General features: G+C 48.3%; 5 protein-coding genes, 2 non-coding genes and 1 pseudogene across 7 annotated transcripts; all 8 read left to right on the top strand.

Moving 5' to 3' along the window:
* The first annotated feature begins 11004 nt into the window (after positions 1-11004).
* Positions 11005-15407, top strand: LOC119922688 (annotated as a pseudogene).
* Positions 15408-56125: 40718 nt separating this feature from the next.
* Positions 56126-57034, top strand: LOC119922672 (olfactory receptor 14A16-like; the record flags this gene model as incomplete). The annotated part of the gene is made up of 1 exon (XM_038742370.1): positions 56126-57034. A coding segment is annotated over exon 1 (909 nt), but the record flags the coding sequence as incomplete, so codon positions are not given.
* Positions 57035-65679: 8645 nt separating this feature from the next.
* On the top strand, positions 65680-66375 carry LOC119922677 (olfactory receptor 14A2-like; the record flags this gene model as incomplete). Its single annotated transcript, XM_038742375.1, has 1 exon — positions 65680-66375. A coding segment is annotated over one exon (696 nt), but the record flags the coding sequence as incomplete, so codon positions are not given.
* An 8729-nt stretch (positions 66376-75104) lies between these two features.
* On the top strand, positions 75105-82088 carry LOC119922682 (olfactory receptor 14A2-like; the record flags this gene model as incomplete). Its single annotated transcript, XM_038742378.1, has 2 exons — positions 75105-75800; positions 82062-82088. Coding segments are annotated over 2 exons (723 nt in total), but the record flags the coding sequence as incomplete, so codon positions are not given.
* A 161-nt stretch (positions 82089-82249) lies between these two features.
* Positions 82250-82954, top strand: LOC119922675 (olfactory receptor 14K1-like; the record flags this gene model as incomplete). The annotated part of the gene is made up of 1 exon (XM_038742373.1): positions 82250-82954. A coding segment is annotated over one exon (705 nt), but the record flags the coding sequence as incomplete, so codon positions are not given.
* A 7709-nt stretch (positions 82955-90663) lies between these two features.
* On the top strand, positions 90664-90801 carry LOC119922691. The gene has a single exon (XR_005448690.1). It is a non-coding gene; the product is annotated as a small nucleolar RNA SNORA7 (small nucleolar RNA).
* Positions 90802-93666: 2865 nt separating this feature from the next.
* LOC119922681 (olfactory receptor 14K1-like) lies at positions 93667-125577 on the top strand. Its single transcript, XM_038742377.1, has 5 exons — positions 93667-93682; positions 93782-93856; positions 94028-94101; positions 118648-119373; positions 125551-125577. Exons 1-5 carry the CDS (start codon positions 93667-93669, stop codon positions 125575-125577), a joined length of 918 nt encoding a protein of 305 aa, XP_038598305.1.
* Positions 107803-107940, top strand: LOC119922690. Its single transcript, XR_005448689.1, has one exon. It is a non-coding gene; the product is annotated as a small nucleolar RNA SNORA7 (small nucleolar RNA).
* Positions 125578-143750: the final 18173 nt, after the last annotated feature.

Below are 143750 nucleotides of genomic sequence, written 5' to 3'. Positions count from 1 at the left end.
TTACAGATGTGGGAACTAGGGCCCAGAGAAGTGAAATCATTTGGCCAAGGTCACTCAGCAGACAAATGGGAGAGCTGGCATCAGAACCCACATCCTCTGTGTCCCAGGCCCATGCTTTAAACATGAGGCCATGATGCTTCCCAAGGAAGAGATGGAGGCAAGGGATAAGCCTCTCTAATGTGGGAGAAATCACCATGCTAAATCACTCGGGGGTGGGGTCCCTTGCCATTATCTAGAAGGGTGATTCCTCCTCCTCTCCCAAAGAAACGCTGCCCAGTTCCCTCATTCATTCATTCAATCGCATTTATTGAGCACTTACTGTGTGCAGAGCACTGTACTAAGCACTTGAAAGATACAATTCTGCAACAGGTAGAGACAATCCCTACCCAACAGCAGGATCACAGTCTAGAATGGGGAGACAGACAAGAAAACAAAACAAGTAGACAGGCATCAATACCATCAAATTAGATAAATAGAATCTATTCTATTCTATTCTCGGTAGCCCCTGCTCCCCATTTCTCCCCACATAGAGAAGGGAGGGAAAGAACCCTTTCCTTCCTCTCCTTTTGCCATTTGGGCCCAAAATTCTAACCTCCAACCCTCCTTAAAACCCCACCCTCTCTTTTACCTCCCTGCCATGGACCAAGTGTCAGAACCTCAGAGTCCAGTGGATCCTAGAGATCCTAACAGTGATTTAGAGATCTGAGAGACAACGAGCCGAGAGGCAGGGAGCAGAAAGCTGGGGTGCAAAGATCAGAGAACTGGTGAACAAAAAGCAGAAATTTGGGGTAAGATAGAAAAGAGCTGGGTGTGGGCAGAGATCAGAGAGCCTAGAGTGGGCAGGGAGCTTGAGGAAGAGAGGAGAGAGCCCGACGAGAGGGCAGGGGGCAGACTGCTTGGGGGCATGGGGCAGAAAGGTTGGTGAGGCAGAGAGCATAGTGCTGGGGGGGCAAAGAATGCAGCGGCGGCAGAGAGTAGAAAGGTGGGGGAGCAGAGATCAGAGAGCTGGTGGGCAGAGACCTGAGGTATGGGGCCAGAGAGCTGGAGGGGAATAGGGCAGGGAGCTGGGGGGTAGAGAGCTGGTGGGGCAGTGAGCTTGAGGGCTGGGAGTGGCGGGGGGTGGTTAGAGATCTTAGTGTTAGAGATCTGAGGAGTAGAGTGCTAGGGATCCAGAGAGCTGAGTGTCAGAGAGGTTGGGGGCAGAGATCAGAGAGCTGGGTGCAGGGGGGACAGAGCAGAAATTTGGGGGAGCAGAGAGCTGGGGCAAGGGGCAGAAAGCCAAGAGCTGGGTAAGGCAGGGGGCAGAGAGCTAAAAGTCAGAGAGCAGTGGGGAAAGAGCTGACAGGCAGAGAACTGGGGGGAGAGAGAGCTGTGTGGGACAGAGAGCTGGGGGTGGGGAATAGAAAGCTCAGGGGAAAGAGAGATGGGGGACAAAGAGTCTGGGAATAGGGAGCAGGGAGTGGGGCGAAAGCACAGAGCTGGGGGAGGGGGATAAAAGCAGAACACTAGGGCCAAGAGCAGTAAGCACGGGGGCAGAGAGCCAGTTGGACAGGGAGCTGGGGGAGGAAATTGAGCTGATTTGCTGAGAGCATGGGGGAGCAGGGAGTGAGGGACAAAGAGCAGGGAGATGGGGGTAAAACGGCAGATAGCTGAACAACAGACTACAGAGAACTGGGGGACGCAGAGCAGAGAGCTTGGGGATGGTGAGCTGAGAACTGGGGGTCAGGGCAGAGAGCTTATGGAAGATAGCAGAGGCCTAGGGGGCAGAGAGCCTGTGGTAGAGAGACCTACGAGGCAGGGCTAGGGAGCAGAGAGCAGACGGGCAAAGAGCAGGCAAGAAGAGAGCAGATTGGAAGAAAGCCGAGAGCTCGGGGGCAGAGAATTGAGGGGCAGAGAGCTGAGGGACAGAGGATTGAGGGATAGAGAGCTGAAGGGCAGAGAGCCTAGAGCTGAGGGACAGAGAGATAGTGGCAGGAAGCAAAGAGCTGTGGGACAGAGAACTGGGGGGCGGGCTTAAGCAGGGGGAGCAGAAAGTCGGAGGGCAGAAACTGGTGGGCCAGAAAGTTGGGGGTGCCTAAAACTGGGACTGGGAGCAGAGGGGCAGGGAGATGAGTAGTAGAGAGCTAGGGATCCAAAGATCAGCGGGGCAGAGAGTGGGGGGCAGAGAGGAGGAGGCAGACAACAGGGGGAACAGAAAGGAGCGCAATGATTAGGGGGACAGAGGTCAGGAGGGAAGACAGCTGAGGGGCAGACAGTGGCGTAGCAGATAGCAGAGGGACAGAGAGTCGAGGAGTAGAGGAAAAAAGGGCCGAGAGGCAGAAAGATTGGTGGATAGACAGCTAGGGAGATAGAAAGTTGGAGGGATAGAAAGCTGGGCAAACAGAAAGCTGTGTGTCAGAGAGCAGAGAGATGGGAGAAGAAAGCAGAGACCTGGGGGGCAAGAGATGAGAGAGCTGGGGGGCAGAGAGCTGGGGGACGAAAAGCAGAGAATTGGGGATAGGGCAAAGAGCTGGGAGATTGCACACATTGCTGGGGGCAGAGAGCTGGTGTCAGAGAGTTGGGGTTAGAGAGCGGGTGGCAGAGAGTGGGTGGAAGAGAGCAGGCATCTGATGGGTAGAGAGCCCGGGTGCAAAGATCAGGGAGGGCAAAGAGAGCAGGGAGGCAGAGAAACAGGGCAGGGAATCTAGGGGCAGAAGGGAATAGGGCAGTGAGCAGAAGGCCAGAGAAGAAAAGGGAAGAGAACAAAAAGCAGAGAACCAAAGGGCAGAGAAATGAGGACCAGTGAAATGAAGCGATTGCAGGTGAGAGTTGAAAGGCAGAGGGAAGCGAGTTGAGTGGCAGTGAGCTGAAGCGAAGACACAGAGAGCTGAGGGTCAGAGGGAATAGAGTTAAGGGACTGAAAACTGAGGGGTGGAGCACAGGGAGGTGAGCTGAGGGGCAGAAAGCAGGGGGACAGAGATTCAGAGAGCAGGTGGATAGAGAACAGGGAGTCAGAGAACAAGGGCCAGAGATCAGAGGGAAAGAGATTCAAGGGGAAAAATTTGAGGGGCAGAGAACAGAACGATACAGACCTTAAGGGCAAGAGATCTGAGGGCTGAGGAGCTGAGAGTCAGGAGCTGTGTGGGGGGCGGGCGGTGGGAAGGGTGGGGGCGGAGGGATAGGAAGCAGAGACTAAAGGGGCATGGAGCAGAGAACTGAGAGGCTGGGCAGGAAAGTAGGGGACAGAGAGAAAGGGGTCAGGGAACTGAGGGGCAAGGACCAATGGGAGCTGATAGCCGGGGGCAGAAAGCTGAGAGGTGCAAATCTGGGGATCCAGAGAGCTCGGGGCAGAAAGCATAGAACCGGGGGGCAGAGAGCTGGGTTTTAGAGTCTAGGGGGGCAGAAACTCTGGGGACAGAGACAAGGGGGGAAGAGACCAGGAGGGAAAATACCAGCGGGTAGAGAGTAGTAGGGCAGAATGCAGAATGGAAGAGTGCAGATGGGCATAGGGGCAGGGAGCCGAGAGCAAAGGGGCAGGGAGCCGAGAGCAGGGAGCCGAGAGCAGAGGGGAAGAGAGCTGATCGCAGGGTGGAAGTGGAAGGAAGGTAGAGAGCAGAGGTGAGTGGAGCATTAATTCATTCATTCAAGCATATTTACTGAGCACTTACTGTGTGCAGAGCACTGTACTAAGCACTCGGAAAGTACAATTCATCTACAGAGAAAATCCGTACCCAACAACAGGCTCACAGTCAAGAAGGGGGGAGATAGACAGCAGAAAACAAAGGGGAAGACAAAGGAGAGCTGAAGGGTGGGGGAAGAGAGCTGAGGGTCAGCAGGGCCGAGGGGCAGAGGAGTAGAGGGTTCAGAAGCAAAGGAGCGGAAAGCAGCTGGGTAGAAAGCAGGGGGCATTCATTCATTCATTCAATAGTATTTATTGAGCACTTACTGTGTGCAGAGCAGTGTACTAAGAGCTTGGACAGTACAACATCATCAACAACCCGTACCCAACAATAGGCTCACAGTCAAGACAAGACAGCAGAAAGCAGAGGGGAAGAGAAAGGAGAGACGAAGGGTAGGGGGAAGAGAGCTGAGGGGCAGAGGGTCTGAGAAGCGAAGGAGCATAAAGCAGAGGGGTAGAAAATAGAGGGTATTCATTCATTCATTCAATAGTATTTATTGAGCGCTTACTGTGTGCAGAGCACTGTACTAAGCACTCAGAAAGTACAATTAATCTACAGAGAAAATCCGTACCCAACAACAAGCTCACAGTCTAGAAGGGGGGGAGATACTTTTCATTCATTCAATCGTATTTATTGAGCGCTTACTGTGTGCAGAGCACTGTACTAAGCGCTTAGGAAGTACAAGTTGGCAACATAGAGAGACGGTCCCTACCCAACAGCGGGCTCACAGTCTAGAAGGGGGAGACAGAGAACAAAACAAAACATATTAACAAAATAAAATAAATAGAATAAATATGTACAAATAAAATAAAGAGTAATAAATCCATACAAACATATATACATATATACAGGTGCTGTGGCGTGGGGAGCGTGGGAAAGACAGGGAGTATGTGCACACAAACTGTACCCAACGGCTCAAAGCCAAACAGACTCAACAACAGGAGATAAAGGGACCAGGGCAAGAAAAACAAGCTTGCACCTGCAAAGCTCGGAGGCAACCTCAAGGCCATATCCGCAGCCAGCAATGGTTGGCAACGGGTGGCTGGGGGCCAGCCAGAGCAAACGCTTCGTGATGGACAGAGCTGTTGCTAGGCTAGTGGCTGGAGGGTGGCGAGTGAGTGTGCTACATGGCCTGAGAAAATCCTGCCCCCGGGCAACGGGGGGTATAAGAGACGAACAAGACAAGGGGGGGTGCACGCGCACGCACACACACACACACAGGTGCTCTCTCTCCCTCCCTTTCTCTCTCTCTCTCGTTCTCTCTCTCTTTATTAACTATGTAATCGCTGATAGCAAATAAATGGCAACCAAGCTTTGGACCTCTGGCTGACTCTTCCTGGTGTGAATGCGCGGCCTGCGTCCGGAGACGTCCGAAGACCCGGAAAGGGTAAGAACCCGAGAGTTGCCCCCGAAACCCCGGGGAGCAACGCTGTGGGGAGGGGAAGGAGGTAAGCTGAGGGGGATGGGGAGGGGGAGGACGGGGAGAGGAAGGAGGGGGTTGTAGTCCCAGTAGTCTGGGGGACAACTGCTCACACACTAGGCTATGGGACCCAAGGGCCCGGGCTTGGGAGTCAGAGGACGTAGGTTCTGATCCCGGCTCTGCCACTTGTCTGCTTGTGTGTCTTTTGGCAAGCCACTTCACTTCTCTGGGCCTCAGTTACCTCATCTGGAAAATGGGGCTGAAGACTGGGAGCCCCATGTGGGATAACCTATTTTGTATCTACCCCAGCGGTTAGAACCTTCTTCTAGACAGTGAGCCCGCTGTTGGGTAGGGACCGTCTCTCTATGTTGCCAACTTGGACTTCCCAAGCGCTTAGTACCGTGCTCTGCACACAGTAAGCGCTCAATAAACGTGATTGAATGAATGAACAGTGCTTGGCACATTGTAAGTACTTAACAAATGCCATCATTATCATTATTAGTCCTGGCCTCCTCGGGGTCATGGGGCGGGGGGGGGGGGCATTTGTACATGTTTATTCTATTTATTTTACTTTGTTAATATGTTTTGTTTTGTTGTCTGCCTCCCCCTTCTAGCCTGTGAGCCCGTTGTTGGGTAGGGACCGTCTCTATATGCTGCCAACTTATACTTCCCAAGCGCTTAGTCCAGTGCCCTACACACAGTAAGCGCTCAGTAAGTACGATCGAATGAATGAATAGTAAGCGCTTAACAAATGCCATCATTATTATTATAATTGACATCAGTCTACTTGTTTTGTTGTTGTTGTCTGTCTCCCCCTTCTAGCTTGTGAGCCTGCTGTTGGTTAGGGACAGTCTCTAGATGTTGCCGACTTGTACTTCCCAAGCGCTTAGTACAGTGCTCTGCACACAGTAAGCACTCAATAAATACGATTGAATGAATGAATGAAATGACATGGGCATCGTTTCCCCCTTCCCTGGCCCCAGTTATTGGCCCATTGCTTTCCCCTGTTGTTAAACCATGAAGTGAGAAGGTGAGGCTGAGGAACTTGGAGTGGTTTGAACCCAGTTGATTCTTTCATTCATTCAGTCATATTTGTTGAGCATTTACTGTGTGTGGAGCATTGTACTAAGCACTTGGGAGAGTACAACAATATAAAATATACACATTCCCTGCCCATAACGAGTTGCTTGGGGTTGGCTCCATCCGCTACCCACCGGTCACGACCAGTTTACCCAGGGGCCTACAGAAAATGCCAAGTTCCTAGGCTGGGAACCAGTGCACACAATTCCTTTCCAGAAAGCCAATGGTCTCGGGAAAGGGTTTGGAACTGGGGGCTTTGCCACTGCCCGTTCCCTCGGGGAAGTCCAACAGAGAGAACGGGCAGTTGAGAATTTGCCCCGATGAGGTTTCTGAATAATAATGATAATAATAATAATAATAATAATAATAATGATAACGGCATTTCTATGCCGTTTCTATGTTTCTATAAAACACTGTTCTAAGCGCTGGGGAGGTTACAAGGTGATCAAGTTGTCCCTCGGGGGGCTCATAGTCTTTATCCCCATTTTCCAGATGAGGTCACTGAGGCCCAGAGAAGTGATGTGACTTGCCCAATGTCATACAGCTGACAGCTGGCGGAGCCGGGATTTGAATCCATGACCTCTGACTCCAAAGCCCGGGCTCTTTCCACTGAGCTACGCTGCTTCTCTGTGTCAAGTTCCCCTTCCTGGGTGGGTCGCTTGCCTTCTAACGGGTCTCTAGCTAATCCGGTTCCACCCGAGTTACCTCTGACGTACCTCTTCTTCTTTTGACACAGTTCCGAGTGCTGTTTGCCAACCTGGTGGCCTTATTTTGGTACGCCTACCTCGCCTCGCTCCGGAAGTGAGGAGGCCACGGTAAGCGCTCAATAAATACGATTGATTGATTGATCCGTCGGTGCCCTCCCTCTGGGCTCCCGTCTCAGGATCGCCCCAGGGAGGCTGAGAGCAGACTGCGGCTCCCCGGAGAAAACAGACACCTGGCCAGTGGAATCGATCCCTTCGGGAATCTCCCTGAATCTGATCCAACTCATTGAACTTCACCGATTGATAGATGGGAAACGATAGACTGTGAATGATCTGTACTGTGATGACCTTGCCGTCGGCTTTTGAACGCTGCTCTCGCTAAGCTTCCATTTTTCAAAAATGGGACTCAATCAGAATGGTAATAAACTACAGTGTAGCATCTTCAAAGGCAAGTTTTATTTCTCTGCTGGAAAATAGCCGTCACCTTAGTGCTGTCCAGATAATAACAATAGTAATAATGATGGCATTTATTAAGCGCTTACTATGTGCAAAGCACTGTTCTAAGCGCTGGGGAAGTTACAAGGTGATCAGGTTCTCCTATGCGGGGCTCACAGTCTTCATCCCCGTTTTACAGAGAGGGAACTGAGGCCCAGAGAAGTGAAGTGACTTCATTCATTCATTCAATAAATCGTATTTATTAAGCGCTTACTGTGTGCAGAGCAATGTACTAAGCGCTTGGGAAGTCCAAGTTGGCAACATATATAGACAGTCCCTACCCAACAGTGGGCTCACAGTCTAGAAGGGGGAGACAGAGAGCAAAACAAAACATATTAACAAAATAAAATAAATAGAATAAATATGTACAAATAAAATAAATAGAGTAATACATACAAACATATATACATGTGCTGTGGGGAGGGGAAGGAAGTAAGGCAGGAAGGAGAGGGAGAGGAAGGAAAGTCACACAGATGAAAACTGGTGGAGCTGAGATTTGAACCCATGACCTCTGACTCCAAAGCCCGGGCTCTTTCCACTGAGCCATGCTGCTTTTCTCAAAGGACCACCTTCTCAAATCCCAGCCACAACAAGAAATCAAGTTGCGGGTCGAGATACCAAGCAGTACCCTTCCCATCACCGAGAGGAGACTCGGGGACCCACTCTATTTAAGTCAGTTCCAGTTGTTACCGGGTCTGTGACTCGCCCACGCCTCTTCCGATGCTATAGGGGACAGATGCCTCGTGCAATCTTCCTAGCCCTGGCAGATTTATCGATTAGACAATTAGGTCTAAGGTGGCAAATGTTAGGAGGCTCCAGATACCTGCACTGGATTTCAACATCTGGGGGACTACCTCTGGACAGACTTCGGAACTGCTACCACGTTAATTCATTCATTTAATAGTATTTACCGAGTGCTTACTGCGTGCAGAGCACTGTTCCAAGCGCTCAGGAAGTACAAGTCGGCAACATATAGAGACGGTCCCTACCCAAGGATGTGCTCACCGTCTAGAAGTCTAATCCAACCACTGATCCTAGCCCATCCTGACTGCTCTATCAGCCGCCTTGCTGATCTCCCTGCCTCCTGTCTCTCCCACTCCAGTCCCTACTTCACTCATTTTTCACTCCCTCAGCCCAGATCATTTTTCTACAAAAAACCTTCGGTCCAGGTTTCTCCAGAACTTCCAGCAGTCACCCATCCACCTCCACATCAAACCGAAACGCCTTACCAGTAGCTTTAAGCCCACAGTCACCTTGCCCCCTCCTATCTAACCTCACTGATTCCTTAGTACAACTCACTCCGCTCCTCCAAAATCAACCTCTTCACCAGTCCGTGATGTCATCTATCTTACCACCGGCTCCTCGCCCGGGTCCTGCCTCGGATCTGGAACTCCCTTACAGTGTTCTGCACACAGTAAGTGTTCACTGACTATGATGGATTGGTTGCTTAAGCGCTTAGTACAGTGCTCTGCACATAGTAAGCGCTCAATAAATATGATTGATGATGATCTCCCCAATTTGTGTCTCTGGTGGCTAAAGACAACAGTGTATATGACTGGCCTTCAGCCAAGGTAGCAGAGAAACAGCGTGGCTCAGTGGAAAGAGCCCGGGTTTGGGAGTCAGAGGTCATGGGTTCAAATCCCGGCTCCACCGCTTGTCAGTTGTGTGACATTGTGCAAGTCACTTCACTTCTCTGGGCCTCAGTTACTTCACCTGTAAAATGGGGATTGAGACTGTGAGCCCCCCCGGGACAACCTGATCACCTTGTAACCTCCCCAGTGCTTAGAACAGTGCTTTGCACATAGTAGTGCTTAATAAATGCCATCATTATTTTTATTATTCCCAAAGAATGAATGAATAACTGCATCTCCTCTACTTCAGGAATGCGCTGTAATGCAGTAGCAAGGGTGGCACCCTTCCCTAGTCCCATTAGGTCATTTCATTCATTCAATCGTATTTACTGAGCACTTACTGTATGCAGAGCACTGTACTAAGCGCTTGGGAAGTCCAAGTCGGCAACATCTAGAGATGGTTCCTACCCAACGGAGGGCTCACAGTCTAGAAGGGGGAGATGGACAACAAAACAAAACATATTAACAAAATAAAATAAATAGAATATGTACAAGTAAAATAAATAAATAGATTAATAATGGTACTTTCCAAGCGCTTAGTCCAGCGCTCAGCACCCAGTCGGCGCTCAATAAACCCGACCGAATGAATGAATGAGAGGACGTTACGTCCCCTTTAAGGGCGGCGGGTCCGCCCGACACCACTTCCGGCTTGGGAAGCCCCGCCCCCTCGACTTCCGGCAGAACACGAGGAATTTGTCCCTGGACGCGCGCCGTCGGTGCTCCCGCCCGCGCGGGAACTTCCCCCCTAGGAAGGCCCGGCCTTCGGCGTCCGGAAGCGCATGAAGAAGTTTGTCCGTGCCGTTAGTGCTCCTGCCCTCGCGGGAGCGTCCAGTTGCTCCACTTCCGGCTTGGGAGGCAAGACAACAGAAAACAAAGGGGAAGAGAAAGGAGAGCTGAAGGGGAGGGGGAAGACGGCTGAGGGGCAGCAGGGCACAGGGGCAGAGCAGAGCAGCAGAGGGTTCAGAAGCAAAGGAGCAAAAAGCAGAGGGGTAGAAAGCAGGGGGCATTCATTCAGTCATTCATTCAATAGTATTTATTGAGTACTTACTGGGTGCAGAGCACTGTACTAAGAGCCTGGACAGTACAACGTCATCAACAACCCGTGCCCAACAATAGGCTCACAGTCAAGAAGGGTGGAGACGGACAGCAGAAAGCAGAGGGGAAGGGAAAGGAGAGACGAAGGGTAGGGGGAAGAGAGCTGAAGGGCAGAGGGTCTGAGAAGCGAAGGAGCAGAAAGCAGAGGGGTAGAAAGCAGGGGGCATTAATTCATTCATTCAGTAGTATTTTTGAGAGCTTACTGTGTGCAGAGTATTGTACTGAGATGGGGTTTTTTTAAGGAGTTGGGGGATGTGCCCAGAATAATTTTTTTAAGAAAATGATCTGGGTAGATGATTGAAGGTTGAAGGCAGGGAAGTCAGAGAGAAGGCTTCGGCAGCAGTCAGACAAATTTCATCTACGGGAAGAAGGCACTATATTGCAATTAATGCATCCATCCAGTAGTACACATTGAACGCCTGCCGTATTCAGAGTGCTATACTATATGCAGTTACTGTGGTTGTTCTCACTATGTGCTAGCCGCTGGGGCAGAGATAAAATAATCAGAATGGAAAGAGTACCTTTTTCCCATAGAACTCATAGTCAATGAAGGAGGCAGGACAAGAATTGAATTCCCCTTTTGCAGGCAACAGGCCCAGAGAAGTTAAGTGACTTGGTCAAGGTCACCCAACAGACAAGTGGCAGAACCAGGATCTGAACTCAAGTTTCCTGTTTCCCAGCCCTGTGCTTGTTCAAAATAGGCCATACAGTCTCCCTTGTCTCCAAGCTGTGATGTCCTGTGGAAGAAGGGGAAAAGCAAGCTGAACTGGTAGAGTGACACATCTGTTTTTTCATTTTCTGAAGCCAGAATCAGAGCCAGAGCTATGCTTTTCTAACCTGCCTGCCTGTTGGTGACCATGGCCTACAAGATCCACCCAGGATCTGCCTCAATAAAGAAGTCCCCATTTGGACTTTCACGATACCGGGCCTTACCTTATGACTAATTACCAAAGAACGACCGCCTCTCACCTCGTTATTTCCAAATTGAGAACCAGACTGATTTGGCCAAATTCCCAACCTCAGACTTGAAAGCTCAGCTCAACTCTTTCCGGATGCTTTGCACGGTAGACTCTGCTTATTTTCAACAAATATTTTCTAAAAAGCAAATGTGAGTCAATGAATGGTTGATTTGGTTAGAATAAGTAATTTGACTCTCATTTCAATTAGGACGTTGACAATTCTTCATTGGCACGCCTTGCTCTCAAGCAGAAAGTCAAATCCTTCCAAGAAGAGATAGTCTTCTTGAAGAAACTTCACGACGGGGTAATGGGCTTCCTCTTAATCGGAGAATGTAAATTAAGCCGATCTAATCAGGGAAGCCAGCAGGAACTGGATATTCTCTACTTATTCTTCACCAGGAAATCCAGGAGCAGCAGGCCTAGATTCAGGAACAGCACATCCAAATCTATGTGGTTGTGGCTATGCCCAATCACACTGCTGCCCTGCGTGATGTTTGCCAGTGGTACCGAAATTTGGCTGCAAAGAACGTCCATGAAGCTGAAGAATGGTACAAATCCGAGGAGGTGTGACTCTAGGGGAAGGTGTTCCCTGAGGGCGGTACCCTAAACCTAGTCCCTAAACCAGCTCTCTGGGGATTAAACAAAGCAGTTGGCACAGGTCATCTGCCTGGAGAGGGGGTGCAGGGATTGGGGGTACGGTGCATGCATGCAGACGCTCATTTCATCAAACCGGCAGGCAGGGCGTAGGGTCTCCCTCTGGAAGTAGCCGTGGCATGCACAGGACTCACCTATTTCCCTAGATGGGTTTCTCAGGACCACGCTGTATGCTACGGGAGGTGGCACTGGTGACTGGAGGAAAGTGGAATAGGGAATTCATTGGTGATCCAGCTTTCCAGTTGACAGCTGACTGGTCCTTTGTCCTCTTGGGACCAAGGGGCTGCGATCCACCCTGGGGTTGAGATGTCCACCGTCAATGTTTTCTCAACAGTTTGCTGACCTCTCTGAAGCTGCTAATAGGAATAATGATGCCCTGCGCCAGGCCAAGCAGGAATCAAATGAGTATCGCTGGTAGGTCCAGTCTCTCACTTGTGAAGTGGATGCACTGAAAGGGACCGTAAATACGCGCTGGAGGGTGTGGGTGTGGGGGATGAAATACCACAGGTCCACTGTGTTGGCTGAAGTTGGCATTGCAGGAAATTCTCCCCTTTGCTTGGTGATGGCTAACTTAACACCAACAATGGGCTTTGCTCTAATATCCTAGCCTCCTAAATTGGCATCCCGCCCCTTATATGAGGACACCCAACAGACATTTTAAACAGGACTATTTAAACCATTTGACCCATGAACATATATTCCCATAATCCCAAATGTGTTCTAACCAATGTAGAAGGAATCGGCAATCAAAACTAGTGATTAAAGTTAAGTTTGAAACAAAAGAAGTTTAGGTTTTTAACCAAGTATTAGGATAGCATGAAAGACCAGGTAATTCCTGAACCACACCTCTGGGCCCCGTGTCTTTGATTATTTCTGCTTGACTGACTGTCAACTTGGAACACAATTGTTCATTCTTCTGTCCACGATTACTTGGAATAGTCAATTGGCAGGTGGCTTAAGAATGCTTCTGCAAGCGTTTGGACATACACTTTAGAGAAGCAGCGTGTCTCAGTGGAAAGAGCGTGGGCTTTGGAGTCAAAGGTCATGAGTTCAAATCCCGGCTTCGCCAACTGTCAGCTGTGTAACTTTGACCAAATCACTTAACTTCTTGTGCCTCAGTTACCTCATCTGTAAAATGGGGGTTAAGACTGTGAATTCCCCGTGGGACAACCTGATCACCTCGTAACCTCCACAGCGCTTAGAACAGTGCTTTGCACATAGTAGGTGCTTAATAAATGCAGTTATTATTATTATCTGGCACCATGTTCATGCTGAGAAACCTCTGCCTCTCCATGGACCACAGAATGGGGCCACACTGGGTTGGGCAGCATCGCTCGGCGCACCAGGTCTTTGATGAGGTCATAGCCAAGCTCCTACTCTTCTCTTGCAGAACGAATCTCTGGAGCGCCAGAAGCATGAGATGGAGAACATTTCGGTTGAAGCTGCTAACTACCAAGACGCTATTGGCCGCCTTCAGGATGAAATCCAGAACATGAAGGAAGAGATGGCTTGCTACCTGCATGAATACCAGGACCTGCTGAATGTCAAGATGGTACTGGATATTGAGATAGCCACCTACCGCAAATTACTGGAGGGGGAGGAGAGCAGGTATGTAGGGGAGAGGAGTGGGAACCTGGGAGGTGGCCATCTATCCTTAGGATTGCCTGGTAACAACTTAATGCGATCTGTTTTTTTACAGGATTACCCTGCTGGTTCCAAGCTTTTCTTCTTTGAACCTGAGAGGTGAGCACTGCCATTTCATTTCCAGGGCTTGGTAGCTCCCTTATGGGAAGCACAGAAGTTTCCTTCTGATCAGAAAAAGCCCTAAGCACTCCTAAATGCCGAGACCTGTGTTTGGGGAAGCTGGAACTCCCTTGGAATAATGGGGGGGGGGGTTGTCTCTAGTTGAAGCTGCAGTGGATTTAGGGGAAGCCCCAGCAGTGGGGGTAGGGGTGGCAGAGAGAGGGTGAGCTCGTCTCTTTCATCCCAACTGCAACAATTAACCCTCCCTCAAATCTGGCAGGCAAGGTGATTATGCTTCTACTGGGTCAAACTAGAGAAATCTCATCACTCACCCAGTTCCTACTAAAGCAAGCATGTCTGTCACACCATGCATAGGGTGACTGTGGCCCACAGGGTGAAGTGCATAGCCCATGGGCCTGAGAGTAAGATGGCCATGGGTTCTAATCCCAGCTCTGCCACTTATCGGCTCAGTGACCTTGAGCAAGTCACTTTTCTTCCCTGTGCCTTTATTACCTCATCTGTAACATGGGGATAGAGACTGTGGGCCCCATATGGGACAACTCGACTTGCTTCTAACTTCCCAGTTCTTAATACAGTGCCTGACACATAGTAAGCACTTAACTAATACCATGATAATAATAGAATGTGTCCCTCCTAAAATTTAGACGTTTTATACCTAATTAGCCAGTCACATGATTTATTAGGACAAAAGGAACAAGTCTGAATCAAGATGTACCCTGACTAAATCTACCCCACACTTTCTGAAGAGTTTACTCTGCTAAATACCAATGTTCTCATTGACTTGATCACTGGCTACCCCTAGACTTGTAACTGTTCATTTTTGTGGGCAACAAAGTTCATTAAACTGGTTTTTTTTTTTACTTTTTTATTACTGCCAAAAAATCCCTATTTCATCAATAGCTATTCACTTTCGTAATCAATAGTTCACACGGCCTGTGTACATGGATTGCTGATCATGAAGCCTATATTGGCAACTCTTAAAACCTCCCAAGGCACTGAGATTTTGCCTGGTGAAAGAGAAAGATTCTCAACAGGAGTAAACACAAGACTCATAATCCTGTGTAGTGAACTCTTGGGTGATATGCAGGGACCATTAAACTCTCATTTTGACAAATTGCTATTCTCATCTTTCAGAAACCAACATTTACTCCCACTCTCTGGTGGACACCCATTCCAAGAGAACACTGCTATCAAGACTGTTGAAACTAGGGATGGACAAGTATGTGAATTTCTTAAATCAAGGGGCTGGAGTCGGGGGGAGGAGGAGGGGTCTGCAGAAAGAAATGAAAGGCCCGTGTGCCACCGTCAATATGCCCCACATCCAGCCAGGGATTACGGGAAAGGACTCTCACTAGTTCAGTTCGCAGGGCTAGCTGGGAAGGGCAGGCATGCTCAGAGGGACATCTTCCTCACCCTGGCGCATCTCTTATCCCTGTTCCAGTACCCATACACATACAAACATTTTGACTCTCTGTAAGTCCAGGCAGTTAACCCTGGCCTGACCCTGAGGACCATTCCCTTGGTAGCCTCTAGCTTCGGGCTGGATTCCAGATGCCTTTTGGCCTCTCCTGCACTGAATATGCTTCTGAAATGTGAATAAGTGTTTGTTAGACCCTACTGCCTGAAGGGCTTCTTGGAACCACTGGCATTTTCAATTTCTTGGGGGCAGCAGCTCATGCCTGCATGTGAGACTCTGGCTGTCCCTCAACCCTGCAACCTTTCTTCTGGGAAATAAAGCTGTCAGAATGGAGAAACCAAGCTTCTCTAAGGGAAAATGAGGTTCTGCAGGTAGCACCAAGGTAACATGCATGAGTTATCTGATTAGGTTTCTAAATCTCATACCTCTGCCATCAGGCAGTTGTTCACTCATTACCTGGTCCTTCTCCTCAACTTGCTGTTCACAGGTCATCAACGAAACATTCCAACACCACGATGATTTAGAGTGAAAACTTTCATTGATGCCCAGTGCAGCAACACCTTACCAGCAAGCAAAAGAATTTGACCAAATCCTAAAACACCTTTCAAGTGCCTTCTGCAGTTTTTCAAGAGTGCAAGACCATCCTGGATAGGTAGAAAGAATAGGTTTGAAGTCTTATGAACACGTACCTCTAGAGACGTTTACGGAAAAGCCTAGTTTACAGCGGAATTTTGTGCTGCAGTACTTTTGTAAAGTGTTTTTCAGAATCATGAAACTGCTTCTTTCCAGCCAGTGTCTGACCGAACTGTTACTGCTTCAATAAACTCTTTGAAAAAATATCCTGTGATCATTTTTTTTTCAAATTTTGGCCAGGCCTCGGGCAAGTCCTCCTTGTCCTGTTTTCCTCCTTGTATTGCATGCTAGCACAGTCCCCCTCCGCCACCCTACACAATAGAACAGAATGTTCTTTTCCCTTGGGCTTGTGGAATATGGTTCCTTCCAGACTACAGTCCCCGGCCCACGTCATCCCCCGGGCCTGGAATGCCCTCCCTCTGCCCATCCGCCAAGCTAGCTCTCTTCCTCCCTTCAAGGCCCTGCTGAGAGCTCACCTCCTCCAGGAGGCCTTCCCAGATTGAGCCCCTTCTTTCCTCTCCCCCTCGTCCCCCTCTCCATCCCCCCGCCTTACCGCCTTCCCCTCCCCACAGCACCTGTATATATGTATATATGGTTGTACATATTTATTACTCTGTTTATTTATTTATTTATTTATTTTACTTGTACATTTCTATCCTACTTACTTTATTTTGTTGGTATGTTTGGTTCTGTTCTCTGTCTCCCCCTTTTAGACTGTGAGCCCACTATCGGGTAGGGACTGTCTCTATGTGATGCCAATTTGTACTTCCCAAGCGCTTAGTACAGTGCTCTGCACATAGTAAGCGCTCAATAAATACGATTGATTGATTGATTGATTGATACTCCTGGGCTCTGGGCTCCTGATTTGCCGCCACAACTAGTCAGTTGTGTACTCTAGACCAGCTGAAGGCTAGTTAGTTCCTCATAAAGCAACAATGAGCCATTAATTTGGCTCTAAAAATATTTTTTAAACCTGAACCTGGCTGCTGCTTTAGCCCAACGATGAGAATTGAGCTGCTTTGCATTACTGAATTACAAATAATCATTCAGAGGATGCCTCTGGCTGGAGAGGGGGGAGTCGGGGAGGCTATGACTTGCTTATGAGGGAAATTATGAGCACACGTAGGTACTGCTGTGGAGAGTGGGCAGCTATTGATCTTGCACCCATCTCCTGTGATAAAGGGACAGCAGGCTTTCAGCATAAATGTTCCCAAATTTGGACCAAGTGTGGAAAGAAAATGAATGTGGCCACTTTGCCGATGTTGTGATGCAGAAGAGAGTAGGAGAGGAGAAAAAGAAGGTCAAGGAAGGCATCTTGTAGGAGATGTATCTTCAATAAGGCTTTGAAGGTGGAGAGAGTAGGTATCTGTCAGATATGAATAGGGAGGGCATTCCGGGCCAAAGACAGGATGTGGGTGCGAGGTTTGCAGCAAAGATAGAGGAAATCGAGGTACAGTGAGTAGGTTGAGGAGCAAAGTGTGCAGGCTGAATTGTAGTAGGAGAGTAGCAAGGTGAGGTAGGAGGGGGCAAGTAACTGAGTGCTCTAAAGCCAATGGGGAGGTGTTTCTGTTTGATGCGAAGATGGGTGGGCATTCACTGAAGGTTCTTGAGGAGTGGGAAAACATGGACTGAACGTTGTTGTAGAAAAGTAATCCGGGAAGCAGAGCGAACTATTATGGACTGTGGTGGGGAGGGACTGAAGGTAGGGAGGTCAACAGGGAGGCTAATACACAAATCAAGGTGACCTCATGGGTCGATGAGGACAGAGTTCAACACTTCAGGCTGGCCTGGAGGCTGAACCTGGCCCTTTCTCTAGATGGAGCCAGACACTCTCCTAGTCCCACTCCTAGGGCCTGGACCAACCTCATACCCTTCCAAAAGGGTCTCTTTCCCGTGGAGTTGTTCTTTGGTTTAAAGATGATGCTTCTGATGGTGAAAGGGGATCCATATGTGGGGAGTCATAATGAGAATCTTCCTTCCCCTTTTCTGGTCAGAACAATGGAAGAGCACCAAGAAATCCTGATGTCCCGTTGCCTGTATCCAGTTTGAGATGGTGATTACATCTCTCATCAAAAGCTGCACGGAAACATTTATGTAGTCATAAAGACTGGGATTAGAACAGGACAATCAGATGCAATGCTTTACATGTGTTAGGCTGTTTACCCAGTGTAATGTAATGACATTTTAGAGAGTAGTTTGCTGGAACCAGCTGGAAAGTAAAGTGTTTCTCTAGGGAGACCCTGATCACTCTGCTTTTCTTCAGAGCTGTCACATTTATCTTCCTGGTCCCTCTGAACATAGGCACAATTTCTGAGATGTGGGAGCAATCAAGGCAGAGCGAGTCAGATACTGAAAATTAAAGGAATTCTCCCTCCTTTCCCAACACTTTCTGCCAACAGTTACCAACTGAAGGGTCCCTAGCTGGGCAGATTAATGGAGGTACTTTGGGAGCTGCAGCCCTAGAATAAGTGGCATAAAGGAGTGAGAGGGAGAGAGCTCAAAATCACCTCCCAGGGACATGCAACTTGAGCCATTCCCACTACAGGTAGTAATCTTAATCATACCAACATGGCTACGGCTTAGGACACTACTAAGTTGGCATCCAAACAGGACCTTCTCAAGATGACTTTGACACATGCATAGTAGTAGAGGGGATGCGGAGGAGATGAACCTAACCAGGAGTTCTCATTGCCGTACATCACCTCCCCACCTTGGACACCTACATTCCCTCAGACACTACCTGCTGCAGCCATCTTTGGTTTCTTCTGCAATTCTCTGGTCTGCGAAGATTAGGTTGGCTGATGAGGGGGCATAGGGAGAGGCCATGCCTGAAGCCTAGGTACTACGTGGCAATCGATCTTGTCCTGGCATGATTCTGACTCTCCTGCCTCTGCCAGCCCACCTGTTAGGATGGGCATGCTGTGAGAGGAGTCTGGATGCCTTCCCCAGCCAACAGGTGAGATATGGTTGTTGTGAACCACTCTACCTCCCCTCCTAAAATGGTCCGGGTGAAATCCGCTGGAGGGCATCATGGAGAGTTTCAGGGAGCACATGTTTGTCTTCAGATTGTAGGAGCACAGGCATTGACTTGTGCTCCTGCAGGTCGCCTCCAGAGTTTCCTTATTTCATTCTTATATTCACATGCTCATTCGCTCTTTCTCTCTCTCTTTCTCTCTTTCTTTCTCTTTCTTTCTCTCTCTCTTCCTCTCCCTCACCCTCTCTCTTTCTGACTCACTCTCCCACTAATTCTTTCTCTTCTGTCTCTGCTCCATGGCCAACTTAGAGTTAGTCATTCAGCCAGTCGATCGTATTTGAGTGCTTAGTGTGTGCAGAGCACTGTACTACGTGCTTGATAGAGTACAACACAACAATATAACAGACACATTCCCTGCCCAGAAGGAGCTTAAACTATAGAGGAGGAAATAGACTTTAATATAAAAACTAAAATTACAGATACGTAAATAAATGCAGTGGGGCTTGAATGGGGGATGAATAAAGGGAGCAAGTCAAGGAGGCACAGAAAGGAGTGGGAAGAGGTAAGGAATGCTTCATCAGGGAAGGCCTCTTGGAGGATAAATGCTGTCGATAAGACCTTGAAGGTGGGGAGAGTCTTTGTCTGTCAGATATGAACAGGGAGGGCATTCCAAACCAGAGACAGGATGTGGGCAAGAGGCTGGTGGGGAGAGAGACAAGATAAAGGTACAGTGAGAAAGTTGGCATTGTAAGAGCAAAGTGTGTGGGTTGAATTGTAGTAGAAGAGTAGCAAGGTGAGGTAGGAGGAGACAAGGTGATTGAGTGCTTTAAGGCTGATGGTAAGGAGATGCCCTATCACAGGGAAAGCATGTTTAGTGAGAGAGTCAAAGATACAGAGCCGAGTTTAGGTCAAAGTGAAGTTCACCAGGGACAGATGGTGCTCAAGCCTTCCCCTTTACCCTCTGCTAAGCAGGGTCCTCCCGTCTCCTCTTTCCCTTGCAGACCTTCCAGCCAGACAGCAGTGACAAAATGATACTTGGCCCCAGTTTCCCCGTTACATATGAGGCCTAATCATATGTATAGAAGGAGCCAGCTTCATTTCACTCCATGGGCCAGCGGGGAAAGTCTCTCCATTTAGGGGTAAGAAAGTGACTCTCAGGTGACTGAGGAGAAAGGGGAAGCAAATTAGATTTGGCTGCTTTCTGATGCCCAACCTGCTCCATGGCTCTTAGGCCTGGACACCCCCACCCATTCTCTAGGCCTGATGTCTGGACAATCACCAACCATTTCCTGGGAAGGGCAGGAGCCTGACAGAGATAAAACGGAACAAGGGCAGAAGGAGGGAGGGGAGAACTCTGACTCTGGATTCATGATAGAGGAGGAGGAGAGGCTTGGTAAGTGCAGCGTTGTATAATGATGTCACAGGCACTGTGGGAGCCCCCAAATTGAATACCCCTGTGAGCATGGGGATCTTTATCTGGACCTGTCCCCCAGATAAATCTTTTAGTTGGAGTGAGCTCTATGTACTTGGGCAAAGTGCACATGTAGCACCATCTCAGCTTACTGCATGCCTAGTATATTCCATGTCTACTTGCCTTGTATTGGTGAAGGCCCACCAAAGGCCCTTCTGTCTGCTGCGCAGTGGTTGCAACAAGCCAGGAGTGAGGAAAAGGTGCCGCATCCTGTAAAGTGTCTGTGAGAATTTTTCATTCAAAACCCAATCTGGCCTTTACCCTGTTGTTAATTGAGGATCCCATAACTGATATACAAAGTATTGGTTATTAGAAGGGGAAGCCATTGACTTTGATTGGCAGGGTTATAGAGGCAGGGGAAATGGACTGGATAGCCCTAATTTGATGGCTCTTGCACAGCTCTCAAGTTACTCACCCAAGCCCATGTGGAGGATACGAGATGAAGGCTAAAAGTTTTGGAAATGGACAAATGGGGGACAAACAATGTGTGAAGTCCAGACCTAACTATGGCTTGCTTGGGCGCCTTCAGCTATAGGAGAATCATCATGCTGGTAGAGGGGTCTCGGCCCTTAGTGGCCTTCTCAACCTGTCATTGGCCAGAGGGACATTTGGGGGTAGGCTGTGTCCTATGAGCACTGGAAGCCATAGTGGTTGATGCTATTCTCTTGTGGCAAAACAGATGATGATGATGATGATGATGGTATTTGTTAAGCGTCTACTATGTGCCAAACCCTGTTCTAAGTGCTGGGGTAGACACAAAGTAATCAGGTTTTCCTCATGGGGATCATAATTGTCTGCTGTGTGACCTTGGGCAAGTCACTTCACTTCTCTGGGCCTTTAGTTACCTCATCTGTAAAATGGGGATTGAGACTGTGAGCACCACATGGGACAGTGACTATGTCCAGCCCGATTTGTTTACTTCCACTCCAGCACTTAGTACAGTCCCTGGCACATAGTTAAGCGCTTAACAAATGCAATAATAATAACAACAATAAAAACAATGATTATTATAATAATAATAATTATTAATAATAATAATTAATCCCCATTTTGCAGGTGAGATAGCTGAGGCACAGGGAAATGAAGTGACTTGCCCAGATTCAAACAGCTGAGGAGTGGTGGAGCCGGGATTAGAACTCACTACCTCTGACTCCCAAGCCCCTGCTCTTTCCACTAAGCCACGCAGGTCAAGGGAAACCCCCAGGTGAGCCTCAGGAATTCATTTTTGCCTGACATTGCCCACAGCACACACATAGAGAAGCAGCCTGGATCAGTGGAAAAGAGCACGGCCTTTGGAGTCAGAGGTCATGGGTTCAAATCCCTGCTCCACCAATTGTCAGCTGTGTGACTTTGGGCAAGTCACTTAACTTCTCTGTGCCTCAATTACCTCATCTGTAAAATGGGGGTTAAGACTGTGAGCCCTCCGTGGGACGACCCGATCACCTTGTAACCTCTCCAGCGGTTAGAACAGTGCTTTGCACATAGTAAGTGCTTAGTAAATGCCATTATTATCATTATTATTATTATTCATGATTATTATATGACTATCCCCTAAGGCTTGCAACATCCAACCTTTCCACCCTCCTATGATGTCAGGGACACTGGGGCCTCTGTTGGACATTCGACAGGCATCCCCACAAAGTTGTTGAAGGTAGAGCCATCTGAACACTCCACTGTCCACTAGTGGACAACCAAGCCAGGGCTGGTTTCTGCACGGGGCTCCAACCCAAAAGCCTTGTATAGCAAGGGGCTGGGGGATGTACCGGGCCATGGAAACTGGGATAGGGACAAGGTAAGTAAGTGAACATATTTGCCCTCAACTTCTCCCTGCCCCTTCCTCCTCAATCCTAATTCCCTTCTTGGATGTAACATCTCCTCCAAGAGGCCTTCCCCAATTAAGCCCTTTTTTCCCCTGGCTCCCTCTCCATTCTCCCTTGTCTAGGCACTTGAATCTATGACTTTTGGGCAATTTGATATTCACTCCACCTCCAACCCCCCCCCAATACCCTTGTACATTTCTTTAAATTATATATTATGAATTATCTATTTATACTATTATCTGTCTGCCCCTCTGGACTGTAAGTTTGCTATGAGTGGGGAACATTAGCCACTAATTCTGCTGTATTGGGCTCTCCCAAGGGCTTAATACAGTGCTCTGCACATAGTAAGTGCTTAATAAATACCACTGACCAGTTTACTGATCCCAGAGTTTGAACTTTCTCTTTCCTAGTGCGCTTCTCAAGAGTTCTGATCAAGGGACTACGTGTTTTCCTGGGCTTTGGGGAAGTGAATATATTAATCTGTTAGAGAAAGAGGTATGAGAAGTTGCAACCCATCCATTCCCACATCTTCTCTGCTACTATCACCAGTCCCCATAGGAGTGTTCGAAAGTTTCAGAGGGTGCAGACAAGGTGGGGTGAGAGCAGGGTCCGAAGGTGGAGAAGCAGCGTGGCTTTGTGGAAAGAGCACGGGTTTGGCAGTAAGAGGATGAGGATTCTAGTCTCTGCTCTGCCACTTATCTGCTGTGTGTCCTTGGGCGAGCCGATTAACTTCTCAGTGCCTCAGTTACCTCATCTGTAAAATGGGGATTGAGACTGTGAGCCCCACGTGGGACAGCCTGATTACCTTGCATCTAGTCCAGTGCTTAGAACAGTGCGTGGCACAGAGTAAGCGCTTTACAAATACCATAACAATGATAATAGTAGCAATGGTTCCTGGCTAGGAGATCTCCACCAAGGGGCAAAGAGTCCCACTAGGAATGAAGGATGGGTGGTCCGATTCAACCTGCCCAACCTGTTTGTGACCATGGTGCAGGAGCCCAGGATGCTGGGCATCTTAATTGCGTGTGAATCATTGGTTCAACGTGGTGAACGTAGTGAGGGCCAGGCCTACCTGTGATTACTGCTTCCCTGTTGCACCTCCATCTGTCCTAGGACGCATGTGGAAACCCCAGCAGTCGGCGTGGGTACTTGGTTTGAAGACAGTAGGTAGAGAAAATGAAATTGAATGAAGACCTTACTCTCCTGACAGTAGGGCTCCCTCTGCAGGACTGCAAAGGCAGCAGCCGAGAGGGCCGAGGCAGCCGTTTCGGGGAGTGGAAACTCGTCTGCATCCTGTCACTGACCACAATGGTAACAGTTTTGCAGCGTGGTTGCCAATCAGCACCCTGCAATATCCTGAAAGCCAGGAGTGGCCTGCTGACTATCTCTGTAGCTGGAAAATGCTGTTTGAATGGGGTGGAAAATCCACAGTCCCTGAAAGACTTAATGAACCATTGGAGTACTGGGAGAGGTTGAGGGTGGCAGTGCCAACAGGAACTATTGGGCTGGTTGAGGTATAAAGTTTAGCATGTGCTAGGCCAAAGTCTTTGGGGGAAACTAATTAAGGTTGAGCAGGAAGGATGAGGTAGGGAAGCTGATGGTAGCAGGAAGAGAGGATTATCTTCAGGGTGAAATAGATTGCAAAGCAAGAACAGGGAGGGTGATTAATCAGTAAAGTAAACAATCTGTGTACAGAGCATTGTACTAAGCTTTGGGGAAAGTAAAATTATAATACAGTTGGCAGATATGATCCCTGCCCATAAGGAGGAGGTTACAGTCTCCAAAAGTAGACAGATATTCAAATAAAATACAGATAGGGGACATAGTTAAGTATCAAGATATTTACATAAGTTCCATAGGGCTGGAATAAGTATCAAAGAGCTTAAAGGGTATACAGAAAAGTACATAGTTGATGGTGAGAAGAGGGGAGATAAGCAATATAAAGGCTTAGTCAGGGAAGGCGTCTAGGAAGAGATGGGATTATAGGAGGATTTTGAAGTTGGGGAGAGTTGTGGATAGCGGTATATGAATAATAACAATAATAATGATTGTATTTGTTAAGTACTTACTATGTGCCAGGTACTGTACTCAGTGCTGGGGTGGATACAAGTAAATCGGGTTGGACACAGTCCCTGTTCCATGAGGGGCTCAGTCTGAATTCCCGTTTTACAGATGAGGTAGACTGAGGTACACTGTGAGCCCACTGTTGGGTAGGGACCGTCTCTATATGTTCCCAACTTATACTTCTCAACCGCATAGTACAGTGCTCTGCACACAGTAAGAGCTCAATAAATACGATTCAATGAATGAATGAAAGGTAACTGAAGCACAGAGAAGTTAAGTGTCTTGCTCAGGTCATACAGCAGACAAGTGATGGAGCCAGGATTGGAACAATTGGAACCCATAACCTTCTGATTCCCAGACCCGTGCTCTATCCACTACACCATGCTGAGTTCCAGGCCCAAGGAAGGATGTGGGCAAGTGGTTGGCGACAAGATAGATGAGATCAAAGTACATAGAGTAGGCTGGCAATAGAGGAGCTGAGTGTGCATACTGGGTTGTAGTAGAAGATTAGAGGGGTGAAATACAATGGAGTGAGCTGATAGAGAAGCAGCGTGGCTTAGTGGAAAGAGCACGGGCTTGGGAGTCAGAGGTCGTGGGTTCTAATCTCGGCTCTGCCACTTGTCAGCTGTGTGACGTTGGGCAAGTCACTTAACTTCTCTGGGCCTCTGTTACCTCATCTGTAAAATGGGAATTAAGACTGTGAGGCCCACGCGGGACAACCCGATTATCTTGTATCTACCCCACTTCTTAGAACAGTGCTTGGCACAGAGTAAGTGCTTAACAAATACCAAGATCATTATTATTGAGTGCCTTCAAGCCTATTTTAGGGAATTTTTATTTGATGTAGAAGTAGGGAGGCAATCATTGGAGGTTTTTGAATAGTGAGGAGGTGTGGACTGACCATTTTTTTCAGAAAAATGATTCGGGCAGCAGAATGAAGTATGGACTGGAGAAGAAGAGATAGGAGGCACAGAGATCAGCGAGTTGGCTGATTCAGTAGTCAAGGCAGAGAAACAAAATGGTCTAGTCGATAGGGCATGGGTCTGGGAGTCAGAAGGATCTGAGTTATAACCCCAGCCCTGCCATTTGTCTGCTCTGTGACCTTGGCAAGTCATTTAACTTCTTTGGGCCTCAGTTACCTCTTCCATAAAATCGGAACAAAGACTGTAAACCTCATATGGGTCAGGACCTGTGTCCAATCCGATTTGCTTATATCCCCCCAGCAGTTAGTACAGTGCATAGCACATAATGAGTGCTTAAGAAATATTATTATTGTGAATAATAAATACTTTTTCTAAAAAAGTTCTCTCCCCCCCTTTAAAGCCCTACTGAGAGCTCAGCTCCTCCAGGAGGCCTTCCCAGATTGAGTCCCCGTTTTCCTCTGTTCCTCCTCCCCTCCCCATCGCCCCTATTCCCTCCCTGTACTCTGCCCCCATCCCTGCCCCACAGCACCTGTGTACGATTGTACATATTCGTTATTCTATTTATTTTATAAATGATGTGTTTATATCTGTAATTCTATTTATCTATTGTGATGCTATTAGTGCCGGTCTACCTGTTCTGTTTTGTTGTCTGTCTCCCCCTTCTGGAGTGTGAGCCCGTTGTTGGGTAGGGATTGTTCCCACCTGTTGCCGAATTGTACTTTCCAAGTGCTGAGTACAGAGCTTTGCACACAGTAAGTGCTCAATGAGTAAAATTGAATAAATGAATGAATGAATGACAAAAAAGGTGGTAAATGATAAGTGTTTGGATCAGAGTGGTAGTAGTTTCGATGGAAATGGGTGATCAATCAAGCCATCGATGGTATTCCTTGAGTTTTTACTGTGTGCAGAGCACTGTAGTAAGCACTTTCATGATTGGTTGATGCCATGCCCACAAGAAGCATACCAAAGAGACAGATATGAAAATAGAAATGAAATACTACATACTAAAATTGAGTATTTAAACAATTGCATATGATTAGATGTTCTAGTGAAATGATCAGGGGCCTGGAAGTCAGAAGATGTGGGTTCTAATCCTGGCTCTGCCACATGTCTGCTTTGTGACCTTGGGCAAGTCACTGCACTTTTCTATGCCTCAGTTACCTCATCTGTAAAATGGGGATTAAGACTGTGAGCTCCATATGGAACAGGGACTGTGTCCGACCCGATTATCTTTCATCTACGTCAGTGCTTAGAACAGTGCTTGGCACACAGTAAGCGCTTACCAAACAACACAGTTATAAAAGAATCTTTGTGTGCACTTCACAATATACTCGATTTGTGCCCATCTACTTGCTCATTTCACTTTTTGAGCCCTAGGGACCGTCTCTATATGTTGCCGACTTGTACTTCCCAAGCGCATAGTACAGTGCTCTGCACACAGTAAGTGCTCAATAAATACGATTGAATGAATGAATGAATGAATGACAGGAATGAGAGTATGAATTGTGCTTTGCAACCACTTGTCTTATGCTCAATTACTTCAGACAGGAATTTGTTCCTTAAGCCTCAGGACATATCTTTCTCAATGGCAGTCTCCACCATCGCAAAGCTATGTTCCTCTAGATGGTAAGCTCATTGTGGGCAGAGAATGTCCCTATCAACTCTGTTATATTGTACTCTCCAACGTTCTTGGTGCGGTGCTCTCTCCACTAAGTACTCAATAATGTGATTGATTTCTGAACATTCAATATTTGTTATTCCCATGGATAAGGATTAGTGAAGTACTGGTTAAATCATGAGGTGTCCCCCTTCCCCACACACCAGCCCACAACAGCTCACTCCCAACCGACCGATCCCTATCTCTTATGCCATCCCCTCCCACCTCAACCCTTCCCAACAGCCTCAGCCAAGTGCAGCCTGTGGAATCCCCATTTCATTAAGGAAAAGCTTCCCTTCATCCTTGACCTGTTTCTGACTCAATCACTGCTCCTCCTTGCCATTACTGAAACCTGGCTCTCCCCAGAGGACAGTGTCGTCTGACACTCTCTCTCGGGGGGGCTTCATCTTCTCCCACTCCTCTAGATTCACTAGGCTATGGAGAAGTGTTGGCTTCCTTCTTTCTCCCCCTTGCCGCTGTTGTACCATTCCACCTCCCCTGTCACTCTCATTTCCTTCCGTTGAAGCCCATATCATTTGCTTTCAGCACTCATTCTAATTATTAGTCACAATCATGTACCGCACCCAGGCCTCTCTTTCAACCTTTTGAACCATTTTGATCCCTTTCTCACATTCCTTCTCGACAACCCTTCCACTGCCCACTTCCTCTTTCTCGAGCATTCCACTGACCTCCTGCTCCCCCCCACCTCATCCTTTCACCAAATTGGACTCATGCCTGGACACGTCTCTAGTAACTGAATAGTCTCTACTCTCATCAACTCTGACATTCCTCTAACTGACCACAACCTCCTCAGTTGTCTTCTCAGTCTCTTTCACGGGCTCCTCCTCTACTCCCCCGCTGCAACGGTGGGAGTTTCTCAAGGCTCATTTGTGGGTCCCCTTCCATTCTCCATCTACATCTATTCCCTTGGAGAACTCATTTGCTCCCTTGGCTTCAGTTACCATCTCTACATGGATGATTCCCAAATCTATCACTCCTTCTCTGCAGTGTCACATTTTCTATAGCCTTCAGGGCATCTCTACCTGGATATATGGCTGACACCTCAAACCTAATATGTCCAAATAAGAACTCCTCATTTCCCCACACAAACTCTGTCCTCCCACAAGATTTTCCCAACACTGTAGAAAACATAACTACCCTCCCTGTCTCATAAACCAATAACCTTGGTATTGTCCTCAACTTTTCTTTTTCATTCAACCCACCTATTCAATCTGCGACCAAATCCTGACAGTTCAACCTTCACAGCATCGCTAGAATCTGCCCTTTCCCCTCCATCCAAACTCCTATTATGTTCATCCAAAAACTTACCCTATCCTATCTGATTACTGAATCAGCCTCCTTGCTGAGCTCCCTGCCTTCTACCTCTCCCCATCCCAATCCTTACTCCACTCTGCTGGCCAGATCCTTTTTCTGAAAAAAAATCAGCTCACATTTCCCTGCTCCTCTAGAACCTTCAGTGATTGTCCACCCACCTAAGAATAAGACGCAGAGCGGTTAAGGTGACTTGCCCAAGATTGCACATTAGGCAAGTGGCGAGCTGGGACTAGAACCCATGTCATCACCATGAGGTAGAATGTCACTGGGAAGAAATGCTCTGCTAGGGTAACGTGGTTCATTCATTCAATTGTATTTATTGAGTGCTTACGGTGTGCAGAGCACTGTACTAAGCGCTTGGGAAAGCACAATACAGTAATAAAGAGAGAGAATCTCTGCCCATAATGAGTTCACGGTCTAGAGGGTTTATGGTATTTGTTAAGCAGTTATTATGTGCCAGGAACTGAACTAAGTGCTGTTGTGGGTACAAGTAATTCGAGTTGGGTACATTCCCTGTCCTGCAAAGGGCTCACAGTATTCATCCCCATTTTACAGACGAGGTAACTGAAGCACAGAGAAATTAAGTGACTTGTCCAAGAACACATAGCAGACAAGTACTGGAGCGAGGTTAACATCTGTGGGCCGAGCCCTAATATCTGGGACAAACTTCAGGATACTGAGGATTCTTGCTAGCTGGACTATTCCAGGGACGTGGGTTGGTGGGCAGTTGCCTGGGAGGCTGATTGTGTCTGCCAGGGGAGGGAGTATGTAAATATTCCAAGAGATAAAAGCCCAAATCTATGGGCATCATTCCTCAGGGTTGAAGAGTAGAAATCAAGGAGTTTCAACCAGAATGAGGTGTGGTTGGAGCGTTTTCTATTTCTACCCTACACCTCTACAGGGAATGGTAATGAAAGAGCCCCAGAAGGAAAGGCCAGAGAGGTAAATGAAGAACCAGGAGCGGGCATTGTCAGAGAAACCAAGGATAGATAGTGTTTCCAGAAGAAGGGGATGATCCACAGAAGGAAAGGCTACTGACATGCCTAGGAGTACATTGGATTTGGCAAAGTGAAGGTCACTTGTGACCATGGAGGGAGCAGTTTGAGTGGTGTGGATGATGAAAAAATCAGATTACAGCAGCCTGAGGTGAGAGTTGGAGAAGAGGAAAAGAAGGAAACAGATGTAAAGAAACCAAGTCCTGGAGACCGGTCCAGCTCACTGGCATCAAGGAAGAGAGTGCTGGGACCTGGACGAGCACTACAGCTGTGGAAAGGGCTGAAGGTAACTGACCAGAACTCCAGCACTTATGGAGAAAGCCCTAGGACTTGGTTCAGAATTCTGACACCTGGCACAAGGTCTAGGAGACCGGAGCCAGCACCAGAGCACATATGGGGTCGGTCATGGAACCCAATTCAGCAGCACCCTAGCATTTGTGGGGAGAGTCCCTGAACCTGAGCCCACATCTGGCATCTGAGAAGAGTCCTGGGACCTGATTCAGTACCCGTGCATCTGCAAGAAGACTGTACTAAGCACTTAAGAGAATACACTATAACAACAAACAGACACATTACTGCTCACAACGAGTTCACAGTCTAGATGGGGAGGCAGACATTAATGTAAATCAATAAATGAATGATGTATACATATATATATATATCTGTATCTATATATATACTGTGGAGATGGGAGACTGAATGAAGGAGCAAGTAAGAACAGCACAGAAGGGAGTGTGAGAAGAGGAGAGGAGGGTTCAGTCAGGGAAGGCTTCTTGGAGGAGATATGCCTTCAATAAGGCTTTGAAGTGGCGGAAAATAATTATCTGTCTGATATGAGGAGGGAGGGCATTCCAGGCCAGAGGTAGGATGTGGGTGAGAGGTCGGTGGCGAGATAGACAAGATCGAGGTACAGTGAGAAGGTTAGCATTGGAGGAGAAAAGTGTGTGGGCTAGGTTGCAGTAGGAGAGTGGTAAGGTGAGGTGGGAGGGGTCAAGGTGATTAAGTGCTTTAAAGTCAATGGTGAGGAGTTTTTGTTTGATGCGGAAGTGGATGGGCAACCAAGGGAATTTCTTGAGGAGAGGGGAAATATGGTCTGAATGTTTTTGAAGAAAAATGATTCAGGCCAAAGAATAGAGTATGGACTGGAGTGGAGAGAGACAGGAGGCAGGGAGGTCAGGAATGAGGTTGATACAGTAATCAAGGTGGGATAGTATAAGTGCTTGCATTAATGTGGTAGGAGTCTGAAGGGAGAGGAATGGCCGGATCCTGGTGATGGTTTGAAGTTAGAACTGACAGAATTTACTGATGGCCTGAAAATGTGGGTTGTATGATAGAGGACTCAAGAAAAATGCCAAGCTTATGGACGTATGAGACAGGAAGTATGGTGGTGCCATCAAACCCAGCATTTGCCTGGGCCTGTCCAGGAACCTGGTTCAATACCTTGGCACCTGTGGCTAGGATCCTGGGACCTGTTACAGCACACTGGCACTTGGGAGGAAAAGCATAAGACCTGGAATAGCACATTGGCAATTGTGTGGCAGGCCTTGAGATCTGCGTCTGGTATGTCTAGGGACCTGAGTTAGCAAATAAGCACCTCTGGGGAATATCCGGAGACTTGGTTCAGTATACTGGCTTCTTGGACGAGGTGAGACATGGATCAGCACCTCAACACCAGTGAGGAGGCCCCTAGGAACTCTGTCAGCACCCAGAGATATTTGGGGTATGCCCAGGTACTTGGTTCTGTATCAGTGGGTCAGCACATAAGTAATTGTAGGGTGGCACTGGGACTTTAGTCCTTGAAGAGAATCTCGGGACCTGGGTGAGAACCTGGAACCTATAAAGAAGGACCTAGTTCTTAGCCCCAGCTCCTCTGGAGTTTTCCTTTGGTGAACTCCACTGGGTTCTGGGCCTGCACCACAGCATTTATGGTGTTGGTTTTGGAACCTGGTTCAACACCTCAGAGAGGTGTTGGAAGGGCTAAGGAACTTGGGAAAACTTGGTGGCTTGCAAGAGATGAGCCCCAGGACCTGAGTCAATACCTTTAACAACAATGGAGACATCTCTGGGATCTGGGTCTGCTCCCCAGCACATATGAAGAGAGTCCGAGGACATGTACCATCATGCAGAACTTGGAGGGAAGGCCCAGGAACCCAAAACAGCATATAAAATACAAATTGAGAAAGCCCTGCAAATGCTGGCTTGGAAGAGAGGGGAGAATGAGACAATGGGGCAGTGGCATGAGACAATGGGGCAGTGATGTAACACAATCTGTGCTGGTACTGGGACATGGGCCAGCAGTCCAGTAAGTGAGGGAGATCCTGGGAAATGGTTCAGGATCCTGACACCAGGGAGCAGAACGCTGGGAGCTGGGTCATTACATCCTAGTTCTTGAAGGCCTCGGGAAATGATAGAGCATTTTAGCATCTGGCTTTGAACTCCGGGACCTTGGTAATTACCCTAGTAGCCATAGGGAGGGTCAAAGATATTGGGTCAATTTCATAGAATGAAGGATCCCCAGGTCCTAATTCAGCAACCCATCACCTGTAGATCATCTCTGTGAAATGAATGGGGAGAGCTCCAGGACCAGGGTCAATATCCCAGCACCTGCAGAGAGGTCTGCAGGATTTGGGTCAGCATCACATCATCTCTGGGGAAATCTCTGGGACCTGACAGCATCTCAGTTTCCAGGTGGATGGTCTGGAGACCGGTTCAAGACCCTGAACTGATAGGGAGATCCCTGTCACCCAGCACCTGTAGTGAGAACTCTAGGGTTTTGGTCAGTTCTTCTGCACTAATGAGAAGAGTGCACGGACTTGGATATGTTGTTAACAACCATCTCCCTTCAACAACGTATCGGTGCTTCTGAAAGAGACCTACCTCCTCCACAGCCCCCCCCCCCCCACCCACCAACAACCTCCCTCCCCTCAGAAAAACGGTTAAGAACCTGCCCATCATCCTGGCATAATTACCAAGCCAATGACAAGATAACACAACAAGAGTTCTAAAGCAATGTAGTTAACTGGATCCCCCCACATGGGGGCACAGATCACTGTGCTTTGGTAGGTTGGTAGGGCAGATACCAGAATCAGTGCTATAGTAAAAAGAACATGAAGATCAGTCCATCCTTCCTTCCTTCCTTCCTTCCTTCCTTCCTTCCTTCCTTCCTTCCTTCCTTCCTTCCTTCCTTCCTTCCTTCCTTCCTTCCTTCCTTCCTTCCTTCCTTCCTTCCTCTTACTTATTGTACTTGGAAGAGTATAATACAACAGTGAAGAGACACATTCACTGTCCACAACGAGCTCACAGTCTAGTGATAAATAAATAAACAAATAAATAAATAAATAAATAAATAAACTACAGATGTGTGCATAGGTGCTGTGGGGCTGGGAGAGGGCAATGAGCAAAGGGAGGAAGTCGGGTGATTAAAAAGCGAGCGGGAGAAGAGGAAAGGGGAGCTTAGGAACGGCCTCTGCGAGGAGATGTGCCCTCAATAAGGATTTGAAGGCAGGGAGGGTAATTGCCTGTTGAGTTTGACAAGAACGGATATTCCAGGCCAGAGACAGGACATGGACGAGAGGTTGGTGCAGAGATAGGTGAGATCAAGGCATAGCAAGAAGCTTAGCATTAGAGGAGCTAAGTGTGCGGACTGGGTCGTAGCAGAAAAGTAGCCAGGTAAGGTAGGGGGAGGTAAAGTAATTAAGTGCTTTAAATAATAATAATTGTGGGATTTGTTAAGTGCTTACTATATGCCAGGCACTGTTCTAAGCATTTGGGGTAGATAAAAACATAATCGGGTTAGGAACAGTACTTGTCCCACATAGCGCTCACAGTCTTATTCCCCATTTTACAGATGAGGGAACTGAGGTACAGCAAAGTTGTGACTTGTCCAAGGTCACACAGCAGACAGGTGGCAGTGCTGGGATTAGTACCCTCCTGACTCCCATGTCCCTCTGAAATATGGTGATGCACCTCAAGAACGCTAGTCTGCCCAGACTGACCTCAGAAGTGAGAAAGCCCACCTTCTCTGCAGAACCGGGGTGGAGCAAAGGATATTGGAGCTGGTTAAAATGGGACTGGGGACAAAAGTCTTTGCTCGGTGGACCGGAGACCATGGGTCTGGGCATCATTGTGAGAGTGAGCCAGTAAACTGTATTGGTTTGAAATTTTTGCCCTATGGTCTCATCCTGGTTTTGACAGTTATACTGGGGTGATGCAGGGGTTCTTTCCCTTTTTTGTGGAGCCCAAAGACTTGGCTCAGCAGCCCACCACCTCTAGAGATGGTCCTGGGACATGGTCCAACCCGCTGGAAACTAGCAGGGGAGCCATGAATCAAAATCCTAGTGCCTATGGGGCAGGGGTCTCAGGACCTCACTCGGGCTCTTGGCATTTGTGAAAGTTCTGGCACATGATTCAGCATCTCAGTGAGGGCCCTGGGACCTGGGCGAGCAACCCCGATCCTGTAGGGTTTCTCCTAGGTTCTGATTCAGCACCATAGCACCAGAAACAAGGGCCCTGAGCCTCAGGTCACTTCCCTGGGACATGTGGGAGGAGTTCTGAGATTAGCACCGGAGAAATGTAAGTAGGAAGGGCCCTAGCACCTCGGAACTATGAGGCTCTGGAGTGGGGCTGTGGCCTGGTCTAGAGTGGGGCCACAGTCTGGTCTGTGAGTGGGGCCGTGGCCCGGTATAAGAGGGGCTGTGGCTTGGTCTGTGAGTGGGGATGTGGTTAGATTTGTGAGTGATGCCGAGGCCCAGTCAGTGAGTTACTACGAGGCCCAGTCTGGGAATAGGACCCCAATCTGGTCTGTGAGTGGGCCTGCTCTTTGATCTTTCTGAGTGGCTTTGGCCTGGTCTGTGAATAAGGATACGGCCCAATCTGTGAGTGGGGATCCGCACGAGTCGCCACTCACAGAACAGGTGTCTACCCCACGTACAAACTGGGCCGCGAACCCACTTACACACCAGGGCACAGCCCTGCTTGAACAAAGGGCCATGCCACCAGTCACAGACCATTCCATGTCTCTAATCACAGACTGGATGGAGGCCTTACTCACAGACTAGGCCATATCTCCATTCACAGAATGAAGAGCAGCCCAATTCACAGACTGAACTGTGGCCCCATTCACAGATTAGTCAGTCAGTCAGTTGTATTAATTGAACACTTACTGTGTGCAGAGAACTGTACTAACTACATGGAAGAATACAACAATATAACAAACACATTCCCTGCCCACAACGAGCTTAGAAGTGGAGAGAGACATTAATATAAATCTATACATTGCAGAACTGACATAGGTGCTGAGGGACTGGGAGGGAGAATGAATGAAGGGAGCAAGTCCTGGTGATGCAGAGGAGAGAGGGAGAAGAGGATAGAAAGGCTTGGTCAAGGGAGGCCTCTTGGAGAAGATGTGCCTTCAAGAAGGCTTTGAAGTGGGAGAGAGTAATTATCTGTTGGCTACAAAGACGGAGAGCAATCCAGGCCAGAAGCAGGATGTGGGTGAGAGGTTGGTGGTGAAATAGATAAGACAGAGGCACAGTGGGAAGGTTAGCACTAGAGAGAAGCACGTGGGCTGGGTTGTAGTAGGAGAGTAGCATGGTGAGGATGGAAGGGGCAAGGTGATGGAGTGCTTTAAAGCAATTGGTGAAAGGTTTCTGTTTGATGTTGAGCGGGATGGGCAACCACTGGAGGCTCTTGAGGAAAGGGGAAAAAGTGGCCAAAACATTTTTCTAGAAAAGGGATATGGGCAGCAGAGTGAAGAATGGACTAGAATGGGGAGAGTTAGGTGGCTGGGAGGTCAGTCAAGAAGCTAACACAATAATCGAGGTGGAATAGAATAAGTGATTGGATAAACATGGTAGCTGTTTGGATGGATAGGAAAGTGCAGAATGTAGGGCTGTTGGTTGGACCAACAGGACTTAGTGATGGATTGAATATGTGGGTTGAATGAGAGAGAGGAGTCAAGGCGTTATGGTGTTATGGGCTTGTGAGACAAGAAGCATGGCGATGCCAACTACAGTGATGGGAAACTCAAGGGAACGACAGGGGAGATCAGACAGTGGCCCCACTCCAAAGCCAGACCACGGCCTCACTCACAGACCAGACCACGGCCCCACTCACAGACCAGGCCATGGCCCCACTCTCGAACCAGGCCACGTTCATTTAAACAGGGAATGTGTGCAGAGCCAGAGTACCACTTCTATTATTGACGCAGGGGCCCGGCCCGGCACCTGGGTGCCTCATCTAGCATTTTTCAGGGGATGTCGGCAAAGCCAAGGGTGCATCGTCTGGCATCAATTCTGGGACTTTCTGCAGAACCTAGGGTTTCTTCTGTCATTGACAAAAGGACTGTAGGCCGAGTCTTAGTGCCTTTTCTGGCATTTAAAGCAGGTGAGAAGCAGCGTGGCCCATTGGAAAGTGCTCGGGCTTTGGGATAGAGGTCATGCGTTGAAATCCCGGCTCCACCAATTTTCAGCTGTGTCACTTTGGGCAAGTCACTTCACTTCTCTGGGCCTAAATTCCCTCATCTGTAAAATGGAGATTAAGACTGTGAGCCCCACGATGGGACAACCTGATCACCTTGTAACCTCCCCAGCGCTTAGTACAGTGCTTTGCAAATAGTAAGCGCTTAATAAATGCCATCGTTATTATTATTATTTAAACAGTGACGATGGTAGGGCCTTGGTGCCTCTTCTAATGTAGGCAGAGTTTGGGTGCCTTTTCTGGCATTGACACGGGCTGTGTGCATAGACTGGGTAACTCTACTGGTATTGACACAGGGGCTATTGGCGGAACAATGGTGCCTCTTCTTGAACATAAACAGGGATTATTTAAATAGTACCACGTTATTCCAGTCACTATCCTGCCTTGTATCAGCCTCCTTGCTGACCTCCCAGCCTCCTGTCTCTCCCCACTCTAATCCATACTTCACTCTGTGGCCCGGAATGTTTTCTACAAAAACACTCAGACCATGCTTCCCCACTCCCCAAGAATTTCCAGTGATTACCTATCCACCTCTGCATCAAACAGAAACTCCTCACGATTGGCTTTAAAGCATTCAATCCCCTTGTCTCCTCCTATCTCACCTTGATACTTTCCTACTATAATCCAGTCCACACACCTGGTTACTCTAATGCTAACTTTCTCACTGTATTTTGATCTCTTGCCCACGTCCTGCCCTTCAATACCTCATATCTGCCCTTCAATACCTCCTCATATCTGACAATCACTCTCACCTGCTTTAAAGCCTTGACAGCACATCTACTCCAAGAGATCTTCCCTGACTAAGCCTTCTAATCCTTTTCGTCAGTTCCATTCTGTATCATCTTGACTTGCTCCCCTTATTCATCCACCTACCCAGCCCCACAGCTAAGGAATTTGAGAAAACTTGGTGGCATGCTTGTTAGTCCCCGGCTCTTTCTGTTCGGTTGCTCGGATTTGCATACAAATGATGCAGGGCCAAAGGCGATTGTTCAAATTTCACAAATCCCAGGGTGTAGACAATACAGAAGGGAGAAGGAGCTGGTGTAGACAATACAGAAGGAAGAAGGAGCTGGAGGAAAGAGGATTTAATCAGAGAAGTCCCCTTGGCGGAGCTTTCGGCCCGAGGAGGTCTGCATTTAGGGGGACGAACATGTCTCCTGAGCGTGTTCCAGGATGTCACCATTGGTCCGGGCACCTCCCACTGTGCACAGTTCAAACCCAGAGCCCTCAAGGACATCCTCTGGGGAAGTACATCAAGTACATCCATGGGGAAGCAGCATGGCTCAGTGGAAAGAGCCCCGGCTTTGGAGTCAGAGGTCAGGGGTTCAAATCCCTGCTCCGCCAATTGTCAGCTGTGTGACTTTGGGCAAGTCACTTCACTTCTCTGTGCCTCAGAGACCTCATCTGTAAAATGGGGATCATCAATCAATCAATCAATCAATCGTATTTATTGAGCGCTTACTGTGTGTAGAGCACTGTACTAAGCGCTTGGGAAGTACAAGCTGGCAACATATCGAGACAGTCCCTACCCATCAGTGGGCTCACAGTCTAGAAGGGGGAGACAGAGAACAAAACCAAACATACTAACAAAATAAAATAAATAGAATAGATAGGTACAAGTAAAATAAATAAATAAATAGAGTAATAAATATGTACAATCATATATACATATACACATGTGCTGTGGGGAAGGGAAGGAGGTAAGATGCGGGGGATGGAGCGGGGGACGAGGGGGAGAGGAAGGAAGGGGCTCAGTCTGGGAAGGCCTCCTGGAGGAGATGAGCTCTTAGTATGGCCTTGAAGGGAGGAAGAGAGCTAGCTTGGCGGATGGCCAGAGGGACAGCATTCCAGGCCCGGGGGAGGACGTGGGCCGGGGGTCGATGGCGGGACAGGAAGGCTGAGTAGGTGCAAATGAGGTTGTCGTTAATGTAACTTGGTGATAACAAGGGCCTTTTTCCCGGGGTGGGGGGCGGGGAGGGAGTCAGTCAGGACCGGACCGGGACGGGGGTTGGGGGGCACTATAAGGAAGGTCGCTTAAGTGGGTGGGGGTGGAAGCAGAGGGCGTCTATGGCGGCTCTCGGAGGAGAGGAACCTTCCGGGAGCAGCGGGGGCCACGCCGTGTGATGGCGGGCGGGCGGGCGGGCCTCTCGGGAACGGAGTCCCGGGCGTCTATGGCGGGCATCTCTGGCGCTCTGAGGAGAGGATCCTTCCGGGAACAGCGGGGGCCACGCGGTGTGATGGCAGGCGGGCGGGCCTCTCGGGAACGGAGTCCCGGGCGTCTATGGCGGGCCTCTCTGGCGCTCATGAGGAGAGGATCCTTCCAGTAGCAGCGGGGGCTCCTTCTCTGCTAGATTCTGAGCCTCCTCTTTCTCTTGGTCTTGGCCTTCGTCCTCTTTCTTTTCCTGGCCCTCCAACTCTTCCAGGTAGTGGTAATCCTCCTCCACCAAACACTGGCCTTCCTTCTCCGGCTAGTCCTGGTCTTTGTTCTCGGCCAGATCCTGGCTCACATTTGACCTCCACCTGGTACTTGCCTTCCTCGTTCATCTAGGCCGCCTCCTCTTCCTCCTAGTTTTTGCCCTCCTCCTCCTTCGATTAGGTGTTCTTTAATCCAGGATTAAGACTGTGAACCCCCGTGGGACAACCTGATCACCTTGTAACCTCCCCAGCGCTCAGAACAGTGCTTTGCACATAGTAAGCACTTAATAAATGCCATCATTATTATTATACTCCCTTCGTTTCCTTCTGCTGGATCCTCAACCTTTCAGTATACATGAATTTACTAACCACCACAATAGTCATCAAAAATGCCACCATCACAGTTAGTAGTTTAAATATAAAATACTGCTCTAATATATTCTGGGTGAAATATTTGAATGATATGATGTTTCTCAGAATCATAACTCTCCAAGATGTCATCTTTGTATTCCTCATGTGCTGGTCCAGTGGCTACATGGTGATGGTGCTACACCAACACCGCAAGCAAGTCCAGCACATACACAGCACCAGTCCTTCCCCCAAATCCTCCTCCAGGGCCAGGGCCACCCTGACCCTCCTGCTCCTCCTCACCTCCTTCGCTTGCTTTTACTGGATCAATTGCAGTTTTAACCTAGCCTTCAATTTTGCAGAGGATAGAGACTACAAGCTGAATGACATTGCAACATTCCTTGGGGGCCTGTTATCCCTCTCTCTCCCCGCCCATTAGTGCTAATCAACAGTACCCCAAGTGTCCCCAAGCTTCGATGTGTCCTGGAGAAGGTGAAAGACTCCTCTCCTCTCCTTGACCTGTGCTTCTGACCCCATTCCCTCTCATCTCACGAAACCTCTCGCTCCATCCCTTCTCCCCTCTTCAACTTCCATCTTCAACCGCTCACTCTCCACTGGTTCCTTCCCCTCTGCCTTCAATCATGCCCATGTCTCTTCCATCCTAAAAAAAACCTCTCAACCCCACCTCACCTTCTAGCTATCGCCCCATCTCCCTCCTACCATTCCTTTCCAAACTCCTTGAACGAGTTGTCTACACGCACTGCCTAGAATTCCTCAACATCAACTCTCTCCTCGACCCCCTCCAGTCTGGCTTCCGTCCCCTACATTCCACAGAAACTGCCCTCTCAAAGGTCACCAATGACCTCCTGCTTGCCAAATCCAACGGCTCATACTCTGTCGTAATCCTCCTCGACCTCTAAGCTGCCTTCGACACTGTGGACCACCCCCTTCTCCTCAACACGCTATCCAACCTTGGCTTCACAGACTCCGTCCTCTCCTGGGTCTCCTCTTATCTCTCCGGTCGTTCATTCTCAGTCTCTTTTGCAGGCTCCTCCTCCCCCTCCCATCCCCTTACTGTGGGGGTTCCCCAAGGTTCAGTGCTTGGTCCCCTTCTGTTCTCGATCTACACTCACTCCCTTGGTGACCTCATTCGCTCCCACGGCTTCAACTATCATCTCTACGCTGATGACACCCAGATCTACATCTCTGCCCCTGATCTCTCCCCCTCCCTCCAGGCTCGCATCTTCTCCTGCCTTCAGGACATCTCCATCTGGATGTCTGCCCGCCACCTAAAGCTCAACATGTCCAAGACTGAACTCCTTGTCTTCCCTCCCAAAGCCTGCCCTCTCCCTGACTTTCCCATCACTGTTGATGGCACTACCAGCCTTCCCATCCCACAAGCCCACAACCTTGGTGTCATCCTCAACTCTGCTCTCTCATTCACTCCTCACATCCAAGCTGCCACCAAAACCTGCCGGTCTCAGCTCCACAACATTGCCAAGATCTGCCCTTTCCTCTCCATCCAAACCGCTACCCTGCTCATTCAAGCTCTCATCCTATCCAGTCTGGACTACTGCATCAGCCTTCTCTCTGATCTCCCATCCACGTGTCTCTCCCCACTTTAATCCATACTTCATGCTGCTGCCCGGATTGTCTTTGTCCAGAAACACTCTGGGCATGTTACTCCCCTCCTCAAAAATCTCCAGTGGCTACCAATCAACCTACGCATCTGGCAGAAACTCCTCAGTCTCGGTTTCAAGGCTCTCCATCACCTCGCCCCCTCCTACTCCACCTCCCTTCTCTCCTTCTACAGCCCAGCCTGCACCCTCCGCTCCTCTTCCGCTAATCTCCTCACCGTGCCTCGTTCTCACCTGTCCCACCGTCGACCCCTGGCCCATGTCATCCCCCTGGTCTGGAATGCCCTCCCTCTGCCCATCCGCCAAGTTAGCTCTCTTCCTCCCTTCAAGGCCCTACTGAGAGCTCACCTCCTCCAGGAGGCCTTCTCAAACTGAGCCCCCTCCTTTCTCTCCCTCTCGTCCTCTTCCGCCCCCTCGTCTTACCTCCTTCCCTTCCCCACAGCACCTGTATATATTTATATATGTACATATTTATTATTCTATTTATTTATTTATTTTACTTGTACATATCTATTCTATTTATTTTATTTTGTTAATATGTTTGTTTTTGTTCTCTGTCTCCCCCTTCTAGACTGTGAGCCCACTGTTGGGTAGGGACTGTCTCTATATGTTGCCAACTTGTAATTCCCAAGCGCTTAGTACAATGCTTTGCACACAGTAAGCGCTCAATAAATACGATTGATTGATTGATGGGGATCAGCGTGTAGAAGTGTACTGTATGGTCCAGCATTGAGGAGGAGTCTCAGGGGGGCTTATCTTAAGCAATGGCCATGGCATTGGTGGCCACAGGGAGGAAAACCGTGATGAAAGTGAGGTGGGACAGGCAGATGGACAAGGCTTTGGTCCAGCCCTCCCTGAATGGCATTTTCAGAGCAGCAGAGATGATGTGGATATAGGAGATGGTGATGGAAAGAAAAGACGTTAAAGTGAATCCAATCCCAAAGGCCATGCCAGCATCAAAAACAATATGTGTTTCAATACAGGAGATATTCAGCAGGGAGGGGTCATTGCAGAAGAACTGATGGATCTCATGGAATATACAGAAGGTTAGTGTGAACATCCTAGTTGTGTGTATCACTCCAAACAGTAAGCCCTCACTACATGTCATCAACTGATAGAATTGGTAGATATGCTCTCTGCCTTCCTGGAGAATAGGGGGAGCAGAGTGTAAGGATATGGACATAGATACTGAGTAAAGGGGATGGGTTGGGGGGTGGTAATATCTAAGTCCTTGTGCGTGGGAATAAGTGTGCAGGAGAGGCAGAAGGAAGGGAAAATAGTGTCAGGGGTTTTGAGATTTTAGTCCAGGAAGGCTTCTTGAAGGAGATATGATTTCAGCAAGTGTTTGAACATGGGGAGAGTAGTGATGTTTTGGATTTGGAGAAAGAGGGAGTTCCAAGCAGAAGGGAGGATGTGAACAATGGATCGATATCGGGTGAGGTGAGAGCTACTGAGTTTCTACCAATTCTGTTGTATTGAACTCTCCCAAGTGCTTAGTACAGTGCTCTGCGCACAGTAATCACTCAATTAAAAACTACTGATTGAGATTCATTCCAGGACAAGGGGATTATCTTGCTGAATGAAACTCTCTTGGAGTGTTGTCATCCTTGTCTGAAATCAGATCCTATCCCATGATGCCCAGAGGCAATTTGCAGGATGTGGCCAGCATTACCATGGTAATCAAATTTCTCCTCTTGCAGTTCTCAGACAGCCAGGAGCTGCAGCTGGCCCATACCACGCTATTCATCGTGGTCTACTCGGTGGCCCTGAGAGGGAATCTCCTCATTGTTGCTATCACCTCCCTCGACCAGAACTTCCACACCCCCAGGTACATCTTTCTCAAGAGGCTCAAGAATACGTCTGTCCTAGTTCTCTGCTACATCTCCGTCACCATCCCCAAATCCATTCTCATACCTCTGACAGTGCAGCTCCCTCTCCTTCCTGAGCTGTGCAGCACAGGTCTGGCTGGTGATTTTCTTCCTAGATGCAGAATGATTTGTCCTCAATGTGATGTCCTAAAACTGCTATGCCACCATCTGCTGCCCCCTGTGCTATGAGGTCACGGAGAGCAAAAAATCCTATGTGCAGATGGTGGCAGATTCTTGGTTCAGAAGGATTCTGTTTGTAATCTTGATTTCAGCTTCAGCATTTTCCTCATCCTTCTATGGGTCTAACGCTGTCCAGCAGTACTTCTGTGGTGCTCTCTCCCTCCTGAATATCCCCTGCTCTGAGGACCATGTTGCTATTGATGTTGGTGTGATTTCTGTGGTAGTCTTAGGTGTCTTCTGCTCCATTTCCATCATCACCTCCTATATCTGCATCTTCTCTGCTGTGCTGCGGATACCAGTTCAACAAAGAGAATTATAATATCATTATTGATACTACGATTATTATTCACAGAGGGTTAGACCCAGGTTTTCTGCACTTTCTTGCCCCACCTCGTGGTGGTCACTCTCTTTGTCATGATTTTTTTCTGCGCTTACGTGAAGCTGTCCTCTAATTCCCCCTCAATACTGGACCTGCTGGTATTCTATGCTGTGGTGCACTCTGCCCTGAATCCCCTCATCTACAACTTGAGGAAGAGGCATGAAAGCTTCCCTGGGGACGATTCTGGGTGGGAAATGTCTTCCATCTTGGGGATGTGATGTCAACATCCCTTCCCCGCTTGACTTACTGTGGACCAAGTGAATGACCCCAGCACTCGTCAGTGACCAGATCTTTGCACCTAAACGTCTGTCACTCATTGGTGACACTTGTTTAGAACAATCTCCTCATTTACGTAGACAGAACAGGTCAGACTAGGTATATCTTCTGCCTTATGAGCTGAACCCTTCTAGACTGTTGGGTAAGGACCGTCTATATAATAATAATAATGTTGGTATTTCTTAAGTGCTTGCTATGTGCCAAGCACTGTTTTAAGTGCTGGGGTCGATACAAGGTAATCAGGTTGTCCCACATGGGGCTCACAGTCTTCATTCCCATTTTACAGATGAGGGAACTGAGGCCCAGAAAAGTGAAGTGACTTGCCCAGAGTCACACAGCTGACAAGTGGCAGAGCCACGATTAGAACTCACGACCTCTGACTCCCAAGCCCGTGCTCTTTCCACTAAGCCACGCTCCTTCCCTATTGTCTATATGTTGCCAACTTGTACTTCCCAAGCGCTTAGTACAGTGCTCTGCACACAGTACGCGCTTAATGAATACAATTGAATGAATGAATGAATGAATAGCACCAGCCTTCTTGGAAAATGGCACTTAAGTCATAGCACTGTCATTTGGACTGGGAGAATAGTGTCATCAGTGGGGAGTTAGTTCCTGAGCTGCATCATGGCCTAGTGGACAGAGTCGGGTAAACGCTTAGTACAGTGCTCTGCACATAGTAAGCGCTCAATAAATACGATTGAATGAATTTGAAGGACCTGGGTTCTTACCCTAGATCTATCACTTGTCTGCTCTGTGACCTTAGCCAAGTCTCTTTGTCTTAATTATCTCATCTGTAAAATGGAGATTAAATCCTCTCCCTCCAACTTAAACTGTGATCCCCATGTGGTACAGGGACTATGTTCAAACTGATTATCTTGTATCTACCCCAGCATTTGGTACAGTGCCCTGGCACTTAACAATCTCACATTAGCATTATCATTCACTCACACATCCATACTTGAACTTCACTGTCAGTTGTGTCTACTTCAATTATAAAGGACACTAGCTATATCGAGGAAAACACAGTAGTTTGTTTTAACAGAATCTTAATTTAACTCTTTGAATTGTCACTAACCCTAACCCTGGTATTATCCCTGACTCTACCCCTATAACCCTACTGCTTGTCCTTACCTTAACTCTAACATCAACCTCATCCCTAACTCCAAGCCTAACACCAACTCTACAGTAACAAAGACTGTGAGCTCACTGTGGGCAGGCAATGTGTCTGTTATAGTGTACTTTCCCAAGTACACAGTAAGTGCTCAATAAATACGATCGACTGACTGACCGATCGACTGTTACGCATCTACTAAGTGTAGAGTTCTGTTTTGATCACAGGAGGAGAGCACAACATTGGCAAGCTTGACCTTAAGCCCAGAGGCCCAGCCCATGGATTATTTCTCCACTCTCCATGAGGGACAGTCAGCTGCTTTGAAAAGGATTAGATTGAATTCAGTGATTTCCATTCCCCAGGATGATACAGCTTCCCAGCAGAAAGAGCAGTTTCCAATCCCAAGATACAAGAAGACAAAGGGTAGGCTCTGTCCTATTCCTCCTCAAACCAGGGATTTCCCCCTCATGTGCACGTGGTCTCTATCAGTGGTTCCTTCCCAACTTGTACTTCTCAAGGGCTTAGTACAGTGCTCTGCACGCAGTAAGTGCTCAATAAATATGATTGAATGAATGAATGAACCCAATCTCAGAATCTCTCCGCCCCCTGTCCCGCCCACACTGGATCCTCCCCTCTCAGCCTGTGGGGGGGTCTTAAGATGGATTCAAAGACATCTCTCACTCTACTTTCAACGGTATTTATTGAATTCTGTGTGCAGCGCACTATACTAAATGTTTGTGAGAGTACATTATAACAGAGTCGGCGGACATGTCCTCTGCCTATAACAAGCTTAGAGTGTCACACTCTGTAGAGGTCAGCAAATGCAGTTGATTGATTGAATGATTAACTGCAAGGTCACGAAAGAGACAAAGCTAAATCTGTCCACAAGTAACCCAAATCATCCCTAGTGATGGGAATCTTTGGGACATTGGGAAGCAGATGCTGCTGTTGTCATGGAAATCCCACGAGCCAGAGCCATTGCTGCAGTTTCAGGGACCAGACCCTTGTCTTGAAGGGCCTCAGGGATGACACGGCCAGCAGATTCTCATGTCACCCAGGCCACGGGGTCCCTCGGCAGCACCCGAGCCAGTCCTCCAGAGACCTCCCACAGAGCAGCAGCTGCTTTATCTACAGGGAGAGGCTCTGGAGAGCATTTCAGCATCCGGGGAGAGCAGAGAGAGGCTGAAGATGCCACACTGTCCCTTCATGGCCGGCCGCACCCAGGAGTCTGAGGGAAGGAGGGACCATCGCAACCCAGCAGAGGTCAGTCCCCCCGCCCCACACTGCTCTGGTGAGTGTGACTGGGGCTGGGAAGGGCACAGAGGGGCCAGCAGGTCTATGTGAGAGATGGAGACATTCTGGGGAGATGCTCACTTCAGCCTCTGCTTGGGGTTCAGGGCAGGGCCGTGGGGCAGGCGGATTTGCAGGAGCAGAAACCAGGCCTTAGCAGGACTGGAAGGGACAAGAGGGTGTGAAATGCCGCAGCACAATCCACTACTACTGGAATCAATTCCTCTGCTCAGCTTCTCAGGCACAGGGTCTTTGTTCATGCACTGTTCAAGCTAGAACACTCTCTTCCCCATCTTGGGATTATGTCCATAAATCATACCCATAAACTATGTATTTATCTTAATGTCTGTCTCCCCCTCTAGACTGTAAGCTCATTATGGGCTTAATATACCAACTCTGTTGTATGATATTCTTCCAAGCGCTGAATACAGTGCTCTGCACACGGTAAGTGCTCTACAAACAACATTGATTCATCGACTGATCTCCCCCATCCCTCTGTCAGGCCAGAGGCCTCATACTGCTGGACTTCCCAAGCCAGACTATTTCCTGTTTAGCCATGGGAAATCTTGAAGACACTCCTCTTTGTCCACTCCTAAAATCAGGGGTAGGGATAAATGTGAATAAAAACCTCCTCCACTTCTCATTATTCTCCTGGACAACACACTCCATTCTCCATCACTCACAATTAGTGTCGCAGAGAAGGGGACTCTGACCACTGGGTGCTCAATAAATACCATTATTACTACCGCTACTACTATTTCCACAACTACTATTACTACTACTTGCTTGAACTACTGCTTTTGCTGCTATTACTGCTATTATTACTACAACTACTTTCCTGTCTTCCATCCTTGTCATTTTGTCCCCACTTGCAGCATTATTTCACTAACACTTCTTTGGGGGTCCCCTGTAATTATGTGGAAGCACTTTTCCCAATTTTCTAGGTCATTTTGTAATCAATAACTGTCAATGTGCCATCAGCTGCCCCTCTCATGGAATTACTGACAAACTTCCTATTGATTTCTTCACCCCACCAGTATCTTTAAATTTGATCCTTCCTTTGTCCTATGCAGAGATTCAACATCATTTCCCAGTGGCAAACTTCTCCATGGTGACTGAATTTCTCCTCCGGGGGTTTTCCGATGTCTGGGAGCTGCAGCTGGTCCATGCCGTGCTGTTCCTCTTGGTCTACTTGGCAACTCTGACAGGGAATCTCCTCATCATCACCGTCACCACCCTTGACCGGCACCTCCACACCCCCATGTACTTCGTCTTAAGAACCTGTCCATCCTCGACCTCTGCCTCATCTCCACCACCGTCCCCAAGTCCGTCCACAACTCCCTGACCGACAACAGCTCCATCTGCTTCCTTGGCTGTGCGGCACAGCTCTTGCTGTGGGTCCTGTTTGCCGGTTCAGAGATTTTTGTCCTCACGGCGAGGTCCTATGACTGCTATGCTGCTATCTGCTATCCCCTGCGCTACGAGATCATGATGAGCAGAGGAGTCTGTGTGAAAATGGTGGCATCTTCCTGGCTCATAGGGAGCGTGTTTGGCTTCATGCTTTCGGCTTCCACGTTCTCCCTGCCTTTCTATGGGTCCAATGCTGTCCCACAGTTCTTCTGCGACGTCCCCTCCCTGCTGCAGATTTCCTGCTCTGAGGACCACAGTGCCATCGATGTGAGTGTGACTGCTGGGGTAGCATTAGCTGTCATCTGCTTCATTTATATTACCCTCTCCTATGTGCGCATCTTCTCCGCCATGCTGAGGATGCCGTCCACAGAGGGCCGGGCCAAAACCTTCTCCACCTGTCTGCCGCACCTCATGGTGGTGACCTTGTTCGTAGGGAATGGTGCCTTTGCCTATCTCAAACCACCCTCAGACTCCCCCTCAGTGCTGGACCCGCTCGTGTCCGTGTTGTACACCATGGTGCCCCCAGCCCTGAACCCCCTCATCTACAGCCTGAGGAACAGGGACATGAAGGGTGCCCTGAGAAGGACTCTAAAGGGAAGACTCCTTCGCCCTCCCTTCTGGATTAAAATGTCTGCTTCCTTTCTCTCGTATTCCCCTCCTTAATCATAGGGAATCTCCAGTGGCATATGCATCTGTAGAGCTGTCCTTCTTGTCTGAAGACTCGACAGTGAGGGATTTCAATGTGTGCAAGAGTAAACGAACAGACTCTTCTTAAGGAGGGGTGGGTACGCAGCCTTACAGAACTTATTTGCATACCCATACTTTATTTATATTCATATCAATGTCTGACCAATCCCCAGATCCTAGACTGTGGCCCAATTGTGGGCAGGTGACATGTCTACAAACTCTGTTGTACTCTCCCAAGCACTCTGTACAGTGCTCTGCACATAGTAAGTGCACGATGAATATCACTAATTGATTAAGTGTTATGGCTCAGGCAAGCATAACTTTCACGGGGACAGATATTCAATAAATCAATCAATAGTATTGATTTACTACCTACTCTGTAAAAATAACTTGGGAGAGTGTGTGCCTCAGAGAAATCCAGACTTCACCTACCCCAACTCACTGACCGTGACTTTCCGGATCTTCCCCGACCCCTGGGTTCATCCTGTTCCTCTTTCACCTGCTAAGTGACCAGTCCCTTAAAGGGCGGACACAAATTTCCAAGCTCAGTCAAGGACTGAGAGTCATTCCCGGAACTACATATCTTACCAGCGGGAAGGCACAGCTCTTTGGGCCACTTCTGACAATTTGTGCAGATATAGGAAGTGCTGTGTATTGCCATATGACCTTGGCAGAATTTAGGTTCAACATAGATGTTATCTGGGCTAGTACAGGGTTCTGTTTCGGCATAATCCTTAATTAGCTCTTTGAATTAAGATATTAATCCTAACCTTAACTTTAAGCAGAACCCACGTCCTTATATTACCCCTTACCCTAATCCTAACTAAAAACTTAACCCAAACCTGAACCCTAACCTTAACCCTAGCCCTAACCCATTATATTTCCCTTGGAATCCCCTGCGTGGTTGCACCCCGCAATGGTCTTCCCTGGCTGTTCACCCTTATGGAACACTGCTTCTCTGGCAGAGAACAGCTCTCCACACTACAGCACTTCAGGTGGGGTTTGCCAACTCCAGATTCTGCAGGGCATTTCTGGGGGCCAACATGTCGTATAGCTGTCGGTCAACATTGGTGTTTATCTGGTATCAATCAATTAAATGGTGATGTGTATCGAGTCCCTGCTGAGAGTGGAAAACTAGTTGAAGAAATGGGAATAGTGCAACAGAACAAGACAAGTGGTCACTGCCTTCAAGGAGCTTTCAAACCAGTGAAGATCTGGGCACCCCAACGGCAGATCAATAACTTGCATTGGTTGCACTTCGACTGAGTGTGAAGGTGTGTGGTGAGCCTGTAAGGAGAGCACGATTTTAGCAAGCGTGAGTTGGAGTCCAAAGGCCCAGCCCCACAGATTATTTCTCCTTCCTCAGGAGGAAGAGACATATACTTGGAAAGGGGACAGGGTCATTGATTGGAAGGAAGCCAGTTGTTTCCACACTCCAGTTTGATAAAGTGTCCCGTCAGGAGGACCTGGTTAGAAAACCGAGTTACAAGACGACAAAGCAAAGGCTGCACCCTATTCCTCCTCAAGCCAAGGATTTCCGGTCCCTGTAGTTCCTTCTAGTCACCCCAATCTCAGAACCCCTCAAACTCCTGCCCTGCCCATATTTATCCACCCACACTGCTTGGGGAGGAGGGTTCTTAGGGGGAATACCCAGACATTCCTAACTCTCATTAGATTTGCACTGCATAGGCATCAGAAAATGCAATTGATTGATTCTTGGCTGAGTGGAAAGAGCATGGGCTTGGGAGTCAGAGGACATGGGTTCTAATCCCGGCTCTGCCACTTGTCTGCTGTGTGACTTTGGGCAAGCCACTTAACCTCTCTGTGCCTCAGTTACCTCTTCTATAAAATGTGGATTAAAACTGGAATCCCCACATGAGACAATCTAATCACTTTGTATCTACCACAGTGCTTGGTACATAGTAAGTGATTAACAAGTACCATTATTATTATTATTATTATCATTATTATTATTATCGCTATTATTTTATCAACAGATTGCCTGAGGTTGTGAATGAGATGAAGCTAAAATCACAGTTGCCCAGAATATCATTAACAAAGAGGGCCTCTGGGATGCTGGAACATAGATGCTATTGTTTCCATGGGAACCTTGCAGGTCAGCAGCCCAACAGCTACATGGACCTCATCTCCACAGGGACTCAGGGACCCTGTGAAGGGAGAGTTCTCACACCATCCAGGGCCATGAGGTCCCTCTGTGGAGCTCTGAGCCTGTCCTCTAGGGATTCCTCTCAGAGCAGCAATTGCTTTATCTATGGGCATGGGGAACCATCTAAAGAGCATCTCGGCATCAGCAGGAGATCAGAGAAGGGCTGAGAGCCACGCTTTCCCTTCATGGTCAGCACCACCAAGGAGCCCGAGGGGTACAGGGGCCATCCTGGACTGACATCCCCACACTGCCCAGGTGATTGTAACCAGGGTGGGAAGGGACCAGGAGTTCAATGTGAGAGAAGGCCCACTCCGGGGAGACAGAAGCACATGAGGTTTTAGTTTGGGCTGGGGCACTATCTCCCTTGGAATTGTGTTGCACTTCTGGCCAACATTTTGCTCAATGCACTCCTTACCCAGGGGGCACAAGGTGGCTAAGGATGAGAGCATGTGAGTCACATTGCAGATGCCACTCACACTATAACCGATTCCCACATACAAAATCTCAGGCTCGAAGTCTCCAGAGTGAGATCTGCCTGACATTCCCATGGAATACTTCTCCATCACCCTCATCATTATCAGCAGCAGCAGCAGCAGCAAATATCGTCCTTTTTGGGGTAAGGGAGTGTGTGGATTCTCAATCAGATTGTTTGGTAGGTGTGAAAAAAATCAGTCAATCATTGGTATTTATTGTGTGCTTAGTGTAGGCATAGCCCCGAACTAAGTTCTTGGGGGAATACAGTACAGTAGTGTAGATTGATTTGATCCTTATCCATAAAGAGCCTATGGACTAGAGGGGAAGCCTCTGTTGGAGCTAACGGTTTATGTGGGTGTGTTATAGGTGTTTTGGGTGGGGGTAGGGGTCCTAGTTCTGTATGTTTGGGGGAGTGGGTACACGTCGAGTTCCCATTGCATGAGTTTACTTTTCATTCATTCAATTGTATTTATTGAGCGCTTACTGTGTGCAGAGCACTGTACTATGCGCTTGGGAAGTACAAGTTGGCAACATATAGAGACGGTCCCTACCCAACAACGGGCTCACAGTCCAGAACTACTCACAACTTAAGTAGTTGTGATTCCCACTGGGCCTTCCACCACTCACTCTGCTTGTCAAAATATCCCAATCAGCATTGCAAGTCATCCCATTCTATCACAGACTTTGTGTCCTATGTCACCATGGAACAAATTGAAAAGGAGCCCCCACCCCGGCCCCCACCCCCCTTGGGGTACCATGGTGCCCCTAGGACTTGCTCCATTTATGACAGCTGGACCTGGGTTCTAATCCTGGCTCTGCCACATGTCTGCTGTACGACCTTGGACGAGTCACTTAACTTCTCTCCACCTCAGTTACCTAATCTGTAAAACGGGGATTAAGTCTTACTCCCTCCTACTTAAACTCTGAGCCCCATGTGGGATGGGGACTGTGTCCAAACTGATTACTTTATATATACCCCAGTGCTTAGAGCAGTGTTTGGCACATAGTAAGTGCTTAACAAGTACCATTATTTATTTTCTTTTTTTATTCAGTCCAAAACCGAGTTGTATGGAGGGCTTTGGGGTGAATCTAAGAGAGGAGTCTTCTTTAACTTGGAGGAGAATCCACTGACATTTATATTCCCCAGTGGGTGCAAGAATGAGGTATCCCTCAATCAGTAAGACTTGCACTTGAATTGTTTATGAAGTAGCGGTGATGGTTTGCAGTGAACTATTCTCACTCTCCAGTCTAGCCCTGCTGTAGCCAACCCTGCAAGACAGTTGATACAGATGATGGCAGAGTGGGGTGGCACAGAAAAGCAGGATCATCCTCTCAATAACAGGCCCTGTTGTATCCTCAACCAGTCTATAAGTGGTTGTTGGGACACACTCACATCTGCTTTATTTATTATTTATTTGTTGGGATTTTCAAAATGCAGAAAGAAAAGTTGGTGTCAGGGAAAGACATGGTCATATAGTTATGGTATTTTTAAATACTTCCTACATGCCAAGCACTGCGCTAAATGGTGGGGAACCTGCCTTTCAAGGGAGTGCTCTGATCAACTCTTCCTAATTTTGCCTTTCTCTTTGTCTTAACAGGCAAAGAATTCTGCAGAACTTGGCTAACTGAATTTCTCCTTCTTGTATCTTGGGAGGTAGTCTGGAGGGGAGGATAGATGAGAATCTTCTCCCATCAACTCCAAGGGAGGAAGTGCATCTCAGCATAAGGGGAGTTAAATAGTTGTGGTAGGAGTAATAACATTTACTACATGCCCATGTAGAACAGTGCACTCTACCAATCAATCAACAGTATTTATTGAGTGATAATTGTGTGCCAAGCACTGAACAAGGCACTTGGGAAGAGTATGATACAGCAGAATTTGTTGACATGTATCCTGCCCACAAGGAGATGAACCAACCAAATTCCAAATTGACATATTCTCTGCCCACAAGTATTTAAGCATTAAAGTATTTACATAACTATCTAAATAAGTACATATGTGTTATATGGGTGCTACGGAGGTTTTAATAAGCTCATTCATGGCGGAATTATCTGAAGTGATAGTATGGTTTCGAGTGCTGGGAAATTAATCTGGAGAAGCTCATAGGAATTTCAGCAGGGCTCTGAATGTGGGGAGAGCTGTGGTTTATCTGATTGGGAAGGGAGGTGCTTCAGGTTGGGGAAACAGCCCGAGCAAAGAGTGGAAACAAGAAAGTCAAGAGTGAGTTACAACTATAAGGTTGGCTTGGGAGTGCTGAAGATGGATTGAATAGAGGATGATGATGATGATAACTGTGGTATTTATTAAGCACTTACTATGTGCCGGGCACCGTACTAAACTCTGGAAAAGTGGGGTGAGGCTAGGAGGTAGAGAGTCTTGAAGCCAACTGTGGGGAGTTTTCGTTTCATCTGAAAAGACATGTAGAGTCAGTGGAGGGTTTTGAGTAGAGGAGAGATGTAGTCTGAGAGATGCTTTAGGAAATAGTTAAATAAGTGACTATATACATACATTTATATATATATATATATATATGTGTGTGTGTGTGCTTTTACGATTTTCAGTATGTGTAAGCAACGAGTCAGTTGGAAGCGTGTGTGTGTGTACTTGTGTGTATGTGTGTTTGCTAACCTTTGGGTCGCTGTATGAATGAGTATGCTTATATATAAGGACATTTTTGTCTGAATATTAAATCAAATTAAATATTAAATCAAGTACCCTACCAATCTCGACTATGGGAGAATTGCTGACTTGTACTTCCCAAGCACTTAGTATAGTGCTCTGCACACAGTAAGCGCTCAATAAATGTGGTTGAATGAATGAGAATCAAGCAGAGGCATATCCATTCCATTCCTAGCTTGGGCAGTGGCTAGCAGTGGAAGGCAATCTGCTACAACTCCAAATTCAGCTGTGTTGGGCAGCAGCAGCATGGGAGAGAGTCAAGGGCAGAGAATCAAGTTCACCGCGTGGAAGGAGACAGTGGTAAACTACTTCTGTATTTTTACCAAGAAAATTCTCTGGATCAACTACCAAAACAACTGCTAATGGAGGTGGGGCCTTCTGGGAGAGAAGTGTCCAAGGCGTCGCTATGGGTCAGATATGACTCGATGGCGTAAGACAAGACAAAATTAAATCATCAACATTTCATAGGCGTTATATGCATCTCTTTACACTCTCTAACCTTCTCCTAGCTTTAATCTATTTTAATTTTGTTCTCCTCCACTAATAATAATATTGTGGCTTTTTTTAAGATCTTGTTATGTGTCAAGTACTGAACTAAATGCTGGAGTACAACATGGAAGCTGGGGAGAACAGAGTCTCTGTCGAAGGGAGAACAGGTATTGAACCCTCAAATTATAAATAAGAAAACTGAGGCACAGAAAAGTAAAGTGAATTTCTGAAGGTCACAGAGCAGGCATATACTAGAGCTGAGGTTAGAAGCCAGATACTTTGAGTCCCAAGGCTGTGCTCTTTCCACTAGGCCATATTGTTTCTACAGGACTGGAAAGTTAGAGAGTCCAATAAAACAGAAACTCACTGAAAGCAGGGCTCATATGCACTAATATTACTGAACTCCTGAAGTACTCATATACAACTGATTGATTTACTCCTATTGAAATGAATGCCGATTCCTTCATCCATGCTATCTGTGTCTCTAAATTTAAGAATTCTCTTGTCCTGTGCAGGGAGACAACCTCATATCCCAGAAATGGCCAACATCTCCACGGTGACCAAATTCCTCCTCCTGGGGCTCTCCGATGCCTGAGAGCTGTAGCTGGTCCACGCCGTGCTGTTCCTCCTTGTCTATGTGGCGGCCTTGTTGGGGAATCTCCTCATTATCACTATCACAAACCTGGACCACCACCTTCACACGCCCATGTACTTCTTCCTTAAGAACTTGTCTTTCAATGAGTTGTGTCTTATCTCCATCACCGTCCCCAAATCCATTGCCGTCTCCCTGACTGATAACAATTCCATTTCTTTCCTGGGCTGTGCTTCTCAAGTCTTACTGGTCACCTGGTTTGCTGGTTCAGAGTTTTTTGTTCTCACGGCGATGTCGTACGACCACTATGCTGCCGTCTGCCTCCCCCTGCGCTATGAGCTCATCATGGATAGATGGGCCTGTGTGCAGATGGTGGCTGCCTCTTGGCTCAGCGGAAGTCTGTTTGGAGTCTTGTTTTCAGTTTCAACGTTCTCCTTGCCCTTCTCTGGGTCTAACACTGTCTAGCAGTTCTTCTGTGATGTCCCCTCACTGCTGAAGATCTCCTGCTCCGAGGACCGTGTTGCTATTGATGTGATCGTGGCTGTTGGAGTAGTTTTAGTTGTCGTCGGTTTCACTTCCATCATCATCTCCTATGTCCGCATCTTCCCAGCCGCGCTGAGAACTCCATCCTCTGAGGGACGGAACAAGGCCTTTTCCACCTGTCTGCCCCACCTCACCTCGGTTCTTGACCTGCTAGTATCTGTGTTCTATGCCGTGGTGCCTCCTACCCTGAACCCTCTTATCTACAGCCTGAGAAACAGGGACATGAAGGCCGCCCTGGGGAGGACCCTAAAAGGGGGAAATGCCCGGTGGCTCCTGTGGGATAAGCTGTGTGTTTCCTTGTGCTGATGATCCCATCCCTCAACACGGTACCCGCTCCAGGACTTATCCACATACAAAGGTGTCCTACAAGTCCAAAGAGATAGTCCTGAGAGTGAGGATTTGTCCAAGTCTCAGAGGGTGGTTGATGAATCCAGTGTGTGACTGACAATCCATTCATTCTTTGGGAGGCATCATGTACTAATGGAACGAACATGTGATTGGGAGTGATGAGACGAAAGTACCAATCCCGACTCTGACGCTGAACAGCTCTGTGACCTTGAATCAGGGACTTAGCATCTCTAGAATTCTCTGTAAAGTGGAAATTCGATACAGGCTCCGTGGGCTAGGGAATGTGTCTGATTTGATTATTTTGTTTTCACTCAAGCATTTGGAACAATTGCTTGGCACCTAAGCTCTTAATAAAAACGTTATTAGTAATTATTGTGCTAATACACACGTTAAGATCACTCGTGGTGGGTATGAAAGTTGGAAAATGGGGGGAAATATGGGAGAATGGAGACAATATGGTTACAGCCCCATCTGTCTTATCAAATTCATCCTCTTATCCCTCCATCCATCCTTCCATGAATCAATCAATCCATTATAATTGCCGATCACATTCTGGGTGCAAAGCACTGTAGTAAATTCTAAGGAGAGTAAAAAAAATGCATTGTCCCTGCTATCCAGGAGACTACAATATAATGGGGGAGATAGATACAGAATAATTGCCTAGAATAGGAGGAATTGGCTTTGAAGTCAGAGGCCATGAGTTCAAATCCCTGCTCCGCCTATTGTCAGCTGTGTGACTTTGGGCAAGTCACTCAACTTCTCTGGGCCTCAGTTCCCTCATCTGTAAAATGGGGATTAAGAATGTGAGCCTCCCGTGGGACAACCTGATCAACTTGTAACCTCCCCAGCGCTTAGAACTGTGCTTTGCACATAGTAAGTGCTTAGGAAATGCCATTATCATTATTATTATTATTATTATTATTATTGCATACCCCTTCCCCCTCTCAGGTTCTATCCTGGAGAGTTTCCAGTACTTTACCAGTCTCATCCAAGGTTGGGGGGAGAGTCAAGCAGAGGGATACCCTTTCCATTCCTAGCTTGGGCAGTGGCTAGTGAGTGGAAGGCAATCTGCTAGAAGTCAAAACACACCTGTTCTGGGCAGAAGAGGTAGGGGAGAGAGTCAAGGGTGGAGACTCAGTTTTACTGGGTGGAAGAAGGCATTGGTAAACCAATTCTCTATTTTTACCAAGAAAACTCTATGAATACAGTACCAGAATGCTTGCAGATGGAGGTGGGGCATTCTGGGAGAGATGCGTCCATGGAGTCGCCACGGGTCGGAGGCGAATCGACAGCATATGTCAAGACGTACCAAACCACTGCACCTATTAATACTATTGAACACTGCAGGTGACAAATAAATAAAACAGGTTGATTTAATAATAATGATGATGGTATCTGTTAAGCGCTCATTATGTGTGAAGCCCTCTTCTAAGCGCTTGCAAACTCCAAAATTAATTAGTGTTGGTTACTTCATCGATGCTATCAATCCACCGTATTTATTAAGCATTTATGGTATGCAGAGTCTACCCAGTAGACTGTTACCTCCTGGTGGGCAGGAAAATATCTGCCAACTCTGTTGGATTTGGATTGAACTCTCCCAAGCACTTAGCACTTAGTACAGTGCTCTGCACACAGTGAGCACTCAGTATTCATTCATTCAATCGTATTTATTGAGCGCTTACTATGTGAAGAGCACTGTACTAAGCGCCATTGTAAGTACCATTGAGCTACTGATTGATGTGTATCAGTACTATTGAACTCTATTGGTGATCAATGAATGCAAATGCTTTATTTATTAAAATGGGAACCAATCATATTTATTGATCACTTACAGTGTGTAGAGTACTGTATTAAGTGCTTGAGAGAGTACAGTACAAAGTACAAAGTAACACTTTATAGAAGTGTTACCTGCCCAAAAGGAACTTACAGTCTGTAGGGAATGCCAGTATTTCTAAATTGAAGTTCCCCTCTTCCTTTCCAGGGAGCCAGCATCATCTCCCAGAAATGATCAACATCTCCACCGTGACGGAGTTCCTCCTCCAGGGGTTCTCTGACATCCGGGAGCTGCAGCTGCTCCATGCCACGCTGTTCCTACTTGTTTACCTAGTTGCCCTTCTGGGGAATCTTCTCATTGTTGCTGTCACCACTCTCGACCAGCGTCTCCACACTCCCATGTACTTCTTTCTCAAGAACTTGTCCTTCATAGACCTCTGCTACATTTCTACAACGGTACCCAAATCCATTGTCAACTCCTTGACCAGTGACAACTCCATCTCCTTTCTGGGTTGTGTCTCGCAGCTCTTCCTACTGGTCTTGTTTGCCTCTTCAGAGTTTTTTCTCCTCACTGCAATGTCTTATGACCGCTATGCTGCCATCTGCTCCCCGCTGCGCTATGAGCTCATTGTGAACAAAACAGCCTGTGTTTGCATACTAGCAGCATCATGGCTCAGTGGGGGTCTGTTTGGAATCTTGTTTACAGCTTCTACCTTCTCCCTGACATTTTGTGGGTCCAATGCTGTTCAACAGTTCTTCTGTGACGTCCCCCCTCTGCTGAAGATCTCCTGCTCTGAAGTCCACATTGCCATTGATGTGAGTGTGGCTGCTGGGGTAGTCTTAAATGCCATCTGCTTCACTTACATCACCCTCTCCTACGTCTTCATCTTCTCAGCCGTGCTGAAGATGCCGTCCTCCGAGGGCCGAACCAAAGCCTTCTCCACCTGCCTGCCCCATCTCACTGTCATCGTCATTTTTCTCCTTACCGGAACATTTGTCTATCTCAAACCACGTGCAGACTCACCCTCAGCTCTGGATCTGCTGGTTTCCATGTTCTACACCGTGGTGCCTCCTACTGTGAACCCCCTTATCTACAGCCTGAGGAACAGGGAGCTGAAGGCTGCCCTGGGCAGGATCCTAAAGGGGACATTCCCCCAGCATCCATTTTGGGACAAAATGTCTGTGTCCATGTACCAATAATCCCCTACCACCTTTTAAAAGAGGAATTGCCCTTAGACGTATCCAGATATACCAGTGACCCAGAGTCCCAAAGAACAAGTTGGGATATTCAGGATTTGGCAAGGTCTATGAGGTTGGCTCATAAGACTAGGTCATAAGTGGCAATGCATTCCCTAGGAGGCCTCATGGCTCAACGGCACGTGAATTGGTGTCACATGACCTGGGTTCTAGTCCCAGCTCGGCCACTGGTCTGCTGTGTGACCTGGCGTTAGTGTTTGACCGTTCCTGGGCTCTTACTTCCCCTTACACTCTGAGTCCCTAGGGCACAGGAAACATGTCCGTTTGGATTGTAATTTCATCTTTGGACTGTAAGCTCATTGTGGGCATGGATTGTATCTACCAACTCCATTGTATTGTACTTTTCAAAGCGCTTAGTACAATGTAATGCACACAGTAAACACTCAACAAATGCTATCGATCGATTGAATTATTTATCATCACGTGGCACAGACTTTGACACAGAAATTGTTAACACCGAATAATAAAAAAATAATAATAATGGTGTTTGAAAAGAGACAGAGACATTCACTGATGGAATTCTATTCATTCATTCAATCATATTTATTGAGCGCTTACTGTGTGCAGAGCACTGGACTAAGCGCTTGGGGAGTACAAGTCGGCAACATATAGAGATGGTCACTACCCAACAATGGGCTCGAAGTCTAGAAGGGGGAGACAGACAACAAAACAAAACATGTAGACAGGTGTTAAAACTATCAGAATAAATAGAATAATAGCTATATATGCACATCATTAACAAGATAGTGTAGTAAATATGTAGAAGTAAAGTAAATAGAATGATAAATCTGTACAAACATATATACAGGTACTGTGGAGAGGGGAAGGAGGTAGGGCCGGGGGGATGGAGAGGAGGAGAGGGAAAAGGGGGCTCAGTCTGGGAAGTCCTCCTGGAGGAGGTGAGCTCTCAGTAGGGCTTTGAAGGGAGGAAGAGAGCTAGCTTGGCGGGTGTGTGGAGGGAGGGCATTCCAGGCCAGGGGGAGGACGTGGGCCGGGGGTCGACGGCGGGACAGGCGAGAACGAGGCACAGTGAGGAAGTTAGCGGCAGAGGAGTGGAGGGTGCAGGCTGGCCTGGAGAAGGAGAGAAGGGAAGTGAGATAGGAGGGGGCGAGGTGATGGAGAGCCTTGAAACCAAGAGGAGGAATGTTTGCGTGATTCGTAGGTTGACAGGCAACCACTGGAGATTTTTGAGGTGGGGAGTAACCTGCCAAGAACGTTTCTGTACAAAGATAATCCAGGCAGCAGAGTGAAGTGTGGACTTAACCGGGGAAGAGACAGGAGCATGGGAGATCAGAGAGGAGGCTGCTGCAGTAATCCAGTCGGGATAGGATGAGAGATTGAACCAGCAAGGTAGTGGTTTGGAACTTTGGTTTCCAGAGTGCAGCTTAGTAAATCATCACAACAGGAGGAGCCATTTCCATCCTATTCTTCCTCAAGCCAGGAATTTCTCCTTCCCATCATCCCATTCTCAAAACCTCAGTCTCCTTCCTCACCCCACTCACCCTGGGAGAGAATCATAGGATGGATTCAGAGGAATGTCTTGCTCTGTCAAGCTTTACAATCAGAAATTGTTCAATTGACTGATTGAATATGAAGCTGATTGTCTAAGGTTGTATATGAGATGAAGCTGAAATCACCCACAATTGTTGTAGATTGTCAGTAACACTAGAAACCGTTGGGATGTTGGGATGCAGATGCTGTTGTTTCCACGGGAACCCTGGGGTGCACCTCCATTGCTGCAGCTTTAATTACTGGGCATTTATCTCCGCAGGACCTCAGGGACCTCACAATCAATCAATCAATCAATCAATCGTATTTATTGAGCGCTTACTATGTGCAGAGCACTGTACTAAGCGCTTGGGAAGTACAAATTGGCAACACATAGAGACAGTCCCTACCCAACAGTGGGCTCACAGTCTAAAAGGGGGAGACAGAGAACAGAACCAAACATACCAACAAAATAAAATAAATAGGATAGAAATGTACAAGTAAGATAAATAAATAAATAAATAGAGTAATAAATATGTACAACCATATATACGTATATACAGGTGCTGTGGGGAAGGGAAGGAGGTAAGATGGGGGGATGGAGAGGGGGACGAGGGGGAGAGGAAGGAAGGGGCTCAGTCTGGGAAGGCCTCCTGGAGGAGGTGAGCTCTCAGCAGGGCCTTGAAGGGAGGAAGAGAGCTAGCTTGGCGGATGGGCAGAGGGAGGGCATTCCAGGCCCGGGGGATGACGTGGGCCGGGGGTCGACGGCGGGAGAGGCGAGAACGAGGTACAGTGAGGAGATTAGCGGTGGAGGAGCGGAGGTTGCGGGCTGGGCAGTAGAAGGAGAGAAGGGAGGTGAGGTAGGAGGGGGCGAGGTGATGGAGAGCCTTGAAGCCCAGGGTGAGGAGTTTCTGCCTGATGCGCAGATTGATTGGTAGCCACTGGAGATTTTTGAGGAGGGGAGTAATATGTCCAGAGCGTTTCTGGACAAAGATAATCCGGGCAGCAGCATGAAGTATGGATTGAAGTGGAGAGAGACACGAGGATGGGAGATCAGAGAGAAGGCTGGTGCAGTAGTCCAGACGGGATAGGATGAGAGCTTGAATGAGCAGGGTAGCAGTTTGGATGGAGAGGAAAGGGCGGATCTTGGCAATGTTGCGGAGCTGAGACCGGCAGGTTTTGGTGACGGCTTGGATGTGAGGGGTGAATGAGAGAGCGGAGTCGAGGATGACACCAAGGTTGCGGGCTTGTGAGACGGGAAAGATGGTAGTGCCGTCAACAGAGATGGGAAAGTCAGGGAGAGGACAAGGTTTGGGAGGGAAGACAAGGAGCTCAGTCTTCGACATGTTGAGCTTTAGGTGGCGGGCGGACATCCAGATGGAGATGTCCTGAAGGCAGGAGGAGATGCGAGCCTGGAGGGAGGGGGAGAGAGCAGGGGCAGAGATGTAGATCTGGGTGTCATCAGCGTAGAGATGATAGTTGAAGCCGTGGGAGCGAATGAGGTCACCAAGGGAGTGAGTGTAGATTGAGAACAGAAGGGGACCAAGCACTGAACCTTGGGGAACCCCCACAGTAAGAGGATGGGAGGGGGAGGAGGAGCCTGCAAAAGAGACTGAGAAAGAACGACCGGAGAGATAAGAGGAGACCCAGGAGAGGACGGAGTCTGTGAAGCCAAGGCCAGATAGCGTGTTGAGGAGAAGGGGGTGGTCCACAGTGTCAAAGGCAGCTGAGAGGTCGAGGAGGATTAGGACAGAATATGAGCCGTTGGATTTGGCAAGCAGGAGGTCATTGGTGACCTTTGAGAGGGCAGTTTCCGTGGAATGAAGGGGACGGAAGCACACAGGCAGAGGCTTTTGGCATTGGCCAAGACACGAGGTCCCACCTGAGTTGATCCTCTGGGGATTGCCCGTGAAGCAGTGGCTGCTTTATCTTTGGGGATGGGGGACTCTCTGGAGAACTCCCTGCCCAGAACTCTGATCTCCCTGCCCAGAGTCGATCAGAGAGGGGCTGAAGGTGCCATGCTGTCCCTTCCTTCATAGCCAGCTGCACCCAAGAACTGGAGTGGAGAGAGGACCATCCCAAGCCAGCCGAGGTCAGAGCCCTCCAGCCCTACACTGTCTCAGTGAGTGTGACCAGGGGGTGGTGGAGTGGGAGGGAGAAATCATGAAAGGGATGCAAGAGATGGAGCCATTCTGGGGGAAGTGCTCACACACGGAACCAATTTCAGACTTTGGGGCAGGGCTACATCTCCAGAGGGGCAGGTGGGCTTTCAGGAGGGTATGTATTTGACAGTGCAGTGGCCCCAACCATCACTCATCTCCCTTTCCTCACCCACCTCCATCCAGCTAACATGGAAGTTGTTTCCTGGCCGGGGCCCTGCTGCAGAGCATCAGCATTATGCTCTGGTCACTTCAGACAGGAGTGGGTCCTGAAGGTCAGAACATGTTTCTGGTGAGAAATGACAGGGAGGGAATGAGAGAGTGTGATTGATTCTAGACCAGGAGGACTATCATCAACTCCTCCATGTAGTAATGTTGGGTGAACACAATGGAGGTAAGAGGTTCAATCCCTTCCCTACTGGACTTACTAGTCTGCTGGGCTAGACTGATCTAAAATCATTTAGAGCTAGGGGGAAATAAGAATGGAAAGGTGGCTGCACAGCTTAATAAGTGCTTAGTAATGTGAATCTATAGGTAGGGAAGTGCAATGAGCAGTTGTGAATGTGGAAATGCAGAGGTGGTATCTGGCCTGATTTGGCATGGGGAGGAAAAACATCAATCTGGGCAAATTTGAAGGGAGAGGGAGATTCGGGAAGAAAGAAGGATCTAAGCCATGTGTTAGAGAAGGGAATGTCCTTTTTCATTCATGCATTCATTCAATCGTATTTATTGAGCACTTACTGTGTGCAGAGCAGGGTACTAAGCGCTTGAGTAGTACAAATCGGCAACGTATAGAGAAGGTCCTTACCCAATAACGGGATCACAGTCTAGAAGGGGGAGAGAGATGACAAAACAAAACAAGTAGACAGGTGACAATACCATCAGAATAAATAGAATTATAGCTATGTACACATCATTTATAAAATGAATAGAATAATAAATATGTACAAACATACACAAGTGCTGTGGGGAGGCGAAGGGGATTGGGCAGGCAGTGGATGGGGAGATAGGGAGAGGAGGAGGAGGAGAGGAAAAGGGAGAAGATCCATTTCTAAGGGCTTGAGGGTAGTCGGTGAAGAGGGAAGGGAAATACGGAGGAGAACACCGGTCAAAAACCTTGAAGCTAGTGGCAAGGAGTTGATTGGAGTCAACCAGACTTCAGTCTGTTTCATTTTCCTCTGAGAACCACTATCAGATTTCTTTTGTTGGCAGCTGTGTGCATTCCCAAAATGGGGCAGGGGAGGCAGTGAACAAATCTTGGCTGGCGGAGGTCTTGAGGGGAGGAAGAGAAGGGAATCTTCTCCCATCACCTTCCAGGGAAAAAGTGTGTCTGGGCCCAGGGAGAGGCATACAGTAGTGGCAGTAGTAAGGGGACCCGGGTTCTAATCCTGACTCTACTATTCATTTTTTCATTCATTCATTCAATCGTATTGATTGAGCGCTTACTCTGTGCAGAACACTGTACTAAGCACTTGGAAAGTACAATTTGGCAACAGATAGGGACATTCCCTACCGAACAACTGGCTTGGGGACCTACCTTCCAATCCTGGCTCTTCCCCTTGTCTACTGTGTGACATCAGACAAGTCATTTTGCTTCTCTGTGCCTCAGATACCACATCTGTAAAATGGGAATTTAAAGTTAGTCTCACGGTAGAAAGCCTTGAAGATAATTGTGAGGTATTTTTGTTTCATGTGAAAAGATACATGGTGACAGTGAATGGTTTGGAAAAGTTTGAGTGCTTCTTCGTCTTTTCTTTTGCTATCATGTCATCTTTGACCCATAGTGAATGAATGGGCACATCTGTCCAGGAACAACCCATTCTCCAACTGCAAATGTTCTGGTTGTTTTCCCATAGAGTTTTCTTGGTAAAAATATGGAAGTGGTTTACCATTTCCTTCTTCCCTGCAGTAAACCTGAGTCTCCTCCTCAACTCTCTCCCATGACACTGCTGCCCGGTACAGGCGAGGTTTGACTTGTAGCAGATTGCCTTCCACCTTCTAGCCACTGTCCAAGCTGGGAATGGAACGGGTATGACTCTGCTTAACCGTCCGTCTGGTAGCCGAGACTGGTAGAGTACTGGAAACTCTCCAGGTATGATTCTGAGTTGGGGGAGTGATGCTTTAGCCAATAGTTAAATGAACAAATGAGTGGCTAGATAGGTGTGGGTTTGTGTGACTGTGTGTATTTATGTGTACGTAACCACAGTCAGTTTAAGCGAGTGTGTGTGTGTGTGTGTGTGTGTGTGTGTGTGTGTGTGTGTGTGTGTGTGTGTGTGTGTGTCTGAGCGGGCGTCAGAAAATGTTTCTGGTGGGAAGTGAGAGGGAGAGAATGAGAGAGTGTGATTGGTTTTAGGCCAACAGCACTATCATCAACTCCCCCATGCAGAAATGCCAGGTGAACACAGTGGAAGTAAGGGATACAATCCCTTTCCTCCTGGACCTGGCAGTCTGCTGAGCAAGACTGATCCAGCTAGGGGGAAATAAGCATGAAAATGTGAATGCACAGCTTAATAAGTTCTTACATTGTATTGTGAATCTCCATGTAGGGAAGAGCTATGAGCAGTTGTGAATGTGTAAATGCAGAGCTGGCATCTGGGCTGATTTGGCATGGGGAGAAGAAGCAGCAATCTGGGCAAGTTTGGAGGGAGAGGGAGAATCGGGCAGAAGGAAGGATCTGAGCCATGTGTTGGAGAAGGGGATGTCCTTAGAGACACAGGGAGCACATCTGTTTCCAAGGGCTGGAGGGGAGTTGGTGAAGAGGGAAGGGAAACACGAAGGAGAACACGGGTAAAAAGCCTTGAAGCTAATGGCAAGGAGTTAATTGGAGTCAACTAAACTTCATTCGGATTCATTTTCCTCGAAGAACCACAATCAGATTTGTGTGCCCAGGGTGGGGCAGGGGAGGAAGTGAACCAACCTTGGCCAACGGAGGTCTGGAGGGGAGGAGGAGAAGGGAATCTTCTCCCATTACCTCCCAGGGAAAATGGGTGTCTGGGCCCAGGGAGAGGCAAAGTGTAGTGGTAATAGTAAGGGGACCTGGGTTCTAGTCCTGACTCTGCTACTAATTTTCATTCAATCATTCAGTCGTATTTATTTAGCAATTACCATGTGCAGAGAACTGTACAAAGCACATGGAAAGTACAATTGGGCAAAAGATAGAGACAATCCCTACCCAACAATGAGCTCGGGGACCTGGGTTCTAATCCTGGCTCTGCCCCTTCTCTGCTGGGGGACGTTGGGCCAGGCACTTTGCTTCTTTGTGCCTCAAATACCGCAACTGTAAAATGGGAATTGAAACTGAACTCTAAGTGCTCAGTAAATACCATTGCTTGATTAATTGATGGGTACAATTAACAGCATGGCTCAGTGGAAAGGGCATGGGCTTTGAAATCAGAGGCCATGAGTTCAAATCCCTGCTCCGCCTATTGTCAGCTGTGTGACTTTGGGCAAGTCACTCAACTTCTCTGGGCCTCAGTTCCCTCATCTGTAAAATGGGGAATAAGAATGTGAGCCTCCCGTGGGACAACCTGATCAACTTGTAACCTCCCCAGCGCTTAGAACTGTGCTTTGCACATAGTAAGTGCTTAGGAAATGCCATTATTATTATTATTATTATTATTATTATTATTATTATTATTATTACATACCCCTTCCCCCTCTCAGGTTCTATCCTGGAGAGTTTCCAGTACTTTACCAGTCTCATCCAAGGTTGGGGGGAGAGTCAAGCAGAGGGATACCCTTTCCATTCCTAGCTTGGGCAGTGGCTAGTGAGTGGAAGGCAATCTGCTAGAAGTCAAAACACACCTGTTCTGGGCAGAAGAGGTAGGGGAGAGAGTCAAGGGTGGAGACTCAGTTTTACTGGGTGGAAGAAGGCATTGGTAAACCAATTCTCTATTTTTACCAAGAAAACTCTATGAATACAGTACCAGAATGCTTGCAGATGGAGGTGGGGCATTCTGGGAGAGATGCGTCCATGGAGTCGCCACGGGTCGGAGGCGAATCGACAGCATATGTCAAGACGTACCAAACCACTGCACCTATTAATACTATTGAACACTGCAGGTGACAAATAAATAAAACAGGTTGATTTAATAATAATGATGATGGTATCTGTTAAGCGCTCATTATGTGTGAAGCCCTCTTCTAAGCGCTTGCAAACTCCAAAATTAATTAGTGTTGGTTACTTCATCGATGCTATCAATCCACCGTATTTATTAAGCATTTATGGTATGCAGAGTCTACCCAGTAGACTGTTACCTCCTGGTGGGCAGGAAAATATCTGCCAACTCTGTTGGATTTGGATTGAACTCTCCCAAGCACTTAGCACTTAGTACAGTGCTCTGCACACAGTGAGCACTCAGTATTCATTCATTCAATCGTATTTATTGAGCGCTTACTATGTGAAGAGCACTGTACTAAGCGCCATTGTAAGTACCATTGAGCTACTGATTGATGTGTATCAGTACTATTGAACTCTATTGGTGATCAATGAATGCAAATGCTTTATTTATTAAAATGGGAACCAATCATATTTATTGATCACTTACAGTGTGTAGAGTACTGTATTAAGTGCTTGAGAGAGTACAGTACAAAGTACAAAGTAACACTTTATAGAAGTGTTACCTGCCCAAAAGGAACTTACAGTCTGTAGGGAATGCCAGTATTTCTAAATTGAAGTTCCCCTCTTCCTTTCCAGGGAGCCAGCATCATCTCCCAGAAATGACCAACATCTCCACCGTGACTGAGTTCCTCCTCCTGGGGTTCTCTGACATCCGGGAGCTGCAGCTGCTCCATGCCACGCTGTTCCTACTTGTCTACCTAGTTGCCCTCCTGGGGAATCTTCTCATTGTTGCTGTCACCACCCTCGACCAGCGTCTCCACACCCCCATGTACTTCTTTCTCAAGAACTTGTCCTTCATAGACCTCTGCTACATTTCTACAGTGGTTGCCAAATCCATTGTCAACTCCTTGACCAGTGACAACTCCATCTCCTTTCTGGGTTGTGTCTCGCAGCTCTTCCTACTGGTCATGTTTGCCGCTACAGAGTTTTTTCTCCTCACTGCAATGTCTTATGACCGCTATGCTGCCATCTGCTCCCCGCTGCGCTATGAGCTCATTGTGAACAAAACAGCCTGTGTTTGCATACTAGCAGCATCATGGCTCAGTGGGGGTCTGTTTGGAATCTTGTTTACAGCTTCTACCTTCTCCCTGACATTTTGTGGGTCCAATGCTGTTCAACAGTTCTTCTGTGACGTCCCCCCTCTGCTGAAGATCTCCTGCTCTGAAGTCCACATTGCCATTGATGTGAGTGTGGCTGCTGGGGTAGTCTTAAATGCCATCTGCTTCACTTACATCACCCTCTCCTACGTCTTCATCTTCTCAGCCGTGCTGAAGATGCCGTCCTCCGAGGGCCGAACCAAAGCCTTCTCCACCTGCCTGCCCCATCTCACTGTCATCGTCATTTTTCTCCTTACCGGAACATTTGTCTATCTCAAACCACGTGCAGACTCACCCTCAGCTCTGGATCTGCTGGTTTCCATGTTCTACACCGTGGTGCCTCCTACTGTGAACCCCCTTATCTACAGCCTGAGGAACAGGGAGCTGAAGGCTGCCCTGGGCAGAATCCTAAAGGGGACATTCCCCCAGCATCCATTTTGGGAAAAAATGTCTGTGTCCATGTACCAATAATCCCCTACCACCTTTTAAAAGAGGAATTGCCCTTAGACGTATCCAGATATACCAGTGACCCAGAGTCCCAAAGAACAAGTTGGGATATTCAGGATTTGGCAAGGTCTATGAGGTTGGCTCATAAGACTAGGTCATAAGTGGCAATGCATTCCCTAGGAGGCCTCATGGCTCAACGGCACGTGAATTGGTGTCACATGACCTGGGTTCTCGTCCCAGCTCGGCCACTGGCCAGCTGTGTGACCTGGCGTTAGTGTTTGACCGTTCCTGGGCTCTTACTTCCCCTTACACTCTGAGTCCCTAGGGTACGGGAAACATGTCCGTTTGGATTGTAATTTCATCTTTGGACTGTAAGCTCATTGTGGGCATGGATTGTATCTACCAATTCCATTGTATTGTACTTTTCAAAGCGCTTAGTACAATGTAATGCACACAGTAAACACTCAACAAATGCTATCGATCGATTGAATTATTTATCATCACGTGGCACAGACTTTGACACAGAAATTGTTAACACCGAATAATAAAAAAATAATAATAATGGTGTTTGAAAAGAGACAGAGACATTCACTGATGGAATTCTATTCATTCATTCAATCATATTTATTGAGCGCTTACTGTGTGCAGAGCACTGGACTAAGCACTTGGGGAGTACAAGTCGGCAACATATAGAGATGGTCCCTACCCAACAATGGGCTCGAAGTCTAGAAGGGGGAGACAGACAACAAAACAAAACATGTAGACAGGTGTTAAAACTATCAGAATAAATAGAATAATAGCTATATATGCACATCATTAACAAGATAGTGTAGTAAATATGTAGAAGTAAAGTAAATAGAATGATAAATCTGTACAAACATATATACAGGTACTGTGGAGAGGGGAAGGAGGTAGGGCCGGGGGGATGGAGAGGAGGAGAGGAAAAAGGGGGCTCAGTCTGGGAAGTCCTCCTGGAGGAGGTGAGCTCTCAGTAGGGCTTTGAAGGGAGGAAGAGAGCTAGCTTGGCGGGTGTGTGGAGGGAGGGCATTCCAGGCCAGGGGGAGGACGTGGGCCGGGAGTCGACGGCGGGACAGGCGAGAACGAGGCACAGTGAGGAAGTTAGCGGCAGAGGAGTGGAGGGTGCAGGCTGGCCTGGAGAAGGAGAGAAGGGAGGTGAGATAGGAGGGGGCGAGGTGATGGAGAGCCTTGAAACCAAGAGGAGGAATGTTTGCGTGATTCGTAGGTTGACAGGCAACCACTGGAGATTTTTGAGGTGGGGAGTAACCTGCCAAGAACGTTTCTGTACAAAGATAATCCAGGCAGCAGAGTGAAGTGTGGACTTAACCGGGGAAGAGACAGGAGCATGGGAGATCAGAGAGGAGGCTGCTGCAGTAATCCAGTCGGGATAGGATGAGAGATTGAACCAGCAAGGTAGTGGTTTGGAACTTTGGTTTCCAGAGTGCAGCTTAGTAAATCATCACAACAGGAGGAGCCATTTCCATCCTATTCTTCCTCAAGCCAGGAATTTCTCCTTCCCATCATCCCATTCTCAAAACCTCAGTCTCCTTCCTCACCCCACTCACCCTGGGAGAGAATCATAGGATGGATTCAGAGGAATGTCTTGCTCTGTCAAGCTTTACAATCAGAAATTGTTCAATTGACTGATTGAATATGAAGCTGATTGTCTAAGGTTGTATATGAGATGAAGCTGAAATCACCCACAATTGTTGTAGATTGTCAGTAACACTAGAAACCGTTGGGATGTTGGGATGCAGATGCTGTTGTTTCCACGGGAACCCTGGGGTGCACCTCCATTGCTGCAGCTTTAATTACTGGGCATTTATCTCCGCAGGACCTCAGGGACCTCACAATCAATCAATCAATCAATCAATCGTATTTATTGAGCGCTTACTATGTGCAGAGCACTGTACTAAGCGCTTGGGAAGTACAAATTGGCAACACATAGAGACAGTCCCTACCCAACAGTGGGCTCACAGTCTAAAAGGGGGAGACAGAGAACAGAACCAAACATACCAACAAAATAAAATAAATAGGATAGAAATGTACAAGTAAGATAATAAATAAATAATAAATAAATAAATAAATAGAGTAATAAATATGTACAACCATATATACGTATATACAGGTGCTGTGGGGAAGGGAAGGAGGTAAGATGGGGGGATGGAGAGGGGGACGAGGGGGAGAGGAAGGAAGGGGCTCAGTCTGGGAAGGCCTCCTGGAGGAGGTGAGCTCTCAGCAGGGCCTTGAAGGGAGGAAGAGAGCTAGCTTGGCGGATGGGCAGAGGGAGGGCATTCCAGGCCCGGGGGATGACGTGGGCCGGGGGTCGACGGCGGGAGAGGCGAGAACGAGGTACAGTGAGGAGATTAGCGGTGGAGGAGCGGAGGTTGCGGGCTGGGCAGTAGAAGGAGAGAAGGGAGGTGAGGTAGGAGGGGGCGAGGTGATGGAGAGCCTTGAAGCCCAGGGTGAGGAGTTTCTGCCTGATGCGCAGATTGATTGGTAGCCACTGGAGATTTTTGAGGAGGGGAGTAATATGTCCAGAGCGTTTCTGGACAAAGATAATCCGGGCAGCAGCATGAAGTATGGATTGAAGTGGAGAGAGACACGAGGATGGGAGATCAGAGAGAAGGCTGGTGCAGTAGTCCAGACGGGATAGGATGAGAGCTTGAATGAGCAGGGTAGCAGTTTGGATGGAGAGGAAAGGGCGGATCTTGGCAATGTTGCGGAGCTGAGACCGGCAGGTTTTGGTGACGGCTTGGATGTGAGGGGTGAATGAGAGAGCGGAGTCGAGGATGACACCAAGGTTGCGGGCTTGTGAGACGGGAAAGATGGTAGTGCCGTCAACAGAGATGGGAAAGTCAGGGAGAGGACAAGGTTTGGGAGGGAAGACAAGGAGCTCAGTCTTCGACATGTTGAGCTTTAGGTGGCGGGCGGACATCCAGATGGAGATGTCCTGAAGGCAGGAGGAGATGCGAGCCTGGAGGGAGGGGGAGAGAGCAGGGGCAGAGATGTAGATCTGGGTGTCATCAGCGTAGAGATGATAGTTGAAGCCGTGGGAGCGAATGAGGTCACCAAGGGAGTGAGTGTAGATTGAGAACAGAAGGGGACCAAGCACTGAACCTTGGGGAACCCCCACAGTAAGAGGATGGGAGGGGGAGGAGGAGCCTGCAAAAGAGACTGAGAAAGAACGACCGGAGAGATAAGAGGAGACCCAGGAGAGGACGGAGTCTGTGAAGCCAAGGCCAGATAGCGTGTTGAGGAGAAGGGGGTGGTCCACAGTGTCAAAGGCAGCTGAGAGGTCGAGGAGGATTAGGACAGAATATGAGCCGTTGGATTTGGCAAGCAGGAGGTCATTGGTGACCTTTGAGAGGGCAGTTTCCGTGGAATGAAGGGGACGGAAGCACACAGGCAGAGGCTTTTGGCATTGGCCAAGACACGAGGTCCCACCTGAGTTGATCCTCTGGGGATTGCCCGTGAAGCAGTGGCTGCTTTATCTTTGGGGATGGGGGACTCTCTGGAGAACTCCCTGCCCAGAACTCTGATCTCCCTGCCCAGAGTCGATCAGAGAGGGGCTGAAGGTGCCATGCTGTCCCTTCCTTCATAGCCAGCTGCACCCAAGAACTGGAGTGGAGAGAGGACCATCCCAAGCCAGCCGAGGTCAGAGCCCTCCAGCCCTACACTGTCTCAGTGAGTGTGACCAGGGGGTGGTGGAGTGGGAGGGAGAAATCATGAAAGGGATGCAAGAGATGGAGCCATTCTGGGGGAAGTGCTCACACACGGAACCAATTTCAGACTTTGGGGCAGGGCTACATCTCCAGAGGGGCAGGTGGGCTTTCAGGAGGGTATGTATTTGACAGTGCAGTGGCCCCAACCATCACTCATCTCCCTTTCCTCACCCACCTCCATCCAGCTAACATGGAAGTTGTTTCCTGGCCGGGGCCCTGCTGCAGAGCATCAGCATTATGCTCTGGTCACTTCAGACAGGAGTGGGTCCTGAAGGTCAGAACATGTTTCTGGTGAGAAATGACAGGGAGGGAATGAGAGAGTGTGATTGATTCTAGACCAGGAGGACTATCATCAACTCCTCCATGTAGTAATGTTGGGTGAACACAATGGAGGTAAGAGGTTCAATCCCTTCCCTACTGGACTTACTAGTCTGCTGGGCTAGAGCGATCTAAAATAATTTAGAGCTAGGGGGAAATAAGAATGGAACGGTGGCTGCACAGCTTAATAAGTGCTTAGTAATGTGAATCTATAGGTAGGGAAGTGCAATGAGCAGTTGTGAATGTGGAAATGCAGAGGTGGTATCTGGCCTGATTTGGCATGGGGAGGAAAAACATCAATCTGGGCAAATTTGAAGGGAGAGGGAGATTCGGGAAGAAAGAAGGATCTAAGCCATGTGTTAGAGAAGGGAATGTCCTTTTTCATTCATGCATTCATTCAATCGTATTTATTGAGCACTTACTGTGTGCAGAGCAGGGTACTAAGCGCTTGAGTAGTACAAATCGGCAACGTATAGAGAAGGTCCTTACCCAATAACGGGATCACAGTCTAGAAGGGGGAGAGAGATGACAAAACAAAACAAGTAGACAGGTGACAATACCATCAGAATAAATAGAATTATAGCTATGTACACATCATTTATAAAATGAATAGAATAATAAATATGTACAAACATACACAAGTGCTGTGGGGAGGCGAAGGGGATTGGGCAGGCAGTGGATGGGGAGATAGGGAGCAGAGGAGGAGGAGAGGAAAAGGGAGAAGATCTATTTCCAAGGGCTTGAGGGTAGTCGGTGAAGAGGGAAGGGAAATACGGAGGAGAACACCGGTCAAAAACCTTGAGGCTAGTGACAAGGAGTTGATTGGAGTCAACCAGACTTCAGTCTGTTTCATTGTCCTCTGAGAACCACTATCAGATTTCTTTTGTTGGCAGCTGTGTGTATTCCCAAAATGGGGCAGGGGAGGCAGTGAACAAACCTTGGCTGGCGGAGGTCTTGAGGGGAGGAGGAGAAGGGAATCTTCTCCCATCACCTTCCAGGGAAAAAGTGTGTCTGGGCCCAGGGAGAGGCAAACAGTAGTGGTAGTTGTAAGGGGACCTGGGTTCTAATCCTGACTCTACTATTCATTTTTTCATTCATTCATTCAATCGTATTGATTGAGCGCTTACTCTGTGCAGAACACTGTACTAAGCACTTGGAAAGTACAATTTGGCAACAGGTAGGGACAAACCCTACCGAACAACTGGCTTGGGGACCTACCTTCTAATCCTGGCTCTTCCCCTTGTCTACTGTGTGACATCAGACAAGTCATTTTGCTTCTCTGTGCCTCAGGTATCACATCTGTAAAATGGGAATCTAGAGTGAGTCTCACGGTAGAAAGCCTTGAAGATAATTGTGAGGTATTTTTGTTTCATGTGAAAAGATACATGGTGACAGTGAATGGTTTGGAAAAGTTTGAGTGCTTCTTCGTCTTTTCTTTTGCTATCATGTCATCTTTGACCCATAGTGAATGAATGGGCACATCTCTTCAGGAACAACCCATTCTCCAACTGCAAATGTTCTGGTAGTTTACCCATAGAGTTTTCTTGGTAAAAATATGGAAGTGGTTTACCATTTCCTTCTTCCCTGCAGTAAACCTGAGTCTCCTCCTCAACTCTCTCCCATGACACTGCTGCCCGGTACAGGCGAGGTTTGACTTGTAGCAGATTGCCTTCCACCTTCTAGCCACTGTCCAAGCTGGGAATGGAACGGGTATGACTCTGCTTAACCGTCCGTCTGGTAGCCGAGACTGGTAGAGTACTGGAAACTCTCCAGGTATGATTCTGAGTTGGGGGAGTGATGCTTTAGCCAATAGTTAAATGAACAAATGAGTGGCTAGATAGGTGTGGGTTTGTGTGACTGTGTGTATTTATGTGTACGTAACCACAGTCAGTTTAAGCGAGTGTGTGTGTGTGTGTGTGTGTGTGTGTGTGTGTGTCTGTGTGTGTGTGTGTGTGTGTGTGTGTGTGTGTGTGTCTGAGCGGGCGTCAGAAAATGTTTCTGGTGGGAAGTGAGAGGGAGAGAATGAGAGAGTGTGATTGGTTTTAGGCCAACAGCACTATCATCAACTCCCCCATGCAGAAATGCCAGGTGAACACAGTGGAAGTAAGGGATACAATCCCTTTCCTCCTGGACCTGGCAGTCTGCTGAGCAAGACTGATCCAGCTAGGGGGAAATAAGCATGAAAATGTGAATGCACAGCTTAATAAGTTCTTACATTGTATTGTGAATCTCCATGTAGGGAAGAGCTATGAGCAGTTGTGAATGTGTAAATGCAGAGCTGGCATCTGGGCTGATTTGGCATGGGGAGAAGAAGCAGCAATCTGGGCAAGTTTGGAGGGAGAGGGAGAATCGGGCAGAAGGAAGGATCTGAGCCATGTGTTGGAGAAGGGGATGTCCTTAGAGACACAGGGAGCACATCTGTTTCCAAGGGCTGGAGGGGAGTTGGTGAAGAGGGAAGGGAAACACGAAGGAGAACACGGGTAAAAAGCCTTGAAGCTAATGGCAAGGAGTTAATTGGAGTCAACTAAACTTCATTCGGATTCATTTTCCTCGAAGAACCACAATCAGATTTGTGTGCCCAGGGTGGGGCAGGGGAGGAAGTGAACCAACCTTGGCCAACGGAGGTCTGGAGGGGAGGAGGAGAAGGGAATCTTCTCCCATTACCTCCCAGGGAAAATGGGTGTCTGGGCCCAGGGAGAGGCAAAGTGTAGTGGTAATAGGTAAGGGGACCTGGGTTCTAGTCCTGACTCTGCTACTAATTTTCATTCAATCATTCAGTCGTATTTATTTAGCAATTACCATGTGCAGAGAACTGTACAAAGCACATGGAAAGTACAATTGGGCAAAAGATAGAGACAATCCCTACCCAACAATGAGCTCGGGGACCTGGGTTCTAATCCTGGCTCTGCCCCTTCTCTGCTGGGGGACGTTGGGCCAGGCACTTTGCTTCTTTGTGCCTCAAATACCGCAACTGTAAAATGGGAATTGAAACTGAACTCTAAGTGCTCAGTAAATACCATTGCTTGATTAATTGATGGGTACAATTAACAGCATGGCTCAGTGGAAAGGGCATGGGCTTTGAAATCAGAGGCCATGAGTTCAAATCCCTGCTCCGCCTATTGTCAGCTGTGTGACTTTGGGCAAGTCACTCAACTTCTCTGGGCCTCAGTTCCCTCATCTGTAAAATGGGGAATAAGAATGTGAGCCTCCCGTGGGACAACCTGATCAACTTGTAACCTCCCCAGCGCTTAGAACTGTGCTTTGCACATAGTAAGTGCTTAGGAAATGCCATTATTATTATTATTATTATTATTATTATTATTATTATTATTATTATTATTACATACCCCTTCCCCCTCTCAGGTTCTATCCTGGAGAGTTTCCAGTACTTTACCAGTCTCATCCAAGGTTGGGGGGAGAGTCAAGCAGAGGGATACCCTTTCCATTCCTAGCTTGGGCAGTGGCTAGTGAGTGGAAGGCAATCTGCTAGAAGTCAAAACACACCTGTTCTGGGCAGAAGAGGTAGGGGAGAGAGTCAAGGGTGGAGACTCAGTTTTACTGGGTGGAAGAAGGCATTGGTAAACCAATTCTCTATTTTTACCAAGAAAACTCTATGGATACAGTACCAGAATGCTTGCAGATGGAGGTGGGGCATTCTGGGAGAGATGCGTCCATGGAGTCGCCACGGGTCGGAGGCGAATCGACAGCATATGTCAAGACGTACCAAACCACTGCACCTATTAATACTATTGAACACTGCAGGTGACATATAAATAAAACAGGTTGATTTAATAATAATGATGATGGTATCTGTTAAGCGCTCATTATGTGTGAAGCCCTCTTCTAAGCGCTTGCAAACTCCAAAATTAATTAGTGTTGGTTACTTCATCGATGCTATCAATCCACTGTATTTATTAAGCATTTATGGTATGCAGAGTCTACCCAGTAGACTGTTACCTCCTGGTGGGCAGGAAAATATCTGCCAACTCTGTTGGATTTGGATTGAACTCTCCCAAGCACTTAGCACTTAGTACAGTGCTCTGCACACAGTGAGCACTCAGTATTCATTCATTCAATCGTATTTATTGAGCGCTTACTATGTGAAGAGCACTGTACTAAGCGCCATTGTAAGTACCATTGAGCTACTGATTGATGTGTATCAGTACTATTGAACTCTATTGGTGATCAATGAATGCAAATGCTTTATTTATTAAAATGGGAACCAATCATATTTATTGATCACTTACAGTGTGTAGAGTACTGTACTAAGTGCTTGAGAGAGTACAGTACAAAGTACAAAGTAACACTTTGTAGAAGTGTTACCTGCCCAAAAGGAACTTACAGTCTGGAGGGAATGCCAATATTTCTAAATTGAAGTTCCCCTCTTCCTTTCCAGGGAGCCAGCATCATCTCCCAGAAATGATCAACATCTCCACCGTGACTGAGTTCCTCCTCCAGGGGTTCTCTGACATCCGGGAGCTGCAGCTGCTCCATGCCACGCTGTTCCTACTTGTTTACCTAGTTGCCCTTCTGGGGAATCTTCTCATTGTTGCTGTCACCACCCTCGACCAGCGTCTCCACACCCCCATGTACTTCTTTCTCAAGAACTTGTCCTTCATAGACCTCTGCTACATTTCTACAACGGTACCCAAATCCATTGTCAACTCCTTGACCAGTGACAACTCCATCTCCTTTCTGGGTTGTGTCTCGCAGCTCTTCCTACTGGTCTTGTTTGCCGCTACAGAGTTTTTTCTCCTCACTGCAATGTCTTATGACCGCTATGCCTCCACCTGCTCCCCGCTGCGCTATGAGCTCATTGTGAACAAAACAGCCTGTGTTTGCATACTAGCAGCATCATGGCTCAGTGGGGGTCTGTTTGGAATCTTGTTTACAGCTTCTACCTTCTCCCTGACGTTTTGTGGGTCCAATGCTGTTCAACAGTTCTTCTGTGACGTCCCCCCTCTGCTGAAGATCTCCTGCTCTGAAGTCCACATTGCCATTGATGTGAGTGTGGCTGCTGGGGTAGTCTTAGATGCCATCTGCTTCACTTACATCACCCTCTCCTACGTCTTCATCTTCTCAGCCGTGCTGAAGATGCCGTCCTCCGAGGGCCGAACCAAAGCCTTCTCCACCTGCCTGCCCCATCTCACTGTCATCGTCATTTTTCTCCTTACCGGAACATTTGTCTATCTCAAACCACCTGCAGACTCACCCTCAGCTCTGGATCTGCTGGTTTCCATGTTCTACACCGTGGTGCCTCCTACTGTGAACCCCCTTATCTACAGCCTGAGGAACAGGGAGCTGAAGGCTGCCCTGGGCAGGATCCTAAAGGGGACATTCCCCCAGCATCCATTTTGGGAAAAAATGTCTGTGTCCATGTACCAATAATCCCCTACCACCTTTTAAAAGAGGAATTGCCCTTAGACGTATCCAGATATACCAGTGACCCAGAGTCCCAAAGAACAAGTTGGGATATTCAGGATTTGGCAAGGTCTATGAGGTTGGCTCATAAGACTAGGTCATAAGTGGCAATGCATTCCCTAGGAGGCCTCATGGCTCAACGGCACGTGAATTGGTGTCACATGACCTGGGTTCTAGTCCCAGCTCGGCCACTGGCCTGCTGTGTGACCTGGCGTTAGTGTTTGACCGTTCCTGGGCTCTTACTTCCCCTTACACTCTGAGTCCCTAGGGTACGGGAAACATGTCCGTTTGGATTGTAATTTCATCTTTGGACTGTAAGCTCATTGTGGGCATGGATTGTATCTACCAAGTCCATTGTATTGTACTTTTCAAAGCGCTTAGTACAATGTAATGCACACAGTAAACACTCAACAAATGCTATCGATCGATTGAATTATCTATCATCACGTGGCACAGACTTTGACACAGAAATTGTTAACACCGAATAATAAAAAAATAATAATAATGGTGTTTGAAAAGAGACAGAGACATTCACTGATGGAATTCTATTCATTCATTCAATCATATTTATTGAGCGCTTACTGTGTGCAGAGCACTGGACTAAGCACTTGGGGAGTACAAGTCGGCAACATATAGAGATGGTCCCTACCCAACAATGGGCTCGAAGTCTAGAAGGGGGAGACAGACAACAAAACAAAACATGTAGACAGGTGTTAAAACTATCAGAATAAATAGAATAATAGCTATATATGCACATCATTAACAAGATAGTGTAGTAAATATGTAGAAGTAAAGTAAATAGAATGATAAATCTGTACAAACATATATACAGGTACTGTGGAGAGGGGAAGGAGGTAGGGCCGGGGGGATGGAGAGGAGGAGAGGAAAAAGGGGGCTCAGTCTGGGAAGTCCTCCTGGAGGAGGTGAGCTCTCAGTAGGGCTTTGAAGGGAGGAAGAGAGCTAGCTTGGCGGGTGTGTGGAGGGAGGGCATTCCAGGCCAGGGGGAGGACGTGGGCCGGGAGTCGACGGCGGGACAGGCGAGAACGAGGCACAGTGAGGAAGTTAGCGGCAGAGGAGTGGAGGGTGCAGGCTGGCCTGGAGAAGGAGAGAAGGGAGGTGAGATAGGAGGGGGCGAGGTGATGGAGAGCCTTGAAACCAAGAGGAGGAATGTTTGCGTGATTCGTAGGTTGACAGGCAACCACTGGAGATTTTTGAGGTGGGGAGTAACCTGCCAAGAACGTTTCTGTACAAAGATAATCCAGGCAGCAGAGTGAAGTGTGGACTTAACCGGGGAAGAGACAGGAGCATGGGAGATCAGAGAGGAGGCTGCTGCAGTAATCCAGTCGGGATAGGATGAGAGATTGAACCAGCAAGGTAGTGGTTTGGAACTTTGGTTTCCAGAGTGCAGCTTAGTAAATCATCACAACAGGAGGAGCCATTTCCATCCTATTCTTCCTCAAGCCAGGAATTTCTCCTTCCCATCATCCCCTTCTCAAAACCTCAGTCTCCTTCCCCACCCCACTCACCCTGGGAGAGAATCATAGGATGAATTTAGAGGAATGTCTTCTTCTGTCTAGCTTTGCAATCAGAAGGTGTCAGAAAATAAAATTGTTCAATTGACTGATTGAATGAGAAGCTGATTGATTAAGGTTGTATATGAGGTGAAGCTGAAAACACCCACAGTTGTTGTAGATTGTCAGAACATTAGAAACAGTTGGGATATTGGGATGCAGATGCTGTTGTTTCCATGAAAACTCTTGAGTGCAGCACCATGGCTGCAGCTTTAGGGACTGGGCCTTCATCTCTACAGGACCTCAGGGACCTCACAGTAAGATAAATAAATAAATAAATAGAGTAATAAATATGTACAACCATATATACGTATATACAGGTGCTGTGGGGAAGGGAAGGAGGTAAGATGGGGGGATGGAGAGGGGGACGAGGGGGAGAGGAAGGAAGGGGCTCAGTCTGGGAAGGCCTCCTGGAGGAGGTGAGCTCTCAGCAGGGCCTTGAAGGGAGGAAGAGAGCTAGCTTGGCGGATGGGCAGAGGGAGGGCATTCCAGGCCCGGGGGATGACGTGGGCCGGGGGTCGACGGCGGGAGAGGCGAGAACGAGGTACAGTGAGGAGATTAGCGGTGGAGGAGCGGAGGTTGCGGGCTGGGCAGTAGAAGGAGAGAAGGGAGGTGAGGTAGGAGGGGGCGAGGTGATGGAGAGCCTTGAAGCCCAGGGTGAGGAGTTTCTGCCTGATGCGCAGATTGATTGGTAGCCACTGGAGATTTTTGAGGAGGGGAGTAATATGTCCAGAGCGTTTCTGGACAAAGATAATCCGGGCAGCAGCATGAAGTATGGATTGAAGTGGAGAGAGACACGAGGATGGGAGATCAGAGAGAAGGCTGGTGCAGTAGTCCAGACGGGATAGGATGAGAGCTTGAATGAGCAGGGTAGCAGTTTGGATGGAGAGGAAAGGGCGGATCTTGGCAATGTTGCGGAGCTGAGACCGGCAGGTTTTGGTGACGGCTTGGATGTGAGGGGTGAATGAGAGAGCGGAGTCGAGGATGACACCAAGGTTGCGGGCTTGTGAGACGGGAAAGATGGTAGTGCCGTCAACAGAGATGGGAAAGTCAGGGAGAGGACAAGGTTTGGGAGGGAAGACAAGGAGCTCAGTCTTCGACATGTTGAGCTTTAGGTGGCGGGCGGACATCCAGATGGAGATGTCCTGAAGGCAGGAGGAGATGCGAGCCTGGAGGGAGGGGGAGAGAGCAGGGGCAGAGATGTAGATCTGGGTGTCATCAGCGTAGAGATGGTAGTTGAAGCCGTGGGAGCGAAGGCAGAGGACTTTGGCATCAGCCAGATCACGAGGTCCCACATGAGTTGACCCTCCAGGGGTTCCCCACAGAGCAGTGGCTGTTTTATCTTTGGGGAGGGGGGACTCTCTGAAGAACATCTCCTTGCCCACAGGGGATAGGAGAGGAGCTGAGATTGCCCGGTTGTCCCTTCCTTCATAGCCAGCTGCACCCAGGGACTGGAGTGGAGAGAGGTCCATCTCTACCCAGCAGAGGTCAGAGCCCTCCAGCCCTAACCTGCCTCAGTGAGTCTGACCGGGGGGTGTTGGAGGAGGAGGGAGAGACCATGATGGGGTTGCAAGAGAAAGGGCCATTCAGGGGAAATGCTCATAGATGGTGCCAGTGTCGGACTTTGGGGCCGGGCTAAACCCCAGCGGGGCAAGTGGGCTTTCAGGAGGGTACGTATTTGACAGTGCAGTGACCCGAACCATCACTCATCTCCATTTCCTCATCCACCTCCATCCAGCTAGCATGCCAAGCTGGGGCCCTGCAGCACAGCGTCAGCATTATGCTGTGGTCTCTTCGGACAGGATTGGGTCCTTGATGTCAGAAAATGTTTCTGATGAGAAGTGACAGGGAGGGAATGAGAGAGTGTGATTGGTTCTAGACCAAGAGCACTATCATCAACTCCTCCATGCAGGAATGTTGGGTGAACACAGTGGAGGTAAGAGATTAATTCCCTTCCCTACTGGACATACCGGTCTGCTGGGCTTGACTGATCCAAAAGAATTTACAGCTAGGGGGAAATAAGAATGGAAAGGTGGATGCACAGCTTAAAAAGTGCTTAGTAATGTGAATCTATATGTAGGGAAGTGCAATGAGCAGTTGTGAATGTGCAAATTTAGAGGCGGTATCTGGCTTGAATCGGCATGGGGAAAAGAAACTTCAATCTGGCCAAATGTGAAGGGAGAGGGAGATTCGGGAAGAAAGAAGGCTCGGAGCCATGTGTTGGAGAAGGGAATGTCCTTTTTCATTCATTCATTCATTCAATCATATTTATTGAGCGCTTACTGTATGCAGAGCACTGTACTAAGCACTTGGGAGTACAAATTGGCAACATATAGAGAAGGTTCCTACCCAATAACAGACTCACAGTCTAAAAAGGGGAGTAAGACAACAAAACAAAACAAGTAGAGATGTGACAATACCATCAGAATAAATAGAATTATAGCAATATACACAACATTAATAAAAGATACAGCGTAATAAACATGTACAAACATACACAAGTGCTGTGGGGAAGGGGCGGGGTTTGAGCGGCTTGGGATGGGGAGTTCGGGAGGGGAGGATGAGGAGAGGAAAAGGGAGAAGGTCTATTTCCAAGGGCTGGAGGGTAGTCGGTGAAGAAGGAAGGGAAACACGGAGAACACCGTTCAAAAGCCTTGAAGCTAGTGGCAAGGAGTTGATTGGAATCAACCAGACTTTAGTCTGTATCATTTTCCTCTGAGAACCACAATCAGATTTGTTGTGTCGGCGGCTGTTTGTGTATCCAAGGTGCGGCAGGGGAGGCAGTGAGCAAACCTTGGCTGGAAGAGGGCTGGAGGGGAGGAGGAGAAGGGACTCTTTTCCCATCACAGTCCAGGGAAAAAGTGTGTCCGGGCCAAGGAAGAGGCAAATAGTAGTGGTAGTAGTAATAGTACTAGTAGTAGTGGTAGTAGTAGTAGTAATAGTAGTAGTAGTAGTAGTAGTAGTAGTAGTAGTAGTAGTAGTAACGGGATTTTGGTTCTAATCCTGCCTGTGCTATTAATTCATTCAGTCATTCAATCATTTTTATATTTGAAGCAGCGTGGCTCAATGGAAAGAGCCCGGGCTTTGGAATCAGAAGTCATGGGTTCAAACCCCGGCTCTGCCAACTGTCAGCTGTGTGACTTTGGGCAAGTCACTTAACTTCTCTGTGCCTCAATTCCCTCATCTGTAAAATGGGGATTAAGACTGTGAGCCCCCGAGGGACAACCTGATCACCTTGTATCCTCCCCAGCACTTAGAACAGTACTCTGCACATAGTAAGCACTTAGTAAATGCCATCATTATTATTATTATTATTATTATTGAGCGCTTACCCTGTGCAGAGAACTGTACTAAGCACTTGGAAAATACAATTCAGCAACAGACAGAGAAAATCCCTACCTAACAGCGAGCTCGGGGACCTGGGTTCTAATCGTGGCTCTACCCCTTGTCGGCTGGGTGATGTTGGGCAAGGCACTTTGCTTCCCTGTGCCTTAAATACCACATCTGTAAAATGGGAATTAGGACTGAGCCCTAAGTGCTCAGTAAATACCATTGTTGATTAATTGATGGGTAAATACCTCTATCCCTTCTCAAGATCACAACTGAAGAGTTTGCAGTACCCTACCAGTCCCAGCCAAGGAAGGAGAGTCAACCAGAGGGATACCCATCCCATTCCTAGCTTGGGCAGTGGCTAGTGAGTGGAAGGCAATCCACTCCAAGTCAAAATGCACCTGTTCTGGGCAACAGTGTCAAGGGAGAGAGTCGAGGGTGGAGACTCAGTTTTACTGGGTGGAAGAAGGCAATGGTAAACCACTTCTCTATTTTTACTAAGACAACTCTATGGATACAGTACCATAATGCTTGCAGATTGAGGTGAGGCACTCTGGAAGAGATGCGTCCATGGAGTCGCTATGGGTCGGAGGTGAATCGACAGCATAAGTCAAGACGGGCCAGACCATTGCACATAATAATACTATGAACACTACAGGTGACAAATAAATGCAACAGATTGATTTAATAATAATGATGATGGTATTTGTTAAGTGCTCACTATGTGTGAAACACTTCTAAGAGCTGGCAAACTCTGAAAGGAATTAGTGTTGATTACTTCATTGATGCTATCAATCCATCGTATTTATTAAGTGTTTACGGTATGCAGAGTCTACCCACTAGACCGTTACCTCCTGGTGGGCAGGAAAGTATCTGCCAACTCCGTTGGATTGAACTCTCCCAAGCACTTAGTACAGTGCTCTGCACACAGTGAGTATTCAGTAAGTACCATTGAGCTATTGATTGATGTATCCATAACGCTACATGTATCAATATTATTGAACTCTATAGGTGATCAATGAATACAACTGCTTTATTTATTAAAATGGGAATCAAACATATTTACTGATCACTTACAGTGTGTAGAGCACTATACTAAGTGCTTGAGAGAGTACAATATGACATAATTTGTAGAGGTGTTACCTTCCCAAAAGGAACGTACAGTCTGGAGGGAATGCCAATGATTCTAAATTGAAGTTCCCCTCTTCCTTTCCAGGGAGTCACCATCAACTCCCCAAAATGACCAACATCTCCACGGTGACCGAATTCCTCCTCCAGGGGTTCTCTAACATCCGGGAGCTGCAGCTGCTCCATGCCACGCTGTTCATCCTTATCTACCTAGTGGCCTTTCTGGGGAATCTCCTCATTAATGCTGTCACCACCCTCGACCAGCATCTCCACACCCACATGTACTTCTTTCTTAAGAACTTGTCCTTCATTGATCTCTGCTACATTTCTACAGTGGTACCCAAATCCATTATCAACTCCTTGAGCAGTGACAGCTCCATCTCCTTCCTGGGTTGTGCCTCACAGCTCTTCCTAGTGGTCTTGTTTGCTGCTTCAGAGATATGTGTCCTTACTGCAATGTCTTATGATCGTTATGCTGCCATCTGCTCCCCCCTGCGCTATGTGCTCATCATGAACAAAACAGCCTGTATGCACATGGCAGCAGCATCATGGCTCAGTGGAGGTCTGCTTGGAGTATTGTTTTCAGCTTCTACTTTCTCCTTGACCTTTTGTGGATCCAATGCTGTCCAGCAGTTCTTCTGTGACGTCCCCCCTCTGCTGAAGATCTCCTGCTCTGAAGTCCACATTGTCATTGATGTGAGTGTGGCTGCTGCGTTAGTCTTGGATGCCGTCTGCTTCACTTATGTCACCCTCTCCTACGTCTTGATCTTCTCAGCGGTGCTGAGGATGCCGTCCTCCGAGGGCCGAACCAAAGCCTTCTCCACCTGCCTGCCCCATCTCACTGTCATCATTATTTTTCTCTTTACCGGAGCATTTGCCTATCTCAAACCACCTTCAGACTCGCCCTCAGCTCTGGATCCGCTGGTTTCCGTGTTCTACACTGTGATGCCCCCCACTATGAACCCCCTTATCTACAGCCTGAGGAACAGGGACTTGAAGGCTGCCCTGGGCAGGATCCTAAAGGGGACATTCCCCCAGCATCCATTCTGGGATAACATGTCTGTGTCTAGGTACCAGTAATCCCCTACCCCACTTAAAAGAGGAATTGCCCTTAGACATAACAATATATACCACTGACCCAGAGGCCCAAACAACAAGTTGGGATATTCAGGATTTGTCAAGGTCTGGGAGGTTGCCTGATAAGACTAGGTCATGAGTGGCGATGCATTACCTAGGAGGCCTCATGGCTCAGTGGCAAGTGAATGGGTGTCACATGACCTGAGTTCTAATCCTAGCTCGTCCATTGGCCTGCTGTGTGCCCTGGTATTAGTATCTTACCAGTCCTGGGCTCTTACTTCCCCTTACACTCTGAGCCCCTGTGGGACAGGAAAAATATCCGTTTGGATTGCAATTTCATCTTTGGACTATAAGCTCATTGTGGGCACGGATTGTATCTTCCAACTCCATTGTATTGTACTCTTCAATGCACTTGGTACAATGTAATGCATACAGTAAACACTCAACAAATACCATCGATCAATTGAATTATTTATGATCACGTGGCACAGACTTTGACACAGAAATTGTTAACACCGAATAATAAAAAAAATAATAATGGTGTTTGAAAAGAGATAGAGACATTCACTGATGGAACTCCATTCATTCAATCATATTTATTGAGCACTTACTGTATGCAGTACACTGTACTAAGTGCTTGGGGAGTACAAGTCCACAACATATAGAGACGGTCCCTACCCAACATCGAGCTCACAGTCTAGAAGGGGGAGAGAGACAACGAAATAAAACATGTAGACAGGTGTCACAACTATAAGAATAAATAGAATAATAGCTATATATGTGCATCATTAACAAAATAGAGTAGCAAATATGCACAAGTACAATAAATAGAGTAATACATCTGTACAAGTGTATACAAGTGCTGTGGGGAGGGGAAGGAGGTAGGGCAGAGTGGGGGTGATTGGGGAGGAGGAAAGGAAAAACGGGGCTCAGTCTGGGAAGGCCTCCTGGGGGAGGTGAGCTCTCAGTAGGGCTTTGAACGGAGGAGGAGAGCTAGTTTGGTAGACGTGTGGAGGGAGGATATTCCAGGCCAGGGGAAGGATGTGGGCCAGGGGTCGATAGCGGGACAGGTGAGAATGAAGCTCAGTGAGGAGGTTAGTGGAAGAGGAGCAGAGGGTGCGGGCTGGGCTGGAGAAGGAGAGAAGGGAGGTGAGGTAGGAGGGGGCAAGGGGATGGAGCGCATCGGAGCCGAGAGGGGTAGTTTTTGCATGATTCGTCAGTTGACAGACAACCACTGGAGATTTTTGAGGTGGGGAGTGACATGCCCCCAAACCGCTACCCTGCTAATTCAAGCTCTCATCCTATCCCGTCTGGACTACTGCACTAGCCTTCTCTCTGATCTCCCATCCTCGTGTCTCTCTCCACTTCAATCCATACTTCATGCTGCTGCCCGGATTATCTTTGTCCAGAAACGCTCTGGACATATCACTCCCCTCCTCAAAAACCTCCAATGGCTACCGATCAATCTGCGCATCAGGCAGAAACTCCTCACCCTGGGCTTCAAGGCTCTCCATCACCTCGCCCCCTCCTACCTCACCTCCCTTCTCTCCTTCTACTGCCCAGCCCGCACCCTCCGCTCCTCCACCACTAATCTCCTCACCGTACCTCGCTCTCGCCTGTCCCGCCATCGACCCCCGGCCCACGTCATCCCCCGGGCCTGGAATGCCCTCCCTCTGCCCATCCGCCAAGCTAGCTCTCTTCCTCCCTTCAAGGCCCTGCTGAGAGCTCACCTCCTCCAGGAGGCCTTCCCAGATTGAGCCCCTTCTTAGAGTGTTTCTGTACAGAGATTCATTCATTCATTCAATCGTATTTATTAAGCGCTTGCTATGTGCAAAGCACTGTTCTAAGCGCTGGGGGGATACAAGGTGATCAAGCTGTCCCACGTGGGGCTCACAGTCTTCATCCCCATTTTACAGATGAGGTCACTGAGGCTCAGAGAAGTGAAGTGACTTGCCCAAGGTCACACAGCAGACATGTGGCGGAGCCGGGATTCGAACCCATGACCTCTGACTCCAAAGTCCGTGCTCTTCCCACTGAGCCACGCCGCTTCTCGCCGCCACAGAGATAATGTGGGTAGCGCAGTGAAGTATAGACTGAAGTGGGGAGAGACAGGAGGATGGGAGATCAGAGAGGAGGCTGGTGCAGTAATCCAGTTGAGATAGGATGAAAGATTGAACCAGCAAGGTAGCGGTTCAGAACTCTAGTTTCCAGGACTCAGGTTAGTGAATCATCACATCAGGAGGGACCATTACTGTCCTATTTGTCCTCAACCCAGGACTTTCTCCTTGCCATCATCCCATTCTCAAAACCTCAGTCCCCTACCCCACCCTACTCAGCCTGGGGGAGGATCAGAGGATGGATTCAGAGGAATCTCTTGATCTCTCGAACTTTGAAATCAGAAGGTGTCAGAAAATGAAATCGAACAATTGACTGGCTGAATGAGAAGCTGATTGTCTATGGTAGTATGTGAGATGAAGCTTCAACCACCCACAGTTGATGTAGATTGTCAGTAACATTAGAAACATTTGGGATTTTGGGATGAAGATGCTGTTTCCACGGGAACCCTGGGGTGCAGCCTCATTGCTGCAGCTTTACGGACTGGGCCTTTATCTCTACAGGACCTCAGGGGCCTCACAGATACAGGATCTTGGCATCGGCCAGATCACGAGGTCCCACCTGAGTTGACCCTCCAGGGGTTCCCCACAGAGCAGTGGGCTGTTTTATCCTTGGGGAGGGGGGACTCTCTGAAGAACATCTCCTTGCCCAGAGGGGATAAAAGAGGAGATGAGATTGCCATGCTGTCCCTTCCTTCATAGCCAGCTGCATCCAAGAACTGGAGTGGAGAGAGGTCCATCTCTAACCAGCAGAGGTCAGAGCCCTCTAGCCCTACCCTGCCCCAGTGAGTCTGACCGGGGGGTGTTGGAGGGGGAGGGAGAGGCCATGATGGGGATGCAAGAGATGGAGACATTCAGGGGAAATGCTCATAGATGGGGCCGGTGTCAGACTTTGGGGCCGGGCTACATCCCCAGAGGGGCAGGTGGGCTTTCAGGAGGGTACGTATTTCACAGTGCAGTGGTCCGAACCATCACTCATCTCCCTTTCCTCATCCACCTCCATCCAGCTAGCATGCCAAGCTGGGGCCCTGCAGCACAGCGTCAGCATTATGCTGTGGTCACTTCAGGCAGGACTGGGTCCTCGATGTCAGAAAATGTTTCCGGTGAGAAATGACAGGGAGAGAATGAGAGAGTGTGATTGGTTCTAGACCAAGAGCACTATCATCAACTCCTCCATGCAGGAATGTTGGGTGAACACAGTGGAGGTAAGAGATTCAATCCCTTCCCTCCTGGACTTACCCGTCTGCTGGGCTAGATTGATCCAAAAGAATTTACAGCTGGGGGAAATAAGAATGGAAAGGTGCATGCACAGCTTAATAAGTGCTTAGTAATATAAATCTATTGGGAGGGAAGTGCAATGAGCAGTTGTGAATGTGTAAATGCAGAGGCGGTACCTGGCCTGAACCGGCATGGGGAAAAGAAACATCAATCTGGCCAAATCTGAAGGGAGAGGGAGATTCGGGAAGAAAGAAGGATCGGAGCCATGCGTTGGAGAAGGGAATGTCCTTTTTCATTCATTCATTCATTCAATCATATTTATTGAGCGCTTACTGTATGCAGAGCACTGTACTAAGCGCTTGGGTAGTACAAATTGGCAACATATATTCATTGATTCATTCAATCGCATTTATTGAGCGCTTACTGTGTACAGAGCACTGTACTAAGCGCTTGGGAAGTACAAGTTGGCAACCTATAGAGACGGTCCCTACCCAACAGTGGGCTCACAGTCTAGAAAACATATAGAGAAGGTCCCTACCCAATAACGGGCTCACAGTCTAGGACGGGGAGGAAGGCACCAAAAAACAAGTAGGTGACAATACCACCAGAATAAATAGAATTATAGCAATATACACAAAATTAATAAAAGAAACAGAGCAATAAATATATACAAACATACACAAGTGTTGTAGGGAGCAGACGGGGATTGGGCGGGCCGGGGGGGATGGGGAAATGGGGAGGGGAGGAGGAGGAGACAAAATGGGAGAAGATCTATTTCCAAGGGCTGGAACCGACCAAGGGCTGGTCGGTGAAGAGCGAAGAGAAACACGGAGGAGAACACCGGTTAAAAGCCTTGAGGCTAGTGGTAAGGAGTTGATTGGAGTCAACCAGGCTTCAGTTTGTTTCATTTTCCTCTGAGAACCACAATCAGATTTGTTGTGTCGGTGGCTGTGTGTGTATCCAAGGTGGGGCAGGGGAGGCACTGAACAAACATTGGCTGGAAGAGGGCTGGAGGGGAGGAGGAGGAGGGAATCTTTTCCCATCACAGTCCAGGGAAAAAGTGTGCCTGGGCCCAGGGAGAGGCAAATAGTAGTGGTAGTAGTTAGGGGACCTGGGTTCTTATTCTGACTCTGCCATTCATTCATGCATTCAATCGTATTGATTGAGCGCTTACTGTGTGCACAGCACTGTACTAAGCGCTTGGAAAGTACAATTTGGCAACAGATAGGGACAATCCCTACCTAAGAGCCAGCTTGGGGACCTACTTTATAATCCTGTCTCTGCCCCCTGTCTGCTGTGTGATGTCAGACAAGTCACTTTGCTTCTCTGTGCCTCAGATACCGCATCTGTAAGATGGGAATTAAGAGTGAGTGTCACATGGTAGAAAGCCTTGAAGATAATTGTGAGGTATTTTTGTTTCATATGGAAAGATACATGGTGCCAGTGAAGGGTTTGGAGGAGAGGCGTTTGAACACTTCTTTGTCTTTTCTTATGCTATCGTGTCGTCTCTGACCCGTAGCAAATGAATGGACATATCTCTCCAGGAATGCCCCATTCTCCAACTGCAAATGTTCTGGTAGTTTATCCATAGAGGGGTTTTTTTTGGTAAAAATACAGAAGTAGTGTACCATTGCCTTCTTCCCTGCAGTAAATGTGAGTCTCCTCCTTGACTGTCTCCCACGACACTGCTGCCCGGCGCAGGTGAGTTTTGAATCACAGCAGATTGCCTTCCACCTGCTATCCACTGCCCAAGCTGGGAATGGAACGGGTATGCCTCTGCTTAACCGGCCGTCTGGTAGCCAAGACTGGTAGAGTACTGGAAACTTTCCAGGTATCATATTGGTTTGGGGGGAGTGATGCTTTAGCAAATGGTTAAATGAATTAATGAGTGGCTAAATAGGTGTGAGTTTGTGTGCCTGTGTGTATTTATGTGTAAGTAACCACAGTCAGTTGAAGCGTGTGTGTGTGTGTGTGTGCGCGTGTGTGTGTGCACGTGTGTGTGTGTGTGTGTGTGTGTGTGTGTGTGTGTGTGTGTGTGTGTGACTGAGCGGCTGGCTAGGGCCCTGAAGCACAGCATCAGCATTATGCTGTGGTCACATTAGACAGAAGTGGGTCCTGGATGTCAGAAAATGTTTCTGTTGGGAAATGACAGGAAGGGAATGAAAGAGTGTGATTGGTTCTAGACCACCAGCACTATCATCAACTCCTCCATACAGAAATGTCAGGTGAACACAATGGAAGTCAGAGATTCAGTCCCTTCCCTCCTGGACTTACCGGTCTGCTGGGCAAGACTGATCCAAAATAATTTACAGCTAGGGGGAAATAAGCAGGAAGATGTGAATGCACACCCTAATACCTTCTTCCACAGTAATGTGTATCTATACGTAGGGAAGAGCTATGAGCAGTTGTGAATGTATAAATGCAGAGGTGGCATCTGGGCTGATTGGGCATGGGGAGAAGAAACATCAATCTGGGCAAGTTTGGAGGGAGAGGGAGATTCGGGCAGAAGGAAGGATCTAAGCCATGTGTTGGAGAAGGGAATGTCCTTGGAGAGGCCCAGGGAGAAGATCCGTTTCCAGGGGCTGCAGGGGAGTTGGTGAAGAGGGAAGGGAAACACGGAGTAGAACACCAGTCAAAAGCCTTAAAGCTAGTGGCAAGGATTTGATTGGAGTCAACCAGACTTCAGTCTGTTTCATTTTCCTCTGAGAACCACAGTCCGATTTGTTGTGTTGGTGGCTGTGCATGTGCCCAGGGGAAGCAGTGAGCAAACCTTGGCCGGCGGAGGTCTGGAGGGGAGGAGGAGAAGGGAATCCTCTCCCATCATCTTCCAGGGAAAAAGTGTGCCTGGGCCCAGGGAGAGGCAAAGAGTAGTGGTAGTAGTAAGGGGACCTGGGTTCTAATCCTGACTCTGCTACTCATTCATTCATTCATTCATTCATATTTATTGAGCACTTACTATGTGTACTATGTGCACTGTACTAAATGCTTGGAAAGTACAATTTGGCAACAGACAGACACAATCCCTACCCAACCAGGAGCTCGTGGACATAGGTTCTAATCCTGGCTCTGCCCCTTGACTGCTGGGTGATGTTGGGCAAGGCACTTTACTTCTCTGTGCCTGTATGTCTGCCTGCCATCTAAAACTCAACATGTCCAAGACTGAACACCTTATCTTCCCTCCCAAACCTTGCCCTCTCCCTGAATTTCCCATCACTGTTGATGGCATTACCATCCTTCCTGTCTCACAAGCCCACAACCTTGGTGTCATCCTCGACTCCGCTCTCTCGTTCACCCCTCACATCCACTCCGTCACCAAATCCTGCTGCTCTCACCTCCGCAACATCGCCAAGATCCACCTTTTCCTCTCCATCCAAACCGCTACCCTGTTCGTTCAATCTCTCATCCTATCCCGACTGGATTGCTGCATCAGCCTCCTCTCTGATCTCCCATCCTCCTGTCTCTCCCCACTTCAATCCGTACTTCACGCCACTGCCCAGATCAGCTCTGTGCAGAAACGTTCTGGGCATGTTACTCCCCTCCTCAAAAATCTCCAGTGGCTGCCAATCAACCTACCCATCAGGCAGAAACTCCTCACCCTGGGCTTCAAGGCTCTCCATCACCTCGGCCCCTCCTACCTCACCTCCCTTCTCTCCTTCTACAGCCCAGCCCTCACCCTCCACTCCTCTGCCTCTAACCTCCTCATCGTGCCTCGTTCTCGCCTGTCCCACCATCGACCTCCGGCCCACGTCCTCCCCCTGGCCTGGAATGCCCTCCCTCCGCACATCCGCCAAGCTAGCTCTCTTCCTCCCTTCAAAGACCTACTGAGAGCTCACCTCCTCCAGGAGGCCTTCCCAGACTGAGCCCCCTCCTTCTTCTCCCCCTACTCCCCCTCCCCAACCCCCCCACCTTGCCTCCTCCCCCTCCCCACACCACCTGTATGTATGTATATATGTTTGTACATATTTATTACTCTATTTATTTATTTATTTTACTTGTACATATTTATTCTATTTATTTTATTTGGTTTATATGTTTTGGTTTGTTGTCTGTCTTCCCCTTCTAGACTGTGAGCCCGCTTTTGGGTAGGGACCGTCTCTATATGTTGCCAGCTTGTACTTCCCAAGCGCTTAGTACAGTGCTCTGCACACAGTAAGTGCTCAATAAATATGATTGAATGAATGAATGAATGAAATACTGCATCTGTAAAATGGGAATTAAGCCTGAGCCCTAAGTGCTCAGTAAATACCATTGTTTGATTAATTGATGGGTACATATCCCTGCCCCCTCTCAGGATCACACCTGGAGAGTTTCCAGGACTCTACCATTCTCAGCTAAGGGAGGGAGAGTCAAGCAGAGGGATACCCATTCCATTCCTAGCTTGGGCAGTGGCTAGCAAGTGGAAAGCGATCTGCTACAAGTCAAAACGCACCTGTTCTGGGCATCGATGCTATCAGTCCATCGTATTTATTAAGCACTGATGGTAAGCAGGGTCTACCCACTGGACTGTTAACTCCTAGAGGGCAGAAAAATATCTGCCAGCTCCGTTGGATTGAACTCTCCCAAGCATTCCGAGTTTGGTGATGGCATCATACCTCTTGGCAGTCTCACCAGTTCATTGCTAAGAGGGCCTGGCAGACATGGTGGACACCCAGTTACCGTTTGACCCTCCCTGGCACGGAGACAATTAAGTGGCCAACTCCCTTGGTCACAGGGCTCTTGGCCCCCTCGTCCATTGTCCTTCTTCAATGGGGCACGCAATTGTATTAATAAGGCCCAGGCTCCACGGCCCCTGGGCAGTGTGTCCCGTGGCTCAGTGGAAAGAGCCCGGGCTTTGGAGTCAGAGGTCAGGGGTTCAAGTCCCGGCTCTGCCAATTGTCAGCTGTGTGACTTTGGACAAGTCACTTCACTTCTCTGGGCCTCAGTTCCCTCATCTGTAAAGTGGGGATTAAGACTGTGAGCCCCACGTGGGACAATCGGATCACCTTGTATCCCCTCAGCGCTTAGAACAGTGCTTTGCACATAGTAAGCACTTAAAAGATACCATCATTGTTATTATTATTATTCATTCAGTCAGTCATTCATTCAATCAGTCATGTTTATTGAGCGCTGATTGTTGCAGAGCACTATACTAAGCGCCTGGGAGGTACAAGTAGGCAACATATAGAGACAGTCCCTACCCAACAACGGGCTCACAGTCTAGAAGGGGGGGACAGACAACAAAACAAAACATGTAGACAGGTGTCAAAATCGTCAGGATGAATGGAATTAAAGCTATAGGCACATCATTAACAAAATAAATAATATAGTAAATACGTACAAGGTAAATGAATAGAGTAATAAATCTGTACAAATACATATATATATATATATATACAGGTGCTGTGGGGAGGGGAAGGAGGTAGGGCGGGGGGATGGGGAGAAGGAGAGGAAAAAGTGGGCTCAGTCTGGGAAGGCCTCATGGAGGAGGTGAGCTCTCAGTAGGGCTTTGAATGGAGGAAGAGACCTTGCTTGGCGGATGTGCGGAGGGAGGGCATTCCAGGCCAGGGGAAGGATTTGGGCCACGGGTCGACGGTGGGACAGGCAAGAACGAGGTACAGTGAGGACGTTAGTTGGAGAGGAGCGGAGGGTGCAGGCTGGGCTGTAGAAGGAGAAAAGGGAGGTGAGGTGGGAGGGGGCGATGTGATGGAGAGCCTTGAAGCCGAGAGTGAGGAGTTTTTGCTTGATGCGTAGGTTGACAGGCAGCCACGCTGGAGATGTTTGAGGAGGGGAGTAACACGCCCAGGGCGTTTCTGTACAGAGATAATCCGGATAGCAGAGTGGAGTGTGGACTTAACCAGGGAGAGACAGGAGGATGGGAGATCAGAGAGGAGGCTGGTGCAGTAATCCAGTCGGGATAGGATGAGAGAACGAACCAGTAAGGTAGTGGTTTGGATGGAGAGGAGAGGGCGGATCTTGGCGATGTTGCGGAGGTGAGACCAGCAGGTTTTGGTGACGGATTGGATTGCGTGGGGTGAATGAGAGAGCTGTGTCGACAATGACACCAAGGTTGTGGACTTGTGAGACAGGAAGGGTGGTAGTGCCATCTACAGTGACGGGAAATTCAGGGAGAGGGCAGGGTTTGGGAGGGAAGATAAAGAGTTCAGTCTTGGACATATTGTGTTTTAGATGGCGGGCCGACATCCAAATGGAGATAGCCTGAAAGCAGGAGAAGACACGAGCCTGAAAGGAGGGAGAGAGAGCGGGGGCAGAGATGTAGATTTGGGTGTCTTCAGCGTAGAGATGATGGTTGAAGCCGTGGGAGCGAATGAGTTCATCAAGGGAGTGAGTGTAGATAGAGAACAGAAGGGGACCAAGAACTGACCCTTGAGGAACCCCTACAGTAAGGGGATGGGAGGGGGAGGAGAAGCCCGCAAAGGAGACTGAGAATGAATGGCCGGAGAGATAAGAGGAGAACCAGGAGAGGACGGGGTCTGTGAAGCCACGGTTGGGTAGCATATGGAGGAGAAGGGGGTGGTCCAAGGTGTCAAAGGCAGGTGAGAGGTCGAGGAGGATTAGGATAGAGTAGGATCACTTAGTACAGTGCTCTGCACACAGTGAGTACTCAGTAACTACCCATTGAGCTATTGCTGATGTGTTCATACCCGTACATGTATCAACGCTATTGAATTCTATAGGTGATCAATTTATTAAAATGGGAATCAATCATATTTCCTGATCGCTTACAGTGTGTAGAGTGCTGTAGTAAGTGCTTGAGAGAGTTCAATATGACATCATTTGTAGAAGTGTTACCTGCCCAAAAGGAACTTACAGCCCGGAGGAAATGCCAATGATTCTAAATTGAATTTCCCCTTTCCCTTTCCAGGGAGTCAGTATCATCTCCCAGAAATGACCAACATCTCCACGGTGACTGAATTCCTCCTTCTGGGGTTCTCTGACATCCGGAAGCTGCAGCTGCTCCATGCCACGCTGTTCGTCCTTATCTACATTGTGGCCCTTCTGGGGAATCTCCTAATTATTGCCATCACCACCCTCGACCAGCGTCTCCACACCCCCATGTACTTCTTTCTTAAGAACTTGTCCTTCATTGATCTCTGCTACATTTCTACCACGGTACCCAAATCCATTGTCAACTCCTTGACCGGTGACAGCTCCATCTCCTTTCTGAGTTGTGTCTCTCAGCTCTTCCTAGTGGTCTTTTTTGCTGCTTCAGAGCTATGTGTCCTCACTGCAATGTCTTATGACCGCTATGCCGCCATCTGCTCCCCCCTGCGTTATGTGCTCATCATGAACAAGACGGCCTGTATGCACATGGCAGCAGCGTTTTGGCTCAGTGGGGGTCTTCTTGGAGTCTTGTTTTCAGCTTTTACTTTCTCCCTGACCTTCTGTGGATCCAATGCAGTCGAGCAGTTCTTCTGTGAGGTCCCCCCTCTGTTGAAGATCTCCTGTTCTGAAGCCCACATTGCCATTGACGTGAGTGTGGCTGCTGCATTCGTCTTGGATGCTGTCTGCTTCACTTGCGTCACCCTCTCCTACGTCTTCATCTTCTCAGCCGTGCTGAGGATGCCGTCTGCCGAGGGCCGAACCAAAGTCTTCTCCACCTCCCTGCCCCATCTCACTGTCTTTATCATTTTTGTTTCTACCGCAGCATTTGCCTATCTCAAACCAACTTCAGACTCGCCCTCAGCTCTGGATCTGCTGGTTTCCGTGTTATACTCCGTGGTGCCCCCCACTCTGAACCCCCTTAACTACAGCCTGAGGAACAGGGACCTGAAGGCTGCCCTGGGAAGGATCCTAAAGGGGACATTCCCCCAGCACCCATGCTGGGACAAAATGCCTGTGTCTCTGTACTGATAATCCCCTACCCGCCCTTAAAGGAGGAATTGCCGTTGGGCATATGCATATACGTCCCACTGAACCAGAGTCCCAAAGAAGAAGTCTGGGTTTTCAGGATTTGTCAAGGTCTGGGAGGTTGGTTGATAAGATTAGGTCGTGAGTGACAATGCATTCCCTAGGAAGCCTCATGGCTAAAGGACATATGAATAGGTGTCACATGATGACCTGAGTTAATAATAATAATGATGATGGCATTTATTAAGCACATACTATGTGCAAAGCACTGTTCTAAGCGCTGGGGAGTTTCCAAGGTGATCAGTTTGTCCAACTTGGGGCTCACAGGCTTAATCTCCATTTTACAGATGAGTTCTAATCCCATCTCGGCCACTGGCCTGCTGTGTGATCTGGCATCAGTGTCTTACCATTCCAGGGCTCTCACCTCCTCTTAAACCCTGAGCTCTTGTGGGACAGGAAACGTGTCTGATTGGATTGTAATTTCATTTTTGGCCTGTAAACCCATTGTGGGCATGGACTGAATCTACTAACTCCGTTGTATTGTACTCTTCAAAGTGCTTACTATGATGTTCTGCCCAAAGTAAGCACACAACAAATACATTAGCTCGATACAATTATTTTGTTTCTCCTTCATCATGTGACACAGACATGGACACAGAAATTGTTAACACCTGATAATAAAAATGATAAGAATCATAATAATGGTGTTTGAAAGGGGACAGAGACATTCACTGTTGGAACTCTAGTTTGCAGATCCCAGGTTATTAAATCATCACATCAGGAGGAGCCATTTCCATCCTATTCTTCCTCAAGCCAGGAATTTCTCCTTCCCATCATCCCATTCCCAAAACCCCAGTTCCCTGTCCCACCCCACTCAGCCTGGGGGAGAATCATCTGATGGATTCAGAGGAATGTCTTGCTCTGTCTATCTTTGCAATCAGAAGGTGTCAGAAAATGAAATTGTTCAATTGACTGATTGAATGAGAGCTGATTGACTAAGGTTGTATATGAGGTGAAGCTGAAACCACCCACAGTTGTTGTAGATTGTCAGTAACATTAGAAACAGTTGAGATGTTGCAATGCAGATGCTGTTGTTTCCATGGAAACCCTGGAGTGCAGCACCACTGTTGCAGGTTTAGGGACTGGGCCTTTATCTCCGCAGGACCTCAGGGACCTCTCAGGCAGAGGTTTTTGGCATCGGCCAGGACACGAGGTCCCACAAGCGTTGATCCCCCAGGGATTCTCCATGGCGCAGTGGCAGCTTTATCTTTGGGGAGGGGGACTCGCGGGATAGCATCTCCCTACCCAGAGGTGATCAGAGAGGGGCTGAGGGTACCATGGTGTCCCTTCATTCATAGCCAGCTGCACCCAAGAACTGGACTGGAGAGAGGACCATCCCAAGCCAGCCGAGGTCACAGCCCTCCAGCCCTATGCTGCCCCAGTGAGTGTGACTGGGGGGTGGTGGAGCAAGAGGGAGAAACCATGATGGGGTTTGCCAGAGATGGAGCCATTCTGTGGAAGTGCTCTCACATGGAGCCAGTTTCGGGATTTGGGGCAGGGCTACATCCCCGGGGGGGGCAGGTGGGCTCTCTGGAGAAGCAGCATGGCTCAGTGGAAAGAGCACGGGATTTGGAGTCAGAGGTCATGGGTTCAAATCCCAGCTCCACCGGTTGTCAGATGTGTGACTTTGGGCAAGTCACTTAACTTCTCTGTGCCTCAGTTACCTCATCTGTAAAATGGGGATTGAGAATGTGAGCCCCACGTGGGACTCCCTTCTCTCCTTCTACAGCCCAGCCCACACCCTCTGCTCCTCTGCCACTCATCATCTCACTGTGCCTCGTTCTCGCCCATCCCACCGTCGACCCCCGGCCCACGTCCTCCCCCTGGCCTGGAATGCCCTCCCTCCCCACATCCACCAAGCTGGCTCTCTTCCTCACTTCAAAGACCTACTGAGAGCTCACCTCCTCCAGGAGGCCTTCCCAGATTGAGCCCCCTCCTTCCTCTCCCCCTCCCCCACTCCCCATCCCCCCAACTTACCTCCTTCCCCTCTCCACAGTACCTGTACATATGTATATATGTTTGTACATATTTATTACTCTATTTATTTTACTTGTACATATTTATTCTATTTATTTTATTTTGTTAATATGTTTTGTTTTGTTGTCTGTATCCCCCTTCTATACTGTGAGCCCACTATTGGGTAGGGACCATCTCTATATGTTGCCAACTTGTACTTCCCAAGCACTTAGTACAGTGCTTTGCACACAATAAGCGCTCAATAAATACGATTGAATGAATGAATGAATGAATGGGACAACCTGATCACCTTGTAACCTCTCCAGTGCTTAGAACATTGGTTTGCACATAGTAAGCACTAAATAAGTACTATTATTATTATTATTATTATTATTATTATTATAACGTATTTGACATTTCAGTGGCCCCAACCACCACTTATCACCCCTTCCTCAACCATCTCCATCCAGCTAACATGGAAGTCGCTTCCTGGCTGGGGCCCTGCTGCGAAGCAGCAGCACTTCGGCCAGGAGTTTGTCCTGGACGTCAGAAAATGTTTCTGGAGAGAGGTAACAGGTAGGGAATGAGAGAATGTGATTGGTTCTAGACCAAGAGCACTATCATCAACTCCTCCAAGCAGGAATGTTGGGTGAACACAATGGAGGTAAGAGATTAATTCCCTTCCCTCCTGGACTTACCGGCCTGCTGGGCTAGACTGATCCAAAAGGATTTACAGCTAGGGGGAAATAAGTATGGAAAGGTGGATGCACAGCTTAATAAGTGCTTAGTAATGTGAATCTACAGGTACGGAAGTGCCATGAGCAGTTGTGAATGTATAAATGCAGAGGTTGTATCTGGCCTGATTCAGCATGGGGAGAAGAAACATCAATCTGGGCAAATTTGAAGGGAGAGGGAGATTCGGGAAGAAAGAAGGATCCTAGCCATGTGTTGGAGAAGGGAATGTCGTTAGTCTTAGATTAGTCTTAGATGCTGTCTGCTTCATTTACATCATCCTCTCCTATGTCTTCATCTTCTCAGCCGTGCTGAGGATACCATCCTCCGAGGGCCAAACCAAAGCCTTCTTCACCTGCCTGCCCCATCTCACTGTCATCATCATTTTTGTCTTTACAGCAGTATTTGCCTATCTCAAACCACCTTCAGACTCTCCCTGGGCTCTAGATCTGGTGGTTTCCATGATCTACAGTGTGTTGCCCCCCACTGTGAACCCCCTTATCTACAGCCTGAGGAACAGGGAGCTGAAGGCTGCCCTGGGCAGGATCCTAAAGGGGACATTCCCCCAGCATCCGTTCTGGGACAAAATGTCTGTGTCCATGTACCCATAATCCCCTACCCCCCTTAAAAGAGGACGTGCCCTTCAACATATCCAAATATATCACTGACCCAGAGTCCCAAAAATCAAGTCTGAATATTCAGGATTTGTCAAGGTCTGGGCAGTTGGCTGTTAAGATTAGGTCGTGAGTGACAATGCATTCCCTAGGAAGCCTCATGGCTAAATGGCACGTGAATGCGTGTCACATGACCTGAGTTAATAATAATAATAATATTGATGGCATTTATTAAGCACATACTATGCAGAAAGCACTGTTCTAAGTGCTGGGGAGGTTACAAGGTGACCAAGTTGTCCCACTTGGGGCTCACAGTCTTAATCCCAATTTTACAGACGAGTTCTAATCCCAGCTCGGCCACTGGCCTGCTGTGAGACCTGGCATTAGTGTTTTACCATTCCAGGGCTCTCACTTTCTCTTACACTCTGAGCCCTTTTGGGACAGGAAACGTGTCTGATTGGATAGTAATTTCATCTTTGGGCTGTAAACCCATTGTGGGCACCGTTGCTCCCCGTGGTTTCGGGGGCAACTCTCGGGTTCTTACCCTCTCCGGGTCTTCGGATGTCTCCGGACGCGGCCCGCACGTTCATACCAGGAAGAGTCAGCCAGAGGTTCAAAGCTTGGTTGCCGTTTATTTGCTATCAGCGGTTACATGGTTGAAAGAGAGAGAGAGAGCGAGAGAGAGAGAGAGCGAGAGAGAGAGAGCGAGATAGAGAGAGGGAGAGAGCGCGCGCCCCCCCTTGTCTTGTTCGTCTCTTACACCCTCCGTTGCCCGGGGGCAGGGTTTTCTCGGGGGATGGCGTACCGAGGCTTTGCCATGTAGCACACATCGCCCTCCAGCCACTAGCCTAACAACAGCTCTGTCCAGTCACAAAGCGTTTGCTCTGGCTCGCCCCCAGCCACCCGTTGCCACCCATCGCTGGCTGCGGATATGGCCTTGAGGTTGCCTCCGAGCCTTGCAGGTGCAAGCTTGTTTTTCCTGCCCTGGTCCCTTTATCTCCTGTTGTTGAGTCTGTTTGGCCTTGAGCCGTTGGGTACGGTTTGTGTGCACATACTGCCTGTCTCATCGCCTTCCCCCGCTCCCTACGTGTCCCCCTCCCGTTATGGCGGGGACCGCTAAGGGCGTCCACGCAATGGGAGCATCTCGACCTTAATCTCGCGGACCACCCGGGCAACAATGGAGCAAAAGAGACGAAGGAGGCACGGGAGGCACATGAGCAAAAGCAAAACCCCCTTTTGATCCTTCCGAGGCCCATGGCCACCGGGAGGATCACATACGACCCTCCTCGGGATAACAAAGGTCTTCCGCAAAGCCGGCGCCCAAAGTAAAAGATAAGGAAAAGACAAAAACATCCAGGCAAAAAGAAAAGATAGAAAAATCCTACAGAAAAATTCAAGCACAACTGAGCACACACAACAATCCAGGCACAACTGAGCACACACAACAATCCCCCTCCTCCTCGAAACACAGTGTCCAGACGGCGCTGCATGTCTGTGACTTCAGCTTTGGACAGGGGTGTGGTCGGGGTTTGTAGAAGCATCAGGGTAGATGAAGCGCGTCGGAGGCAGGCCTTCAGGAGCTGAAAAACACAGCACAGCAAAAAACCAAACCAGCGGCAAGACACACAAATAAGCAACCAGACAAGATCTCACAGGACCGAGGCCCATCCAGTAGAAGTTCGACGCAGCCGTAAAGCTGGGACAGTGGGTGGCTCGGAACCTTGAGAGTCAGCAGAAACCGATGGGGGAGTACAAGCAGGAGGCGAAGCATCAAAAACGGCTGGCTTCACCTGGGAGTGATGGATCCATGAGGGGCGCTCGGCAACACGAACTGCAGAAAAGGAAGACAAGAGAACCTGGTAGGGCCCCTCCCAGGATGGCTTAAGTGAACCGTTGCCGACCATGCGCTTAACCCAAACCCAATCTCCAGCGATGAACGGATGCAGATGATTGGTGAGAGGGGTGCGCTGACGGAGGATTCCAGCAGCCTGCAGCTCAGCTAGAATTCCCTGGAGAGACAAAACATAGGCTCGCAGGGCATCATCGCCCTGGTATGGTGCATGTAAAGAACATTCAATTCCAAGTGGTCGATTTATTCATTCATACATTCAATCGTATTTATTGAGTGCTTACTGTGTGCAGAGCACTGTACTAAGCGCTTGGGAAGTCCAAGTTGGCAACATATAAAGACAGGTCGATAAATTTCAGATAGAACAGACTCAGTAAAATGTGATCCTTGATCAGGATCAATAACAGCAGGTGGCCCAAACCTGGGAATCATTTCCCGCTAGAGACATTTCACCACCGTAAGAGCAGTTGCTCGGGAGGAAGGGAAAGCCTCCATCCACCTAGTCGGGTGATCAACAATGACTAGTAAATATCGGAAACGACCAGCCCTCGGAAGCGTCACAAAATCAACCTGCAAACACTCAAAAGGGGAATAGACCCAAGGTCGTCCCCCCCCAAGGGAACCCGATGACCAGGGTGAGCATTGAAGCTCTGGAAAGTAGAACAACTGGCTGTGACACGTTTGGCAACAGGATGGATACCTGGGGCAAACCAAACTCGGAGAACTGTGGCTGCCAAGGCATCTGCACCAAAGTGAGTCTCCTGGTGAAGACCCAGACAAACTGGTCGCAGTGCAGCAGCAGGCAAAATAGGGCGTCCATCAGGGACCCAAAAGAGTCCATCCCGTTCCAGTGCCTCATATTGCCGAGGCCACTCATCTCTTTCTTTATCAGTGATCAGGGAGGGCAACAGCGTGCCAGGCATTGACGTGGGGGCCAGGGTCATAACAGGAGCTATACATACAAGGGGGGCATGCCGAGCTGCCCAACGAGAGGCCTTGTCGGCTCGGCGATTGCCCAAACTCGGGGAATCACTTCCTCGGGTGTGGGCATGCACATGCACGACGGCCACCTCGGCTGGGAGCAAGAGGAGTAATAGGCACTCTATACAATCCCCATTAGCAACCTGACGACCCGCTGAGGTGAGGAACCCACGACTTTGCCACAGGGTACCTGCAGCATGACAGACCCCAAAGGCATACTTAGAGTCTGTATAGATGGTCAAACGCTTCCCTTTACCGAGTAATAATGCCTGTGTAAGGGCTTCAAGCTCAGCTGCCTGCGCACTGCAAGAAGCTGGGAGTGAGCCGGTCCACAGCACAGAGGTTAGGGTAACAACAGCAGCGCCGGTGAGGCGCACCCCTTGGTCCATAAAGGAAGAGCCATCTGTAAACAAAGTTAGATCAGAAGAGGACAAAGGCTCATCGCGAAGGTCAGATCGAGGAGCGACAGTTTCCTGAACTACTTTGTCACAATCGTGAATTTGGTCAGTCATGGGAGAGGACTCAAGCAGGGCAGCTGGATTCAAGGAGCCACAGCGCTCCACATGTACCTGCGGATTTTCCAATAAAGCAACTTCATATTTAGTCAGTCGTGCCACAGATAAGGCTTGGGTGGCTGCTCCACGAAGGAGAAGCACAACTTCATGCGGCGTCCAAACAACAACGGGATGTCCCAAGAGGATATCCTGAGACTTTTCAAGCAGCATTACCACCGCAGCTATGCAGCGGATACAAGGTATTTGACCTAGAATGACAGGATCAAGGACACCTGAATAATAGGCTACTGGTCGATAGTGAGGACTGAGAGTTTGGCACAAAACACCTGAGGCCACTCCGCCGCGTTCATGAATGTACAAATAGAACAGCTTACTGTAGTCAGGGAGTCCCAGGGCAGGGGCTGAACTCAGGCATGATTTTAGTGTCTGAAAGGCTTCCACAGCCTCGGGAGTCCAGTCCAGGGGCTCTGGGGAGGTCATTTTTAGGAGCTCAAAAAGGGGTCTGGTTAACAACCCAAATTCTAGAATCCAAGCTCGACAAAACCCAGCCGCACCTAGAAAACCTCTCAGGGCCCGCTCAGTAGTGGGGCGAGGCATGCATTGAATAAGGCTTGCTCGCTTGGGGGCGATTGCTCTTCCTCCCGCCCGCAACATGAACCCAAGATATTTTACCTGGGGCTGACACCACTGCAGTTCCTCGCGACTAACTTTAAGACCAAGCTGATGCAAACATGCTAGGACCTGGAGGGAACCTGACTGACACAGATCCTTCGTGTCCCCAGCAATAAGGATATCATCCATATACTGGAACATACTGATCCCTTCGGGTAATATGAGGGGAGATAAGGCTCTGCACAATTCTCTCGAAAAGATAGTTGGGGAGTGAACAAAACCCTGGGGAAGCCTCGTCCAGGTTAGTTGACGACCTTCCCAGGTAAAGGCAAAAAGGTACTGGCTCTCACAGGACACCGGGATAGTAAAGAAAGCACCAGTTAGATCAATCCAAGTAAAACAGGTTGCTTTGGGGCTCACGGAGCTAATTACTGCCATGGGACTTGGAACCACAGCATGCATAAGCAAAACGTAAGAGTTAATTGCACGCAAGTCCTGCACTAACCGATAAGACAGAGGGGAGCCTGGTTTTCGCACCGGCAACACAGGAGTATTACAGGAAGACTGACATTCGACTAAAATTCCCTCGTGTCTCTTCTCTTTCTCCTTCATACACACTTACTCTAACCTTCATACACATACAATTTCCTTCAGAGGCAATCTCTCCACCCATCAGGGTGTAGATGCCTGAGCAGAAAATTTCCTTCAACTGCAATTGCTTCACCTTCTCTTTCCTTTCTCCTTTTCCCTCCTTCTTCCTTTATACACATACAATTCTTTTAACCATCGTCTCTTCTCTCTCACTAAGATGAGTGAAAAAGTCATCAGAGGTTTCCCCTTCATTCTGGGCCATCCCATGAAAGGAGTCCCAATTAGGGGGTTTACGGCCCAATTCTTGGATGGCTGCCATGAGAGTCTGCTGCCCTTGAAAGGCTGCACGGAGGATACCGTGTATAAGGAAGTCCACGTCCTTTAGTTCCCCCGGGTGGGAGCCTTCATAGGCCGTCATCTGTTCCCCAATAACGTCCCACCGCTCCTCCGTGATCCCGGAATCAAATATCCACGGGGAGGTCATAGTCATCTTCCCTATAAATTCCCTTATTGTTTTCAGCTCAATCTTTACCCCCTTACTTCTCAATATCTTGTAACAGTGCCGGGTGTACAATTCCTTATCTTCTGGCTTATATATGGGCAACGATCGTGCCGTCCCCATCTTCCCGCCTGACCTTTAGCTACCTGGCCTACGGGGCACTCTCCCTAGTCTTCCCAAATGGGGGTATCCGAGACCACGTTGGGCGCCCCTCGTTGCTCCCCGTGGTTTCGGGGGCAACTTTCGGGTTCTTACCCTCTCCGGGTCTTCGGATGTCTCCGGACGCGGCCCGCACGTTCATACCAGGAAGAGTCAGCCAGAGGTTCAAAGCTTGGTTGCCGTTTATTTGCTATCAGCGGTTACATGGTTGAAAGAGAGAGAGAGAGCGAGAGAGAGAGAGAGCGAGAGAGAGAGAGCGAGATAGAGAGAGGGAGAGAGCGCGCGCCCCCCCTTGTCTTGTTCGTCTCTTATACCCTCCGTTGCCCGGGGGCAGGGTTTTCTCGGGGGATGGCGTATCGAGGCTTTGCCATGTAGCACACACCGCCCTCCAGCCACTAGCCTAACAACAGCTCTGTCCAGTCACAAAGCGTTTGCTCTGGCTCGCCCCCAGCCACCCGTTGCCACCCATCGCTGGCTGCGGATATGGCCTTGAGGTTGCCTCCGAGCCTTGCAGGTGCAAGCTTGTTTTTCTTGCCCTGGTCCCTTTATCTCCTGTTGTTGAGTCTGTTTGGCCTTGAGCCGTTGGGTACGGTTTGTGTGCACATACTGCCTGTCTCATCGCCTTCCCCCACTCCCTACGGGGCACGTATTGAATCTATCAACTCTATTGTATTGTACTCTTCAAAATGCTTACTATGATGTTCTGTGCACAGTGAACACACAACAAATACATTCGATGGATAGAATTAATTTGTTTCTGCTTCATCACGTGGCATGGACAAGGACACAGAAATTGTTAACACCAGATAATAAAAATGATAATAATCATAATAATGGTGCTTGAAAGGGGACAGAGACATTCACTGTTGGAATTCTAGTTTCCAGAACCCAGGTTATTAAATCATCACATCAGGAGGAGCCATTTCCATCCTATTCTTCCTCAAGCCAGGAATTTCTCCTTCCCATCATCCCATTCCCAAAACCCCAGTCCCCTGCCCCACCCCACTCAGCCTGGGGGAGAATCATAGGATGGATTCAGAGGAATGTCTTGCTCTATCTAGCTTTGCAATCAGAAGGTGTCAGAAAATGAATCTGTTCAACAGACTGATTGAATGAGAAGCTGATTGACTAAGGATGTATATGAGGTGAAGCTGAAACCACCCACAGTTGCTGTAGCTTGTCAATAACATTAGAAACACTTGGGATATTGGAATGCAGATGCTGTTGTTTCCATGGAAATCCTGGGGTACAGCACCATTGTTGCAGCTTTAGGGACTGGGCCTTTATCTCTGCAGGACCTCAGGGACCTCTCAGGCAGAGGATTTTGGCATCGGCCAGGACACAAAGTCCCACCTGAGTTGATCTTCCTGGTATTCCCCACGGTGCAGTGGCAGCTTTATCTCTGGGGAGGGGGACTCGCTGAATAACATCTCCCTGCCCAGAGGTGATCAGAGAGGGGCTGAGGGTGCCATGCTGTCCCTTCCTTCATAGCCAGCTGCACCCAAGAACTGGACTGGAGAGAGGACCATCCCTAGCCCGCTGAGGTCTGAGCCCCCCAGCCCTATGCTGCCCTAGTGCATGTGGCCGGGGGGTATTGGAGGGGGAGGGAGAAACCATGATGGAGATGCAAGAGATGGAGCCATTCTGGGGAAGTGCTCCCACACGGAGCCAGTTTCAGACTTTGGGGCAGGGCTTCATCCCCTGAGGGGCAGGTGGGCTTTCAGGAAGGTATGTATTTGATAGTGCAGTGACCCCAACCATCACTCATCTCCCCTTCTTCATCCACCCCCATTCAGCTAACATGGAAGCCACTTGCCTGGCTGGGGCCCTGCAGCACAATGTCATCACTTCAGCCGGGAGCTTGTCCTGGACGTCAGAATAAGTTTCTGGTGAGAAATGACAGGGAGGGAATGAGAGAATGTGATTGTTTCTAGACCACTAGCACTATCATCAACTACTCCATGCAGGGATGTTGGGTGAACACAATGGAGGTAAGAGATTCAATCCCTTCCCTCCTGGATTTCCAGTCTGCTGGGCTAGACTGATCCAAAAGAATTTACAGCTAGGGGGAAATAAGAATGGAAAGGTGAATGCACAGTTTAGTTAGTGCTTAGTAATGTGACTTTATAGCTAAGGAAGTGCAATGAGCAGTTGTGAATGTATAAATGCAGAGATGGTATCTGGCCTGATTCGCATGGGGAGTAGAAACATCAATCTGGGCAAATTTGAAGGGATAGGGAGGTTCGGGAAGAAAGAAGGATCTAAGCCATATGTTGGAGAAGGGACTGTCCTTTTTCATTCATTCAGTTGTATTTACTGAGCACTTACTGTGCGCAGAGCAGGGTACTAATCGCTTGGGAAGTTCAAATCGGCAACATATAGAGAAGGTCCTTACCCAATAACGGGCTCACAATCTAGAAGGGGGAGACAGACAACAAAACAAAACAAGTAGACAGGGGGCAATACCATCAGAATAAAGGGAATTATAGCTAAATACACATCATTAATAAAATGAATAGAGTAATAAATATGTCCAAAATACACAAGTGCTGAGGGGAGGGGAAGGGGATAGGGTGGAGGGGGGGATGGGGAGGGGAGGAGGAGGAGAGGAAAAGGGAGAAGATCTATTTCCAAGGGCTGGAGGGTAGTTGGTGAAGAGGGAAGGGAAACACGGAGGAGAACACCAGTCAAAAGCCTTGAAGCTAGTGGTTGTAGTAGTAGTCCAATCAAGCTAGTTGATTGGAGTCAACCAGACTTCAGTCTGTTTCATTTTCCTCTGAGAACCACAGTCAGATTTGTTGTGTCGGTGGCTGCGTGTGTATCCAAGGTGGGGCAGGGGAGGGAGTGAGCAAACCTTGGCTGGCGGAGGTCTGGAAGGGAGGAGGAGAAGGGAATCTTCTCCCATCACCTTCCTGGGAAAAAGTGTGTCTGGGCCCAGGGAGAGGCAAATAGTAGTGTTAGTAGTAAGGGGACCTGGGTTCTAATCCCGACTCTACCATTCATTCTTTCATTCATTCGATCGTATTGATTGAGCGCTTACTGTGTGCAGAACACTGTACTAAGCGCTTGGAAAGTACAATTTGGAAAGTACAACCGGCTGGGGGACCTAGCTTCTAATCCTGACTCTGCCCCTTGTCTACCGTGTGACATCGGGCAAATCATTTTGCTTCTCTGTGCCTCAGATACCGCATCTGTAAAATGGGAATTTAGAGTGAGTCTCACATGGAAGAAAGCCTTGAAGATAATTGTGAGGTGTTTTTGTTTCATGTGAAAAGATACATGGTGCCAGTGAAGGGTTTGGAGGAGAGATGTTTAAGCTCTTTGTCTTTTCTTTTGCTATCGTGTCGTGTCTGACCCATAGGGAATGAATGGACACATCTCTCTTGGAATGCCCCATTCTCCAACTGCAAATGTTGTGGTAGTTTACCCATACAGTTTTCTTGGTAAAAATACAAAAGTGGTTTACCATTTCCTTCTTCCCTGCAGTAAACCTAAGTCTCCCCCTCAACTCTGTCCCATGACACTGCTGCCCAGTACAGGGGAGCTTTGACTTGTAGCAGATTGCCTTCCACCTGCTAGCCACTGCCCAAGCTGGGAATGGAACAGGTATGCCTCTGCTTAACCGTCCGTCTGGTAGCCAAGACTTGCAGAGTACTGGAAACTCTCCAGGTACGATATTGATTTGGGGGAGTGATGCTTTAGCCAATATTTAAATGAACAAATCAGTGGCTAAATAGGTGTGGGTTAGTGTGACTATGTGTGTTTATGTGTATGTAACCACAGTCAGTTTAAGCAAGTGTGTGTGTGTGTGTGTGTGTGTGTGTGTGTGTGTGTGTGTGTGTGTGTGTCTGAGCGGCTGGCTGGGACCCCGCAGCACAGCGTCAGCATTATGCTGTGGTCACGTTGAACAAAAGTGGGTCCTGAATGTCAGAAAATGTTTCTTGTGGAAAGTAAGAGGGAGGGAATGAGAGAGTGTGATTGGTTCTAGACCACCAGCACTATCATTAATTCCTCCATGCAGAAATGTCAGGTGAACACAATGCAGGTAAGAGATTCAATCCCTTCCCTCCTGGATTTGCCAGTCTGCTGGGCAAGACTGATCCAAAATAATTACAGCTAGGGGGAAATAAGCATGAAAATGTGAATGCACAGCTTAATAGGTTCTTACATAGTAATGTGACTCTATATGTAGGGAAGAGCTATGAGCAGTTCTGAATGTGTAAATGCAGAGGTGGCATCTGGGCTGATTCAGCATGGGGAGAAGAAACATCAATCTGGGCAAGTGTAGAGGGAGAGGGATATTCGGGCAGAAGAAAGGATCTGAGCCATGTGTTGGAGAAGGGAATGTCCTTGGAGAGGCACAGGGAGCAGATCTGTTTCTAAGGGCCGGAGGGGAGTTGGTGAAGAGGGAAAGGAAACACGGAGGAGAACACGGGTAAAAAGCCTTGAAGCTAATGGCAAGGAGTTGATTGAAGTCAACTAAACTTAATTTGGATTCATTTTCCTATAAGAACCACAATCAGATTTGTGTGCCCAGGGTGGGGCAGGGGAGGCAGTGAACAAACCTTGGCTGGCAGAGGTCTGGAGGGGCGGAGCAGAAGGGAATCTTCTCCCATCACCTTCCAGGGAAAATGGGTGCCTGGGCCCAGGGAGAGGCAAAGTATAGTGGTAATAGTAAGGGGACCTCGGTTCTAGTCCTGACTCTGCTACTAATTTATTCATTCATTCAATTGTATTTATTTAGCACTTACCATGTGCAGAGAACCGTACTAAGCACATCGAAAGTACAATTTGGCAACAGGTAGAGAAAATCCCTACCCAACAATAAGCTCGGGGACCTGGGTTGTAATACTGGCTCCGCCCCTTGATTGCTGGGTGATCTTGGGCAAGGCACTTTGCTTCTCTGTGCCTCAAATACTGCATCTGTAAAATGGGAATGAAGACTGAGCCCTAAGTGATCAGTAAATACCATTGCTTGATTCACTGATGGGTACATACCCCTGCCCCCTCAAAGGATCACACCTGGAGAGTTTCCAGTACTCTACCAGTCTCAGTCAAGGGAGGGAGAGTGAAGCAGAGGGATACCCATTCCATTCCTTGCTTGGGCAGTGGCTAGCGAGTGGAAGACAATCTGCTACAAGTCAAAACGCACCTGTTCTGGGCAGCAGTGGCAGGGGAGAGAGTCGAGGGTGGAGACTCAGGTTTACTGGGTGGAAGAAGGCAATGGTAAACCACTTCTCTATTTTTACCAAGAAAACTCTACTGATACAATAACAGAATGCTTGCAGATGGAGGTGGGGTATTCTGGGAGAGAAGCTTCCACGGAGTCACTATGGGTCAGAGGCGAATCGACAGCATAAATCAAGACACGCCAGACCACTGCACATATTAATACTATTGACCACTACAAGTGACAAATAAATACAACAGATTGATTTAATAATAATGATGATGGTATTTGTTAAGCGCTTACTATGTGTGAAGCACTGTTCTAAGCGCTGGAAAACTCCAAAAGGAATTAGTGTTGATTATGTCATCGATGCTATCCTTCCATTGTATTTATTAAGCATTTATGGTATGCAGAGTCTACCCACCAGACTGTTACCTCCTGGTGGGCAGGAAAATAGCTGCCAACTCCGTTGGATTGAACTCTCCCAAGCACTTAGTACAGAGCTATTCAGTAAATACCATTGAGCTATTGATTGATGTCTTCATACCCCTGCATGTATCAATACTGTTGAACACTATCGGTGATCAATGAATACAAATGCTTTATTCATTAAAATGGGAATCAATCATATTTATTGATCACTTGCAGTGTGTAGAGTACTGTACTAATTGCTTGAGAGGGTACAATATGATATAATTTGTAGAAGTGTTACCTGTCCAAAAGGAACTTACAGTCTGGAGGGAATGCCAATGTTTCTAAATTGACGTTCCCCTCTTCCTTTCCAGGGAGTCAGCATCATCTCCCAGAAATGACCAACAACTCCACTGTGACTGATTTCCTCCTCCTGGGGTTCTCTGACATCCGGGATCTGCATCTGGTCTATGCCATGCTGTTCCTTCTTGTCTACCTGATGGCCCTTCTGGGGAATCTCCTCATTGTTGCTGTCACCACCCTCGACCAGCGTCTCCACACCCCCATGTACTTCTTTCTCAAGAATCTTCATAGACCTCTGCTACATTTCTACCACGGTCCCCAAATCCATTGTCAACTCCTTGACCAGTGACAGCTCCATCTCCTTTCTGGGTTGTGTCTCGCAGCTCTTCCTAGTGGTCTTGTTTGCTGCTTCAGAGTTTTATGTCCTCACTTCAATGTCTTATGACCGCTATGCCGCCACCTGCTCCCCCTTGCGTTATGAGCTCATCATGAACAAAACAGCCTGTGTGTGCTTAGTAACAGCATCATGGCTCCGTGGGGGTCTGTTTGGAGTCTGGCTTTCAGCTTCTACCTTCTCCCTGAACTTTTGTGGGTCCAATATTGTCCAGCAGTTCTTCTGTGATGTCTCCCCTCTGCTGAAGATCTCCTGCTCTGAGGACCACATTGCCATAGATGTGAGTGTGGCTACTGTGTTAGTCTTAGATGGCATCCGCTTTTTTTCGTCATCTTCTCCTATGTCCACATCTTCTCAGCCGTGCTGAGGTTGCCGTCCTCCGAGGGCCGAACCAAAGCCTTCTCCACCTGCCTGCCCCATCTCACTGTCATCATCATTTTTCTCTTTACCGCAGCATTTGCCTATCTCAAACCACCTTCAGACTTGCCCTCGGCTCTGGATCTGCTGGTTTCCATGTTCTACACTGTGGTGTCCCCCACTCTGAGCTCCTTGTCTTCCCTCCCAAACCTTGTCCTCTCCCTGACTTTCCCATCTCTGTTGACGGCACTACCATCCTTCCCGTCTCACAAGCCCGCAACCTTGGTGTCATCCTCGACTCTGCTCTCTCATTCACCCCTCACATCCAAGCCGTCACCAAAACCTGCCGGTCTCAGCTCCGCAACATTGCCAAGATCCGCCCTTTCCTCTCCATCCAAACTGCTACCCTGCTCATTCAAGCTCTCATCCTATCCCGTCTGGACTACTGCACTAGCCTTCTCTCTGATCTCCCATCCTCGTGTCTCTCTCCACTTCAATCCATACTTCATGCTGCTGCCCGGATTATCTTTGTCCAGAAACGCTCTGGACATATTACTCCCCTCCTCAAAAACCTCCAATGGCTACCGATCAATCTGCGCATCAGGCAGAAACTCCTCACCCTGGGCTTCAAGGCTCTCCATCACCTCGCCCCCTCCTACCTCACCTCCCTTCTCTCCTTCTACTGCCCAGCCCGCACCCTCCGCTCCTCCACCGCTAATCTCCTCACTGTACCTCGCTCTCGCCTGTCCCGCCATCGACCCCCGGCCCACGTCATCCCCCGGGCCTGGAATGCCCTCCCTCTGTCCATCCGCCAAGCTAGCTCTCTTCCTCCCTTCAAGGCCCTGCTGAGAGCTCACCTCCTCCAGGAGGCCTTCCCAGACTGAGCCCCTTCTTTCCTCTCCCCCCTCTCCATCCCCCCGTCTTACCTCCTTCCCTTCCCCACAGCACCTGTATATATGTATATATGGTTGTACATATTTATTACTCTATTTATTTATTTATTTATTTATTTTACTTGTACATTTCTATCCTACTCATTTTATTTTGTTGGTATGTTTGGTTCTGTTCTCTGTCTCCCCCTTTTAGACTGTGAGCCCACTGTTGGGTAGGGACTGTCTCTATGTGATGCCAATTTGTACTTCCCAAGCGCTTAGTACAGTGCTCTGCACATAGTAAGCGCTCAATAAATACGATTGATTGATTGATTGATTGATTGAACCCCCTTATCTACAGTCTGAGGAACAGGGACCTGAAGGCTGCCCTGGGCAGGATCCTCAAGGGGAAATTCCCCCAGCATCCATTCTGGGATAAACTGTCTGTGTCCATGTACTAATAATCCCCTATGACCTCTTTGAAAGAGGAATTGCCCTTAGACATATGCATAGATATCACTGACTCAGATATTAAGGATTTGTCAAGGTCTGGGAGGTTGGCTGATAAGACTACATCATGAGTGGCAATGCATTCATTCCGTAGGAGGCCTCATGGCTCAGTGGCATGTGAATGGATGTCACGTGACCTGAGTTCTCATCCCAGCTCGGCCACTGGCCAGCTGTGTGACCTGGCGTTAGTGTCTTACCATTCCTGTGCTCCTGGGCTCTCACTTCCTCTTAACCTGCTGAGCCCCTGTGGGATGGGAAAAATGCCTATTTGGATTGTAATTTCATCTTTGGACTGTAAGCTCACTGTGGGCACGAATTGTATCTACCAACTCCATTGTATTGTACTCTGCAGAGCTCTTAGTACAATGTAAGGCACACAGTAAACACTCAACAAGCAGCGTGGCTCAGTGGAAAGAGCAGGAGCTTTGGAGTCAGAGGTCATGGGTTCAAATCCCGGCTCCACCAACTGTCAGCTCTGTGACTTTGGGCAAGTCACTTCACTTCTCTGGGCCTCAGTTACCTTATCTGTAAAATTGGAAGTAAGACTGTGAGCCCCACGTGGGACAAACTGATCACCTTGTAACCTCCCCAGTGCTTAGAACAGTGCTTTGCACATAGTAAGCGCTTAACAAAAACCACCATTATTATCATTATTACTAAAAATACCATTGATCGATTGAATTATTTATCATCAGGTGGCACAGACTTCGACACAGAAATTGTTAATACCAAATAATAAAAATAATAGTGATAATGGTGTTTGAAAAGAGATAGAGACATTCACTGATGGAACTCCATTCATTTAATCGTATTTACTGAGCACTTACTGTGTGCAGAACACTGGACTAAGCACTTGGGGAGTACAAGTCAGCAACATATAGAGACGGTCCCTACCCAACAACGGGCTCACGGTCTAGAAGGGGGAGACAGACAACATGTAGACAGGTGTCAAAATCATCAGAACAAATAGAATTAAAGATATATGCACATCATTAACAAAATAAATAGAATAGTAAATATGTACAAGTAAAATAAATAGAGTAATAAATCTGTACAAATATATACAAGTGCTGTGGGAAGAGGAAGGAGGTAGGGCTCGGGGGGTGATGGGGAGGAGGAGAAGAAAAAGGGGGCTCAGTCTGGGAAGGCCTCCTGGAGGAGGTGAGCTTTCAGTAGGGCTTTGAAGGGGGGAAGAGAGCTACTTTGGTAGATATGTGGTGGGAGGGCATTCCAGTCCGGAGGAAGGACGTGGGCCGGGGGTCGATGGCGGGACAGGTGAGAACGATGCGCATCATCAATCGTATTACGAGGAGGTTAGCGGCAGAGGAGCAGAGGTTGCGGGCTGGGCCATAGAAGGAGAGAAGGGAGGTGAGGTAGAAGGGGGCGAGGTGAAGGAGAGCCTTGTAGCCGAGTGTTAGGATTTTTTGCATAATTCATAGTTTGACAGGCAACCACTATGAGATTTTTCAGGAGGGGAGTGACATGCCTAGAGTGTTTCTGTACAAAGAAAATCCGGGCAGCAGAGTGAAGTATAGACTGAACCAGGGAGAGACAGGAGGATGGGAGATCAGAGAGGAGGCTGGTGCAGTAATCCAGTCAGGATAGGATGAGAGATTGAACCAGCAAGGCAGTGGTTTGGAAGTCTAGTTTCCAGAACCCAGGTTAGTAAATCATCACAACAGGAGGAGCCATTTCCATCTGATTCTTCCTCAAGCAAGGAATCTCTCCTTCCCATCCTACCATTCACGAAGCCTCAGTCCCCTGCCCCACCCCACTCAGCCTGGGGGAGGATCAGAGAATGGATTCAGAGGAATCTCTTGCTCTGTCGAGCTTTGAAATCAGAAGATGTCAGAAAATTAAATCTATCAACTGACTGACTAAATGAGAAGCTGACCATCTAAGGTGGTATGTGAGATGAAGCTGAAACCACCCACAGTTGATGTAGATTGTCAGTAACATTAGAAACAGTTGGGATGTTGGGAAGCAGATGCTGTTGTTTCCATGGGAACCCTGGAGTGCGGCACCATTGCTGCAGGTTTAGAGCCTGGTCCTTTATCCCTAAAGAACCTCAGGGACCTCACAGGCAGAGGATTTTTGGCATTGGCCAGGACACGCGGTCCCACCTGAGTTGATCCTCCAGGGGTTCCCCAGGGAGCAGTGACTGTTTTATCTATGGGGATGGGGGACTCTCTGAAGAACATCTCCCTGCCCACAGGAGATAAGAGAGGGGCTGAGGGTGTCACGCTGTCCCTTCCTTCATAACCAGCTGCACCCACGAACTGGAGTGGAGGGAGGAGCATCCCAACACGGCGGAGGTCAGAGCCCTACAGCTTTACGCTGCTCCAATGAGTGTGACCGGAGGGTGTTGGAGGTGGAGGGAGAGATCATGATGGGGATGCGAGAGGTGGAGCCATTCAGGGGAAATGCTCACACATGGGGCCATTGTCGGACTTTGGGTCAGTGCTACATCCTCATAAGTGTGGGTGGGCTTTCAGGAGGGTAAGTATTTGACAGTGCAGTGGCCCCAACCATCACTCATCTCCCCTTCCTCATTCACCTCCATCCAGCTAACATGTCCGGCTGGGGCCCCGCTGCACGGTGTCAGCATTATGTTGTGGTCACTTCGGCCAAGACTGTGTCCTGGATGTCAGAAAATGTTTCTGGTGAGAAATGACAGGGAGGGAATGAGAGAGTGTGATTGGTTCTAGACCATCAGCACTCTCATCAACTCCTCCATGTAGGAACGTTGTGTGAACATGATGTAGGTAAGAGATTTAATCCCTTCCCTCCTGGACTTACCGGTCTGCTCGGCTAGACCGATCCAAAAGAATTTACAGCTATGGGGGAAATAAGAATGGAAAGCTGGATGCACAGCTTAATAAGTGCTGAGTAATGTGAATCTACGGGTAGGGAAGTGCAATGAGCAGTTGTGAATGTGTAAATGCAGAGGAGGTGTCAGGCTTGAATCGGCATAGGGAAAATAAACATCAATCTGGGCAAGTCTGAAGGGAGAGGGAGATTCAGGAAGAAAGAAGGATCTAAGCCATGTGTTGGAAAAGGGAAGGTCCTTTTTCATTCATTCATTCATTCATTCATTCAATCGTGTTTATTGAGTGCTTACTGTGTGCTGAACACTGTACTAAGTGCTTGGACAACAAAACAAAACAAGTAGGTGACAATACCATCAGAATGAATAGAATTGTAGCTAAATACACATCATTAATAAAATAGAGAAATAAATATGTACAAACGTGTACAAGTGCTGTGCGGAGGGGAAGGGGATGGAGCAGTGGGCAGATGGGGAGATGGGGAGGGGAGGAGGAGGAGAGGAAAAGGGATAAGATCTATTTCCAGTGGCTGGAGGGTAGTCGGTGTGGAGAGAAGGGAAACACGGAGGAGAACACCGGTCAAAAGCCTTGAAATTAGTGACAAGGAGGTGATTGGAGTCAACCAGACTTCAGTCTGTTTCATTTTCCTCTGAGAACCACAGTCAGATTTGTTGTGTCGGCGGCTTTGTGTGTATCCAAGGTCGGGCAGGGGAGGCAGTGAACAAACCTTGGCTGGCGGAGGGCTGGAGGGGAGGAGGAGAAGGGAATCTTCTCCCATCACCTTCCAGGGAAAAAGTGTGTCTGGGCCCAGGGAGAGGCAAATAATAGTGGTAGTAGTGAGGGAACCTGGGTTCTTATCCTGACTCTCCCATTCATTCATTCCTTCATTCATTCATTTACTCGATCGTATTGATTGAGCGCTTACTGTGTATAGAGCACTGTACTAAGTGCTTGGAAAGTACAATTTGGCAACAGATAGGGACAATCCCTACCCAACAACCGGCTCGTGGACCTAGGTTCTAATCCTGGCACTGCCCCTTGTCTGCTGTGTGATGTCAGACAATAATAGTAATAATAATGGCATTTATTAAGTGCTTACTATGTGCAAAGCACTGTTCTAAGCACTGCGGAGGCTACAAGGAGATCGGGTTTTCCCACGGGGGGCTCACAGTCTTAATCCCCATTTTACAGGTGAGGGAACTGAGGCCCAGAGAAGTTAAGTGACTTGCCCAAAGTCACACAGCTGACAATTGATAAAGCCGGGGTTTGAACCCATGACCCCTGACTCCAAAGCCCAGGCTCTTTCCACTGAGCCATGCTGCTGGACAAGTCACTTTTCTTCCCTGTGCCTCAGATACCGCATCTCTAAAATGGGAATTAAGAGTGAGTCTCACATGGTAGAAAGCCTTGAAGATAATTGTGAGGTATTTTTTCATGTGAAAAGATAAATGGGGCCAGTGAAGGGTTTGGAGGAGAGATGTTTGAACGCTTCTTTGCTTTTTCTTACGCTATCATGTCATGTCTGACCAATAGCGAATGAATGGACATATCTCTCCAGGAATGCCCCATTCTCCAACTGCAAATGTCTGGTAGTTCATCCATAGAGTTTACTTGGAAAAATACAGAAGTGGTTAACCATTGTCTTCTTCCCTGCAGTTAACTTGAGTCTCCTCCTCGACTCTCTTCCATGACACTGCTCCCCAGCACAGGGGAGTTTTGAATGCAGAGCACTGTACTAAGCGCTTGGGAAGTACAAGTCGGCAACATACAGAGACGGTCCCTAACCAACAACGTGCTCACAGTCTTGAAGGGGGAGACAGACAGCAAAACAAAACATGTAGACTGGTGTCAAAATCACCAGAATAAATAGAATTAATGCTATATGCACATCATTAATAAAATAAACAGAATAGTAAATATGTACACGTTAAATACAGTAATAAATCTGTACTATATATATATATATATATGCATATACATATATATACACACAAGTGTTGTGGGGATGGGAAGGAGGTAGGGCAGTGTGGGGGATGGGGAGGAGGAGAGAAAAAAGGGGGCCCAGTCTGGGAAAGCCTCCTGGAGGAGGTGAGCTCTCAGTAGGGCTTTGAATGGAGGAAGAAGGCTAGCTTGGTGGATGTGTGGAGGGAGAGCATTCCCAGCCAGGGGAAGGACATGGGCCGGGGGTCGACGGCGGGAGAGGCTAGAACGAGGTACCGTGAGGAGCTAGCGATGGAGGAGTGGAGGGTGTGGGATGGCCTGTAGAAGAATAGTAGGGAGGTGAGGTAGGAGGGGGCGAGGTGATGGAGAGCCTTGAAGCCAAGAGTGAGGAATGTTTGCTTGATTCGTACGTTGACAGGCAGCCACACTGGAGATTTCTGAGGAGGGGAGTAACATGCTCAGAGCGTTTCTGCACAAATATGATCCAGGCAGCAGAGTGAAGTATAGACTGAAGAAAAATCTCCAGTGGCTAGCAATCAATCTGCGCATCAGGCAGAAACTCCTCACCCTGGGATTCAAGGCTGTCCATCACCTCGCCCCCTCCTACCTCACCTCCCTTTTCTTCTTCTACAGCCCACCCCGCACCCTCCACTCCTCTGCCGCTAATCTCCTCACGGTACCTCGTTCTCGCCTGTCCCGCCATCGACCCCCGGCTCACGTCATCCCCCGGGCCTGGAATGCCCTCCCTCTGCCCATCCGCCAAGCTAGCGTTCTTCCTCCCTTCAAGGCCCTACTGAGAGCTCACCTCCTCCAGGAGGCCTTCCCAGACTAAGCCCTTCCTTCCTCTCCCCCTCGTTCCCCCTCCATCCCCCCATCTTACCTCCTTCCCTTCCCCACAGCACCTGTATATATGTATATATGTTTGTACATATTTATTACTCTATTTATTTATTTATTTATTTTACTTGTACATATCTATTCTATTTTATTTTGTTAGTATGTTTGGTTTTGTCTCCCCCTTTTAGACTGTGAGCCCACTGTTGGGTAGGGACTGTCTCTATATGTTGCCAACTTGCACTTCCCAAGCGCTTAGTACAGTGCTCTGCACACAGTAAGTGCTCAATAAATACGATTGATGATGATGATGGGGAGAGATAGGAGGATGGGAGATCAGAGAGGAGGCTGATGCGGTAATCCAGTCGGGATAGATTGAGAGATTGAACCAGTAAGGTAGCAGTTTGGATAGAGAGGAAAGGACAGATCTTGGCGATGTTGTAGACGTGAGACCGGCAGGTTTTGGTGATGGATTGGATGGGTGGGGTGAACGAGAGAGCTGAGTCGAAGATGACACCAAGGTTGCGGGCTTATGATACGGGAAGGTTGGTTGTGCGGTCTACAGTGATGGGAAATTCAGGGAGAGGGCAGGGTTTGGGAGGGAAGATAAGGAGTTCAGTCTTGGACATACTGAGTTTTAGATGGCGGGCAGACATCCAGATGGAGATGTCCTGAAGGCAGGAGGAGACACGAGCCTGGAGGAAGGGAGAGAGCAGGGGCAGAGATGTAGATTTGGGTGTCATCAGCATAGAGATGATAGTTGAAGCCATGGGAGTGAATGAGGTCACCAAGGGAATGAGTGTAGATCGAGAACAGAAGGGGACTAAGAACTGAACCTTGAGGAACCCCCACAGCAAGGGGATGGGAGGGGGAGGAGGAGGAGGAGGAGGAGCCTGCAAAAGAGACTGAGAATGAACGACCATGAGAGATAAGAGGAGAACCAGGAGAGGGCGGAGTCAGTGAACCCAAGGTTGATTAGCATGTTGAGGAGAAGGGGGTGGTCCACAGTGTCGAAGGCAGCTGAGAGGTCGAGGAGGATTAGGATAGAGTATGAGCCGTTAGATTTGGCAAGCAGGAGGTCATTGGCGACCTTTGAGAGGGCAGTTTTTGTGGAGGGACGGAAGCCAGACTGGAGGGGGTCGAAGAGAGAGTTGGTGTTGAGGAATTTGTGGTAGCGCGTGTAGACGACTCATTCAAGGAGTTTGGAAAGGAATGGTAGGAGCGAGATGGAAGGTTGGTAGTGCGGTCTACAGTGATGGGAAATTCAGGGAGAGGGCAGGGTTTGGGAGGGAAGATAAGGAGTTCAGTCTTGGACATACTGAGTTTTAGATGGCGGGCAGACATCCAGATGGAGATGTCCTGAAGGCAGGAGGAGACACGAGCCTGGAGGGAGGGAGAGAGGAGGGGCAGAGATGTAGACTTGGGTGTCATCAGCGTAGAGATAATAGTTGAAGCCGTGGGAGCGAATGAGTTCACCAAGGGAATGAGTGTAGATAGAGGAACGAAGGGGGCCAAGAACTGACCCTTGAGGAACCCCTACAGTAAGGGGTTGGGAGGGGGAGGAGGAGCTCACAGAGGAGACTGAGAATGAACGGCTGGAGAGATAAGAGGAGACCCAGGAGAGGACGGAGCCTGTGAAGCCAAGGTTGGATAGCGTGTTGAGGAGAAGGGGGTGGTCAACAGTGTTGAAGGCAACTGAGAGGTCGAGGAGCATTAGGGTAGAGTAGGATCACTTAGTACAGTCCTCTGCACACAGTGAGTATTCGGTGAACACCATTGAGCTATTACTTGATGTGTTCATATCCCTACAAGTATCAATATTATTGAACTCTATAGGTGATCAATGAATACAGCTGCTTCATTTATTAAAATGGGAGTCAATCATATTTATTGATCACTTACAGTGTGTAGAGCGCTGTACTAAGTGCTTGGGAGGGTGCGATATCATATAATTTGTAGGAGTGTTACCTGCCCAAAAGGAACTTACAGCCCGGAGGGAATGCCAATGATTCTAAATTGAAGTTCCCCTCTTCCTTTCCAGGGAGTCAGCATCATCTCCCAGAAATGACCAACATCTCCACAGTGACTGAATTCCTCCTCCTGCGGTTCTCTGATATCTGGGAGCTGCAGCTGCTCCATGCTACGCTGTTCCTCCTGGTCTACCTAGTAGCCCTTCTGGGGAATCTCCTCATTATTGTTGTCACCACCCTCGACCAGTGTCTCCACACCCCCATGTACTTCTTCCTCAAGATCTTGTCCTTCATAGACCTCTGCTACATTTCTACTACGGTACCCAAATCCATTGTCAACTCCTTGTCCAGTGACAGCTCCATCTCCTTTCTGGGTTGTGTCTCGCAGCTCTTCCTAGTGGTCCTGCTTGCCGCTTCAGAGTTATTTGTCCTCACTGCAATGTCTTATGACCGCTATGCCGCCATCTGCTCCCCCCTGCGCTATGTGCTCATCATGAACAAAACAGCTTGTATGTGCATGGCAGCAGTGTCATGGTTCAGTGGGGGTCTGTTGGCCATCTTGCTTTCAGCTTCTACATTCTCCCTGACATTTTGTGGGTCTAATTCTGTTCAGCAGTTCTTCTGTGACATCCCCCCTCTGCTGAAGATCACCTGCTCTGAAGTCCACATTGCCACTGACATGAGTGTGGCTGCTGGATTCTTCTTAGATGCTGTATGCTTCATTTGCATCACCCTCTCCTACATCTTCATCTTCTCAGCCGTGCTGAGGATGCCGTCCACCGAGGGCCGAACCAAAGCCTTCTCCATCTGCCTGCCCCATCTCTCTGTCATCATCATTTTTCTCTGTACTGCAGCATTTGCCTATCTCAAACCACCTTCAGACTCACCTTCAGCTCTGGATCTGCTAGTTTCCATGTTCTACACCGTGGTGCCCCCCACTGTTAACCCCCTTATCTACAGCCTGAGGAACAGGGAGCTGAAGGATGCCCTGGGAAGGATCCTAAAGGGGACATTCCCCCAGCATCCATTCTGGGACAAAATGTCTGTGTCCAGGTACCAATAATCCCCTACCACCCCTTAAAAGAGGAATTGCCCTTAGACATAACGATATGTATACCACTGACCCAGAGGCCCAAACAACAAGTTGGGATATTTAGGATTTGTCCAGGTCAGGGCGGTTGGCTGAGAAGACCAGGTCTTATCTTGAGAGGAGACAGGGACATTCACTGATGGAACTCTAGTTTCCAGAATCCAGGTGAATCATCACAACAGGAGGAGCCATTTCCATATAATTCTTCCTCAAGCCAGGACTTTCACCTTCCCATCATCCCATTCTCAAAACCTCAGTCCCCTGTCCCACCCCACTCAGCCTGGGGGAGGATCATAGGATGGAATCAGAGGAATCTCTTGCTCTCTCGAGCTTTGAAACCAGAACGTGTCAGAAAATGAAATTGATCAATTTACGGATTGTATGAGAAACTGATTGTCCAAGGTGTTATATGAGTTGAAGCTGAAACCACCCACAGTTGATGTAGATTGTCAGTAACTTTAGAAGCAGTTGGGATGTTGGGATGCAAATGCTGTTGTTTCCATGGGAACCCTGGGGTGCAGCGCCATTTTCTAGCTTCAGGGACTGGGCCTTTATCTCTACAGGACCTCAGGGACCTCACAGGCAGAGGTTTTTAGCATCGGCCAGATCACGAGGTCCCACCTGAGTTGACCCTCCAGGGGTTCCCCGTGGAACAGTGGCTGCTTCATCTTTGGGAATGGGGGACTCTCTGGAGATCATCTCCCTGCCCATAGGAGAGCAGAGAGGGGCTGAGGTTGCCATTCTGTCCCTTCCTTCCTAGCCAGCTGCACCCAAGAACTGGAGTGGAGAGAGGTCGATCCCAACCCAGCAGAGGTCAGAAACCTCCATTCATTCATTCAATCATATTTATTGAGCGCTTCCTGTGTGCAGAGCACTGTACTAAGTGCTTGGAAAGTACAAGTTGGCAACATATAGAGACGGTCCCTACCCAACAACGGGCTAACAGTCTAGAAGGGGGAGACAGACAACAAAACAAAACATGTGAACAAGTGTCAAGTCATCAGAATAGATAGAAGTAAAGCTAGATGCACATCATTAACAAAATAAAATAAGTAGAATAGTAAATATGTATAAGTAAAATAAAGTAATAAATCTGTACAAACATATATACAGGTGCTGTGGGGAGGGGAAATAGGTAGGGCGGGGGGGAGGAGTTGAAGAAGGAGGGGGCTCAGTCTGGGAAGGCATCCTTGAGGAGGTGAGCCCTCAGTAGGGCTTTGAAGAGAGGAAGAGAGCTAGCTTGGCGGATGTGTGGAGGGAGGGCATTCTAGGCCATGGGGAGGACGTGTGCCGGGGGTCGACGGTGGGACGGGCGAGAACAAGGCACAGTGAGGAGGTTAGCGGCAGAGGAGCGGAGGGTGCGGGCTGGGCTGTAGAAGGAAAGAAGGGAGGTGAGGTAGGAGGGGGCGAAGTGATGGAGATCCTTGAAGCCGAGATTGAGGAGTTTGACTCGTAGCCACTGGAGAGTTTGGAGGAGGGGAGTAACATGCCCAGAGCGTTTCTGCACAGAGATGATCCGGGCAGCAGCATGAAGTATAGACTGAAGTGGGGAGAGACAGGAGGATGGGAGATCAGAGAGGAGGCTCATGCAGTAATCCAGTCGGGATAGGATGAGAGATTGAACCAGCAGGGTAGCGTTTTGGATGGAGATGATGGGGCAGATCTTGGCGATGTTGCGGAGGTGAGACCGGCAGGTTTTGGTGACGGATTGGATGTGAGGGGTGAACGAGAGAGCAGAGTCGAGGATGACACCAAGGTTGCAGGCTTGTGAGATGGGAAGGATGGTAGTGCCGTCTACAGTGATGGGAAAGTCAGGGAGAGGGCGGGGTTTAGGAGGGAAGATAAGGAGTTCAGTCTTGGACATATTGAATTTTAGATGGCAGACAGACATCCAGATGGAGATGTCCTGAGAGCAGGAGGAGACATGAGCCTGAAGGGAGGGAGAGAGAGCAGGGGCTCTCTCTGCTATGTTACCCCATTGAATGTGACCCCGTGGAGGAGGAGGCAAAGACCATGATCGGTATGCAAGAGACGGAGCCATTCAGGTGAAAAGCTCACACACGAGGCCAGTTTCAGACTTTGGGGCAGGGCCACATCTCCAGAGGGGCAGATAGGTTTTCAGGAGGGTAAGTATTTGACAGTGCAGTGGCCCCAACCATCACTCGTCTCCCCTTCCTCATCCACCTCCATCCAGCTAAAATGGAGGCCGCTTGCCTGGCTGGGGCCCTTCAGCACAGGGTCAGCACTTCAGCCAGTAGTGGGTCCCGGACGTCAAAAAATGTTTCTGGTGGGAAATGACAGGGAGGAAATGAGAGAGTGTAATTGGTTCTAGACCGACAGCACTATCATCAACTTCTCAGTGCAGGAATGTCGGGTGGACGCAATGGAGGTAATCAATCAATCAATCAATCAATCGTATTTATTGAGCGCTTACTGTGTGCAGGTAAGAGATTCATTCCTTCCCTCCTGGATTTACCAGTCTGCTGGGAGAGACCGATCCAAAAGAATTTACAGCTAGGAGGAAATAAGAATGGAAAGGTGGATGCACAGCTTAATAAGTGCTTACATTGTAATGTGAATCTATAGGTATGGAAGAGCTGTGAGCAGTTGCAAATGTGTAAATGCAGAGGTGGTATCTGGGCTGATATGGCATGGGGAGGAGAAACATTAATCTGGGCAAGTTTGAAGGGAGAGGGAGATTCAGGAAGAAGGAGGGATCTAAGCCATGTGTTGGAGAAGGGAATGTCCTTAGAGAGGCACAGGGAGCAAATCTGTCTCCAAGGGCTGGAGGGGAGTTGGTAAAAAGGGAAGGGAAACACGGAAGAGAACACCGGTCAAAATCCTTAAAGCTAGTGACAAGAAGCTAATTGGAGTCAACCAGACTTCAGTCTGTTTCATTTTCCTCTGAGAACCACAGTCAGATTGGTTGTGTTGGCAGCTGTGTGTGTATACAAGCTGTGGCAGAGGAGGCAGTGAACAAACTTTGGCTGGTGGAGGTCTGGAGGGGAGGAGGAGAAGGGAATCTTCTCCCATCACCTCCCAGGGAAAAAGGGAGTCTGGGCCCAGGGAGAGGTAAACAGTAGTGGTAGCAGTAAGGGGACCTGGGTTCAAATCCTGACTCGGCTATTAATTCATTCATTTATTCAAACGTATTGATTGAGTGTTTACTATGTGCAGAGCTCTGTACTAAGCCCTTGGAAAGCGCAATTTGGCATCAGGTAGAGAGAATCCCTACCCAAAAATGGGCTCGGGGACCTGGGTTCTAATCTTGGCTCTGCCCCTTGTCTGCCGGGTGACGCTGGGCAAGGCACTGTGCTTCTCTGTGCCTCGGAATACCCCATCTGTAAAATAGGAATTAGGACTGAGCCCTAGATGAGATAGGGACTCTGTCTACCCAATTTTCTTGTATCTTCCCCAGTGCTTAGTATAGTGCCTGGGATCTAGAAAGCACTTAGCAAACGCCATTTTTTTTGAATAGTATTTATTGAGCACCCACTTGAAGCAGTGTATTGGACTAAGTATTGGCAAAGTTTGAAAGCAAGTGACCCATTGTTTGTCCACAAGGAGATGAAAATAAAAATACAGCACTGAGAATTCATTTGTTGATGAGTGTAAAGAGGATACAAGTCACCAATTCCAGCCAGAATATCCTGTAGGAATGATATGGGTTAAGGTGCTGGGAAATTAATTAGGGGAAGCTGGTTAGGGGATTTAGCAGGACACTGAATGTGGGGAAAGCTGTGGTCTGTCTGATATGGAAAGAAGGAGGGAAGTCACTTGGGTAAGTCACTTCAATTCTCTATGCCTCAGTTATCTTATCTGTAAAATGGGGATTAAGTCTGTGAGCCCCATATGGAACATGGACTGTGTCCAACGTGATTAGCTTGTCTCCACCCCAGTGACTAGTACAGTGCCTGGTAATAATAATAAGGTTGGCATTTATGAAGCGCTTACTATGTGCAAAGCCCTGTTCTAAGCACTGGGTAAATAGTAAGTTCTTACCATGTACCAAAAAAAAAAACACAAAAAGAATTCCTGGCCCAGGCCAGGGGAACAGTGAGTCAAGGGATGGAGATGGAAGAATCAAGAGTGAGTTACAGCTTGAAGGTTGGCTTGGGAACAATGAAGAGGAACTGAATAGAGGAGATGGACAGGGGCTGGGGGTGGAGGGTGGGGGGTCGAGAGGGGTCTCACATGGTAGAAAGCCTGGAAGCTGATTGTGAGGCGTTTTTGTTTCATGTGAAAAGATACATGGTGCATGTGAAGGGTTTGGAAGAGAGGAGAGATGCTGTCTTAGCGATGCTTTGTCTTGTTTAATGCTGTCGAGTCGTCCTCCGACCTATCAATGGGTACATCTCTCCCAGAACACCCCATTCTCCATCTTCAAGTTTATCCATAGAGTTTTCTTGGTAAAAGTACAGAAGTGGTATACCATTGCCTTCTTCCCTGCAGTAAACCTGAGTCTCCGCCCTTGACTCTCTCCCTTGCCGTTGCTGCCCAGCCCGGGTGAGTTTTGACTTGTAGCAGTTTGCCTTCCACTCACTAGCCACTGTGCAAACTAGGAATGGAATGGCTATGCCTCTGCTTGACACTCCCTCCCACAGCCCAAACTGGAAGAGTACTGGAAACTCTCCAGTTACGATTCTGAGTCAGGGGAGTGACGCTTTAGCAAATAGCTAAATGAGTAAATGAGTGGCTAAATAGGTGTGGGTTTGTGTGGTTGTGTGTGTTTATGTGTAAGTAACCGCAGTCAGTTGACGCTTGTGTGTATGTTTGTGTGTGTGTGTCTGTGTGTGTGTGTGTGAGTGTGTGTGTGTGTGTGTGTGCCTGAGTGGCCGTGTTTGTGTGGTTGCGTAAATCTCCATGATGTGTGTTTACATATGAGGGGTTTTTTTGTCGAAATATTAAAAAATCAAGAGCAATTCATCGCCATCATTTGCACCTCTTGATAATAATAATAATAATAATCATAATAATAATAAAAATAATAATAATTAATAATAATAGCATTTGTTAAGCGCTTACTATGTGCCAGGCACTGTTCTAAGCGCTGAGGGGGATACAAGATAATCAGGTTGCCCCACATGGGGCTCACAGTCTTAATTCCCTTTTACAGATGAGGGAACTGAGGCACAGAGTAGTGAAGTGACTTGCCTGAAGTCACTCAGCTGACAAGTGGCAGAGCTGGGATTAGAACCCATGACCTCTAACTCCCAAGCCCACGCTCTTTCCACTGAGCCACACTTGCTAGCCATGTGACTTTGGGCCAGTCACTTCACTTCTCTGGGCCACGGTTACCTCATCTGGGCAGTGATTTTGTCTACCAACTCTTTTGGATTGTTCTCTCCCAAGTGCTTAGTAAAGTGCTCTGCAAACGGTAAGTTCTCAGTACATACCATTGCTTGATTAATTGATGGGTACATACCCCTGCCCCTCTTAGGATCATACCTGGAGAGTTTCCAGTACCCTACCAGTCTCGGCCAAGGGAGGGAGAATCCAGCAGAGGCCTACCCATTCCATTCATAGCTGGGACAGTGGCTAGTGAGAGGAAGGCAATCAGCTGCAAGTCAAAAGTCACCTGTTCTGGGCAGCAGTGGCAGGGGAGCGAGTCGAGGGTGGAGACTCGGGTTTACTGGGTGGAAGAAGGCAGTGATAAACCACTTCTCCATTTGTACCAAGAAAACTCTATGGATCCACTACCAGAACGCTTGCAGATGGAAGTGGGGCATGCTGGGAGAGATGTGTCCATGGAGTAGCTACGGGTCGGAGACGACTCGGTGGCTTAAGACAAGACATGCCAGACCCCTGCACATATTAATACTATGGAATGCTATAGGTGATAAATAAATCCAACGGAGTGATTTACTCCAAAGGGAAGTTGTGTTGATTCCTTCATCGATGTTACCAATCCATTGTGTTTATTAAGAATTTATCATATGCAGCGCACTGTACTAACTGCTTGAGAGAGTACAATTTGATATGGTTGGTAGACATGTTCCCTGCCCTCAAGGAACTTACAGTTTATAGGGAAAGCCAATGTTTCTAAATTGAAGTGTCCCTCTTCCTTTGCAGGTAGTCAACGTCAACTCCCAGAAATGACCGACGTCTCCACTGTGACTGAGTTCCTCCTCCTGGGGTTCTCTGACATCCGGGAGCTGCAGCTGCTCCATGCCACGCTGTTCCTCCTTGTCTACCTAATGGCCCTTCTGGGGAATCTCCTCATTGTTGCCGTCACCACCCTCGACCAGCATCTCCACAACCTCATGTACTTCTTTCTCAAAAACCTGTCCTTCGTAGACCTCTGCTACATTTCTGCAATGGTACCCAAATCCATTGTCATCTCCCTGACCAGTGACAGCTCCATCTTTCTGGGTGGTGTCTCACAGCTCTTCCTACTGATCTTCTTTGGTGCTTCAGAGCTATTTGTCCTCACTGCAATGTCTCATGACTGCTATGCCGCCATCTGCTCCCCCTTGTGTTATGAGTTCATCATGAACAAAACAGCCTGTGTGCGCTTAGTAGCAGCATCATGGCTCAATGGAGATCTGTTTGGAGTCTGGCTTTCAATCAATCAGTCAATCAGTCGTATTTATTGACCGCTTACTGTGTGCAGAGCACTGTACTAAGCGCTTGGGAAGTACAAGTTGGCCTTCTCCCTGAACTTTTGTGGGTCCAATGCTATCCAGCAGTTCTTCTGTGACGTCCCCCCTATGCTGAAGATCTCCTGCTCTGAGGACAACATTGCCATAGATGTGAGTGTGGCTATTGTGATAGCCTTAGATGGCATTTGTTTGCTTTTCATCATCTTCTCCTATGTCCGCATCTTCTCAGCCGTGCTGAGAATGCCGTCCTCCGAAGGCCGAACCAAAGCCTTCTCCACCTGCCTGCCCCATCTCACTGTCATCATCATTTTTCTCTTTACCACAGCATTTGCCCATCTCAAACCACCTTCAGACTCTCCCTCGGCTCTGGATCTGCTCGTTTCTATGTCCTACACCGTGGTGCCCACCACTGTGAGCCCCCTTATCTACAGCCTGAGGAACAGGGAGCTGAAGGCTGCCCTGGGCAGGATCCTAATGGGGACATTCCCCCAGCATCCATTCTGGGACAAAATGTCTGTGTCCAGGTACCAATAATCCTCTACCACCCCTTTAAAAGGGGAATTGCCGTCAGACAAGTGCAAATATATCACTGACCCAGAGTCCCAAAGAACAAGTCTGGATATTCAGGATTTGTCGAGGTCTGGGAGGTTGGCTGATAAGACTAGGTCATGAGTGGCAATGCATTTCCTAGGAGGCCTCATGGCTCAATGGCATGTGAATGGGTGTCACGTGACCTGAGTTCTAATCCCAGCTCGGCCACTGGACTTCTGTGTGACCTGGCCTTAGTGTCTTACCGTCCCTGGGCTCTTACTTCCTCTTACATTCTGAGCCCTTGTGGGACAGGAAACATGTCTGTTTGGATTGTAATTTCATCTTTGGGCTGGAAGAACATTGTCGGCACGGATTGTATCTACCAACTCCATCGTATCGTACTCTTCAAAGCGCTTAGTACAATGTAATGCACACAGTAAATACTCAACAAATACCATCTATCGATTGAATTATTTATCATCACGTGGCCCAGACTATGACACAGAAATTGATAACACCGAATAATAAAAATTATTATAATAATGGTGTCTGAAAAGCGATAGAGGCTTTCACGGATGAAACTCCATTCATTCAATCGTATTTATTGAGCACTTACTGTGTGCAGAGCACAGTACTAAGTGCTTGGGGAGTACAGGTCGGCAACATATAGAGACGGTCCCTACCCAACAATGGGCTCACAGTCTAGAAGGGGGAGACAGACAACAAAACAAAACATGTAGACAGGTGTCAAAACTGTCAGAATAAATAGAATTATAGCTATATGCACATCATTAGGAAAATAGAGTAGCAAATATGTAATAGTAAAATAAATAGGGTAATAAATCTGTACAAATATATACAAGTGCTCTGCGGAGGGGAAGGAGGTAGGGCGGAGGGGATGGGGAGGAGGAGAGGAAAAAGGGGGCTCAGTCTGGGAAGGCCTCCTGGAGGAGGTGAGCTCTCATTAGGGCTTTGAAGGGAGGAAGAGAGCTAGTTTGGTCGATATGTGGAGGGACGGCATTCCAGGCCGGGAGGAAGGACGCGGGCCGGGGCTTTGCGGTGGGAAAGGCGAGAGTGAGGCACAATGAGGCGGTTAGCGGCAGAGGAGTAGAGGGTGCGTACTAGGCTGTAGAAGGAGAGAAGGGAGGTGAGGCAGGAGGGGACGAGGTGATGGAGAGCCTTGAAGCTGGGAGTGAGGGGGTTTTGCATGATGCATATTTTGAAAGGCAACCACTGGAGATTTTTGAGGAGGGGAGTGACATGCCCAGAGCGTTTCTGTACAGAGAAAATCCGACCAGCAGAGTGAAGTATAGACTGAACCAGGGAGAGACAGGAGGATGGGAGATCAGAGAGGAGGCTGGTGCAGTAATCCAGTCAGGATAGGATGAGCGACTGAACCACCAAGGTAGCGGATTGGAACTCTAGTTTCCAGATTCCAGGTTAGTAAGTCATCACAACAGGAGGAACCATTTGCTTCTTATTCTTTCTCAAACCAGGAATTTCTCCTACCCATCAACCCATTCTCAAATCTCAGTCCCCTGCCCCACCCCACTCAGCCTGGGGGAGGATCAGAGGATGGATTCAGAGGATACTCTTGCTCTCTCAAGCTTTGAAATCGGAAGGTGTCAGAAAATAAAGTCGATCAATTGACTGACTGAATGAGAAGCTGACTGTCAGGTAGTATATGAGATGAAGCTGAAACCACCTACTGTTGATGTAGATTGTCAGTAATATTAGAAACCATTGGGATGTTGGGATGCAGATGCTGTTGTTTCCATGGGAACCCTGGGGTGCAGCACCATTGCTGCAGCTTTAGGGACTGGGCATTTATCTCCACAGGACCTCAGGGACCTCACAGGCAGAGGATTTTGGCATCGGCCAGGACACGAGGTCCCACCTGAGTTGATCCTCCAGGGGTTCCCCACAGAGCAGGGGCTTCTTTATCTCTGGGGACGGGAGACTCTCTGAAAAACATCTCCCTGCCCAGAAGAGATCAGAGAGGGGCTGAGGGTGCCATGCTGTCCCTTCCTTCATAGTCAGCTGCACCCAAGAACTGGAGTGGAGAGAGGACCATCCCCAGGTAGCAGAGGTCAGAGCCCTACAGCCTTACGCTGCCCCAGTGAATGTGACCGGGGGGTGTTGGAGTGGGAGGGAGAGACCATGATGAGGTTCATCATCAATCGTATTTATTGAGCGCTCACTGTGTGCAGAGCACTGTACTGAGCGCTTGGGAAGTACAAGCTGGCAACCTATAGAGATAGTCCCTACCCAACAGTGGGCTCACAGTTTAAAAGGGGGAGACAGAGAACAAAACCAAACATACTAACGAAATAAAATAAATAGATTAGATATGAACAAGTAAAATAAATAGAGTAATAAATATGTACAAACATATATACCTATATACAGGTGCTGAGGGGAAGGGAAGGAGGTAAGATGGGGGGATGGAGAGGGGGACGAGGGGGAGAGGAAGGAAGGGGCTCAGTCTGGGAAGGCCTCCGGAAGGAGGTGAGATCTCAGTAGGGCCTTGAAGGGAGGAAGAGAGCTAGCTTGGCGGATGGGCAGAGGGAGGGCATTCCAGGCCCGGGGGATGACGTGGGTCGGGGGTCGATGGCGGGACAGGCGAGAACGAGGTACCGTGAAGAGATTAGCAGCAGAGGAGCGGAGGGTGCGGGCTGGGCTGGAGAAGGAGAGAAGGGAGGTGAGGTAGGAGGGGGCGAGGTGATGGAGAGCCTTGAAGCCCAGGGTGAAGAGTTTCTGCCTGATGCGCAGATTGATTGGTAGCCACTGGAAATTTTTGAGGAGGGGAGTAATATGCCCAGAGCGCTTCTGGATAAAGCTAATCCGGGCAGCAGCATGAAGTATGGGACTCTGTATATGAGGTTGCAACATATGGAGCCATTCAGGGGAAATGCTTACACATGGGGCCAGTGTCAGACTTTGGGGCAGGGCTACATCCTCAGAGGGGCAGGGGGGCTATTAGGAGGGTACGTATTTGACAGTGCAGTGGCCCCAACCATCACTCGTCTCCCCTTCCTCATCCACCTCCATCCAGCTAAAATGTCCGGCTGGTGCCCTGCTGCACAGCATCAGCATTATGCTGTGGTCACTTTGGCCTGGAGTGGGTCCTGGACGTCAGAAAATGTTTCTGGTGAGAAATGACAGGAAGGAAATGAGAGAGAGTCTGATTAGTTCTAGACCACCAGCACTATCATCAACTCCTCCTTGCAGGAATGTTGGGTGAACACACTGGATGTAAGAGATTCAATACCTACCCTCCTGGACTTACCAGTCTGCTGGGCTAGACTGATCCAAAGGAATTTACAGCTAGGGGGTAATAAGAATGGAAAGGTGGATTCACAGCTCAATAAAGACTTAGTAATGTGAATCTACAGGAGGGGAAGTGCAATGAGCAGTTGTGAATGTGTACATGCAGAGGTAGTATCTGCCCTTATTTGCCATGGGAGAAGGAACATCAATCTGAGCAAATCTGAAGGGAGAAGGAGATTCGGGAAGAAAGAAGGATCTAAGCCATGTGTTGGAGAAGGGAATGTCCTTTTTCATTCATTCATTCAATCGTATTTATTCAGCGCTTACTGTGTGCAGAGCAGTGTACTAAGTGCTTGGGAAGTACAAATCGGCAGCATATAGAGAAGGACCCTACCCAATAACGGGCTCACAGTCTAGAAGTGGGAGACAGACAACAAAACAAAGCAAGTAGACAGGTGACAATACCATCAGAATAAATGGAATTATAGCTATATACACATCATTAATAAAATAGAGTAATAAATATGTACAAACATGCACAGGTATTGTTGGGAAGAGAAGGGGATAGGGCAGGGGGAGGATGTGGGGATGGGGAGAGGAGGAGGAGGAGAGGAAATGGGAGAAGATCTATTTCCAAGGGCTGCAGGGTAGTTGGTAAAGAGGGAAAGGGAAACACGGAGGAGAACACTGGTCAAAAGCCTTGAAGACAGTGGCAAGAGTTGATTGGAGTCAACCAGACTTCAGTCTGTTTCATTTTCCTCTGAGAACCACAATCAGATTTGTCATGTTGGCGGCTGTGCGTGTATCCAAGGTGGGGCAGGGGAGGGAGTGAACAAACCTAGCCTAGCGGGGGTCTGGAGGGGAGGAGGAGAAGGGAATCTTGTCCCATCACAGTCCAGGGAAAAAGTGTGTCTGGGCCCAGGGAGAGGCAAACAGTAGTGGTAGTAGTACGGAGACCTGGGTTCTAATCCTGCCTCTGCCATTCATTCACTCATTCATTCAATCATATTGACTGAGCCCTTACTTTGTGCAGAGTACTGTACTAAGCACTTGAAAAGTACAATTTGGCAACAGATCGGGACAATCCCTACCCAAAAACTGGTTCAGGGAACTAGCTTCTAATCCTGGCTCTGCCCCTTGTCTGCTGTGTGACGTTGGGCTAGTCACTTTGCTTCTCTGTGTCTCGGATGCCACATCTGTAAAATGGGAATTATGAGTGAGTCTCACATGGTAGAAAGCCTTGAAGATAATTGTGAGGTGTTTTTGTTTCATGTAAAAAGATACATGGTGCCATTGAAGGGTTTGGAGGAGAGATGTTTGAGTGCTTCTTTGTCTTTTCTTATGCTAACATGTCGTCTCTGACCCATTGCGAATGAATGGACGCATCTCTCCAGGAACGCCCCATTCTCCAACTGCAAATGTTCTGGTAGTTTATCTGTAGAGCTTTCTTGGTGAAAATACAGAAGTGGTTTACCATTGCCTTCTTCCCTGCAGTAAACTTGAGTGTCCTCCTTGACTCTCTCCCATGACACTGCTGCCCAGCACAGGAGAGTTTTGACTTGCAGCAAATTGCCTTCCATCTGCTAGCCACTGCCCAAGCTGGGAATGGAACGGGTGTGCTTCTGCTTAACCGTCCTTCTGGTCGCCGAGACTGGTAGAGTACTAGAAACTCTCCTGGTAGGATTCTAAGTTGGGGGACTGATGATTTAGCAAATAGTTAAATAAATAAAGGAGTGGCTAAATAGGTGTGGGTTTGTGTGACCATGTGAATATATGTGTAAGTAACCACAGTCAGTTGAAGTGAGTGTGTGTGTGTGTGTGTGTGTGTGTGTGTGTGTGTGTGTGTGTCTGAGTCGCTGGCTGGGGCCCCGCAGCACAGCATCAGCATTATCCTGTGGTCACTGCGGCCAGAAGTGGGTCCTGGACGTCAGAAAATGTTTCTGGTGGGAAATGACTGGGAGGGAATGAGAGAGTGTGATTGGTTCTAGACCACCAGCACTATCATCAACTCCTCCATGCAGAAATGTCTGGTGAACACAATGGAAGTAAGAGATTCAATCCCTTCCCTCCTGAACTAGCCAGTCTGCTGGGTTAGACTGAGGCAAAATAATTTACAGCTAAGGGAAAATGAGCATGAAAATGTTAATGCACAGCTTAAGAAGTTCTTACATAGTGATGTGACTCTATAGGCGGGTTAGAGCTATGAGTAGTTGTGAATGTGTAAATGCAGAGGTGGCATCTGGTGGATTCAGCATGGAGAGAAGAAACATCAATCTGGGCAAATTTGGAGAGAGAGGGAGATTCGGGAAGAAGGGTGGATCTTAGCCATGTGTTGGAGAAGGGAATGTCCTTGGAGAGGCAGAGAGAGAAGATCTATCTCCAAGGGCTGGAGGGGAGTTGGTGAAGAGGGAAGGGAAACACTGAGGAGAACACCGGTAAAAAGCCTTGAAGCTAATGGCAAGGATTTGATTGGAGTCAACCAAACCTCAATCGGATTCATTTTCCTCATTTGTACAATAGCTTGTGCAGTGGCTAGCAAGTGGAAGGCAATCTGCTTCAAGTCACAATGTACCTGTTCTGGGCAGCAGTGGTAGGGGAGAGAGTCGAGGGTGGAGACTCAGGTTTACTGGGTGGAAGAACACAATGGTAAACCACTCCTCTGTTTTTACCAAGAAAACTCTATGGATACAGTATCAGAACGCTTGGAGATGGAGGTGGGGCATTCTGGGAGAGATCCGGAGTCACTATGGGTCGGAGGCGAATCGACAACATAAGTCAAGACGTGAAAGACCACTACACACATTAATACTATTAAACACTACAGGTGACAAATACATACAATAGGTAGATTGAATGATAATGATGATGAAAAATGGGGATTAAGACTGTGAGACACCCCCCCCCCCTCCCCCCGTGGGACAACCTGATCACCTTGTATCCTCCCAAGCGATTAGAACAGTGCTTTTCACATAGTAAGTGCTTAATAAATGCTGTTATTATGATGATGATGATGATGATATTTGTTAAGCGCTCACTGTGTGTGAAGCACTGTTCTAAATGCTGGCAAACTCCAAAAGGAGTTAGTGTTGATTACTTCATTGATGCCATCAATCCATCGTATTTATTAAGCATTTATAGCATGCAGAGTCTACCCACTAGACTGTTACCTCCTGATGAGCAGGAAAATATCTGCCAACTCCATTGGATTGAACTCTCCCCAGCACTGAGTACAGTGCTCGGCACACAGTGAGTATTCAGTAAATACCATTGAGCTATCGATTGATGTGTTCATACCCCTACATGTATCAATACTGTTGAACTCTATAGGTGATCAATGAATACAACTGCTTTTTTATTAAAATTGGAATCAATCGTATTTATTGATCACTTACAGTGTGTAGAGCGCTGTACCAAGTGCTTGAGAGAGTACAATATGATATAATTTGTAGAAGTGTTACCTGCCCAAAAGGAACGTACAATCTGGAGGGAATGCCAATGTTTCTAAATCGAAGTTCCCCTCTTCCTTTCCAGGGAGCCGGCACCATCTCCCAGAAATGACCAACATCTCCATGGTGGCTGAATTCCTCCTCCTGGGGTTCTCTGACATCCGGGAGCTGCAGCTGGTCTATGCCACACTGTTCCTCCTTGTCTACCTAGCGGCCCCTGTGGGGAATCTCCTCATTGTTGCTGTCACCACCCTCAACCAACGTCTCCACACCCCCATGTACTTCTTTCTCAAGACCTTGTCCTTCATAGACCTCTGCTACATTTCTACCACGGTCCCCAAATCCATTGTCAACTCCTGGACCAGTGACAGCTCTAACTCCTTTCTGGGTTGTGTCCCGTAGCTCTTCCTAGTGATCCTCTTTGGTTCTTCAGAATTTTTTGTCCTCACTGCAACGTCTTATGACCGCTATTCCACCATCTGCTCCCCGCTGCACTATGAGCTCATCATGAATGAAACAGCCTGTATGTGCATACTAGCAGCGTCATGGCTCAGTGGGGGTCTGCTTGGAGTCTTGTTTTCAGCTTCTACCTTCTCCCTCACCTTTTGTGGATCCAATGCTGTTGAACAGTTCTTCTGTGACGTCCCCCCTCTGCTGAAGATCTCCTGCTCTGAGGTCCACACTGCTATTCCTCAAAAATCTCCAGTGGCTACCAATCAATCTGTGCATCAGGCAGAAACTCCTCACCCTGGGCTTCAAGGCTCTCCTCCTACCTCACCTCCCTTCTCTCCTTCTACAGCCCACCCCGCACCTCCACTCATCTGCTGCTAATCTCCTCACCGTACCTCGTTCTCGCCTGTCCCGCAATCGACCCCCGGCCCACGTCATCCCCCGGGCCTGGAATGCCCTTCCTCTGCCCATTCGCCAAGCTGGCTCTCTTCCTCCCTTCAAGGCCCTACTGAGAGCTCACCTCCTCCAGGAGGCCTTCCCAGAATGAGCCCCTTCCTTCCTCTCCCCCTCGTCCCCCTCTCCATCCCCCCATCTTACCGCCTTCCCTTCCCCACAGCACCTGTATATATGTATATATGTTTGTACATATTTATTACTCTATTTATTTATTTATTTTACTTGTACGTATCTATTCTATTTATTTTATTTTGTTAGTATGATTGGTTTTGTTCTCTGTCTCCCCCTTTTAGACTGTGAGCCCACTGCTGGGTAGGGACTGTCTCTATATGTTACCAACTTGTACTTCCCAAGCGCTTAGTACAGTGCTCTGCACACAGTAAGTGCTCAATAAATACGATTGATGATGATGATTGATGTGAGTGTGGCTACTGGGTTCTTCTCGTCTGCTGTCTGCCTCATTTACATCACCCTCTCCTACATCTGCACCTTCTCAGCCATGCTGAGGATGCCATCCTCCGAGGGCCGAACCAAAGCCTTCTCCACCTGCCTGCCCCATCTCGCTGTCATCATCATGTTTCTCTTTACCGCAGCATTTGCCTATCTCAAACCACCTGCAGACTAGCCCTCGACTCTGGATCTACTGGTTTCCATGTACTACACTGTGGTGCCCCCCACTGTGAACCCCCTTATCTACAGCCTGAGAAACAGGGAGCTGAAGGCTGCCCTGGACAGGATCCTAAAGGGGACATTCCCCCAACATCCATTCTGGGACAAAATGTCTGTGTCCAGGTACCAATAATCCCCTACCACCCATTAAAAGAGGAATTGCCCTGTGACATAACGATGTATATACCACTGACCCAGAGGCCCAAACAACAAGTCGGGATATTCAGGATTTGTCCAGGTCAGGGAGATTGGGTGATAGGACAAGGTCTTATCTTGAGAGGAGACAGGGACATTCACTGATGGAGCTCTAGTTTCCAGAACCCAGGTGAGTAAATCATCACAACAGGAGGAACCATTTCCATGTAATTATCCCTCAAGCCAGGAATTTCACCTTCCCATCATCCCATTCTCAAAACCTCAGTCCCCTGCCCCACCCCACTGAGACTGGGGGAGGATCAGGGAATTGATTCAGAGGAATCTCTTGCTCTCTCAAGCTTTGAAATCAGAAGGTGTCAGAAAATGAAAACTATCAATTGACTGAGTGAATGAGAAGCTGATTGTCTAAGGTGGTATATGAGATGAAGCTGAATCCACCCACAGTTGATGTAGATTATTCAGTAACATTAGAAACCGTTGGGATGTTGGGATGCAGATGCTGTTGTTTCCATGGGAACCCTGGGGTGCAGCACCATTGCTGCAGCTTTAGGGACTGGGCCTTTATCTCTACAGGACCTCAGGTACTTCACATGCAGAGGATTTTGGCATCGGCCAGGACACGAGGTCCCACCTGAGTTGATCCTCCAGGGGTTCCCCACAGAGCAGTAGCTGCTTTATCTTTGGGGATGGGAGACTCTCTGAAGAACATCTCCCTGCACACAAGAGATAAGAGAGGGGCTGAGGGGAATATGCTGTCCCTTACTTCATAGCCAGCTGCACCCAAGAACTGGAGTGGAGAGAAGACCATCCCAACCCGGTGGAGCTCAGAGCCCTAAAGCCTTACGCTGCCCCAGTGATTGTGACAGGGGGTGTTGGAGGGGGAGGGAGAGACCATGATGGGAATGCAAGAGATGGAGCCATTCAGGGGAAATGTGCACACATGGGGCCAGTGCCAGACTTTGGATCATGGCTACGTCCTCAGGGGGGCAGGTGGGGCTTTCAGGAGAGTAAGTATTGAGAGTGCAGTGGCCCCAACCATCCCTCGTCTCCCCTTCCTCATCCACTTCTACCCAGCTAGCATGTCCGGCTGGGGTCCTGCTGCACAGTGTAAGCATTATGCTGTGGTCACTTCAGCCAAGAGTGTGTCCTGGACATCATAAAATGTTTCTGGTGAGAAGTGACAGGGAGGGAATGAGAGGGTGTGATTGGTTCTAGAACACGAGCACTATCATCAACTCCTCCATGCAGGAATGTTGGGTGAACACAGTGGAGGTACGAGATTCAATCCCGTCCCTCCTGGATTTACAAGTCTGCTGGGCTAAACTGATCCAAAAGAATTTACAGCTAGGGGGAAATAAAAATGGAAAGGAGGATGCACAGCTTAATAAGTGCTTAGTAATGTGAATCTATAGGTAGGGAAGTGCAATGAGCAGTTGTGAATGTGTACATGCAGAGGTGGTATCTGGCCTGATTCGGCATGGGGAGAAGAAACATCAATCTTGGCAAATTTGAAGGGAGAGGGAGATTTGGGAAGAAAGAACGCTCTAAGCCATGTATTGGAGAAGGGAATGTCCTTTTTCAACCGTTCATTCATTCATTCAATCGTATTCATTGAGCACTTACTTTGTGCAGAGCAGTGTACTAAGCGCTTGGGAAGTACAAATCGGCAACATATGCAGAATATCCCTACCCAAATACGGGCTCACAGTCTAGAAGGGAGAGACAGACAAAAAAAAAACAAGTAGACAGGTGAAAATACCATCAGAATAAATAGAATTATAGCTATATACACATCATTAATCAAATAAATATAGTAATAAATACGTACATACACAAGTGCTGTGGGGAGGGGAAAGGGATAGGGCAGGAGGAGGATGGGGGGATGGGGAGAGGAGGAGGAGGAGAGGAAAAGGGAGACCTACTTCCAAGGGCTGGAGGATAGTTGGTGAAGAGAGAAAGGGAAACACGGAGGAGAACACCGGTCAAAAGCCTTGAAGCTAGTGGCAAGAAGTTGACTGGAGTCAACCAGACTTCAACCTGTTTCATTTTCCTCTGAAAACCCCAGTCAGATTGGTTGTGTCGGCAGCTGTGTTGTGTATCCAAGGTGGGGCAAGGGAGGCAGTGAGCATACCTTGGCCGGCGGAGGGCTGGAGGGGAGGAGGAGAAGGGAATCTTCTCCCATCACCTTCCAGGGAAAAAGTGTGTCTGGGCCCAGGGAGAAGCAAAGAGTAGTGGTAGTAGTAAGGGGTCCAGGGTTCAAATCCTGACTCTGCCATTCATTCATTCATTCATTCAATCGTATTGATTGAGCCCTTACTGTGGGCAGAGCACTGTACTAAGCACTTGGACAGTACAGTTTGGCAACAGATCGGGACAACCCCTACCCAATAACCGGCTCGGGGACCTAGCTTCTAATCCTGGCTCCGCCCCTTGGCTGCTGTGTGATGTCAGACAAGTCACTTTGCTTCTCTGTGTCTCAGATACCACATCTGTAAAATGGGAATTAAGAGTGAGTCTCACATGGCAGAAACCCTTGAAGATAATTGTGAGGTGTTTCTGTTTCACGTGAAAAGATACATGGTGACAGTGAAGGGTTTGGAGGAGAGATGTTTGAGCACTTCTTTGTCTTTTCTTGTGCTATCGGGTCATCTCTGACCCATAGCGAATGAAAGGACACAACTCTCCAGGAATGCCCCATTCTCCAACTGCAAATGTTATGGTAGTTTATCAATAGAGTTTTCCTGGTAAAAATACTGAAGTGGTTTACCATTGCCTTCTTCCCTCCAGTAAACTTGAGTCTCCTCCTCGACTCTCTCCTATGACACTGCTGCCCAGCACAGGTGAATTTTGACTTGTAGCAGACTGCCTTCCACTCGCTAGCCACTGCCCAAGCTGGGAATGGAACGAGTATGCCTCTGCTTAACTGTCCATCTGGTAGCCGAGACTGGTTGAGTACTGTGAACGGTCCAGGTATGATTCTGTGTTGGGGGAATGATGTTTTAGCAAATAGTTAAATAAATAAATGAGTGGCTAAATAGGTGTGGGTTTGTGAGACTGTGTATATATGTAAATAACCACAGTCAGTTGAAGCGAATGTCTTTGTGTGTGTGTGTCTGAGCGGCTGGCTGAGGCCCCGCAGCACAGCGTCAGCATTATGCTGTGGTCACTCCAACCAGAAGAGTGTCCTAGACGTCAAAAAATGTTTCTGGTGGGAAATGACAGGGAGGGAATGAGAGAGTGTGATTGGTTCTAGACCACGAGCACTATCATCAGCTCCTCCATACAGAAATGTCAGGTGAACACAGTGGAGGTATGAGGTTCAATCCCTTCCCTCCTGGATTTACCAGTCTGCTGGGCTAGACTGATCCAAAATAATTTACAGCTAGGGGGAAATAACCGTGAAAATGTGAATGCACAGCTTAATTACCCCTTCCGTAGCAATGCAAATCTATACGTAGGAAAGAGCTATGGGCAATTGTGAATGTTTAAATGCAGAGGTGGTATCTGGGCTGATTTGGCATGAGGAAAAGAAACATCAATCTGGGCAAATTTGGAGGGAGAGGGAGATACAGGCAGAAGGAAGGATTTAAGCCATGTGTTGGAGGAGGGAAAGTCCTTTGAGAGGCATAGGGAGAAGATCTGTTTCCAAGGCCTGGATGGGTAGCTGGCGAAGAGGGAAGGGACACACAGAGGAGAACACCAGTAAAAAGCCTTATTAATAATAATAATAATAATGATAGCACTTGTTAAGTGTTTACTATGGGCAAAGCACTGTTCTAAGCACTGGGTAGGATACAAGGTGATCAGGCTGTCCCACGTGGGGCTCACAGTCTTAATCTCCATTTTACAGATGAGGTTCTAGACTGTGAGCCCACTGTTGGGTAGGGACCATCTCTATATGTTGCCAACTTGTACTTCCCAAGCGCTTAGTACAGTGCTCTGCACACAGTAAGTGCTCAATAAATACGACAAGCGCTCAATAAATGCGATTGAATGAATGAATGAATGAGGTAACTGAGGCATAGAGACGTTAAGTGACTTGCCAAAAGTCACAAAGGTGAAAATTGGCAGAGCTGGGATTTGAACCCATGACCGCTGACTCCCAAGCCCGTGCTTTTTCCACTGAGCAACGCTGTAGCTTGCAGCTAATGGCAAGGAGTTGATAGGAGTCAACCAAATCTCAATCAGATTCATTTTCCTCTGAGAACCACAAACGGATTTGTTGTGTCGGTGGCTGTGTGTACTCCTAGGGTGGGGCAGGGGAGGCCGTGAACAAACCTTGGCTGGCAGAGGGCTGGAGGGGAGGAGGAGAAGGTAATCTTCTCCCATCATCATCCAGGGAAAATGGGTGTCTGGGCCCAGGGAGGGGCAAAGAGTAGTGGTAGTAGTAAGGGGACCTGGGTTCTAATGCTGACTCTGCTCCTAATTCATTCATTCATTCAATGGTATTTATTGAGCACTTACCATGTGTAGAGACCTGTACTAAGCACTTGGAAAGTACAATTCGGCAACAGATAGAGACAATCCCTACCCAACCACGAGCTCGAGGACCAGAGTTCTAATCCTGGATCTGCCCCTTGACTGCTGGGTGACGCTGGGCAAGGCATTTTGCTTCTCTGTGCCTCAAATACCACATCTGTAAAATGGGAATTAAGACTGAGCCCTAAGTGCTCAGTAAATACCATTGTTTGATTAATTGATGTGTACATACCCCTGCCCCCTCTCAGGATCACACCTGGAAAGTTTCCAGAACTCTACCAGTCTCAGCCAAGGGAGGGAGAGTCAAGCAGAGGGATACCCATTCCATATCGAGCTTGGGCAGTGGCTAGAGGGTGGAAGACCATCCGCTGCATGTCAAAAGGCCCCTGTTCTGGGCAGCAGTGGCAGGAGAGAGAGTCGAGGGTGGAGACTCAGGTTTACTCTGTGGAAGAAGGCAATGGTAAACCACTTCTCTATTTTTCCCAAGAAATTTCTAGGAATACAGTACCAGAACTCTTGCAGAAGGCGGTGGGGCATTCTGGGAGAGATGCGTCTATGGAGTCGCTATGGGTCAGAGGCCAATCGACAGCATAAGTCAAGACATACCAGACCACTGCACGTATTAATACTATTGAACACTACAGGTGACAAATAAATACAACAGGTTGATTTAATTATAATGATGATGGTATTTGTTTAATGCTCACTATGTGTGAAGCACTGTTCTAAGCGCTGGCAAACTCCAAAAGGAATTAGTGTTGATTACTTCATCGATGCTATCAATCCATCGTATTTATTAAGCATTTATGGTATGCAGAGTCAACCCACTAGACTGTTTCCTCCTGGTGGGCAGGAAAATATCTGCCAACTCCATTGGATTGAACTTTCCCAAGCACTTAGTACAGTGCTCTGCGCACAGTGAATATTCAGTAAATACCATTGAGCTATTGATTGATGAGTTCGTACCCCTACATTTATCAATAATGATGATAATAATAATAATAATAATAATAATAGCATTTATTAAGTGCTTACTAGGTGCAAAGCACTGTTCTAAGCGCTGGGGGGATACAAGGTGATCAGGTTGTCCCACATGGGGCTCACAGTCTTAATCCCCGTTTTACAGATGAGGTAACTGAGGCTCAGAGAAGTTAAGTGACTTGCCCAAGATCACACAGCAGACATGTGGTGGAGTCGGGACTCGAACCCATGACCTCTGACTCCAAAGCCCGTGCTCTTTCCACTGAGCAATGCTACTTCCCATTGAACTCGACTATTCTAATACTATTGAACTCTATAGGTGATCAATGAATACAACTGCTGTATATATTAAAATGAGAATCAATCACATTTATTGATCACTTACAGTGTGTAGAGCACTGTACTAAGTGCTTGAGAGACATAATTTGTAGAAGTGTTACCTGTCCAAAAGAAAGTTACAGCCAGGAGCGAATGCCAATGTTTCTAAATTGAAGTTCCCCTCTTTCTTTCCAGGGAGTCAGCATCATTTCCAAGAAATGACCAATATCTCCACGGTGGCTGAATTCCTCCTCCTGGGGTTCTCTGACATCCGGGAGCTGCAGCTGCTCCATGCCACGCTGTTCCTCCTTGTCTACCTAGTGGCCCTTCTGGGGAATCTCCTCATCGTTGCTGTCACCATCGTAGACCAGCGTCTCCACACCCCCATGTACTTCTTTCTCAAGAACTTGTCCTTCATAGACCTCTGCTACATTTCTACAACGGTCCCCAAATCCAATGTCAACTCCTGGACCTGTGACAACTCCATCTCCTTTCTGGGTTGTGTCTCGCGGCTCTTCCTACTGGTCTTGTTTGCCGCTTCAGAGTTTTTTGTCCTCACTGCAATGTCTTGTGACCGCTATGCCGCCATCTGCTCTCCACTGCACTATGAGCTCATCGTGAACAAAACAGTCTGTGTGTGCATACTAGCAGTGTCATGGTTTGGTGGGGGTCTGTTTGGAGTCTTGTTTTCAGCTTCTACCTTCTCCCTGACCTTTTGTGGGTCGAATGCTGTCGATCAGTTCTTTTGCGACGTCCCTCCTCTGCTGAAGATCTCCTGCTCTGAAGTCCACATTGCCATTGATGTGAGTGTGGCTGCTGGGTTCATCTTGTCTGCTGTCTGCTTCAGTTACATCTTCCTCTCCTACGTCTTCATCTTCTCAGATGTACTGAGGATGCCGTCCTCCGTGGGCCAAACCAAAGCCTTCTCTACCTGCCTGCCCCATCTCACTGTCATCACCATTTCTGTGTTTACCGCAGCATTTGCCTATCTCAAACCACCTGCAGACTCGCCCTCGGCTCTGTATCTGCTGCTTTCCGTGTTCTACACTGTGGTGCCCCCCACTGTGAACCCCCTTATCTATAGCCTGAGGAACAGGGAGCTGAAGGCTGCCCTGGGCAGGATCCTAAAGGGGACATTCTCCCAGCATCCATGCTGTGACAAAATGTCTGTGTCCAGGTACCAATAATCCCCTGCCACCCCTTAAAAGAGGAATTGCCCTTAGACATAACGATATATGCCACTGACCCAGAGGCCCAAAGGACAAGTCGGGATATTCAGGATTTGTCAAGGCTAGGGAGGTTTGCTGATAAGACTAGGTCTTATCTTGAGAGGAGACAGAGACATTCACTGATGGGACTCTAGCTTCCACAACGCAGGTTAGTAAATCCTCACAACAGGAGGAGCCGTTTCCATTTAATTCTTCCTCAAGCCAGGAATTTCTCCTTCCCATCATCCCATTCGCAAAACCTCAGCCCCCTGCCCCACCCCACTCAGCCTGGGGGAGGATCATAGGATAGATTCAGAGGAATCTTTTGCTCTCTCGAGCTTTGAAATCAGAAGCTCTCAGAATATGAAATCGATCAATTTACAGATTGAATGGGAAACCGATTGTTTAAGGTTGCATTTGAGATGAAGCTGAAACCACCCACAGTTGGTGTAGATTGTCAGTAATATTCGAAGCAGTTGTGCTTTCAGGAGGGTAAGTATTTGACAGTACAGTGGCCCCAACCGTTACTCATCTCCCCTTCCTCAACCACCTCCACCCAGCTAAAATGGAATCCACTTGCCTGGCTGGGGCCCTTCAGCACAGTGTCGGCACTTCGGCCAGGAGTGGGTCCTGGACGTCAGAAAATGTTTCTGGTGGGAAATGACAGGGAGGGAATGAGAGAGTGTGATCGGTTGTAGACCACCAGCACTATTATCAACATCTCAGTGCAGGAATGTTGGGTGAATGCAACGGAGGTAAGAGATTCAATCCCTTCCCTCCTGGATTTACCAGTCTTCTGGGCTAGACTGATCCAAAAGAATTAACAGCTAGGGGGAAATAAGAATGGAAAGATGGATGCACAGCTTAATAAGTGCTTAGATAGTAATGTGAATCTGTCGGTACGGAAGAGCTATGAGCAGTTTGAATGTGTAAAGGCAGAGGTGGTATCTAGGCTGATACGGCATGGGGTGAAGAAACATTAATTTGGGCAAGTTTGAAGGTAGAGGGAGATTCGGGCAGAAGGAAGGATCTAAGCCATGTGTTGGAGAAGGGAATGTCCTTGGAGAGGCATAGGAAGAAGATCTGTTTCTAAGGGCTGGAGGGGAGTGGGTGAAGAGGGAAGGGAAACACAGAGGAGAACACCGGTCAAAAGCCTGGAAGCTAGTGGCAAGGAATTAATTGGAGTCAACCAGACTTCAGTCTGTTTCAGTTTCCTCTGAGAACCACAATCAGATTTGTTGTGTCGGCGGCTGTGTGTGTGTCCAAGGTGGGGCCGGGGAAACAGTGAGCAAACCCTGGCTGGCAGCGGGCTGGAGGGGGGAGGAGAAGGGAATCTTCTCCCATTACCTTCCAGGGAAAAAGGGCATCTGGGCCCAGGGAGAGGCAAAGAGTAGTGGTAGCAGTAAGGGGACCTGGGTTCTAATCCTGACTCTGCAATTAATTCATTCATTCAGTCATATTGATTGGGCCCTTACTATGTGCAGAGCTCTGTACTAAGCCCTTGGAAAGTATAATTTGGCAACAGAGAGAGAGAACCCCTCCCCAACAACAGGCTCAGGGACCTGGGTTCTAATCCTGGCTCTGCCCCTTGTCTGCCGGGTGACGCTGGGCAAGGCACTTTGCTTCTCTGTGCCTTGGAATACCCCATCTGTAAAATGGGAATTAAGACTGAGCCCTAGATGAGATAGGGGCTGTGTCTACCCAAT

The sequence above is a fragment of the Tachyglossus aculeatus genome, unplaced genomic scaffold (assembly GCF_015852505.1).
Source record: "Tachyglossus aculeatus isolate mTacAcu1 unplaced genomic scaffold, mTacAcu1.pri scaffold_118_arrow_ctg1, whole genome shotgun sequence".
NCBI lineage: Eukaryota > Metazoa > Chordata > Mammalia > Monotremata > Tachyglossidae > Tachyglossus > Tachyglossus aculeatus.
The sequence above is the reverse complement of the archived record's forward strand: the minus strand, read 5'-3'. Positions and strand labels throughout refer to the sequence as shown.

What these genes read in the sequence shown, in the direction of transcription:
- LOC119922681 (XM_038742377.1), top strand. An exon ending in CCACATTGCCATTGACGTGA is followed by an intron (nt 93,857 to 94,027) that starts GTGTGGCTGCTG and finishes TTTCTACCGCAG; the next exon opens with CATTTGCCTATCTCAAACCA. An exon ending in TTTCCGTGTTATACTCCGTG is followed by an intron (nt 94,102 to 118,647) that starts GTGCCCCCCACT and finishes TGTCTCCACACC; the next exon opens with CCCATGTACTTCTTCCTCAA.